General features: G+C 38.1%; 3 protein-coding genes across 4 annotated transcripts; 2 read left to right on the top strand and 1 right to left on the bottom strand.

Moving 5' to 3' along the window:
• Positions 1 to 4,229: 4,229 nt before the first annotated feature.
• On the bottom strand, positions 4,230 to 17,763 carry snx8b (sorting nexin 8b). Of its 2 annotated transcripts, none has more exons than XM_052137947.1 (12): positions 17,643 to 17,763; positions 17,183 to 17,253; positions 12,534 to 12,725; positions 11,873 to 11,993; positions 11,633 to 11,769; positions 10,822 to 10,902; positions 10,369 to 10,529; positions 8,743 to 8,872; positions 8,445 to 8,513; positions 7,804 to 7,935; positions 7,254 to 7,403; positions 4,230 to 5,300 (listed from the first exon to the last, which is right to left on the bottom strand). In XM_052137947.1, exons 3-12 carry the CDS (start codon positions 12,666 to 12,668, stop codon positions 5,163 to 5,165), a joined length of 1,254 nt encoding a protein of 417 aa, XP_051993907.1. In that variant the 5' UTR covers positions 12,669 to 12,725; positions 17,183 to 17,253; positions 17,643 to 17,763; the 3' UTR covers positions 4,230 to 5,162. The 2 variants fall into 2 exon arrangements, with proteins under 2 accessions (XP_051993907.1, XP_051993908.1); XM_052137948.1 differs by having other exon boundaries at positions 12,534 to 12,699.
• A 14,947-nt stretch (positions 17,764 to 32,710) lies between these two features.
• LOC127652183 (protein tweety homolog 3-like) lies at positions 32,711 to 89,718 on the top strand. Its single transcript, XM_052138256.1, has 15 exons — positions 32,711 to 32,999; positions 33,499 to 33,651; positions 51,230 to 51,399; positions 59,513 to 59,624; positions 60,845 to 61,065; positions 66,305 to 66,400; positions 67,625 to 67,697; positions 67,809 to 67,884; positions 74,844 to 74,899; positions 74,990 to 75,082; positions 75,184 to 75,276; positions 77,353 to 77,489; positions 79,886 to 80,065; positions 82,090 to 82,165; positions 84,456 to 89,718. The coding sequence occupies exons 2-15, from the start codon at positions 33,526 to 33,528 to the stop codon at positions 84,627 to 84,629; spliced, it is 1,683 nt and encodes a 560-aa protein (XP_051994216.1). The 5' UTR covers positions 32,711 to 32,999; positions 33,499 to 33,525; the 3' UTR covers positions 84,630 to 89,718.
• A 7,488-nt stretch (positions 89,719 to 97,206) lies between these two features.
• On the top strand, positions 97,207 to 99,108 carry LOC127652184 (QRFP-like peptide receptor). Its single transcript, XM_052138257.1, has one exon. The coding sequence runs from the start codon at positions 97,589 to 97,591 to the stop codon at positions 98,918 to 98,920; it is 1,332 nt and encodes a 443-aa protein (XP_051994217.1). The 5' UTR covers positions 97,207 to 97,588; the 3' UTR covers positions 98,921 to 99,108.
• The last annotated feature ends 2,345 nt before the right edge of the window (positions 99,109 to 101,453 follow it).

Here is a 101,453-nt window from a genome sequence, read left to right as displayed (position 1 = left end):
TTTTTTCTCGATTTTCCCATCTACTTATTAAGGAAATCAATACGACAAACGGCAGACAACTTAAAGCAAATTTTGCTTTTATTTAATCAAAAGCAAGACAAATGTAACCCCCATTTCTGGGATGAAGTTTCTTGGGAACAAACTTCCCACTCTCACCGGTAGCCATGTTGTCGCTTGCTGTATGCTGTTGCCGTTTAGGTGTGTGCTATGATGTTGTTGTTGTAGCTTGCCATACTGCTATGTGAAACTAACGCTCACGGATGCTCCGGGGAGCCAAAAATGCGCCATTACACAAAAACTTCGATTTACTTATTTTTTAAATCGCCCGCAACAAAAAATTCGAATTAATTCATTGAATCGATTTTTCGCCCAGGCCTACTATCTGTCTGTCTGTCTATCTATCTTTCTCTGTCTGTCTGTCTATCTATCTATCTATCTATCTATGTCTGTCTATCTATCTATCTATCTATCTATCTATCTATCTATCTGTCTGTCTGTCTGTCTGTCTGTCTGTCTATCTATCTTTCTCTGTCTGTCTATCTATCTATGTCTGTCTCTGTCTATCTATCTATCTATCTATCTATCTATCTATCTATCTATCTATCTGTCTATCTATCTATCTATCTGTCTGTCTGTCTATCTATCTATCTATCTTTCTTTCTCTGTCTGTCTGTCTATCTATGTCTATCTATGTCTGTCTCTCTGTCTGTCTGTCTCTGTCTGTTTATCTATCTATCTATCTATCTATCTATCTATCTATCTATCTATCCAACTATATATCTATCTATCTATCTATCTATCTATCTATCTATCTATCTATCTATCTATCTATGTCTGTCTCTCTATCTATCTACAGTGAGGAAAATAAGTATTTGAACACCCTGCTATTTTGCAAGTTCTCCCACTTAGAAATCATGGAGGGGTCTGAAATTGTCATCGTAGGTGCATGTCCACTGTGAGAGACATAATCTAAAAAAAATCCAGAAATCACAATGTATGATTTTTTAACTATTTATTTGTATGATACAGCTGCAAATAAGTATTTGAACACCTGAGAAAATCAATGTTAATATTTGGTACAGTAGCCTTTGTTTGCAATTACAGAGGTCAAACGTTTCCTGTAGTTTTTCACCAGGTTTGCACACACTGCAGGAGGGATTTTGGCCCACTCCTCCACACAGATCTTCTCTAGATCAGTCAGGTTTCTGGGCTGTCACTGAGAAACACGGAGTTTGAGCTCCCTCCAAAGATTCTCTATTGGGTTTAGGTCTGGAGACTGGCTAGGCCACGCCAGAACCTTGATATGCTTCTTACAGAGCCACTCCTTGGTTATCCTGGCTGTGTGCTTCGGGTCATTGTCATGTTGGAAGACCCAGCCTCGACCCATCTTCAATGCTCTAACTGAGGGAAGGAGGTTGTTCCCCAAAATCTCGCAATACATGGCCCAGGTCATCCTCTCCTTAATACAGTGCAGTTGCCCTGTCCCATGTGCAGAAAAACACCCCCAAAGCATGATGCTACCACCCCCATGCTTCACAGTAGGGATGGTGTTCTTGAGATGGTACTCATCATTCTTCTTCCTCCAAACACGGTTAGTGGAATTATGACCAAAAAGTTCTATTTTGGTCTCATCTGACCACATGACTTTCTCCCATGACTCCTCTGGATCATCCAAATGGTCATTGGCAAACTTAAGACGGGCCTTGACATGTGCTGGTTTAAGCAGGGGAACCTTCCGTGCCATGCATGATTTCAAACCGTGACGTCTTAGTGTATTACCAACAGTAACCTTGGAAATGGTGGTCCCAGCTCTTTTCAGGGCATTGACCAGCTCCTCCCGTGTAGTTCTGAGCTGATTTCTCACCTTTCTTAGGATCATTGAGACCCCACGAGGTGAGATCTTGCATGGAGCCCCAGTCCGAGGGAGATTGACAGTCATGTTTAGCTTCTTCCATTTTCTAATGATTGCTCCAACAGTGGACCTTTTTTCACCAAGCTGCTTGGCAATATCCCCGTAGCCCTTTCCAGCCTTGTGGAGGTGTACAATTTTGTCTCTAGTGTCTTTGGACAGCTCTTTGGTCTTGGCCATGTTAGTAGTTGGATTCTTACTGATTGTATGGGGTGGACAGGTGTCTTTATGCAGCTAACGACCTCAAACAGGTGCATCTAATTTAGGATAATAAATGGAGTGGAGGTGGACATTTTAAAGGCAGACTAACAGGTCTTTGAGGGTCAGAATTCTAGCTGATAGACAGGTGTTCAAATATTTATTTGCAGCTGTATCATACAAATAAATAGTTAAAAAATCATATATTGTGATTTCTGGATTTTTTTTTAGATTATGTCTCTCACAGTGGACATGCACCTACGATGACAATTTCAGACCCCTCCATGATTTCCAAGTGGGAGAACTTGCAAAATAGCAGGGTGTTCAAATACTTATTTTCCTCACTGTATCTATCTATCTATCTATCTATCTATCTATCTATCTATCTATCTATCTATCTATCTATCTATCTATCTATCTATCTATCTATCTATCTATCTATCTATCTGTCTCTGTCTGTTTATCTATCTATCTATCTATCTATCTATCTATCTATCTATCTATCTATCTATCTATCTATCTATCTATCTTTCTTTCTCTGTCTGTCTGTCTGTCTGTCTATCTATCTATCTTTCTTTCTTTCTCTGTCTATCTATCTATGTCTGTCTGTCTGTCTCTGTCTATCTATCTATCTATCTATCTATCTATCTATCTATCTATCTATCTATCTATCTATCTATCTATGTCTGTCTATCTATCTCTGTCTGTCTGTCAGTCTGTCTGTCTGTCTATCTATCTAGAACACTCAAATAACCACTTAACAACACCTGGCAATAAATAAAAACATTCATAGACTTTATAATATGCCCTAACAAAATGAAATCACATTTTGGTTGACCTGAAAAGTGTGAGATGTATGTTGTTACAGTTTTTCTCAATCTCTTTGGCTCATTTCTCGAATGAGAATTATTATTATAATTTTTTTTTCTTCAAAACAATAAGTTCAAATCTCTGAACAATTAGCTTCTCGTTCACACCAGAATTTAATATCTTATTAATTTAAGAAAAATGCACAAGTTTAGTACAATTGTCTAAAATCTGCACAATAACTAAATGCACATGGCTTGCAGATCAAAACTGATGGGTTGAGTCTCAGTGAAATGGTCATACTCTTCACACCTTCTAAACATTCTTTAATTGTGTGAGCCAAAATTATCCATTAATTTATCAATATCTGTCAGACATGCATGTATATCCCATAAATATCTATGACATGGAATATTTGTGATGTCAGCTAAATCTCTTGTCAGACCAACAAGAGGGACATAATGTCCACCAAGAAGATGGGAACTTGTAGTGTTACATACTGTGAGGAGGACATTTTTTTTTTTTTTTACAGAACTACTACAAGTTTTACCATTGCTGCTGTATTTTATTAAATTTTTTCTTGGATTTCATTTTGTGGCAATTTTCTGTTCACTATATAGGACTTTACTTGTAAGAAATGTGTATAAATGGACGTGCAAATGTGAAATTTTTGTTTACATGTAACACATTGCTACAAAACTAAATTTACTGTATACATACAAATGTGCATATCCATTTTCTATGTTCTACAGTATTGACTTTTCCCAGTAAACTTTTACCTGTTGAAATCGGTATCTAAATAGCCCAGTCTGATACACGATAGCATTCAGCTAGACAAAACTGACATTCTTGTATAGTACAGTAACAGTCAGTGTCAACAAAAAAGTAGAACAACAATGAAATGTGTGCATAAACTTTTCCAGGGTTGACTGCCATGCTGAAAAAACATCTAAACATTTTGACCAGTGTGGCTCACACAATGACAAAAAACAAAACCTAGTTATTGTGTCAGTAAATTGGCCAGTGCCACCAATATGAAAAAATTTCTATCTATCCATCTTTATGAAAAAATGTCATATTGGTGGCATTGGCCAATTTACTGACACATTAACTAGGGTTTGAAGCATGATTAAAATGTTTTGGTTGAGTTACTACATTTAGGAGACATGCAAAAGTGTTGTGATGTCCCATAAAACAGTTGTGACAATTGCACTTACCGTTTAGAGAATGTTAAGAATGTTTGAGAAAATTAGCCAAAGCGATTGAGAAAAACTGTAATATGTTGGACTCACCACAGGTTTTCAAAGATCTGGGGTTATTTATTTGAATTTGAGCACGCATATTGCATCAAAACAAATGAGTGTGGTTCACATTTTTAAAAGAAAGAAAACTAAATAAGAATTATTACAGTAAATGAAAAAGTTAAACAATAGCGCAGACATTGGAATGTTGCTATCAAAGGATGCTTTTCTACTGGACATTTTGAAAATAAATAAACTTTATAATCTCTTGATATACTGTATAAATGTCTCCAAAAGGTATTTAGACATTAAGCCATAATTCAATTGTATAAATGTCATTGCATTACATCAAATATAAAGCAGCAAAATGGGCAATTATACAGTAAAGAAAGAAAGTACAAGCAAAACATTTCATAAGAAGAAATACAGTATGTGGTTTTAAGTTAAAGACAATTAATATACTGTTCAAAATTAAGAAAAAAAAAAAGTATTTTGACACTGGTTTATATAAAGTCTGCCACTTTTTGGTTGGCAGACTTAGTGGAACATGTTCATAGTTAATGTAATTACTACATTGATTAGTGTGATTACTACACCTGAGGTTACTTTGCTACCTGTGTAAACATGAGGGCAACTGACATCTGACATCTACTAAAAATGGCTATGGGATCAGATCAAAAAATGTCTAAGGAAAATAAAGTTAGATAGGAAAAGTTTTAGAATAATTTGTTTGCATATGGTTTGATATTTTGTATCTCATATAGTGTAATGTTATACATTTGTAAAAGTGGCTTAAGTGTCCAAATAATTTTTGTAGCCACTATGTTCTGTTTGTATATGCTATGTATTTGGAAAAGCCATCAACAAATGTGTTAAAGTATATACAGTACAATTAATGAAGAAAAAGAAAAAATGAACCAAAACATTACACTGTAAAATAGTCAGGGATATTGGGGTAAAACCTGGGTATTTTCTGGGTTGGGTGTCACCTCATCCTCATTTTCTGGTTATGAAGGTGCAACAACAGTGCAGGCCTTTAGTCCTCTGGAGGTATGTGTTTGAGAAGAGGAACGAGACTGGACTTCATTAGCGTTTTCAAACAGAGACTTCAGTTTTGGATGCAGGTCACCCCACACATCACCCATCTATGTGGAGTTAAAACAGTAGTATTACTAAACATAATAGTATTAATAATCAGCTGAAGCCTTGAATGAATAGTACACTCAAATATATTTGTTAATTTAATAATTTACATCTCGTTCTCAACCCATTGCCGCAGGGCAGAGGGCGGGGCCAGGTCGTGATTCCACACACCCGGCCGCTAAATGGGGTGATTAGCCCGAGAGGGATAAGGGCTGACTGGAGACGGCAGTGCTCTCTGAGAGAGAGATTTACGGGCAGCTGTCTGACACCTGTGTGTGTTTGTGTCTTTTGGTTCAGTTCTTCGTTAAACTATTATTTATATTGTCAAGCCAGTTCTCACCTCCTCCTTTCCATTAACCCCTGGTGCCATCGTATGGATTACTTTTATGCTGCCTTTTCTGTACTATTTGGTGCTTCAAAGTTCTGGTCACCATTCACTTGCTTTGAATGGACCAACAGAGCGGAGATATTCAACTCAAAATCTGTGTTTGTGTTCAGCATTAAGTCATACACATCTGAGATGGCATGAGGGTGAGTAAATGATGAGAGAACTTTTATTTTTGGGTGAACTATCCCTTAAAGGCTAATGCTTTAAATCAATAAAACCTACCTCCCTACCTTAAACCTAAGGTTAAACCTACACCTTAAACCTTAACCTAACCAATAGTCAGTGTTGGGGAGTAAAAGAATGCATGTAATGGGAATGCTTATTTAAAATACAAAATATAAGTAACTGTATTCCACTACAGTTACAATTGAAATAATTGGTATTTAGAATGCAGATACATTCAAAAAGTATTTTGATTACGGCAAAGATTACTTTGCATTTTATTGTCATTTTTCATTTAATAGATGGAAAACAGATGGAAAACATTTATACATATAAATGATGTGATCCAAAGAGCATTTGAACAGCAGTAAAACACTTTCTTATGATGTGTTACATTCATACGAACAGACAGAGAAGTAAGTTTGAAGTAAGTTTGAGCAGAAGAAATAGAAATAAACCTTGCGTAAATTGTCAGCTTTATGCTAAGCTAAAATGCTATTTCTAACCATTTTACATGCACATGTTACTAGGCATGATCATATTTTGTTATCAAGAAATTCACGTTGGATAATACATATTTTTTTTTCTGGTAAGACCTTTGATATTAGGTAGATAAAATCGTATTCTTGATAATAATTTTTGCATTGTTTTCCTGTAAAAATATCTAAAAATCCTTAAAACAAGATCAATTTGATTAATCTTGTTTTAGAAACAACACTGCATAAGATATTTAGGAGAGAATGTATTTTGAACATGTGTATTTTATCTTACTGTACTGGCAGAGTTTTTATAGTCAAAACAAGTGAAAAAATCTACCAGTGCTGAAGAAGTAATCCAAAGTATTTAGAGTACATTACTAACCTTGAGTAATATAATGGAATACGTTAAAAATAACATTTTACAGCATGTAATCTGTAATCTGTAGCGGAATACATTTCAAAAGTAACCCTCCCAACCATGTCAATAGTGTCATAATGAGCAAATATATGTGCTGTCGCTTTAACAAAATTTTCAGCACTTTCAGCTCACATGTCAATTCGTGTGCTCTTCTTCAGGACTCATACCCCTGTCCTTTGTGTTGCAAGTGCAATACGCTATTACTTGAGCTACTCAGGGACAGATTACCGACTGGGCCAATGGTCCAGTGGTGCCCTTGGCTTTAAGGCTGCGCTATCTAGTGACCCCCCCCCGCTTTGGGCATGAACAATGAACAACAACATTTGGGTGGAGGGGGGCCCTTGGAGATAATTGTCCCCAGGGCCTTTGCAAGTCATAATCCGTCCCTGGAGCTACTGCGCAATTTTAATCACACTTGAAAAAGCTTATGAATGTAGTTGGTTATGTAATGCACTTGTCAAATGTATCGCTTTACAAGTCATACGATATTGTGTTAGTGTAAACGCACCTCTTTGTGTCCTTGTATCTGTGAGTGGACAAATGTCCCCAGAATGGAAGTTACAAGTGGCAGATGTGTGAAAACCAGTTGAGTTTCTTGATGAAGACACAAAAGGGAGAAATAGCTCCTCATCTCCATGGTGATTATTGTGTTTTCTTGCTGTAAAATAAAATGAAGATAAGAAATGTAATCCCTTTCATTTTTGTGCATACTTATAAGGTATGTTCATGTTTTATTTATTTTAATTTATTTGTTGTTATGTACCTTGGAGGACCATGTACATGCCATGATATGGGGTATATGGTAATGTGATAGATGGCATATGAATATTCGAATACTACAGTAAATTGGTTAGTGCCAATATAAATATAAAAACTGAAAAAAATAAAAAATGGTGTTACTTAAGCCACTTAGGCTATTTGATAATGTTAACTGCCACTTTTCAAGTTCCAATCAATTCCAGATACATTATTTTCTCATTTACTGTAATATTCAATTTCATTATCAATCATTATGGAAGCAATATAAAGCTTGAATTTGTGTGTGTTAAATGTATTACCTGTGTAAGTCTAGACTCTGGCTGCTCCGAGAAGCTCTGCCTCTTTAAATGTGTCGCCACAGGCCCGTTGCGCTTTTCAAATGCTCTCTGATGCTCTAACAGCACACCACTGTCATGGCGATCACACAGGTCCTATAAACAAAATACATTAAAATATGTTGTATAGTAGGATCTGAATGTTGCTAATGACAGTCTGTTCAATTGTTAAAAGTGTAAAACCTTTGCCCGTTCACAGATATCAGTTACAGCATACATGTAAAATTACTTCACTACACTTTCCATTACCAAATGCACATGGACCTTAAACACTTTTTAAATGCTGTTTTGTAATACTTCTTATGGTGTATGCGTATATACACTCTTTATATTCTCCTGCTATAAAAACCAAGTTGTGGTGGTCAAATGGGTTTTTGCTTGTTTTTCGATGGCAACTGCTTTCTTACCTATCCACAGTGGTCAATCAGCTCTACACTGATGATCTAGGTTTATCTTGAACATCCATCTAGAGCAGCCTGGACCCTCTAATGACCATAAATGACCACTTTGGACCAGCTTAGACTAACTAGATTTGGCTGGATTTTTGAGCAGAGTAATAATACCACAAATAGCCTACACACTCAGTTCTTACTGTTATTACTTACTTTATATGATTGCAGCTGTTCAAGGAAAAGATTCAGTTTCTCGACGACCTCGTCCTCCTCTCTGCTGCCCTGAAGAAAAATAATTTGTTGTTTTTTTCTGTTAAATATTCAGTTTAATTTGTATTCAACCAGACCAAAATTTGCTCCATAATATTGTGTCTTTGATGACATTGCGGTGTTAATTTGTGATTAGGGTCTTTTTTTGTCCAGTGAAAGAAAAAATGGGTCTAGTAGCTACAATTCATTGATGTGAATAATATTAGTCAATGCTCAATAATGATGGATTTTTGTTCAATACCTGGTGTGCTGCTTTGTCAGCAAGTAGACCAAATTCTCCTGACAGTTCCACAAGTGACTTCCTCTGAGTCTTCCATGCTTTGCCTAATGTGGCACTATCAGGCAAATCTGATGTGTCCGAACCCAGTTCACTACAGGGGAAATCATGCAATTGGGTTATTTTACAATAACCTAACCTAAATCTGAAATTAAATATATAATTATTTACTACAAACATTGATGGAGATGTAATTGATTACTCTTTTAAAGAGATAGTTCACCCAAAAACGAAAAGTCTTTCATCATTTACTCACCCTCATGCAGTCTCAGTTGTGTGACTTTCTTTCTTCTGCTGAACATAAAAAAGTTTTTTAGAAGAATATCTCAGCCCTGTTGGTCCATTCAATGCAAGTGAATGGTGGCTAGAACTTTGATGGTCCAAAAAACATAAAAATAATCCATACTAGAGTCCAGTTGTTAAATCCATGTATTCTGAAGTGATTTGATTGGTGTGGGTGAGAAACAGATCAGTATTTAAGTCCTTTTTTACTGTAAATCTCTGCCCAGAAGGTGGCGATAGGCATGAAGAATGTGAATCGCCAATACAAAAGAAGAAGATTGAGAACGTGAAGGTAAAAGTGGAGATTTATAGTTAAAAATGACTTAAATATTGATCTGTTTCTCACCCACACCTATCATATCACCTCAGAAGATATGAATTAAACCACTGGAGTCATATGGATTACTTTTATGCTGCCTTTATGTGCTTTTGGAGCTTCAAAGTTCTGGCTACCATTCACTTGCATTTTAGGGACCAAAAGAGATGAAATTTTCTACTAAAATCTTTGTTTGTGTTCTGCAGATGAAAGTCATACACATCTGGGATGGCACGAGGGTGAGCAAAGGATGAGAGAATTAAAATTTTTGGGATAACTATCCCCTTAAAATTAGGAAACAGAAAAAACTATCTAATCTAATTTGAACATAAAAAAGCTTTTAATATCAACAGATCATAAAAACCTGGAGCAGCTACACATCTGGAGTACACTGAAAATGTACTGAAACCAATTAATAATAATTCATATTAATTTAATTAATATAGACATTTAAAATGAACAAGGTCACATTTATATTTGACTTTTTGGTTAAAATAACAGAAAATATATGTATAGTATTCATTCATTAATAAATAATACTATAAAAATCTTTTAAACTTTGTCTGAAGATTTAATGTCAGTGGTGTTACTCTCTTATGAATGTATGTCTCTTTTGAATTAATCAGAAAGTGCTTTTGAGCTATTTCTTATCTGAAGGGGTTATACAAATTTGTGGGAACCTGACCACTTTTACTTTCTTTCTTTTTTCTTTTTTGTACTTTTTCTCAGCTGGTCTGTAACATTTTGCTATTGCTAAGAATTACTTCTACTGTATCTTGTGTGCTAATATTTTTGATGGTTTGCAGGTTTGCAAACAATTATATTTAAATTCACAATACTAAACAATTATAGAAAACTAAAAGCTTCATTGATGTTTGACAGTAAACAAACATACATTCCATATGTTTCATCATTGTTAATAATGGATAGATGTTACGATAAGTAAATGGCATGTAAATGTGCCATGGTGTCGTAATCTCCCTCCTGTATACCTCAGGTCTTTGCCAAACATAAACAGATCTGTGGAGTTCTCCCGTGAGCGATGTGCCATCCGCTCGGCTACATCTCTGAGTTTATAAAAACTGCTGTGGATATTTGCAATGACTTCTCGGTTAGCGGCAGCCTGGCTCTGTATGTCTGCTGGAAGGTACACCTTTAAAAAAAATTATAATAATAATTTCAATACAAATAGAATTAGAGTTATACAATAACACAGTAATGGGTCCATATTATAATATCATGGTATACTTTAATATATAGCCTACCAAATGACTACCATATACATATGCCATTGTATTTACATGGTACTCCAAGGTGTTTTGATAAATACCATGTAAAAAAAATCCCATGGTACTATTTACACTTTAAACAGTTTTTGTATTGCCCCACAGATGTGTATGAAAAATAAGCAAATTCAGGTAAACACATATGCAGATTTTACCTACCTTGCCATGCAAAGCCATTTGTGAGGTCAGGAACTCATCACCTGTTTTTTTTAATGATTCACGCAGCTTGTTTTGAATGTCCTGTAACAATAATTAAAATTAAATTTGATTAACTATTTAGCTTTCTACTGATTTGCTACACTATTCATGTGATTCATAAGACTGGTGACCCCTAGTAATGAGGTTCCCACACAAGATAACATAATGTAACAACATAATACTAACATCACATACTTGTATACTAGACAGGTATAGTTCCAAGACATTATTTATTTTCCATTGATTATTGATATTTTCCAGAATTATTTTAACCAAACATATATTTTTACAATTGTTCGTGACACAAAATACTTTCAGAATACTAATTAATTGGATAGTTTCAGTCCTGGATGCTGATTAGTCAATACAGCTTGCCATATGTAACATATGTTTAAATGTTACATGATTATCTTCTAGAGCTACTATATATCTTAGATCTAGTGGAAAGATAGCACTATGAAATTGCTTAATAAAATAATATTTTTTAAGAAAATTTGTGACCTTTTTTAAATGTAATAATCTTTTTAAAAAGTAGTACGACACTCAAGGCTGCCCTATATTGTGCCTTACAATGCCCTTTAATTGAGAGCAAACATCCTTTTTTTTTAATTGAAATTCATTTTTATTTGTTTAGGATAAAATCTCACAAAACCTCAGATGCCAGTAGATATACATCCTTTCAACAAATCACATCCCCCCACTAAAATGCACCTACTGTATATTGTCAACTGTCTATCAGTTTTACTGCCTTCAGCTGGTTTCCAAGACTTACTGCGCTGCTTGCTGAGAGGAAGATGTTGACCAGTTCATCTCCGGCTAGCACTGGATGTCTAATCACCAGGGTCATGAACCTTTGTAAGCCACGGCGACGACTGTCATTAAACTCTCGATCTGATATTGAGTTCAAAACTGAGAGTGAGTGGGAGGGGGAGAAGAAATGAGAGAGTTTTAGTTACATAACAATCTGGCATAAGATACAAGTCAATTTCACGACAATTTTCTTAAATCTCACCGCCTTTGAGGATGCGTTTGGGGGGCAGGGGCGGAACCATCCTGTAAATAAACTTTTGGAGTAGCAGACTGTGGAACACCTCAAAATCACTGTACCTGCGTTGCACTGGGACCTGGAAACACTATAAAAAGGATGGAACAATTAATACTTTTAGGAATTGTACAATTCTGTAGGAAGTAGAGGAATTAATATTGGAATGATGAAAGTTGAGAGATAGTGTTTTAAAGGGATAGTTCACCCAAAAATATTACATTTCTCTCTCATTTAATCACCCTCATGCCATCTCAGATGTGTATGACTTTCTTTCTTCTGCAGAAAACAAACAAAGATTTTTTGGAAAGGCATGAGGTTGAGCAAATAAAGAGATAGTTTTCTTTTTTGGGTGAGCTATCCCTATAAGTTAGTGTTTGTGGGTCACAGGTATGTTCTAATAGGGTTGCGGACAGCAGGGAAAAACAATACAAAATGCCAGTAACAAAATTAAACTAACCATATACATATGCATTATTATTATTAGCATTATTGTCACTTAGTTGAAACCAAATTGGACATATTTTAATAAGGACAGAGCGTGAGACATGCCCTCATCCTCAAAAACCAACAAACACATCTTGTAATAAAACTTTGTTTAGGTTTATGTATAGATAACAATTATATATACCTTGCTAATAATACGGTACTCCACATGTTTGAGAAAGGGCAGTCCTTTCCGCTGAGGTTCTATCTCCACTAACACACTATCTCCAAGCTCTTTTAGAGATAGCCCATCCAATGGGATTTGTTGACCCAGATGCATCTTATTTGCACCTGACAATAAGCATACAGCACTGCCAGATAACAAAAAGAGGAATATCTGTTGAAACAAGATTGGATCAATTAATGGTTCCTATGGTACAACAACCAAACAACACTATCTATTGTCGGTCTATTGTCAACAATAAGACATTGTTTCCGTTCAGCAATTACTCATAGTTGTGTAAAATGGAAGCCGATTTTGCATTTTAAATAATTTTGGTTGAATAACGTCTAGGTTACTGTTGTAACCTCCGTTCCCTGATGGAGGGAACAAGACGTTGTGTCGAAGAAGCGACACTAGGTGTCTCTCTTGAGAGCCTCGCGCATTTCTGAACTTGACAAAAGGCCAATGAGAAATTGGCAGACAGAATCTGCATAGGTATAAAGGGAGGGCAATGCATCTGTTCATTCAGGATTTTGCCTGAGGAGCCGAAAATGAGGTTCGGCCATAACAGTGGCTAAGATAAGCGATGTGGCCGGGAGGTCACAACATCTCGTTCCCTCCATCAGGGAACGGAGGTTACAACAGTAACCTAGATGTTCCCCATCTGTCGCTCACTTCAACGTTGTGTCGAAGAAGTGACACTAGGTGTCCATTTTTAATCACGCCATGCGCTGAACTGTGTATGTGCGCTGTTGATGCAGGTACGGGCAGGCGGTTGCGTGCCAAAGCGACAGGCCGTGTCAGACTGCACGTACCCTTCCCCAACGCCCCATAAAATCGTCATAACTTTTTGGTTCCCTACACCTTGACATGGGGGAACAAGGCGACGTGCCAAGCATGGGAGCAAGCTGCGCCATCTTAACGCTATCACACGCATCGGGGAAGATGATCTTTCCCAATTCCTATTCTTTCAGTGGGGAAAGACTCTGCGGAGACCACACCTGCCCAGGCTGGGAGAGGTAAAGAGTGGTGAAATTCATCACATGGGATTCCAGGTCGCATGTGGAGAATGGCGCGGTGGTAGATCCTACCTTACTGGGAGGGAGGAGTTGCTACAAACACGGTGACCGGGAGGGCAGCGGGGACTGCCTAAGGGAGATGCGGGAAAATACACACTGGGGCCCGACCTGTGGAGCACCTATTCCAGTACAGAGTAGGTTGAGTACTCGTAGTGGGTCTGGTTGGGGAATTCCCCAGAGGGCTAGGGAGGAGTCATCCAGGGAGCCGAGTTAGTGGGATCTCCTGGGATCAGAGCGCACGATATTACAGTTGAGGGAAAAGGTGCTAGGTGCAAGCAGTACACCCGGTCAGTTGTTACCGCGTTACGGAGTTCTACCGGCTTGGACCTGAGAGAACACGGGATGAAATCGACTCAACCCTGAGATTGTAAAATCTCGTAAAGGTATTGGGTGTTGCCCAACCCACTGCTCTGCATATGTCTGCTAGGGAGGTGCCTTTGGCCAGTGCCCACGAGGATGCCACACTTCTCGTCGAGTGTGCTCGAACCCGCAAGGAGTCGGGCACGGCCTGGGTGTGATAGGCCAGTGGGAAAGCCTCTGTTTGGAGACAGCATTCCCTTTCCGCTGTCCACCAAAGCAGACAAAGAGCCGCACAGAACATCTAATGCTCTGTGTGCATTCCACATAAGTGCGCAGGGTGCGTACTGGACACAGCAATGAAGGGGCTGGGTCTGCCTCCTCCCGGGGCAGCGCTTGCAGGTTCACTACCTGATCTCTGAAGGGAGTCGAGAGTCCACTCTCCGCTGGGCGTACCCTGTCATGACAGCACGTCCGCTGCCACGTTGAGGCTGCCCGGGATGTGAGTGGCACGCAGCAACTTGAGTCCAAAGGAGGAGACGGCTGGCGAGTTGTGACATGTGACGGGAGCATACGCCACCTTGGCGATTTATGTACGCTACCGTCGTGGTGATGTCTGATCGGATCAAGACGTGCTTGCCCCGAACTAGTGGGAGGAATCTCCAAGTGCGAGAAGTAAAGCCAGCAACTCTAGGCAGTTGATGTGCCAACGCAGCGTGGGCCCTTTCCAGAGGCCTGCGGCTGCGTGCCCATTGCACACGGTGCCCCAGAACGCGTCGGGACACCTACTGTAAAGGGACTCCTGTCTGTAAAAAACAGAGGTCTGTCCAGGGTTTGAAAGTCTTGCGGCAGGCGGGGGTGATAAACACACAGTGCATGCCACGGTGCCATGCCTGTCTCGGGACTCTAGACACCGCCGCGGAGGAAGCCATATACCCCAGGAGCCTCTCGTCGTCGAGGTAGTTGAGTATGCGAATGCCTGCTTCCCGTAGCGGGGCAAAGGTTGTCTCTGCGACCTTCGTAAAGATGCGAGGGGACAGGGACATGCCAAAGGGGAGGACTTTGTACTAACACGCCTGGCCGTGGAACGCGAACCGTATAAAGGGTCAATGTCGAGGCAAAATCGAGACGTGGAAGTATACGTCCTTCAGGTCTACCGCTGCGAACCAATCTTGAGCCGGACGCAAGTTAAGATGTGTCTTTGCGTGAGCATTTTGAACGGGAGTTTTTGCAAGGCCCGGATGAAAACTCGTAAGTCCAAGATCGGTCGTAAGCCGCCGCCTTTCTTGGGTACGATGAAGTAAGGGCTGTAGAAAACCCTTCTTCATCTCGGCTGGAGGGACAGGCTCTATTGCGTCTTTTTAGTAAGAGGGTCGCGATTACCAGCACGCAGGGAATTGGCATCTTCGCCGTGCACCGCGGTAAAGCGGACACCCAAAAGGTGTGATCGTGGCCCAGACACACGAGGTAGCACCTGTGACCATCAGGAGCAGAGAGAAATCTATGCATCCAGGAACTACACAGGGGCGGAAGGGCATCTTTAGAAAGACGCGTCCTGAAATGTTCAACGCCGCTGTGTATTGCTCTTTTAGAGAATCAAACTCTTTTACAAATATTCTCTTTTAGAAAGCGCTGTCGAAGCGCCCAGGGGCAAAGCTGGGCAGAGAAGGAGGAAGCCGCTGGTATGCGCCATAGATCCAACAGTATACACTCTTAGAGATGAGGTGAACAGTTTTGTGAATCGCAGCTCACTGATCACACAACCGGTCAGCTCCAAAGAAAATTTCTGAATGAACAGACGCATTTCCCTCCCTTTATACGCATATGTCCGGGGGCGGGACATGCAAATTCTGTCTGCCAATTTCTCATTGGCCTTTTCTCAAGTTCAGAGATGTGCGAGGCTCTTAACTCTTTCCCCGCCAAACACGGAATTTTCCGGGTTTTATGAAAAAACGCTTCCCCGCCAAACACGGAATTTTCCGGGTATCCGTGTTTTAGGTGGTATATGTTTTGAAAGAGTACGCAACTCTTTGATCAAAGAAACAGACTGCGATCGTCTCAAACGTGAAGTGGAACACTATACTAATACTAAAGCACTTGTTTGATAAAAATGCCTTTTTCTCAGCTTTTTGTCCGAAATGTTGTTTTTGACAAAACCTACCTCTGTTCAAGTGGCAATAAAAAAAGAACAAATGAAGATAAAATAAAATCGTATAAAATAAAATAAAAAAATTTTTTGCCTAAATGCAGAGGCTCAGATCTTTATTTTGATATATAGCATCTTCATATATTCATGGAAGAAAATATTCTGCGGGCCATTAAAGTTTAGCGAAAATCGTCAAAAACCCTGGCGGTGGCTGGCAACTTTTTTTAAAAACGCTGGCGAGGAAAGAGTTAAGAGAGACCCCTAGTGTCGCTTCTTCGACAACGTCGAAGTGAGTGACAGACGGGGAACAGAAAATTAAACATCCATTTGTATTATATAATGCTCTTGCAACTGGGAAAAACATACTGGGAGTATTGTGATGGATTTACAATCATCCCCAAAATAGATTAAGTGAAGCGTTTTAATCTTCTGTTGAACAAAGTGACCTATTTTAGATCAGATAACACAAGCGACAGAGTATCAAACCACCTTTTCAATTAAATAATACTATGATGATTTACAATGTTCATTATGTTTGCCAATTAGAAGTATATTTAAATGCATCTTTTAACAGGATTTTTGAGTAGTTTACATGTCTTGAGGTGTGACATGCTATAGTAAATCTAAAACAACTTTAAACAGCATTTTGCAGTAAATTCTTTTAATATTATAAATCATGCAGCTTTTATGACCTCAGTATTAATTCAGAGACTTCATGGAATATTTTCTTTTTAAAATGCATTTATCACATTTAAAATGCACTAGTGAAGGCAAAAAGGTGATGGTAAAAAAGCTAAATGTAATTATTTTTTTTAAACTAAGGACCAAAGATATACAGCACATTCATATATATATATATATATATATATATATATATATATATATATATAAAAGAAAGTCCATGGACACATATGTTTGTTATTTACACATATTTCTAAATGTAAACAAGATTTTGTATTTACATGTACGTTTTGTAATTTTGCAGACGGTTTTATTCAAAGCAAATTACAAATATGGAACACAAGCTGTTTGTCTTACACATTGTATGCCGTTGCATGTCTCTGTGTGTACTTAGGTTCTGTGAGCTTTGTAAAAATAGAATTTGTTACCTTGTCACTGGGGCAATGGGTGATCTCAGGTGATCCTCAAGTTTTGATTTAACTGTGCAACACTGATATGTCTGTGATTGAGAGAAAAGATTGAAAGAGAAATTACAGATTTCATTTGAATATAGCCATATCTAATAAATGACAAAGAAAAAAGTAGTAAGCAAGTTTATCATATTTCTTACTTGTCCTCCTATGCTTTCATCAAATATTCAAAAACATTACGCTTACTTGGCCGTTCAATGAAATTTAGCAACGAACACCTACATACCATTTTCTTTGCCCGAGATGCAAAATGCAATACAATACTTTCATATAATGTATCGCTAAATAAATTTTTTTACAAATCAATATAACTGAATATAAATATTGAACATTGTAAAAAGAACAATACATTTCCTCTCAGTGTGAAATGCACAAGCTTATTGAGGATGTTTGTTATTCTTGAGTGAAATTGTCTTACCTGAACTGCCTATGTGAACGATTTGTTGGCTTTGCTCTGGAGTCCCTATAAGACCTACAGCTGCACCTAAACTGCCCTCTTCATGCCTGATTGTGGCTAGACCAACAACACCAACAGATCAGATATCATCTCTTCTTTTTCTACCTCCCTTTCTCTATTGCTTTTCTCTGTCCCTCCCCTTCTCTCTGCATCCCATCAACACACACATATTACCATTAATCACCTTAAGAGGATAGGACCTCTTTAAAAAACATCACAGCCTCTTGGGAGGCGAGCTGGAATTACAGCTTATATAACTGGGTTGTAATAATGAGAGTGGCCCTGAAAAAGCTTTAGAGTATTTGTTTAGACTTCAAAAGCTTTGCAATAGAGCTGCTTGACAACCAGAAGGGGTTGAGTCAGGTCATTCCACACATTCATACACCACTATTACAATTAATTGAAAGAATAGACGATTATTAAATAATAAAATCTTGAAATAATGTAATATTTTTTGAGAAGCTATGGGACGGTATTAACCGGTGGCTTTTAATACGTAATCCCTAAAACAAATCCATCTATGAGATGTCCATTATCATGTGTAGGTAATGTGATGTGGTAATAAATAACCAAATGCAAGGTCATAGTCAATGTCTTTTCCCTACAATTACTGCTCAATTTCAAATTAAAGCAGCGGAGCAGGAATATCCCACCTAATCCCAACGCAGTAAATTATTTCACATTAAATTTGGAAAACATACACTTTCTATATTACATTTACTTTTTTGAATAGACAGCTACATTCTAAAAAAATAGAAGCTACTGTAATTAGGAAATAGTAATAGTAAATTCTGGTAGTATCCCATAATAAATTATACATTAAATGTATACAATATATCTTCTGTATATCTACTGCTTTATCTACCAACTCTTGCTTCTACTGGGGTGTCTACATGGCAGGGCCGTGAGGATGCACGCCTGGCGCTGACTTGCCCCAATCAGCGGGAGAGAGATAAAGAGGAGCTGGAGACGCCATTGAGGGGGAGAGAGATGCACGCAGCTGCTGTGTGTGTGTGTCTCAATGTTTCATGTGCTGCAGAAAGCAAAGTTTTATGTTGTGTTTGTTTATTAAGTCTTTTTAGTTGATAACCCGGTTCCTGCTTCCCCCTTTCCGATGAATAAGAGGCTTGTCTGCCACAGTGGTGCTGAAACCTGGGAATGGAGGAAGATGCATTGTCAGAGAGTCCTTGCCATTGACGGAGGATACATGATCCGGTGGTGCTAGAGCAGTTCACCAGGAGGCGGAGGAGACCGCTGCCGTTCTCTAGAAGGTGAAGTCCATTGCCATCACCCGGAGTCATGGAGGACCGCTACATAGCTGGCTGAGGACCGAATGGTGGAGTGCTTGGGAACCGCAGTTTTCTTTTTTCCTCTCTCTCCCCCCTCACTCTCTCTGGCTCTCCCGCTTTCTTTCTCTGGCTCTCCCGCTCTCTTTCTCCCCGAGCAGAGGGTGAAGGCCCGCCCCAGCAGGTAGTAACGGAGTGTGAGGACCGCCCACTTGATGGCCAGACACTCCTTCTCCACGGTGCTGTACTTGGTCTCCCTCAAGGAGAGCTTCCGGCTGATGTACAGCACCGGGCGCTCCTCCCCCTCCACCACCTGCGAGAGTACGGCCCCCAGCCCTCTGTCTGAAGCGTCCGTCTGCAATACAAAAGGGAGAGAGAAGTCAGGTGCATGCAAAAGCGGCCCCCCACAAAGTGCAGCTTTAATCTGTGTAAACGCCTGTTGGCACTGCTCTGACCATTGGACCGGATCTGGAGCCAGTCAGCGGGCTGGTGACATCCGAATAATTAGGCACAAATCTTCGTGATCTCGGTCTCGGTTTGTCGTGAGCCCCGCCCGCCGCAGCGATCTCAGGACGGCCCTCAGATGTTGCATGTGCCGCTGCCAATCATTGCTATAAATGATGATATCCTCTAGATAGGCAGCGTCGTAAGCAGCTTGCGGTCTGAGGATCCTATCCATGAGACGCTGAAACGTGGCTGGTGCCCCGAACAAACCGAAAGGAAGCGTCACGAATTGGTGTAATCCGAACGGCGTGGTGAAGGCCGTTTTTTCACGAGATATTGGTGTCAAGGGGATCGGCCAATAACCCTTCGTTAGATCCAAGGTAGAATAAAATCGAGCCGTACCTAACCGATCGAGCAGTTCATCAACACGGGGCATTGGGTACGCGTCAAATTTAGACACCGCGTTGACTTTCCTATAATCCACACAGAAACGTACAGACCCATCGCTCTTGGGAACAAGGACGACCGGGCTGGACCAATCGCTGTGGGACTCTTCTATTACTCCCATCTCAAGCATCGCGTCCAATTCTTCTCGAACTACTTTCTTTTTATGTTCGGGCAAGCGATAGGGGCGGCAACGTACCACCACGCCCGGCTCGGTCTCGATATGGTGATGTATGATGTTTGTGCGGCCTGGTAGAGGAGAAAACACGTCTGCAAACTCCTTTTGTAATTCGGAAACCTCTGCGAGTTGGCGCGGTGAGAGGTGGTCTCCACAAGGAACTGGGGTGTTGAGATTGCGGGCTTTGTTTACCTCCGGTCCGAGCTCCGCCCTCTCCGGAACTACCGTTGCCAACGTCACAGAGGCTGCCTCTTCTCTCCACAATTTCAGGAGGTTGAGGTGATATATTTGACGTGCGCCCCCTCTATCGGTACGTTTAACCTCATAATCGAGATCCCCTACTCGTCGTGTGACCTCAAAGGGTCCTTGCCACTTGGCGAGTAATTTAGAGCTCGATGTTGGGAGTAATACAAGCACTTTATCTCCCGGTCGCGAATTCCGTAGCTGAGCACCCCTGTCATACAGCCGGCGTTGGCGTTCTTGAGCCTGGAGCAAATTCTCCTGTGTTAATTTCCCCAGTGTGTGGAGTTTTGCTCTAAGATCAAGAACGTATTGAATTTCGTTTTTACTATTAGAAGGTCCCTCCTCCCAAGCTTCGCGGATGACGTCGAGGACCCAGCGTGGGCGTCGCCCGTACAGCAGCTCAAATGGGGAGAACCCCGTGGAGGCTTGCGGGACCTCTCGTACTCGCGAATAACAGAGGGTCCAGCCACTTATCCCAATTTCTAGCGTCTTAGGTACGCAATTTACTGAATCATATTTTTGAGCGTCTTATTAAATCGTTCCACCAGTCCATCTGTCTGAGGATGGTAGACGCTAGTGCGAATCGACTTAATGCCCAAGAGTTCGTAAAGTTCGCGAAGTGTTCGTGACATAAAAGTAGTGCCTTGGTCGGTGAGGATTTCTTTCGGAATCCCCACCCGGGAGATTATTTTGAAGAGTGCCCCTGCAACACTACGTGCTGAGATGTTGCTCAAAGGCACTGCTTCCGGATATCGCGTTGTGTAATCCATCAGGACTAACACAAAGCGATGTCCGCGTGCCGTCCGTTCTAATGGCCCGACGAGGTCCATTCCAATTCTTTCGAAGGGAACCTCGATCAATGGAAGGGGGCGCAAAGGCGCTTTTGGGGTGGCCGGTGGGTTTACGAGCTGACATTCGCGGCACGCCGCACACCACCTGCGGACGTCGCCGCCAATGCCCGTCCAATAGAAACGGGCTATTACACGGAGAAGTGTCTTTCTTTCCTCTAGGTGACCGGCCATAGGATTATAGTGAGCCGCCTGGAAAACCATTTCCCGGCCGCGCCGTGGAATCAATAATTGTGTCACTTCCTCCTTTGTTTGAGCGTCCTGCGTCACTCTTTACAACCGATCTTTAATAAGCGAAAAATATGGATATGAAACGGCGACACCCGGCCGGAGTTGTTGACCATCGATTACTCTCACTTGGTCAAAAGCGTGCTTAAGGGTTTCATCCCGCGACTGCTCCAAGGGGAAGTCCCCTCCGGAATTCCCTGAGAGGAGGGCGACAACCTCGCCCTTCCCTCGTCATTCGAGCAGCCGAGGACGGCCCCGCTCCGCCTCCCCTGCCAAAGCATCGCACATCACACATCTCTTCACTTTCATGCAGGACCCATCCGCACAAACTCCCTCCAATAAATTTCTAAAATTCGGCCAATCAGTTCCCAAAATTAGCGGATGGGTGAGGCGGAACTAACCGCTGCCTCCACACTATGTTTTTCTCCCTGGAATTTGATCGCCAAAGTCACCATGGGATACTTGTGAACATCCCCATGCACACACCTCACCCTCACCCGTTTAGCTGAGCCCAAAGCCCGGGTTGAACCAAGCGTTGGTGGATGGTGGTCTGGTTACAGCCGGTATCCAACAATGCTTGGTATGTACCCCCTGGATCCTTACCGAATACGGTACGCTCCAGCCCGATCGGAGGCAGCCTGCGGACATCGAGACCTGCACCACCGTCCCTATTTCCATCAGCGGACACTGATCCCGGAAGTGGTCCGGGTCTCCGCACCTCCAGCAGACCGGCCCAGGCGCCACGGCCGCACCCGTGCTGGCGGGCGCCCCACCTGAGGAGGAGAGCGGCTGAAGGACGGGGAAGGGGTAGGCGGGTTCTCCCACGGCCGGGAAGTTGGTCTCATGAATCCTCCGCGCCTGCGGGGGCAGGAACGGACCCTGGGGAGAGAGCAGAGCAAGAGGGAAGAGGGAGGGGAGAAAACAGGGGAAGACACAGGGGAAGGGTAGAGAGAGAGAGGGCTCATCCGCCCTTGGAATCGCCGCCATGTGGTCCTCCGCGAGTCATACGGCTTCCTCCAGCGATGCCGGTCGGTGGCACTGGACCCACTCCGCCGTTCTCCGGGCAAGCACTGGACAAACTGCTCCAGTACCACCTGATCGACGAGCTCCTCGACGTCACGGTCCCCCGCAAGCAGCCACCTCCGACAGGCATCACGGAGCCACTGGGCGAACGCAAACGGGCGGTCGAACTTATCCAGTTTCAAGGCCCGGAAGAGCTGGCAACTTTCTTCCAGGCTCCGACCAACCCTTTGCAGGATGGCTCTCCTCAAGTCGGTATAAGCCAGGAGGCTTGTTTCCGGAAGTTGTTGTGCCGCGAGCTGTGCTTCCCCGGACAAGAGAGGGATGAGGCGGGCTGCCCACTGGTCGCGTGCCAACCCCAAATTTCCGCCGTGCGCTCAAAGAGGTCCAGGAACGCCTCGGATCATCTGCCGGCCCCATCTTCTGTAGCGGGGTGGGGGCAGTGTGGCGCTGGTGTCCGGGGTCGCGGCTGCGTCTGGAGCGGCCTCCTGGCTGAGGAGGCTCCGGATAGCAAGCCGGTCCTCTGCTTGAGCCCGCATTATCTCAAAGAACCGACGATCCTGGTCCTGTCGGAGCTCAAGCAGAGACTGTTGGTGGCTCTGATGGAGAGTAGCGAGGGACTGGAGGACTTCCGCCAGCTGGGAGGACTCTATGGGGCTGACTCTGTTCCATAATTTGCAGAAAAATTTTTTCAGCTAACTCCGGGTTTCGGCACCAGTGTGAAGCTTTCCACTAAGGAAGACACAGGAACCAGCGTCGGCTTCAAGGTAAGATTCTTTAATTACACACTTTCTGTTCGATACACAATTGTACAACACACATTCTTTTAGTTGCTACTCTGGGTGTAGGCACTCTCTCCCCCGAGGCTCTGTGGCTGCTGCTCTTTTATGCCGCTCTCCTCATGCTTACTGCAATTAGACACAGGTGTTAGACATAATTTAGCTCAGGTGTAAGCGCCCTTACCACTTTTCTCTCCCGGACGGGCACTTGACCACGCCCCCGCTGCCACACATGCTAACACACTTTTTTCAGAGCCAATCAGGTTTGAACACTCAGGCTGTACAGGAAGAAGAAGTGACCCTGATGCAGTCTGTCTTTAGGGCTCATCTCAAACGCTGCTCTCTGAAGATGGAAAGGTGATACTCTTAATATACATAGACATACTTTATAGAGTCATAGGAGATATTCGCAAATACTACCAAGCACACTTAATACACTGCAAACTAATTAGATTAAAGATGAAAGATTATGAAAAACATTTTTTTCTTTAAAATATAATGATTATGATTAATCATGCACACTTTGTCCAGGGACATTTATTAAAGGAACAGTTCACCCAAAAATGAAATTCTCTCATCACCTACTCACCTTTATGCCATTCCAGATTTGTATGACATTATTTCTTCTGCAGAACACAAACACATATTTTTTAGAAAATATTTCAGCTCTGTGGTTCCTCACAATGCAATTCAACAGGGTCCAAAACTTTGAAGCTCAAAAAGCCCATAAAGGCAGCATAAAATTAATCCACAAGACTCTAGTGGTTAAATCCATATCTTCAGAAGTGCTATAATAATTGTTGACAAACAAATCAATATATAAGTAATTTTTTACCTTAAATTCTCCTCCCTGCCCAGGAGGTGTGAAATGCATGAAGAATGTGTATCACCAAAGACAAAAGAAGAATAGAAGAGCCCTTTTAATGAGTTCTCTTATAAAACAGCAATTCATAGTATACTTCACACATTTTTTTGTGTAAAACATGTTGAAGATTAGCTCTCAGGTGGTCAATTCATTAAGTGATGAGCTGTTTCCTCACAAAAGCAGTTTATTTGTCACAAATACTACCAAGTACACTTAATCCACTGACAAACTAATGAGATTAGTTTGCAACACTTAATCTACATTAGTTCCATCTGTACATCAACCTAAAAAAGAAATGTTGTGAATCTATTATGAAGGTGCAGTCAGTAAATACGTTTTTATAAGTTTAGATGGCTGTCTGATTTTAAACATATTTGTCAAACAATTTTGCACAACTTTTGTTAAGTGAGAAATAAATATAGCATAGTGCACCTTTTCAATTTCAATAAATCGTTATATAAGCTAAAATAAAGTCATGCATACTTTTTGAACATGCTGCATTTTGAAATTGCTTGTTCTGATTAGTGTTAAAGGGGTAGTTCACCCAAAAATAAAAATTCTCTCATCATTTAGAACCCACTACGGACAAGTTGGAGAAAGAATTGCCATTGGATAGTACATTTTAGTTTTTACTTGCCAGACATTTGATGGCATGCAAGCATAATGCAGTTGACAACTGAAAAAGATGTTAAACAAACCAAGAAGGGTGCAACTTCACACACACACACACACACACACACACACACACACACACACACACACACACACACACACACACACACACACACACACACACACACACACACATGTTGTGTTTCCATTTTTTATGGGGACTTTCCATAGACATAATGGTTTTTATACTGTACAAACTTTATATTCTATCCCCTAAACCTAACCCTACCCCTTAACCTAACCCTCACAGAAAACTTTCTGCATTTTTACATTTTCAAAAAACACAATTTAGTATGATTTATAAGCTGTTTTCCTCATGGGGACCGACAAAATGTCCCCACAAGGTCCAAAATTTCGGGTTTTACTATCCTTATGGGGACATTTGGTCCCCATAAAGTGATAAATACACGCACACACACACACACACACACACACACACACACACACACACACACACACACACACACACACACACACACACACACACACACACACACACACACACACATATATATTTAATTAAATAATGAGACAAGCTGTTGCACAGAATTACATGCGTAACAATTAGGCTACAAATGTATTACTAAAATTTATATTTACATTATAAGAATTATAATTTAATTGCTACTATATCAAAACTTTTTCTTTTTTTACCAAACCCTTGCATATATGCAGCATGAGCCTATTTGTTAAATTCTTTCATATTTGCAGTGTTTTCTGAAGTTAAAATATTTCATAATGTATGATTGTGCCCTTAAAAATTTATGCATTCACACATTTATTACTCTTACAACTCTTACTACATTTTGTTGAATGTTTTATATGCACTTGTGTGATTTACATTGAGTTTACAATATGAAGGTCATGTGCTAAATTATCTCTTTAAGACAGTGGTGGCTCCGCTAGCAAGTGTTTATGGTGGAATTAGCATAGCGTACATTAACGAAAGAGAAGTTGCAGTTGTTTTTTACCTCATCCATGCAATTTGTTACTAGAATTAGTGTTTATATCTTTTTGATCACCATTTGACTGTAAATAACCGAAGGGATATTAAAAGAGACATGAAATGAAAATGGGGTGCGTGGATCTCATCTTTGGTCACAATATATATGGAACGAGCCAAAAGAAAACTTTTACGTGATTAATAAGTATTGACTTGCTTGTACAAATATTTATTGTACAAGTTCTCAGATTTAAATCTATAAGCTCTTGAGTTTTGCCTCACTTTTACCTTCCAACAGACATTCAGCAGGGCAGATGCGTTACTGGTCTGTGTACAGACAGTTCATAAAAAGGTGCTGTCAAATTAGGTACATTTCCTTCAGACTTTTTTCTCCCTAATTTGGAATGCCCAATTCCCAATGCTCTCTAAGTCCTCGTGGTGGCGTAGTGACTCGCCTCAATCCGGGTAGCGGAGGAAGTCAGATGAAATCAGTCAAGACCTCATAAAAACGAATTGTGGACCTCCACAAGTCTGGTTGATCCTCAGGAGCAATTTCCAAATGCCAAAAGGTACCACGTTCATCTGTACAAACAATAGTAAGCAAGTATAAACACCATGGACCCATGCAGCCATCATACCGCTCAGGAAGGAGACGCATTCTGTCTCCTATTGATTAATGTAGTTTGGTGCGAAAAGTGCCAATGAATCCCAGAACAACAACAAAGGACCTTGTGAAGATGCTGGAGGAAACAGGTTGACAAGTATCTATATCCACAGTAAAACAAGCCCTTTATCAACTGCACCTGAAAGGTTGCCCAGCAATGAAGAAACCACTGCTCCAAATCCGCCATAAAAAAGCCAGACTACAGTTTGCAAGTGCACATGGGACAAAGATTTTACTTCTTCGAGAAATGTCCTCTGGTCTGATGAAACAAAAATGTTACTGTTTGGCCATAATTACCATTGTTATGTTTGCAGGAAAAAGGTTGATACTAGCAAGAAGTACACCATCCCAACCTTGAAGCATGGGGGTGGCAGCATCATGTTGTGGGGTTGCTTTGCTACAGGAATGACTAATACACTTCACAAAATAGATGGCATCGTGAGGAAGGAAAATTATGTGGATATATTGAAGCAACATCTCAAGACATCAGCCAGGAAGTTAAAGCTTGGTCGCAAATGGGTCTTCCAAACGGACAATGACACCAAGCATACCTCCAAAATGGCTAAATGGCTTAAGGACAACAAAGTCAAGGTTTTGGTGTGGCCATCACAAAGCCCTGACTGAATAAAAGCTGAAATAAAGCCTTCTCTCTACTATTATTCTGACATTTCACATTCTTACAATAAAGTAGAGATCCCAACTGACCTAAGACAGTATGTTTTGTACAATTAAATGTCAGGAATTGTTGAGTTTAAATGTATTTGGCTAAGGTGTATGTAAACTTCTGACTTCAACTGTATTACTTTTATGCTGCCTTTATGTGCTTTTTGTAGCTTCAAAATTCTGGCCACTAGTAATGTGCACAGATAGTCGACATTCGGTTAACCGTTCGATGCACCACTATTTGAATATCAAAATCACTATTCGGTGCAATAGTCTTCAACAAACTGTCAGGTTTCCGGACGGGTTTGGGTCCGTTTTTCAAGTGTAGGGCAAGTATACTGTATCTGGCTGTTTTTCTTTTGTAGATCAGTGATACTGACACCACCCACTCCTCTTTCTTATATTTCTATTAATCAAAAGTTTTCATTAGTTTTCTGTTGACAAGTTTTGTTTTTGAAGGAAATGTGCCCCAAAACATAATTTTATTTTTATGTTTGTGCAAACGTTTTACATCGGACTACTTTGTGAATGAGTGTCAGTATAAAACAGCTTTATAAAACCTTTAACCGAATGTTAAAAATGGTAACTGGGCACATCCCTAGTATGACCCTTCAGAGCTGAGATATTCTTCAAAAAACCTTTGTTTGTGTTCGGCAGAAAAAAGAAAGAGATACTCATCTGGGGGTACGTAAATGATTAGAGAATTTTCATTTTTTAGTAAATATTTCTTTAAGTCTCAACTGTCAGTTTATTATCTCCTTACCATTGGTCATACATTGACTTGACTTTGCAGGGCATCTACAGTGACAGAATCTGTATTTTCCACACATCAGAAAAAAAATGATCCCTCCACTCTTCCACTGCTGCCCAGGGGCTCTTCACAGGCCACGGCCAGGAACAAAACCCAAATCTCAGGTAAAGAGGCCAGTCACACAAACTCTCATATCTCTCTTTAAATACGCTGTTTTATCTGATGTTTTTCTTTATATTTCTTTAGGTGTGACTTAGAATAATATTAAGGAGATTACAAAAGAAGTCATTCCTGCTTCTAATGTTGCGCTATTCCACCTACAATCAATACCAGGTCTGAAAACAGCAGGGGTCTTCAACAGGGGTCCATGGCAGTACTGCAAGAGATCCGTGCCAATTATTGTTTGATCTCAAAGTAATTTTTTGGGGAATAAAATTTGATAAAATTTACAGTGTTAAGTAAATTTAAACCAAAGCTAAAGTTAAAAAGTTTAAGTTCAGCTTAATTTTGAAATGTCCTTTCCATATTAAAATGGATCAAATAAAATTAAATGGAATGTAAAAGTATATGATTCTGGACATTAATATGGTACTCTACCCACGTTATTATAAGACCAGTTTAAAAAGTTGAAGACCCCTAACTACCCACAAAAAAGGTTTAACACATCTAATTACACATTTTTTTAACTAACATTTTGACCAAAAATGGTTTTCTTAGACTGAAGGTTTTTGACTCAACCATGCTCAGATTAAAAGAAAACAATGTGAAAACAATTCACATTATATCTCTGAGAACACCAGGCTATATATATTGAAATAAATTATTTCAAGTATTTACTGTATTAACATTATTTATTTTTTGTTGTTGCTAGTCGACACGAAGATCGACCAACAGCTACCAACCAAAGAAATTCCAAAGAGAGTTGATTCAGGTGACTCTTATGACATAATTGCATCTCCTTCAAAGCCCATGAGAAAAAGAGAATCATGCCTAAGTCCATTCAACCCCAATGACTTGATTTAGTTCTGTTGTTTTTCCATTTGAATCTCAAAGGTTTTAGAAAAGAAGTTTTGTAATATTTCTTCTCTAGATCAGGCCTCAACATTTCACATGGTGTGTTCTTTTTTGTGACCTTTTTGTTGACATAGAAAGTCTGCAACTAAAGGCCATTCTTAAGCACAACTTATTACCTGCAATTATCTACCAAAGGGAATTATCACAACAGAAACAAGGTATGGTGTAAGACGTCATTTTGTATGGTCATTTGTATGGACAATATTAATTATGTGGATCATGGATGGTGGTAATCCTTCAAATAATGGATGAATTTGTTTTCACACTTCAAAGTGCCTTGTATTGAACAGAGATCTTTAATTAAATGAGGATCAGGGATTCAATATTTTTCATTTTCTTCTTACTGTAGATCTATTAAAATACACATTACATTAAGCTTGATGAACAGCATATCTTATTAAGAATATTTAAGCCATTGTGCGCATTTGAAGTACCTTTTGATTAAGACAAATTGCAGGTACTTTGAAGCTCCACAAATGTGGAGGATTTATTTAACATATTGCTGTATAAGACAGATTTGTTCATTTTTCACTTAACCTTCCAGTGCTACTGCAGGGCCTTGCATAACAATTTGGACAGTAAATGCTGTTTAATTAAATGTTAATGTCAATGTCAAGTTTATGTATAAAGCACATTTTAAAACAACTGAAGTTGACCGAAGTGCAGTACAATGTAATGCATTAGAAAAGCAGATACACCTAGGAAAAAGAAATTGGGAAACTAGGAAAAAGAAAAGTAAAAAAAAAAAAAAAAAAACCCACCAAAACAAAGCATTCTAGGTTGATTAAAAGCCAATGAAAATAGACAGGTTTTAAGTATAGATTTAAAAACAGACTGAGATGGAGCTGGTCTGATATGTACATGTACCAGCAGGCTGTTCCAGAGCTTAGGGCCAGCTATGGCAAAAGCACGATCACCTCTTTGCTTCACTCTGGATCTGGGAACAGAGACCAATTGGAGATCCCCAGATCTAAGAGGTCTAGACGGATTGTGTAGGCATAGCTGTCATTGCTGCATGTGGAGGATTTTTTGATGAGAACTCTTTGAAGTAGTTCTGATTTTTGTTTTTCAAATTGTAATAGTAATTTTTCACATTTTTAATGTTCTGATCATACATTGTGATCAGCTGAATGCCACTTTGGTGAATAAAAGTACCTTATTTCTTTCCATAAGAGCAAAATCTGTACATTATTCCAAACTTTTGGCCACCTGTGTGTGTGTGTGCGTGTGTGTGTGTATATATATATATATATAAAACATTTAGTTCCGGTCCTCGAATCTGATTGGATGAGAGACGTCCCATGAGCACTGATGGTCTGACACCATCAGCACTCCAATGCTTCACTTTGTGTGTGTATCACTCCACATTTGTTCCTGCCTTTCTAAACTAAAGTGTAAGAGCAGTGCAGAGCTGTCAAGAGCTTCTGCTTGTCTTTTTTTTACATTACATATGTTAGCCTGCAGGTGGTGGCCAAAGATCATTTTTGTGTGTAATATGAGCCAGTGAGGTGACCTGAAGTGAATGTGTCAGCTAGTGTTTACATAAAACAGCTCTTCGTGATCACTTGTATTACTACTAAAGCTATTGGAAATAGCTTTAAACTAGCATTGACTTCAGCATTATGACTTATCACAGCTGAGAGACACAACAGAATAATTAATTACACAATGGATGCTGTTTAAAATGGTGGAGGACATTGCGGTTTCTATAGTGATCGACCCTTGCAGGCCCGGACTGGCCATCGGGAGCACCGGGACAATTCCCGCTGGCCTGGCGACTAAGTTGGCCTGCTGCCAGCTAGCGTTTTTAAAAAAAATAAAAAATGCTTTTTATTTTTTATTATTATTATTTTATATTACTACCTTTACCAGTGATCATTTTTGAATTCGTCATTCAATAAAATTATTATTAATATTAATAACAATAAAAAATCATGAATCTGTTAGTCTTGACTGGCAAGGGTTCGACTTTACACCTCAGACAAACGGTTAAACAGAAAATGCAAGCAGCACCCGATGATGGAGAGAAAACAGCCAGGTGGAGCAGAGAGGGAAAGGACAAAAAAAAAAAAAAAAAGAAAGCACTCCAAGAAGAAGCAGCAAAATGTTGCAAAATTACTGACCTGTTCAGGGCTTCAAGTGCAGGTCAGATTCATCTGTAAATACTGTACTTTTTTCTTCGTTAACTTCATATTGAACTGCTAGCAAATGTAAGCAGTAGCGTCCGTCTAAGGTTACATTCGTGGAGAAATCAAAACAAATGAGTGCACACAGAAAACTCACAGAAGAAATGTACTGAGGTAAAAATTCTAATTGTTGTTTTTTTATTTATAACATATGATTTAGTTTAACATAACACAACTAAGGGAGCTGTTTTGCTGAATATTATCACGATTGAAAATGTTACATTGAATTTATTGTTCAATAAACAAGTAGCGTAGTTAATATTTATTATTAAGTTACTTACATTTTAGACACAAACCATATTAACTGTTTTTGTTCTATTTCCCCGACTAAAATAGTTCCAAAGGAAAGCTACAGTTACTGAATGATTCAGCGTTTTGAACTAATATTTTGTATGAATGACTCACTAATTAAGACGGTCACTTGCCGCCACCTATTGGCGGTTTAGTTTAATGTTTAAGTATTGCATTTTTTTATATTAAAACATTTATTTAAAACATCAATCTCATAACATTATTTATTGCAGTTGTAATTGCAGTGCACAGGACATTATGTGCAGACCCATTTGATATTAGGACTGCTTTAATTCTAGGTTGGTTGTTTATGTTTTTATGTTATGGTCATACTGTGAAATAAATGTAATTTGGGGGGACAAGGTTGTCCGTGTTTCAAAATTTTATTTGGGTGCATAGGATGGCCTGGATGGGTGTAGGATTTCCCGGCCTGAAATTGTGTCCCAGTCCGGCCCTGGACACTTGCACACTGGCTACTGCGAAATAGGGAGAAATACCCCTGCTTGGACACTATTTTTCCACTGAGAAAGCTGATCTTCAGAAATCTGACAGTATCTCGGCTTGGGAGTGGCAACAGGTGATTGGCTCCATCTCTCTCTCTCTCTCTCTCTCACTCTCTCACACACACACACACACATCCTTGTTTATCCAATAACTTGTTCAATACAGCACAAGCCATGATACTATTGAATTACTAATGAAGGGATGGACGCATCATTTGCGTAGAATAAAAAAGTAGAAATGTTAAATTTGGTTATATATATATATATATATATATATATATATATATATATATATATATATATATATATATATATATAAAACCAAATTTAACATTTCTACTTTTTTTATTCTACTTTCTACAGACTACAAATAAATGTTTTAATAAAAAATATGTTGTATGTTTATATTTAATACTACTCTAATAGTGGGCACTGGGCAGAAAAATATAAATTGTCAACTTAATACAAAGTAAATATTTTCCAGATATATTTCTTACATACAGTATATACAGTGGCAATATTAAAAACAATGATTTAATTTTAACGTTTTATAATACCACTCATACCATTTTCCTATCAAAGTATCAGCATTAAAACACAGTCTTTGGCATTAAAAAAAAATGGAAAACTTGTAAATTTGCATTAGGGGCTGATGTGATTTTTCTGTCAGTTGCGTCTCTTGGCCACTAGAGCTCAGTAAACACACTAATTTATTTGTGTATTAAAACGGACGTGGATGATTGACATTAACGACAGTTTCTTACTGTAGGCTGCTGCTCAGTGCCCACAAATAACTAGCTCAGCCCCATAATATTGGAAGTCCTTGCGTTCTTTTATCCATTTCCATGTAAAGCGATGGAAATGGGGAAGCGCTGATCATAGGCGTCCATTGGAGGACAGCGCAGGACCACAAAGCGCCTTTGGATGACATCAAAGCCAATTAATGCTCTTCCTTCACTTCAACTGACTTTGGATCGCTGGATAACATGCAGACACTTTTGAGCGCTCTGTGCACTTCTCACGTTAGATTCGGGGCTTCGGTGGACAAGATATAAACCCCCGAGACACATTCCATACATCAAAACACGAGTCTACATGCATGAAGGACTTCGCTACAATATTTTTCCATTCGGGGTCTTTGTGCCATTTGTTTTATGTATCAATAAGTAATAACAATTTCCTGAGCTCACTGGACGTTTTGTTTGTTGCTGGAAATATGGTTTAGCCTGTTAACGGGTAAGATTTTTAATAACAAAAGCCTGTCTAAGGGGCCGTTCACACTGGAGGCGTTTTTGCGTCCGTTTTAGCGTTTGAAATCGTTTTATTATGTAAACACGCGCTTGACGGAAGTCTTTGACCGTTGCGCCGCGTCTCGCGCAGAAGTTAAAACGCGTCTCGAGACACCTGCATCTAGCTATATTTAAGCGTAAGAACGCGTTCGGTCTGAACGGCCCTTAAGAAATCTGCATTTTCAACATTCCCAGGCTTAAATTAAATGATTATCATTGTCTTAAGATTCGACAAACTATCGAAATTATCTAATTACGAATCGCAGGGGAGTTAAACAATAGTGTTGCTCGCTTGCGGCTACAAAATAGTTGTGCATTTATTAGCTCTTTGGTGCAGATTTTAACCCCTGCTTAGCTGGAGACAGTGCGTAAAGACAGTTTAAATGCATTTGATGCAATGCGACATGATTGCATTGCTGCTGAATTAAATATTGTATATTTTGCAGAGATATATCGACATCTACACGGACACGATGGCTGCAGTGGTGAATTTTTCTCCGCCGTGGTGGGTTAACATTTTCCATCGCCTTCCCCACTTCAACCTACAGTTTCAGCTGACCAGTAGCGATTTCCTCCTGGAGGACTCCGAGTATCAAAAGGTAGGTCGAGTTCAAGAGCTGTGTGATTTTGGAAATATGAGCCAACATCAAGATTAAGCGCGCCGAGCGGCGTCATCAGAGGTTGTTATTTGGCATGACGTCACCCTCTGAAGCTTTTTACTGCAGCGCGGGCAACTAGTTGGATAAAATTAGTATTTTAAGGCCTTAGATTTTTGATTAATTCCATTCCCCAAGTGGCATGTATTCCAGCTAAAAAAATGGGGATTCATTTTGTGAACATGATGTTCTGTGTTATAACTCATAATTTCATTCAAGGTTGTGATAATGCATGATTTTATGGTTGACTTAGGTGTTCCAGAATATTAAATGGTAAGTGGAATCAGACATTTAGAGAGATAAAGGACTCGAGTGAAATAGGACGTTTTAAGAAAGCAAATAGATCAGATTTGATTAAAAGGAAGCACCACATTTACCCCTAAAGAGGTGGTATTTATGTTTGATCTGTTTTTAATGACTTCACCATCTACTGAACGCATGTTGCACATCAGAACATGTTGTCCAATTGCTGAACAGTTACTATCCAGAAAAGATGTGATTCTTAGGAGCTTTGGAGATAGAAAAAAAAAACTGTCTGAGTTTCAACCTTGCAAATCGTGGTGCATTTTTGTAGTTCAGCCCACACAAATGAATTAAAATTCACAAGGCACCATAAACATTTAAGCTACAGTACATGTACAGTACATTTCTAGACGTAAATGCAACATTTGGTCATATGTATTATATTCATTAGTTCGTCATATTTAATTTATTATGATTAGGGATCCAGTACTGCTTTTCAGCTCACATCACATCACTAGGGAATTACTGCCAGAAAATTTGGAAAACCATCTTATCTGTCAGTCTGACTCTGGGTATAAACACCTAATTAGTTTCTGTCACAGCCGAAGCACATTTCACCATGCTCTGCAAGGTATCTTGGAGTACCATTTAAATACCATAACACATGCATATGCATTCTGTTCTAAGGTTAGGTTATATAAACTCAGCAAAAAAAGAAACGTCCCTTAATTATTGAAAGATAATTAAAAAAAAATCCAAATAAGTTTACATATCTTTATTTTAAAGGGTTTAAACAATGTTTTCCATGCTTGCGCAATGAATCATAAACAATTAATGATCATTCACCTGTGGAACGGTCTTTAAGACACTAACAGCTTACAAGTAGTAGGCAATTAAGGTCACAGTTATAAAAACTTAGGTCACTAAAGAGACCTTTCTACTGACTCTGAAAAACACCAAAAGAAAGATGTCCATGGAGGCATGAGGATTGCAGATGTGGCCATGGCAATGTCCATACTGTGAGATGCCTTAGACAGCGCTACAGAAAGACAGGAAGGACAGCTGATCATCCTCGCAGTGGCAGACCACGTGTAACAACACCTGCACAGGAGCTGTACATCCAAAAATCACACCTACGGGACAGGTACAGGATGGCAATAACAACTGCTTGAGATACACCAGGAACGCACAATCCATCAGTGCTCAGACTGTATGCAATAGGCTGAGAGAGGCTGGACTGAGGGCTTGTAGGCCTGTTGTAAGGCAGGTCCTTACCAGACATCAACGTTTGAGCCCATACCAACCAGACAGGACTGGCAAAAAGTGCTATTCACAAATGAATCATGGTTTTGTCTCACATGGGGTGTTGGTTAGACTCGCGTTTGTCGTCGAAGGAATGAGCATTACACCGAGGCCTGTACTCTGGAGTGGGATCGATTTGGAGGTTGAGGGTCCATCATGGTGTGTCACTGCATCATCTGACTGAGCTTGTCATTTTGGGCAAACTCAATGCTGTGCATAACAGGGAAGACATCCTCCTCCCTCATGTGGTACCCTTCCTGCAGGCTCATCCTGACATGACCCTCCAGCATGACAATGCCACCAGCCATACTGCTCATTCTGTGTGTGATTTCCTGCAAGACATGAATGTCAGTGTTCTGCCATGGCCAGCAGAGAGCCCAGATCTCAATCCAATTGAGCATGTCTGGGACCTGTTGGATCCGAGGGTGAGGGCTAGGGCCATTCCCCCCAGAAATGTCCGGGAACTTTTAAGAGCCTAGGTGGAAGAGTGGGGTAACATCCCACAGCAAGAACTGGAAAAGCTGGTGCAGTCCATGAGGAGGAGATGCACTGCAGTACTTAATGCAGCTGGTGGCCACACCAGATACTGACTGTTACTTTTGATTTTGACCCCCCTTAGTTCAGGGACCACATTCCATTTCTGTTAGACACATGTCTGTGAAACTTTGTCTTAGTTGTTGAATCCTTTTATGTTCATACAAATATTTACACATGTTAAGTTTGCTGAAAATAAAAGCAGTTGAAAGTGAGAGGATGTTCTTTTTTTGCTGAGTTTATATATATATATATATATATATATATATATATATATATATATATGTATATATGGCCCTTTTAAGCTAATTTGCCACAACTTTGAAGGTATACTTGGGGTCATTGTCCGTTTGGAAGACCCATTTGTGACCAAGCTTTAACTTCCTGGCTGATGAGTTGAGATGCTGCTTCAATATAGCCAAATCATTTTCTTTCCTCATGATGCCATTTGTGAAGTGCACCAGTCTCTCCTGCAGCAAAGCACCCCCACAACATGATGCTGCCACCCCCATGGTTCATGGTTGGGATGGTGTTCTTCGGCTTGCAAGCCTCACCCTTTTTCCTCCAAACATGACAATGGTCATTATGACCAAACAGTAAAATTTTTGTTTCATCAGACCAGAGGGCATTTCTCCAAAAAGCAAGATCATTATCATTAAGAACATTTTCGCCTTGCATTGCGAGTAACGCAAACCTGCGTGTATTCCCCCTTCTCTTCCGGAAAAGGACAGGAGGAGGGACTTCTACGACTTGGTTCATTGTAAAGTACAACCAATAGCTAGAATCAAGTAGATTTTCAGAATTTATCAGGTAGTCCAACTTCCTCGCTCAATTTACTCCATGCGATGTCTTTTTTCGTCCGGTCTCTGTACATGTATGACGTTGTGTTATACAATTCCGGGTGCCCACACACCGCTACAACAATTTTTTCATAAAGTTTTCCAGATTTCTTCTGCTACTACGTCACTGACATCTGGATAATCTCAATGCTAATAGGCTTTCGCGACAACGCGTCATGCTAATTTTTCGCTCCAGTTGAAAAATTTCAACTCATGCGAATGAAGCGATTTCACGTGTTCGAGTCATGTAATTTGCGCCACCCGGCACAAATTCGCATCTATTTGCATCTTTTCATTGACTTTGTATGAAACACTCACTTCGCATTGTATGTGAAAGCACCATAAGGCTTGCAAGCTGAAGAACATCCCAACCGTGAAGCATGGGGTGGCAGCATCATGTTATGGGGGTGCTTTGCTGCAGGAGGGACTGGTGCACTTCGCAAAATAGATGGAATCATGAGGAAGGAAAATTATGTGGATATATTGAAGCAACTTCTCAAGACATCAGCCTGGAATTTAAAGCTTGGTCACAAATGGGTCTTCCAAATGGACAATGACCCCAAGCTAAGTTATGGCAAAATGGCTTAAGGACAACAAAATCAAGGTATTGGAGTGGCCATAACAAAGCGCTGACCTCAATCCTATAGAAATTGTTTGGGCAGAACAGAAAAAGTGTATGCGAACAAGGAGGACTACAAATCTGTCTTAGTTACACCAGTTCTATCTGGAATGGGCCAAAATTCCAGCAACTTATTTGAGAAGCTTGTGGAAGGCTACCCAAAATGTTTGACCCAAGTTAAAATATGTAAAGGCAATGCTACCAAATACTAAAAAAGTGGATGTAAACTCAAATAAAGCTGAAATAAATAATTCTCTCTACTATTATTCTATCATTTCACATTCTTCAAATAGGGATCCTAACTGACCTAAGACAGGGAATGTTTTCTACGATTAAATGTCAGGAATTGTGAAAAACTGAGTTTAAATGTATTTGGCTAAGGTATATGTAAACTTCTGACTTCATCTGTATATAAATATATATAATGCTTTTTATTTTAATTTCATGTCTTCATGGTAAGAAAGAACTCATAGGCGAACAAACTTACCATTAAAGGAATAACTTGCACTCCTATACATTTCGAGAAGAAATTTCTAAACATCTTAAAATAACACATTTTGACGATTAACTTATTTATTCTTTCAAATGACTACCAATATTAAAAAAACAGACATACAGCAAAAAAAGAAAACGTTACCGAATCCTTTGTGCTCTCTTGAGTGTTTTGATGTGCAAAGACTTTCACTGCAGCCTTAATGTAGATGTTGCGAGCACAGGCATTGTCAAACCTCAGAATAGCTAATCTGGACAGTCTTTCTTGTGTCATTGTGCTCCTGAAAAATTTATATTTCGAGAATGATCTTTCAGAAGTTGCAACCGTGCAGGTAATGTTAGAAACAACTTGAGAGCTGTTGCAACTTCAGGGACACTGGGCAGGATGGAGTGGTGTTTAATAAATAACAGCTGCGCAAGATCTGCAAAGGAGCCATGCTTAATCTCCTGTATAGTGGGCTTCAGCGCATTTCTGAAAGATAGCAAATGCATGGCAAAGTCTGGTGACAAGTCGTCAGTGTACTGAACCGCTAAAGCGTTGACCCTTGAAACAGATTGTTGTCAGAGAAGTGCTTTGGGGGCCCTTGTCCACTTCATTCAACATAACCTGTGTTTTAGTTGTCCTGTACATGTGTGAATTGTTGCACAAAAAACTGACACCCAAAAATGCTCCTCTGCATTTTGCAGATATTGATTTTTGCATAATTCATCAAAGGGCGTCTTAATGCGCCTTGTGGGCTTGTGAGTAAATGAAGACCAAACACCCCACGATTCTGCCAAAGCTTCTGATGTGGCTTTTAGGCTCTCAAACTCACCTTTTAGTTTGGTGAATGTGTCTGATGCATTCCCTAGGAGTTTGCTTGCCAGGATGATATCCACATTTTTATCTTGGAGGGCACGTTAGACATTGTTTACAGTCTCCAATATTTTGACCTGTATTGCTGTCACGAGGACAAATTAGAACTTCTCTATTACTTTTTTCATACCCATTGCTTTTGCACGCTCATCAGTTTTCTTAGAGAGAAGAGTGATTTTACTGCGTGCTTGCAAAACATCCACATAGCGAAGTTGCAAAGATTCAATTGCATCATTTATGGATGCCCAACACGTAGGACATAGTTGCTTCAAAGTACGCTGGCCAGATGAATTGGAGAGATGTCCCTCTAACAGTTCCCACCTCCTTTATGCTCCTACTAAAGGAGATGTAATATTTTTGTTTGGTGTAATAATATTCATGCATCTCTGTCACATGCTGACAGACGTCGTTGAGAACAAGATTCAAGCACACAATGGGGAGAGAGGGAGGGGTGTGCCCGCTCACTACAGCTCTGACGAATGCTGAATATGTTGGACCAATGGGCAAATATTTGATGGTAATATTAATTAATGGGGAATTGGCAACCCTGCAAAGATTCATGAATTGAGTTCTGTTCTAAAAATGCATACTCATATATTGGTGGATCTGTGATGGATCTATTTTAAACTAGTTTTATCACCAAGACATTTTAAGCTTTGTAATAGAGAATTCTGTGCCTTCTTTTGGTGTGTTTCTTTTTTTGCGCTCAAGCACATCTTTCTATTCTGTTGTGCTGAGAATTATTTAGAGTAACTACGCGATTGATAAAGATCTGCGTGGTTGAGATCGGTCCATGAGTAAACACACCTGCCCTGCGCTCGTGCCACTCTACCCACTGAGCCGTGCTAATAATTGGTGCAGATAATGTGGTTTCATTATGCTTATGGAGTGAGCAAAATGTGCTTCAAAAAATAAGGTTAGGATGACAGGGCAAGGCTGGATTCAGACCGCAGGCCTTGAGTTTGACACCTGTGTTCTAAAATAAAATGAGAAGTGATCAAAACAGACATCCTTACCATAAACCATCACCTTAACGAGAGTGTCCAAAAACAAAATGAGAAATGAAAAGCACATTTTCTGAAGCAACCACATTATTTTGTGTCACTTTTATTACACTTTTGTCTCATGTGTCAGTTTGCGTGCATGACTGGTCTCGAACTGTAGCCTTTCAAGTCCAAGTCCAACGCTCTATCAGGAAAACTATCGCTCAAGCTGATCACATTGGAATAAGTGTGTAAATGTAGGTTAGATTTGTAATACAAGCGTAAAAATTTATCAAATGATGCATTACATTTAAAAGATTTTGGAGATCATAACATAGCAGTGTGTGAGTAATAGTGAAAAATAAGTGTTTATAAAGATGTAATCATTGGTTGTACTCGTTATTTATGTGAAAGTTAATAAAATGCATTGTTGTTGCAGCACCTCTAGTGTTCATTTAACCAGGAATTTGAAGCAAAATGTAGAAGGTAGCACATAAAAGTCAGTTTGAAAAAAAAGGTATCTATAGTAACATTCATTCTATTAGTCTTGTTTGGCCAAACCAGTGGAGGACATCCATAAGATGCTTAGAAATGTGGTTGGCATAGTTGGTCTGCTCGTTGTGAGGTCACAGGAAAGCCAGGGGGTATCTGGGGTAAAATAGTATGAGATGAGGTCATGACAAGCCCTGGGGTCTGTCTGGTCTGGCAGAGCAGAAGGGAAGAGAACGAGGGAGGGTGTGGAGAAAAAGGGTGTTGGGTATTGGGTGTTGTTATTTTCTTTTTGACAAAAGATGAATGCACCTCTTTTTGTGGGGGTCTGTGAAAATTGGGTTTAATCCCCAATGCTACCCAGAGTGCTTTGCAGGCATCCTTTTGTCAAGTGGACACATAGTCTTGATGCCAGTACCCCCTCGCTCCCATTCTCATACTCTCACACACGCATACTGGAACACATGGGGTGGGGGGAATGCACTCGTTCACCTACAGATACATAGAGTAAGCAAATCTGCAATAGCATGCAATTAGAATAGTTTTTAATATACAGAATGTTTGGGCATTTGTCAACTTGAAAATTAACTTTCATTTTCATTGACCAACATTAACTCTAATTTTTCACAATCTAACTTTTAAATAATTTGACTATTAACAATGTCCAACAGTGTATGTACATGTATCACACGAGAGATTTATTTTTTCCTGAAAGTCTCAAATTCTGCATCTGCATGTTTAATAGAATTCTATGGTGGGAATGACTGATGGAAAAGTTTTTGAAATAAAGTAGTTGCCACATTTGTCATGCTAAGGCTAATTTAATAGTTATCATTTAATGCATCCTAAATGCACACAATTAAAAATATTTGTACACTTTCTGTATAATTTGACAAAATTACAGCTTCATTGGAAATGATGGCCTATAAAATAATTTGTTCACAAGTGATATTTCCCTAGATTTATTTTTTTATTCAAACATCACTTGCATGTTCTCCACTGACACTTTTGTCGACTTTATCAAGTGATGTGTTAAAAAAAAATAAAAAAAACTTTTATCAGTGGCACATTTTTTTACTGTGGTGGAAATGATGCTACAACTGTGGGACAGTTGTAAGTATCTCCCTTTTTTTGTTTCAGATTTTCAGAATGGATTTTTATAGTTTAATTTGGAATGTTTGGGTCTGGAACAAGGCTAAATAGTAAAACCTGTAAATCAAAAACCTTTTAAAAGAACAGTAAAGAAATTAGGAAGGCCTAGTAAAAAGTTAAAATCTGTTCGTTTTAATAAGAATCAACCCCTGGGACATGAAATTGCCTGAATTTCAAGTAACAACTTCATATGTATATGCTAAAACATATTTTTAGATGCTGTAAATGATCACAATTTCTTTTAAAGTCAACATGAAATCAAATGTACCTTATTTTCCACAGACCGGGTACTGTTGTGGATGATTCATCGGTGCACTTTATTCCGAAGAAAATAAATGCTTCATAATCTTTCAGCAAAATGTAACAACTTAATCTGCCTATGAAATTACTTTTCTTCACCTAGCCCTCTTGTTTTTCAGTACCACCCCCCCCCCCCATAACCACATGTCATAGAAACAACTTTTCATGATCCAATTTCATGACCTTCATTAATTCTACAAGTAAATATCCTGTTACCATTTCTATTTACCTTTTAGATGTTCACATGAAAGGACCAACACTGTGTGACAGTGTCTAATCTGTGTGATTAGAAATGTGTTATTCAAAATATTTCTATAGCTGGATAGTGCTATCACTGCTTGTTCTTTGCATGTTATGTCCAATTTCTAAGCAGACACCTTTCTAAACAGATTTTTCAACAGACAGCAATCCAGCTCAACTTCCTTTATAATGGGACAAAGTTAGAACACAAGCACTACATATGAACTCATACAGTACCAGTTTAGCATTATTCAGGCTCCAAGGCTCTCTTCAACAATCCTTAAAACTGTGCTTATATCCTGGCACCAAAAAGAAGACATACATGTGCACTTTTTGGATTGAAAACATATGTGTGACAAAGGGTTCGCTTGGACCCTAGTGCACTCAGCGCATTCGTTTGTCTGGATCTGGCCCATCAGAAGCTGCCAAAATGTGTCAGCACTTTGTCTTCCTCTTCTTAAATTTAATATCACATGGACTGTATTTACAACCATACTGGTTGTTCTAATGTCTTTCTATTGAGAAGATAAGATAAAGGGATTGTTCTTTTTAATCGGGTTCCTTTTATTCAGTTGAATTGATTTGCAAAGCTTGAGGGGGTGGTATTTTGGAAGTGGAACCATAACCAATGTAACATTTTACACAATGTGTGTAACTTCATCGAAAACATATATACAAACAGCAGTATTTAATTGAATTTTATTCATTTTTTTAACATTACAAAAAATGTTGACTCAAATAAATCAGATAATCAGCTTTTTGAACTGGTTCATTGAAATGAACTGTCTAAATAAATTGATTCACTAGAATGATTCAGACTTCTCAACGCTACAAGATAACACCGTCATTACATTGTGACCCCTTTGATAGTTCTAGATGTTATACTATAGAGAATTAATTCTCAAAGAGCTCAGACCTCTGGGTTATTTTTAGTAAATGCAGGGTTTCTGTGATATATTGTGATAGAAACACCAAAATGCCAAATATAAATAAATAAATCAGGGACTAAAACTAAATGTTTTTAATTTAGTTTAGTTCTGAGCAAAAACTGTATTTTTTTCATTCCGGTTCAGAAGTTTGTAGCCTCCTTTCCAAAAGGTTACTAGTTAGAACAAAGTAAAAGAATGGTTTATAACTTTCTTTTTAAAATGACAGTACTCTGTGCTAAGGGGTGGGTAAAATACCAATTGCAGTGTTGCCAGATCTCAAAATACAATTTTCAATCTGGAACAATTGAAAATCACTTTGTTTTGTTATTTTTTTTTTACATTTTGCTAAACATTTAGTTTTTTTTCGTTTTTTGTTTTTGCTCCTTGAACCATTTTTAGTCCCTGATAAAAATATAATATAAAGGTTCATAAAAATGTAACAAGAATAACAAGAAATATTTCGTGTGTATTTGCAAAGACAGACTGATCGCACTGTGAATTTGGCGTGATTAGATTAAAAAAGGGTGCTGAAATCGGTCTGTGCTTACTGAATTTTGAACCACTGCCCCCTGTGGCTAAAGCTGGAAATGTTGTTGAGGTGAAATGTTCACAGAGTGGCGCCAAGATTTAGTTGTAGGTTTAGTTGTAAATGATGTAATACAGTCAAAACAAATGCATTTTGTATTAACCATACACCCTAAACCAAACCTCAACTCTAAACCTAACATTAGAGGAGAAATATGTCATTTTAGATCAAAAAGGCAACCTCAGAACCACGTGCACTGATGTTAATGTGAACATGAATACTTCCTGGTATCCATGGAACAAGAACCTGTGTCTTTCAGTAACACCAGAGGGAAAAGGTATATATGGGTGAATGGATGCAAAAATGTCTGAATGGGGATGCCCCTTGCCAGTAATTTGGCAGAATGTGGTTGATTTCAGGACAGATTTCATCATGTGATTTTATTGGCAAAGATGTTGCACTATTCATTATATATTGAAAGGTTATCATTACTTTATGGTAAATAGTGGGATGGGAATACAAAAACAATGCAAACCCCTGCTCTGTTACCATTATGTGTGCCCCGAGAAAACCTGGAACTCCTTTGACTTGCAGTCTCCTTCCTGTACTAAATGGGATTATCAGATGCTGTAAATGTGTTTCGGTTATTATGTTAAAGAAATTAAGCTTCTGTTTTTTCAGTATTACTGTACTGATGTTTCAGTCAGTTTGATCTGTTCATTGTCCTAAATGAGAGGAATACATGACTCTGTCTGAATTTGAGGATATTTCTGTTTGCTGATGATGGCTTCAGCAGCCATCATGTTGCCACAGGTCTCGTTTGACATGTGAAAAGTGCGCTAGTGTTTTTTTCTCAGTATGGAATGCTGGAATAATTAAAAGCATATTGGGCAGGAAAGGGGCCCAGCTGGCAGGAAGTAACGAGTAGTCGTGATGAAACGATTTACATGAGAACACCGCATTGTATACACACATACTAATTACACATACGCACAGTGAGTTAAGAGGAAAATGCAATTGTGCTTAAATGGCCTTGATTACTGTTTTAACGTTCACCATTATTTTCTTAGCACAGATGGGGTAATATGGCTTAAAGAGATATTTTGTGGTTTTGTCAATAACAGTATATGCCACAAAAGTATTACTATGTAAAATTGTGTTGTAAAATGCCAGACTCACACATTTATAAACTATTATGCTAAGCATTTAGATAACTGGGTTTGAATTTAGGGCATAATCAGAAAGCGGCAACTTCTTGCCATCCTGCTAGTTATTACAGAGGCTGACCTATACAAACTTATGTTAAGTCTCTCCCTCTATCTTGTTCTCTCTCAGGATTGGTAAATGGGCTGCAACTAAAGATTATTTTAATAATTGATTAATCTAATGATTATTAGCTCTTAACCGACTATTCAGCTTGTTCCTGACTTAAAAGGTTGTATTAAACATGCTTACTAATAATAAAGAGGACAAAGTCATCTTTGAAAAATACCTCTAAATGACATTCACTGAATTCAATGGAAAAATAATTTTTATTAAGTTTAATTCAGTAAAAAAATCACTGCAAAAAATCCTATTCTTATCAAGTGTTTTTGTCTTGTTTTACATTTTAAAATTGTCTAAAAATCCTTAAAACAAGATTCATTTACTTGAGAAGCATCATATAAGATATTTAGACTTGCTTTAAGAGAATGTATCTTAGATATAAGTATACGTGTATTTTTTCATTTCTGCAAATGCAGAAAAGACAAAATATATTTATATTCAAGATCTATTCTGTAAAAGCAAGTCTAAATATCTTATATGCTGCTTCTCAGGTGACTGCATCTTTTTAAATGATTTTTAAATTTTAAGATATGTTTATTTTGTATATTATATTCAACATTCTCAGATAATAATTTTTTTTCTGCAGTATATTTCCTAAAGTAAATGTACATTGTTTTAGATATTTTTATTGGAAAACAAGCCAAAACAAATCAAAAACATATATTGTTGCAGTGTATAATGGGGCAAAGACTTCCTCTCTCACCTTTCTGTTCACATCAATCCATCTTTAACTCACAAAAAAACAAACTTTCTCTTATTAATAAAGCTACGTATTGCCAATATTCTTCATGATAAGAAATGCACTGTGACATATATCATGATTCAATAAGTTATGAGCCATCACATTATAATCTAGCTGCATTAAGCGTGTATGCTCGAGGGATGAGCGTCCTCGCGACAGAGTGTGCATCAGTCGGGTGCAGTATCAATCTCTCCACCTAAGCTCAGGACATTTGTGCAACTCATAATTCAAGTTTGTAGTTATTTACATGATCTGCATCCATATTATTTGAACTTTAATAAAGCTGTAACGCATTAAATATAACTGCATTAAAGAGTTAACGCCAGGGTGTTTCCTTTAACGATGCAAGTTTGGCTGCAGCTCCACTTATTCCAAAATAGTGCTTCTGTATTTACTTATTTAGTATTTTTGCATTTTAATTCCCTCATAATTTGCGATCTACATCACCTGAAGCTGTTTTGAAGTTTAGAGTGCATCTGGACTGTGAGGTTGTGTAATTCTTTCTCTCCTCAGTCAGGCGTGAACTGCAGTGCTGCTCTTTTAGTCATCATTAGAGTTTAATATGATCTCATGCTACATTAAACGAGATCAAACGACTATAGGAAAACGTACATTTTTGTAGACAATTTTTTATTGTCGATAAAGCCCACTAATCGTTTCAGTCCTAGTTGTAATAAGATCATTTTTTACGATTTACAGACTTCCTCCCCACTCTCATCTGGATTTATTCATCTAGTCTCTTCACTTTGGTCTTGATCGCTGTTTAGTCTGTTTTGTGTGATCACATTTAAATCTATTGCCTAGTCTATATATTATATTTTCCAGTCTGTTTTGTGTGTGATCTCATTTAAATCTATTGCCTAGAGACTATACATTACATTTTTGTCTGTTTTGTGTGATCTCATTTAAATCTATTGCCTAGTCTATACATTGCATTCCCTAGAAATCTCAGCTTTATATACTTACTTTCTTGACAAACTATCTGTTTCTAAATTCAGGAAGTTAAATAGTCTATATTAAGTCTGTAAGATATTAAAGCATGAAATCAAAATGGGAGTCTGTTAGCTTTGAGGTCATCAACATGCTAGTTGACTCCTAAAAGTTGACAAAAGTAACTGTAAAGGGAACAATAGAAAGGAGGAGGTGAGAACTGCCTTGACAATATAAATAATAGTTTTAATATAAAACTGAAACAAAAGACACAAACACACATGCCGGTCAGCTGACCGTAAACGATCTCTCTCTCCTCACACCACCTTCCGTAGTCGGCCTTTATCCCTCTAGAAGGCTTAATTAGCCTGATAAGGGTCTAGGTGTGTATAATCACGACTTTTAGCAACATATTATACATTTAAAATTAACAGTATTTCTCTTTGGGGAAAACAGACCAAAATATTTATAAATCATCATGTACTCATCGGCGTATCCAAAATGTTGTCCAATAAAGGCTCTCATGCAAGAGAATGCCACTCCCCCTAATACCACCTACTTCTGAATTGCTACAGCAAATCATGGTTCCTGACTGTGATGTAAACTAAAGGCTGTTGGCTGTTTAATAAATGGTCAAGTCCTTCAAAGTGTCCAACCCCAATTTCCTGTTTTAATAAGAAATACATCAACACATGAGGAAAAATGTGCTCATCAAGCAATTTCAAGAGGACTTTAAGGTAATGAGGATGTATTAGTACAAGCTGATACTTCATCCACACTAATATCTGTATGGATGCTGTCAGTGGTGACTGATTCAAATAAGGTTTTACACATCAGCAGATGGAAGCTGACATCTCCTCACTCACAGGTCCCTAAACTCTCGCAAAAGTTTAGAAATTTGTATTATTATTTACTTTGTTCCAAACCTGTATTACCTTTTGAACACAAATGGAGATTTTAACATGAATGTTTGGGTGAGTAAAAGATGACAGAACTTTAAAGGGATAGTTCACCCAAAAATGAAAATTCTCTCATAATTTACTAATCCTCATGCCATCCCAGAAGTATATGACTTTCTTTCTTCTGCAGAAAACAAATGAAGATTTTGAAAAGAATAACAATACATTGAAAGACAATCACTGACTAAGTTTACATGGATCCCAGAAAGCAGCTTATTGAAAAAAGCGGGTTATTGTGAGAAAACCGGATTCCTGTTTACATGCACCGTTTAAGTGGTGTACTCTTTAATCCCGTATACATGGGGCTCAGTCAGTAAGCAGCTTTCTCCACAGCGATGCTTGTGTAAATAACAAGCATGGCATCCAAAGAAGACTTTATTATTTTACTCTGTTAATTCGCTTTATTTCCATATATTCCAGAGTTGTGGATGTGTTTGTTTCCTTAACTTACTATCATGACCTGCAGCTGATTGGCAACGCAGTAGTGCTGTTCCCCTCTTACATAAAACTCAAGGATTAACATGGCTACATTAAGCAATGTTCTCCAAGGAAACCTAGGTGTGTTAAACAGCTTTCTCTTAATCCCTTAAACAGCGTAAGGAAATCAGCGTTCTTGTTTACATGACTTTTCATAATGCTGCTTTCTGTAAACAGAGAGATAAACTGTTTTCTGAAGTGCATGTAAACCATGGTCACTGTCGGACGTTAAATCCTCTGCTGTGAGTAATGTTCCTGCAGAGCGCTAGATAGTGCTAGGAACTGTAATCAAGCTTGAAATCTTGATCACCAAGGAGACTGCTAATATCATGATTTATAGCAGTGGATCTCAACCTTTTTTTGATGAACACCCCCCTATTTCATTCCCTTAGGAACTTGACAATAGATTTGATTATCATTACTAATAAACACCCCCAATTGTAACCCAATGCCCCCCCACCCCCCTCTACTAATTTGCTCTCGGTGCCCCCTGGCATCATTTGGATGCCCCCTAGGGGGTGGTACCACCCCCCCTTGAGAACCCCTGATTTATAGTGAAAGAGGAGTTGCATTTTGGTCTGTTCTCACCCCAAATCATTTGGTTTGCTTTAGAAGAATTTGGATTTAATCACAGGATTCTTATGGATTACTTTTATGCTCCCATTATGTGCTTTTTGGTGGTTAACATTTTTGGTACACTTTAACTTGTGTTGTATGGACATACAGAGCTGAGATATTGTTCTTAAAATCAAATTTTTTTTGTTCTGCTGAAGAAAGAATGTTGTACACATCTGGAATAGCATGAGGGTGAATAAATGATGAGGGAATTTCCATTTTTGGCCGAACTATTCCTTAATGTTGTGAAAATCTAATGACATCACCTTCAGGCTTTAACAATATCTCAACCCACTTGAGATCAAATAAGTACCCAGGTTTATCTTTAAGGGTGTAAATGACATCACTGTGTAGGCGCTGTTGCTGGCATGTATGACATGTGATCCTTCCATGAGAGTTGATCATCAGGGTCACTCTGGGTGTCTGAGGGAAATTAGTGGTCTAGCTTTTTTTCAGCAGCCCCTGACCTCATGGTGTGATTATTGGCTGTTTGCATATATTACATTCTATATTCTGAACTGAATTGGCTAAGGTTATTTATAGGTTAGAAGAGGTTACTGACCATGTTTTAATACACCTTTATGATATGGATAAAGGTTATTCTCAGGAAATTTCAATAATTTTTTATTTTATTTGAAAAGGTTACTGCTGAACTTTTAAGAAATGTTGGTTTTCAACTCAAAGTACCTGTACAATATACAGTGGGGGATCACTGTCTAATATTTAGCCAATTTTTCTGCCAAATATTCAGATTAGTTGTTATCAAATATGGAGTTTTCAGTACTTTTATCCCCAATTCTAAATATTTAGTTAGTTTGTAACCGTTGCAAAGTAGTAATATTAGTAATAGTAATAGTTATTTATAAGCCTAAACTGTAAAGGCCTACGTTATTTCAACCTCATCACCCTTAGATTTGAATTCCTACTTATAATTTAAATAGATAACTGAGGATACTGATCATGCTTAATGTGGTCTACCCAATCATGACACGGTCCTGGATCAACATCCTTGTTGATCCTTGAGCAACATTTGAGGGTAAGGTTTAGGACTGGGGTTATATTAACAACATTCTTATCAATGAACAATTTCCTTGTTGATTTTAGGGATATATTATGTTTAGGGATGAGGATTGGTCTATGATTTTTTGATAGGAGTTTTGTTCCAGGGCCAACAAAGGAAGTTGTTTTTGGATCACATCCTACTTGGCTAAATTACTTTGTGTGTGGTTAGGCAGACTTGTATACAGTAACACTACCGAGCTCTTATATCACCACTCTGAAACCAAGAGTAGTCACCCATGTTCAGGGTGACATAATTTTGCTGAATGTGGAGAATCTAGTGCTACAGAATAGCCATGGATTTAAAAAAAATCTAGATCATGACACTTCTGGTGCGGTGGAAGAGCTGCTGCATGTAGATCTGGATTAAACATTTAGGACCGCGTCTTGCAAGAATGTCTCTTTCATCTGAAAGAAAGGCTTTTTATTCAGAATAGCACTTCACTTACAATGTTTATTGCCAAGTTGGATATGGTACCATGGTAATATTCTTTGAAGTACCTTGGGGCATGTAAATACCAGGTATTAGTGATGTACAAAACTACATATTTTTAAAATTGACTAGTTGAATAATCAGTCTAAAGGAAGCCCAGGAATAATGTAGGCTGGCTTTCTGATTCATATGACCCTGATTTGATAGGGGCCATTTATGATTCGTTCTTGTTTTTTTACAAAATGGCTAGACAGAGCACAACGGAATGGAACAGAATGAAAGTGCCTTGAGCCTAGTTTTTAACTTGACACACCATCTTAAAAATACAACGCTCTAGTGCGACACAGTGCAATGGCCAAAGAAGCCTGTCTGAATGTGTATATGTAGCAGCAGTGCTTTAAAGGGATGAATTTAAGACACATTTTCAAGAGGGTTTTGCTGTGCAAACTATGTAACAACTAAAGCTCAGAAAACTGTCAGCATGCTAATTATAGCACTATTTAAAAAAATAAAAATATATTAAAATATTTTGATAAACTATTCGACCACACTAATTATATGCATGCTAATTATAGCACTGCCATGAAAAAAATAAAAATATATTAAAATATTTTGATAAACTAGTCGACCACACTAATTATATGCATGCTAATTATAGCACTGCCATGAAAAAAATAAAAATATATTAAAATATTTTGATAAACTAGTCGACCACACTAATTATATGCATGCTAATTATAGCACTGCCATGAAAAAAATAAAAATATAAGAAAATATTTTGATAAACTAGACGACCACACTAATTATATGCATGCTAATTATAGCACTGCCATGAAAATATAAAAATATAAGAAAATGTTTTGATAAACTAGTTGACCACACTAATTATTTGCACACTAAATATTGCACTGCTGCAAGCAAAAAAAAATACAAATAAATACAAATATATATATATATATATATATATATATATATATATATATATATATATATATATATATATATATATATATATATATATTATATATTTTAAGAATCTAGACAAACTAGTCAATCTCATTAAATATATGCACACTTATTATAGCACTGTCTTAAAAAAAATCTAAAATCTAAAAGTTATTTAAAAAAAAAACCCTAGATATACCAGTCGATCTCACTAGGTTGACATTGGATGACAATCGTAACCCATCCCCTCATAATATATATGGTAATCATCAGTACCGTGCATCGTTTATATCAAAGTACAATAGTATTACCAACTAATACATTTACTGCACAATGGTACCACCACAGTACTTTTTTGTAAGGGTGATTGGTCTAAAAATATATTCCAGTATATCATTGGTAGAAAATAAATTAAAACATGAGATACTATTCATGTACAGTACAATGACAAAAGATAGACAAAGATCTAATTTTGGATCATATTTCTCTCTGAATCTTTCTCTCTTTGTCTCTCTATTGCTCTCTGTACAGTCTGTGTTGTTGCTAGGTGCAGTGGCATTGGTGTGTTTGGCATTGGATCTCCTCTTCCTCCTCTTCTACTCCTTTTGGCTGTGCTGCCGCCGCAGGAAGAGCCAGGACTCGCCAAATGCAGACTGCTGCTGCACCGCTTGGTGTGTGATCATCTCCACGCTCGTGTGCAGGTCTGTTCGTTGTGCTCTTACAGTATACACACACAACACTTCACCTCATTTCCTCCATGCAGCACACACATAAAGTAGCAATACACTCATAAATTACAGTTCATGGGTTTACCTGAACTAATGCCCTTTTACAAAAATAAAACCACATTGTCACCACAGTTAATCTAACTAGCAATGGTTGTTCCAAAACATAGTGAACTACCTACATGGACAGCTACCTTCTAAGGGGCCCTGTCACACCCCCCTTTGTTCAGGGACACATTATTCCATTTCTGTTAGCCACATGTCTGTGAAACTTCTTCAGTTTATGTCTTAGTTGTTGAATCTTTTTACATTCATACAAATTTTTAAATAAAAGCATTTATATGAAAATTCAGTTGGCAAAGGATTCATGCGATGCCATCTAAGATTTTGTCCAAATGTAGATATCTTTTCAATTTTTCGAGCATAATTTTGCTGGCTACTGTTTGGAAAAGCCATTGTGTTGGGAGTATCTAAAAATGCTGTCTAGGAAAGCAGCTCACTTGGGTGTGGAACAGAGCCAATATGACATCCAAAGCTAATTATTGGTGTTAAATATCTGCATTAAGAGCACTTTCCTAGGGAGTAATAAATTCTATACATGAATCTTTAGACATAAACTGACAGTTATTCAGTCACCAAAATTCAAATAAGTTCAGGAACCAGAACTAAACTCTGAATTAATAGCTGAGTATGTAACACTGTACAGAGCCCAGCATATGGCAGCCTATCAAACACCTTTCCCACACTAATGAGTGCTGGCCTTGATTCATATGAAATAGTAGGTATGTGCTTCTCCTTGGACTAGCCGTTCTTAAATGTATTTTTAGTAATAATCCCTCTCTGTATCTCAGTGAATGGCTGAGAGCGTCCCGCAAACGCATTACTGCATTAAACATTTAATTGCTCACATTGTGTCTCATTAGGGCAATGCATTGTTCATTAGCATGTGAGAGAAAATAAATGGAGAGAGAGAAAGGGTTAAGGGCAGTTTACACTGAAAGTAGTTTGGCATCTGTGGTGTGGTGTCCATTGTCCAGTGTTCTGCATCTTGCAGGGCTTTCATTGTTTTGCTCATGAGTGGCGCATTTTTAGATGCCATATCGCACCCTGTCTACACCGAGTGAGAGAGGTGAAATGCATCGCATAAAAAGCAATTCGTAAACAATGATGCTCTCTACACTGGATGCGACTGTGATTTTAGGATGTTAGATGTGACCAGTTTATGGACTTACCGTTGTACTTCTGATGTGCTGCATGCCCTTGGCTCTACAGCTCACACCTCATTTTATCATATGTTATCTTTTCGCTCTTCGCTTCTATGGAGTATAAACTAGAGTTCTGTGCAGGACTGTTTTTAGCCTGCTCTAAATATTGGATCATTTGTTGCGCGTGCTGTGTGCAAATTTTTACGTAGCATTTTCTGTTTATTGTTATTAAAATACATTTTATTTAAAATAAAATAATAATGATTGTTTTTTTGCATTAATTAATTCTAAAAAGATATCCACATCAGATATTTCAAGCTATTCTCTGACCGCCCGCTCCCGTCCACTACTGCCTTCACATCGGAAAGAAATCGAATTGTGTCCTGCGGGTCCTGTGGGAGTTCTGCAGGAATGCAGACCTCTACTATGAAGAGGCTCATACTGTTGCGGCGCTACGCAACATCGATTAGTTAAGTCAAAAAGAACTTCAATTAAAGAAGATCTTAAATTAAATAGTTAAAAATGCATTGAGACTCAGGTGACTTGCTCAAAATATGTGTGCCCATGAGCTAAGATGGCAGCAAGCAGACTGTGTACTTCCAAGGGGTCATGCAAGATAAGCAATTGGAATTAAGATAAATAGTGCCAATAGATGAATAACGGACAGTTTTCTCTAGGTATTATAAACTTTGCTTATTTTGCCAGTAGCAGCATCAAACAGAATTGCAAAAATAATTAATATTTTCCAAGGTATGGATAAATTGGTGCACTATTGCAATGCTGGGCCATTTAAACAATCGGCGCAACGTTGAAAGTGCTGCAGAGCAACAAACAGTGAGTGTTCACACTTCTCAGGGAAATCGACTTGCTGTAAAAAACAAATTGCTTACTTATAGGTGTTTCTGCATATCAAGCTTGCAAAAAATCACAGAGCAGCTTTAAATATAGAGAGCAGTCAGAGCAGGCTGGCAGCCATTTTACAGTGACCACTGAACACACTGAACAGGCTAATGGCACTTTTCCACTGCACGTTACGGTTCGACTCGACTCTCCTCACTTTACTTTTCTGAGTTTGCTTTTCCACTGCAGTTTAGTGCAGCCTCAACGTGGGTGGGATTATAGGCTGATTGCCATAGTTGCATTGCCCCATCCAGCTCTCATTGGATCCTCTCCTCGTCTACTAACGAGAGCAGTTGCTAACTTTAAAACTAGCAGGTTGTCCAGTGTCACAAATCCTGTGATGCTAGTATTGACGATTCAACAGTATCGGCTCCTTGACCGAGGTGGTACTAAAAAAGTACCAGGTGCTTTTCACTGTGGAAAACCCGCAAAAAGCGAGTCGAGCCGTACAGTGCCGTGGAAAAGCCCCATAAGTGGTTTAATCAAGTGTCTGCATTAGTTAGAGGATGGAATGTGGTCACTGAATTGTGATGCAATGACCCTGTTTAGTGAAACCAACTGCTCGTTTCATTCTGTGATCTTGATATGGACATGGATAGATTTGTTTTATATTGTATTTGTTTGTTAAGCCTTGCAGAAACATTGTGTAAATACAGTTTTTAAGTACTGATGCCATTGTAGAAATACACTATTCACAGGTGTATCTGTAAACAACAAGTAGTGTCACTGAGCACTTTATTAGGAACACCTGTACACTTACTTTTTTGAATCAGACAATTGTGTGGCAGCAGTGCAATGCATAAAAGCATGTTAAAACCATGTTTACATCAACCATCAGAATGTTATTCTGACCGTGGCATGACACCAACCTTTTTTGTAACCAGTGAGTAGCAGTTCTGTGAATGGAAATGCCTTGTTGATAAGATAAATCAACAGAGAATGGCCAGACTGGTTTGAGCTGATAGAAAGGCTATGGTAACTCCGATTACCACTCTGTACAATTGTAGTCAGCAGAATAGCTTCTCAGAATGCACAACAGGTTGAACCTTGAGGCAGATGGGCTACAACAGCAGAAGACCACACAGGGTTCCACTTCTTTCTGCCAAGAACAGAAAGCGGACGATTCAGTTGGCACAGGCTCATGAAAAATGGACAGTTGAAGACTGAAAAACGTAGCCTGGTCTGATGAATCTCAACCTGCCTCGTGTCAACAGTCCAGGCAGGTGGTGATGGCGTAATGGTGTGGGGAATGTTTTCTTGGCACACTTTGAGGCAGATAATACCAATCAGTCATCACTTGAATGCCACAGCCTATTTACTGCTGCTGACCATTAGCATCCCTTCATAGCCACTATTTAGCCTTCTTCTAGTGACTGCTTCCAGCATGATAATGCACCATGTCACAAAGCGAAAGTCTTCTCGAACTGATATTGTGAACATGACAATGAGTTCACTTTTCTTGAGTGGCCTTTCTAGTCATCGGATCTGAATCCAATAGAACTCATTTGGGATGTGGTAGCACAGGAGATACGCAGCATGAATGTGCTGCTGACAAATCTGCAGAAATTGCATGATGCAATCATGTCAACATGGATCAGAATGTCTTTTTCATTCAATGTCATTCAAAGATTCAATATCTTTTCTAGGCCACTGATATGCCTAATCTTCTACTCATGTGAGTGCACATAGTTTTAAATATTTTTATCAAAATTAGTATTCTTTACTAATTTCTTGAGGGGTAAGACTTTTTACATGAAATAAATTTAATTTAATATGTTTAAATATTAAGCTATAATTTTGCCACGTAAATTTCACCATTATTTTCCACTACTAGTCATTATTTATTGTTCTAATTACCTTTGGGTTCCTTTCCGCTTGCTTTGTCTTATGCTCTGATTTTTTTCTGGGCTCTTCTCCCATTTTCCCACCCCCACATGGGCCATTCGATAATCTCCTCCCCTATGTTTTCTCCTGATCGCCCCGTTCACCTCTCCCTTCCTCATTAGCACACATCTGTCCTATATCTGCACTGCATGCTTAGCCATTCTAGCTGTGATTGACAAACAAAGAAGAGATTATTTCCTTTAGAAAGAAATGGATACTGAACAACCAGAAAAAAGTACAGTGAAAATTGATTGAGAGACATAAAGATAAAGCTTTGTGGGGATAAGAGAGAGATACAGTACAGATCAGACTGATGAGTCCACGGCAGAGATGTCATGCTGATATGATGGCTCAGATGAAACGCATGAAAAAAGACACAAAAAGTGAACACATGCACAAGTGCTCACACATGCATATGCTCATGGTGTGACCCAAAACACTGCAGTGCTCTTCTGGAACCATAATCTCCCCATAGTTTTGTGTCTTTGAGCTTTAGTAACTTTACCACAAGGGTTGGGACTGGTTCCATTTTTAAGAGTACATTGGAACTCTTGGAGTAATTTTCATGAAATTTAAGTCTGTTAACGGTTCTTTGATGACTATTCTGTCATCGATGTGGATGTAACACCATTTTAAAATACCCTGACAGTGTTTCCTGGAAATCTGTGTTTATCTATTGTTAATTTAATGTTTATCTTTTTTCTATTTATTTTGTGTTCCATGGAAGAAAGGTCCATATATGGGTTTGACATTTTTTGGGGGTGAAATATCCATTTAAGTGGAATCGTAATTGACATCAGACTAGTTCATTTCCTTACATTTCCCATCCCTATCTAACATACTCACTTTGAATCACAATTCAGATCAGCAAAGCACACTCGTGCCCCCTTGGTGCCTTGGAGATGTTGCCATAGAAACAGAATCAGATTTTGAACATTGAAGCTAAGAGATGAATAATGCACTGCAGCTCTCTGCCAGTGTGTATATGGGCTCTGCGTATGTGTGTGCCATAGCCGCATAGTCATCATTAAATCTCCCTAATCTAACCCTGTTAGGTTCTTACAAAGATTTATCTATTTGTATCTTTATGAATTTGTGTCCGCTGTGTACTTATTGCAAAATATTGCAACCTTTATGTGAGTAAATTTGTCTTTGTCTATTGCTATTGCTTTGGCTCAGCAATTGACCCATCAAGTCAGAATCGATTCTATTTAAAGAAACAAGGACTCATAAAAAGTAATGGCTTGTTTTCCACAATGCTGTTCACTTGAGTTAATCCTGTTATGATTTATTGTCTGAGGCTATTAGTCTTGACTGCTCAAATTTATGTCTGTAAGTGACCCATATATGCCATCGGTCAGAGTAGATTGAATATCTGAAAGAGCCCTCATTCACCTGCACATTTACAAAAACATCAATGTTATGTTACCTACATGTGCACAGGACCCACTTTACATTAGATGTCTTTATTTATTATGTACTTTAGTATTTGAAAAAAGTACTTATTATTTACATTTGCATTGTACTAATATTTGAAGAAATTTTTCAGAACATCAAATAGTTACACAATAAATACATTGTATTGTATGTATTTTAATGTTACTGCATAGTAGTTAAAGACACTTTATATTAAGTCGGACTCTCTATCTTATGGTTCACACTGGGGTACGCTTACAAGAAGTACCATGGGACTAACATGTCAGTACAAGTCTATGGTAGCTACATTCATGTGGTAATCATACAGTATTATGGTATACATCAGTGTTTCCTGCATTGCTTTTCAGCAGTGGCTCTCCCCCACTATTGAATCTCCAGCACCACAGCAAAAGAATGATGCCCAAGTTGTAAGCATGCAGTCTGAATTTAATGTGATGAGATAATCAAAAACAACCCTATGACACCATGTTTTTGTGGACCGGAGAGGAGAGCATTTCACCATATTTGGAATTAATAGGCGCTCATTAAAAGGCCATTGTTAACTTGACTTCAAACAGAAGTTTTCAACAGTTTTAACCAGATCCCATAGCAATGCCGCATACAAGTTAAGAAATTATTAGAGAAATATTACTTGTATAATAATAATAATAATAATAATAATAATGTAGTTATTATTATTTATTATAAAAGGCCTACAAATGTAATATATTTCTGTCATTTCTTAATGTAGAAACAATAACCATTATTGTGATAATTATTATTATTATTATTATTATTATGTTTCAGTATTGTTCAGTATTATATTACGATGATTTTAATAATATTTTCAGTGATATTCAAGTTGACTGGATGCCAAAAAATAGTAAAAGAAAAGTTGAATCCATTGCAAAATGCATAGTCTAATGAACCCAAATAGTAAGTACATATTTTCATTCTCATTTTACTTTAATAAACAGTTTGGTTAGATTTATTCTATTCCTATCTAAACAGAACTATAAGTGTGTGCCCATAATCTAACAGATAAACCCACAAGCAAGTGATCGTGGTCAGTGCTGTCAAAGGGAGAGTTTCTGGGACAGGGTGGGAAAGCCTCAGTATGCCACGTGACTCCTGATTTTAACAAAGAATGACAGCCTGACCTCTTTCTCTCTCTCGCTCTCTCTCTTGATATCTCTCTGTCTCACACACTGTTAAGCTTATAAGAGCTCTCCTGCCTAAATCTTTGTGTATTTGAGTGACAGAAGCAAAGGGTAACATATGCAGAAAAATATGCACACCACATCAGATAAAACACGTCTCTTACAATAAACCTGCTCTGAGATGTGCCTGAAGTGAATGTCTTATTGTGTCACATTAATACCTTTCTGTTAATTTGTCTGCACAAAGTATTACTGTTATTACTGTCCAAAGGACCAAATGACCACACAATGATAGTAATCCTTACATTTTACATTTATTCCAAGCGAATCATCTTAAGGAGACAGTGGTACGAAAAGTACTGCATTACAAAGTTTCACTAGCATCAGAATAGTCGTATTCAAGACAAATAAAAGTGCAACAAGATTTATTTTTACTTTTAATTAGTGACTGGGTAAGTGCTCATGGAAAAGATGTGTTTTTAGACGTTTTATTTAAGAAAGAAAGTGAGTCCGCTACACTGATGGAGTTGGGAAGGTCATTCCACCAACGTGGTACGATGAAACCGAAAGTCCGGGAAAGTGTTTTGGTGCCTCTTTGTGTTGGTACAACATGGTGCTGTTCCTTAGTTGACCACAGGCTTCAAGTGGTAACCTTAAACAGTTACAAATGCATTCTAAAAACTTGATCGGTCGACAGATTTTGTCGAACCTTAAAACGAAGGTGGTTATAAAGACACATTTGCTTTGAACATTTTTATTGTAATACTTAGAAAATAAAATATTTAATAAAATCAACAAAACCACATAACATTATTTCCTATGTAACAAGGTTATCAGCTTAAACTTGCTTACATTATAATGAACATTGGTCTCAGAGGAAACACTCAAAAATTAACAAAGTAACAGCTCTACTAAAGGCTAGGCACTTGCACTGTAATTTATGGATTGTTAATTATTTGCATTCTTCGAATTTTTGAAGTAACAAGATTGTTTATTATAAGGCATTAGGCATATTGTGGGGGAGGCTTTATGAATGCATTATAATGCATTAAGAACACCCTTATAATGCATTCAGGCTTCATAGAAAGTGTTACCTACTGTTCCATTTTTGTTTAGTTTATTTTCTTGTATTCCCTCTTTAAACAATACCATTAAAAATTCTGTACTCCATTTCTCACCCTCATGTCATTCCAAACATGTATTACTTTATTCTTCTGTGGAACACAAAAGGAGTGTGTGTACTATCCCTTTAAAATGACATTATGTGATTGCTGTAAGGCATCTATTACAAGAAAATGTTTCACTGATGCTAGGAAATTGTGTTCTGTGTTCCAATGCCCTTGTAAAACAAATACTAGTTGATTTAATCAAGTCAGCTTTGCTAACCTGATCATTTGCAGTGTCTTTTAGAGGTTTATATTCAAGACCTTTCTTATGTGAGAGAGTTCATTTATATCCTACAATATATAAAAGAGTCTGTCACTATCACAAGAATTAATTCCAATTTTGATCACTTTCCCACAGTGCTGGCATTGCAGTTGGTTTCTATGGAAATGGCGAAACCTGCGATGGCATGACACGACTGATATATTCCTTGCGGCATGCTAACCAAACAGTGGCAGGCATCGACAAACTGGTGAGTCATTCAGCTTTCTGTTTGTTCTGAGTTGAGAACATCTTGCTCCATCCAAGTGTTCAAAAAAACTAGTAAAACACTATACTGCCCTTCTGTTGCCAGTCCTAAACTTTATACCAAGTTTCTGCTTGAAATTTTACAGCACTAATTATACACTTAATTTGCTTGACATATCCTTCTACACCTCACTATGTTAAGGGGATAATTCACCTTAAATTTTAATTCTGTCATCATTTACTCACCCTTATTCATCGTTCCAAACCCATATGACTTTATTTCATGAAACACAAATGGAGCAATACTGAAGACTCTTTTACAAGCAGTCACAATAAATAGGGACTGAATGTAAGTCTTATTCACTGAAAATCTAGACATTCACCCTGGTTCTAAAATCTAGACATTCACAAAATGTTTTGTATTGGGAGTTTTTCTTATTAATCGGTTCATCCAGTTCACGAAACCGGTCTGAGTGATCCGTTCAACTCACTAACTAAATTATCCGGTCGCAGCTGTTTACAGGTAAATAGAGGGGAAGATTATCAGAAAATAATGACATTTAGATATTTTCTCACACAAAACTATCATATGGCTTCAGATGATTCAGAATGATTCAGACTCACTTTTATGGTTTTCATCCTTTTTTGAAAGCTTCAGTCAGACAGAAAGTCATGCATGTTCGGAATGATATGAGAGTAAATTATGACAGAATTATAATTTTGCTCGAATTGTTCCTTTAGTTAAACATTACACCTTCTATACTGAATGCCTCACTGCTGTTGCTAGAGAGTCCATTGCCCCTGTTGATCCCTCTACCCTGAATAAACTACTCCTCGGGCCAAATACTCCACTAAATTGACTGCCCCAGCTAAACACTCCTGTTAAATGTTAGTTTATCATAGGGTTAGGGTTTAATTGTTTTGTTCTTTGGCCAGAAATTCTTCTATGTGTATCGAAATATCCCTCAGCAGGTGTTCAAGACTGTACAAGAGCCAGAGAGGTCGCAGATACCTACATTAGTGTATGCACACTATTAAAGTAAAATTATCAGTTAATGCAGGTATTACAATACTGTGCCATAACCAGCACAATGCAGAACGTTTCCAAGAACAAGCAATTTGTCTGTCCACACCAGAAGTGAAGCTGTTGTGATTCAAGGGTCAGAAATAAAACTGTATTTGGTGTATGTAGTCCAAAACATTTGTGTGTATGTGTGTTTGTAGGTATCAGAGAGCACCAGCAGTCTGAATGAAACCCTGCAAGAAGGTTTGGTGCAGCTGGAGACTGTGTACTCCAAACAGACAGACTACCTGTCCATCGTCCAGAAACTGCAGGGCCAACTGGACGACCTGATTAATCTGATGGTGGAGGTGCCTTTCTGGAGCAATACAGATCTGTCACTGGATCATCTGGCATCTACCACTGAGCAGTTTGACTGGTACAGGTAACTATGAAGAGTGACTTAATTTAGTACCATGGATCTGATCATGAATTATCAAGATTAATTTTCAGGGATATTCACTTAATTTTTGGCCATCACTAACTAAAAAATGCTTGTCCTCTTGTTGCCCTGACCACACTGAAAAAAGGGGATTCTATTGAAAATACTAAACCAGTGCACTTAAAATCAACGTAATACATTTATGTTTGTGATGAGAACATGACCATTTTGCATAAAACACAGTCATTTTGAGATTAAAACACAGTCATCAAAAAAGTGATATGATCACATTGCTATGAAATTTTCAAATGGATTCAGACTAAAAACAGATGGTGCTGACGCAACATAATTTTTACTGCTTGGTCAATTAACTTAATTAAAATTGGCTAATGTAACACAACACATAATCATTTGGTCTCAATTTAAATCTAAATCTGTACCTAATTCAATTGTGTTGGGACTATTTGTATAAGTTTTGTTGCATCGGTGTATTACTAAAACCTAACAGGGAATTTAAAGTTCCCAGCATGCTTTCCATGGGACAGAATTGGAAGAGTACATTTTGAAATTAAGTAAAATTAAATCTATTTCAACATAAAATAAATCAAGTAGTAGACAAATATGCTGACGTGTTTGTTGATAACAAGCTGCAAGAGTCAATAGAGATATTTTAATAGATTTAAATTTAAGTTAGGTTAACTCACTTCATTTAGGTTTTTGATAAACAAAGTATTTGAGTAAAGCCTACATATTAAGGACTCAATAGTATGAAATAACATGATTTAGTGATAGATTCGTTTCTCTTGGTGTGAGACCGGTCCTATGGTACAGGGCCAGGATTCTCACTCAAACCATCAGATCCTGCAGGAAAGCGATGACGGCAAGGGAGAGGAACTTACACCTTACAGGACAGGACCTAAACTGGTGGTGTTGGAGTGGTGGTGGGTGAAAACAATGCGGCGTAATGAGCAATGAGAGACAGCTGTGAGACCTTAGAAGGCATAAGCTAGATCAGCGGACACCAGTTAGCAGACTGCGAGACATTTTGACTGTTGCTGCCCCATCTCACCGTTTCTATACTTCAAGTGATCCGTGCGACAAAACAACAGAGCTGTGTACAGCGCAAGCACTTGGGCGTAGATAGCACTGATCATTCAGCGCTGTATCCTCGAATACTTCTCTCTTTACAGAACATTTATACCCTGCAGGAAAAAAGCTTGCAGGAACCTCATTTTTTGTTAGATCATCTTCAAATTTGAATCATGACTTCTTTAGACTTGTGGCTTTGAGAACATTGTATTGCTGGGTTGTCTTGGCACTTTTATTATTGTTTTTTTAGATTATAAAAACATGTTCAGCACAAAATATTTCCATTTACTATAAACTTCAGCTTCTCTAACTTTAAAAAATAACAACATACACTCACCTAAAGGATTATTAGGAACACCATACTAATACTGTGTTTGACCCCCTTTCGCCTTCAGAACTGCCTTAATTCTACGTGGCATTGATTCAACAAGGTGCTGAAAGCATTCTTTAGAAATGTTGGCCCATATTGATAGGATAGCAACTTGCAGTTGATGGAGATTTGTGGGATGCACATCCAGGGCACGAAGCTCCCGTTCCACCACATCCCAAAGATGCTCTATTGGGTTGAGATCTGGTGACTGTGGGGGCCATTTTTGTACAGTGAACTCATTGTCATGTTCAAGAAACCAATTTGAAATGATTCGAGCTTTGTGACATGGTGCATTATCCTGCTGGAAGTAGCTATCAGAGGATGGGTACATGGTGGCCATAAAGGGATGGACATGGTCAGAAACAATGCTCAGGTAGGCCGTGGCATTTAAACGATGCCCAATTGACACTAAGGGGCCTAAAGTGTGCCATGAAAACATCCCCCACACAATTACACCACCACCACCAGCCTGCACAGTGGTAACAAGGCATGATGGATCCATGTTCTCATTCTGTTTACGCCAAATTCTGTCTCAACAGAAATCGAGACTCATCAGACCAGGCAACATTTTTCCAGTCTTCAACTGTCCAATTTTGGTGAGCTCTTGCAAATTGTAGCCTCTTTTTTCCTATTTGTAGTGGAGATGAGTGGTACCCGGTGGGGTCTTCTGCTTTTGTAGCCTCAAGGTTGTGCGTGTTGTGGCTTCACAAATGCTTTGCTGCATACCTCGGTTGTAACGAGTGGTTATTTCAGGCAAAGTTGCTCTTCTATCAGCTTGAATCAGTCGGCCCATTCTCCTCTGACCTCTAGCATCAACAAGGCATTTTCGCCCACAGGACTGCCGCATACTGGATGTTTTTCCCTTTTCACACCATTCTTTGTAAACCCTAGAAATGGTTGTGCGTGAAAATCCCAGTAACTGAGCAGATTGTGAAATACTCAGACCGGCCCGTCTGGCACCAACAACCATGCCACGCTCAAAATTGCTTAAATCACCTTTCTTTCCCATTCTGACATTCAGATTGGAGTTCAGGAGATTGTCTTGACCAGGACCACACCCCTAAATGCATTGAAGCAACTGCCATGTGATTGGTTGATTAGATAATTGCATTAATGAGAAATTGAACAGGTGTTCCTAATAATCCTTTAGGTGAGTGTATATTAACTCTAACTTGGTAAATAAAACCCAAAGTTTCTTCTTTCAAAAAGACTACAACTGTGTCCATACTCCAAAGGGTCCAGTAAATACAACCATTTAAGTTCAGGTATGTCATTTTCATGGTTTGTGCTCAAAAAAGGGGTGCGTATCAACAGGTTAAGCCATTTTGCTTAAATTAAATATTACTTTGATGGTTCGTCGGGTTCCCACCTCCTCCTTTCCCATTTTAACCCTGCTGATACAGGTCCATTGAGACTTTTACATTTTCAAACTTTTTTCTCAGGGGATACACCTGAACGCCCAAACAATGTATTTCCTTAATAGTCACAAGGCCTCCTATGCCCCTTGATTATCTAAAAATATATTAAATATATAAAAATATATTAAATATCTTTAAAAAATAAACACAAATACTGGACTGTTGTCATTCAGTTTCAAAATGAACAGTTGATTTTATCTTTTAATATTTATAACAAAGTGCTCTCGATTGATGAATTCATTGAAATGTTTGAATTGTTTTGACTTTGTTTTTTCTTTTACAAAGTACTATTACTGCCAACTTGGCAAAGTACAAGTAGGTCTTCACTTTCAAAAAATGAGCATTCCTTATGTCATTTCATAGCTATACTGACTACCTAGAGACCGCACTAATTGAATGCCCCTGGGCTAGATCATGATTGGATAATATGCCGGAATTGAATGAATGAATGATGTAATGCTACTACGAGTCCTCCTGAGAGAATTATCGCTTAGGCTTCAATTTTTAAAAGTAATGCTCCAGTACTAGTGATGGTTTATATATATATATATACACTGGAGGCCAAATGTTTGGAATAATGTACAGATTTTGATCTTATGGAAAGACATTTGGTACTTTTATTCACCAAAGTGGCATTTAACTGATCACAATGTAAAGTCAGGACATTAATAACGTGAAAAATTATTATTACAATTTGAAAAAACATTTTAGAACTTCTTAAACTACTTCAATGAGTTCTCATTAAAAATTCCTCCATGTGCAGCAATGACAGCTTTGCAGATCCTTGGCATTCTAGCTGTCAGTTTGTCCAGATACTCAGGTGATCAGCTGTGTCTGTCGGTCCCTTGATGTCACCTTAAAACTCAAGGTGATAGAGCTTTTGCGGTGGCAGCCCCTAGACTTTTGAACGAGCTTCCGTTGGTCATGAAATCATCTCCGTCTCTTGTGTCTTTCGAGGGCGCTTTAAAAACGTATTTATTTTCCCTTGCTTTTAATTGAATGCATTATACATTGTACTATGTCAATTTATCTTACCCTGTCTTTGTTGGTTTTAAATGCTTGTTGCATTCTTAAGCTGTATGTATGTGATTTTATTTTTTGTAACTCCATGTTCAGCACTTTGGTACCCAGTGTGATTTTTGAAAGCGCTCTATAAATAAAATTGAGTTTTATTGAGGTGACATTTCAACCCATGCTTCCTGTAGCACTTGCCATAGATGTGGCTGTCTTGTCGGGCACTTCTCACGCACCTTACATTCTAGCTGATCCCACAAAAGCTCAATGCGGTTAAGATCCATTACACTCTTTTACAATTATCTGTTGTCCAATATCTCTGTTTCTTTGCCCACTCTAACCTTTTCTTTTTGTTTTTTCCATGTCTTTTCTTTTTTCAAAAGTGTCTTTTTCTTTGCAATTCTTCCCATAAGTTGTACATGAAACTGGTGTTGAGCGGGTAGAATTCACTGAAACTGTCAGCTGAGGACATGCGAGTCATCTATTTCTCAAACTAGAGTCTCTGATGTACTTATCCTCTTGTTTAGGTGTACATCTGGCCTTCCACATCTCTTTCTGTCCTTGTTAGAGCCAGTTGTCCTTTGTCTTTGAAGACTGTAGTTACACCTTTGTATGAAATCTTCAGTTTTTTGGCTATTTCAAGTATTGCATAGCCTTAATTCATCAAAACAATGATTGACTAAGTTTCTAGAGAAAGCCAGAGAAACCCATTTTTGACATGCCAGACTATTGCATACTGTGTCAACTCAAAAACAAACACAAAGACAATATTAAGCTTCATTTAACAAACCAAATAGCTTTCAGCAGTGTTTGATATAATGGCAAGTGATTTTCTAGTACCAAATTAGCACTTTAGCATGATTACTCTAGGATAAGGTGGTGGAGTGGCTGCTGGAAATGGGGCCTGTCTAGATCTGATCAACAATGATCTGATCAATTTTTCAAATAGACTGTTTTTTACATCAGTAATGTCCTGACTATACTTTGTGATCAGTTCAATGCCACTTTGGTGAATTAAAGTTTTTTTCCTTCCGAAACAGCAAAATCTGTACATTATTCAAACATTTTGGCAGTGTGTATGTGTATATGTATGTGTGTGTGTGTATATATATATATATATATATATATATATATATATATATATTATTTTAAACATTTATTTTAGAAACCTATCATAATTTATTTACCCTCATTTTATTTCAAACGTGTATGACTTTCTTCCATTGATTACACAAGATGTTAGGCAGCATGACAATCCCAATTACCTTTTACTTTCATTGAATGGAAAAGCAATATAAAGTTTTAAGAAAGCAATGGACACCTCTAAGAGATGTGTATGTGTGTTTTGAAGGTGGCTGGGTTATCTGGGCCTGCTGCTCTTCGATGTGATAATCTGCCTGCTCGTTTTGGTTGGTCTCATACGCAACTCTAAAAGCATCTTAATCAGGTGAGCACAAGAAAAATTCAAAGGTTTTCTTGAACATTGTTTTTGTTTGCCTGCACACAAACACCACTGTTCGATGTGTTACGTCTCCAACACACCAGTAATTGTTTCTGACGATCACATTAACTAAATATCAAAGTATTATGAAAGACAATGAAAAAAAGTGCAAGATTATCTCATGCTTCTTGAAATGCAAGCTTGGTGAGAAAGGTTGAGAGAGATATCCTTGCTAATGAAAGGTTTCCAAATTTCTCAATCCTGGTGCATTGCAGAACTTGCTGCAGGTTAAAGTCCTCTACCTGAGTTTAAAATTTCAGGCTTAAACTGTTGTGTGAAAATGCCTATTTTTAGCCTGTATCTATGCAAAATTGAGATCAATTCTCTAGAAGGCTTTAGAAATGGAGAGCGAGCGTACAAATCAGCGAGAGGAGCTGGCAGAGAAGAGAAGGATTAAATTAAAATAAAATCTATTTAGTCTACAAGGAAGGGTGAAGATCCCCCTTTGATTCACTCTGATGCACATTCTCACTCCTGTTGCAATTAAACATGTCTTCTGCATAAGTGTTTGTTTGTGTTTATATTAGTGTTGCGGGCTTATATGTGTGCATGTGTATCTAGAAGCACATTTGGTCAGTGGGAGGTGGTTTGAAACTCCAGAGATGTTTACTAACTGGGTTACTCACCATGAGCTTAACCCTAAACACGTTTGAAAGAAACCATCCAGAAAATATCCATAAAGACACAGAAACATTTAGAACTCTAGAGTGATGCATGTCATTATGGTCAATCTCACGTTCAGCTGTTTGAAAAACTGGGTAAATTCAGCATAAAATTTCTAATTTCCTTAATAAAAAGTCCCTGTACATTGAATTAAAAGATCAATTTAAAACATAAGACATTCTTTTTTGACTTGACAACCTCTTAAAATGATGGTAGCCAATTTAGAATTCAGATCAATGCCTCTGACACAGAAATACGTTTTTATATTGTTCATATTAATTACTTTTTAGTCTCTAAAAATATTAGGCCTCCCAGAAGAAAATTGTATTGCTCAGAGATCACTATAATAATAATAACATTAATAATAATAAAAAATTATAATCATTATTATTATTATTATTAAATGTATAAATTTATGATTTAATATATAATCATTAAAATTATCATATATATTATTATTATTATTCAAGTTATAAATATATATTTTGTTGTATTTCTCTCCTGCAGTGTTTGTTTGCTGGGTGTGCTGACACTGGTGATTAGCTGGGGTTCACTTGGATTGGAGTTTTCTGTTGCTGTGGTGAGTCACTTCACTAAAGCACCTTTGATTTTTCTCCACCTTCAAGCCAATATATAAAGCTCAGCATGACATTGTAGCTCTGTCTCATGTATTGTTTTTTTCCCCCCATAGACTGCCAGTGATTTCTGTGTTGCCCCTGACTCCTACATCACCAAAGTAACACGTGAGAATGCTGTAATCAACCAAGGTGTGCTTTCTCAAACAGATACCACATATTGACTAAACTGCTACTGTTTAGATCTATAATTATCTTAATATTTGAATTTTAAACTTAAAGGAATGTTTCAGATATAATATGCATTAAGATTAATCAATAGCATTTGTGGCATAAGGTTGAATACCACAAAAATAATTCAGAATCTTCCTTTGTTTATTTAAAATTAAAGCAAAAACTGCTTACAGTAAGATACTTAAAATCAAAGTGAATGAGGCCTGTCCAGAAACATTAAATATACATAGTTTCTAGGACTAGGATTGCAACAAAACCAAATTTCGCTAGTATGTACCAATACCACTAAAATTTCACGATTCTCTATACCAGTTTCGAGACAACAAAAAAATAGGTAAAATACTATTGAACACAAGCCTATTTAACAAAGTTAAATCTAACAAAGCAAATAATAAATTAAAACAATTGCATTTTTCAATTACGTAAACATTGCTTCAAGTTTTTTTTAAGTAGGACCAATTCCATTTCATTATCAAAATTGTCTAATCATATTAATTCATGAAACTTTAATCAAATAAAAATAGAGGTTACTTTTTTTACATACCATTGCATTTTTAATCAAATGAAGTGCTTCCTTAACGTTTCTCACAGCATAATCTAAAACACAACATTGGTTGTATTTCTTCAAATAAAATGCTGTACAACAGAGCATCACCTTATAAATGAAAACATTGATGAATGAAGCTTCTATTCAGTACATACAGTACTCTTGCTTGTGAGATATTGCTTAAATACAATTATTATAATTATAATAATAAATATAGCTACAATGGGGGCCAAACAGACCAATGGAAGAAAATGTGACTGCCGATATATTCGTATATATGCTTTGCTATATTCAAAGCAGTTTAAAATCCATGAACCGAATTACTTATAATGTAACAGAATTTCATTTAACTTTTGACCAATATGTGGTATTGCGACCAAATTTATATGGTATTCTCAGGCGATGGTTATATTGGCACAATATAAAGTTTCATGTCGATTAACAAAAGTGTTGAAAAGATATAGCCTCAGATTTTTTTTGGCATCTTGGCATTATATTTGTTGTTGCATTATAGGAGAACTGTTTGGTCTATGAAAAAGGTTTTGATAACTTTTTTTATGCATGGTGTAATGATGACATAGGCCATATTTGGTAAAGGTCTGATGAATGGCCTAGGACTAGTTTGCTTCATGTAATCTCAAATATTTCACAAATTATTTGACTGACACCAATGGTTTTTGAGGCAAAGTTGCTCAAAATGAGGACAGCTATCATAAGATATGAATTACTTGTGATTTTGTGAAACACTGCACTATACAAAACCATTAACACACACGTAAAATGTAACGGCATCAACCGGTGGCCAATTTAATTGTCACATTTTGAAAAAACCTCTCTGGCAAAGAGTCAAATATGTCCACCGCATTTCATTCCGATCGGCTTTTGTTAACCTTGTCAAATAGCTGAACTGGCCATGTTGGCAGTCAATGGCAGCCATGCTCTGCAAGCAGCAATACCGGGGTCAAGCCCATCATTGACAGCTTGAGCAAACAAAGAAGCATGATTCAAGTCCAGATCAGATGATTGCTATAGAATGCATTAGGAAAAAGTACGATTTCAATGAAATTCAAAATGGTGGACAGGTAATGGGACCGACCATGGGAAATATGACATCATTGTCACAATCGTAACACAAGAAACTGGATGAGACCAGTTTCATGAACATAGGCCAAATTATTCGATTATAGGCCAGATTATTCATAATTTTAGGCAACACTATTAAGTAGTTATGAGCAATGAAATCTATTTTTAATACTTTTGACTAATAGGTGGCACTGTTCCGAAACTGCTCAGGTACCATCAGGGTATGATAGCTATCACATGCACCAAGTTTCATAATAGGCCAAAGCACAAGCAAGATATAGCCTTGTTTGGTGTGCTCACCATCAAATTCGTTGATGATTGGCCATTGGCGGCCATGTTCGTATATATATATATATATATGTGTGACTGTCCTCATGGTCAATGATGGCAAATCCCACAAAGACACTGCATGCAATAAAGTAATTTGGACCAATGATCCATAGTTACAGCCACTTTCACGTTGTTTCCTGTTATAGTGCCACCAAGAGGCCAAGCCCTGCAACATTTTCTATGTGTTCTCAGATTGAGCTCTTATACAAATGTGTCAAATTTGGTGAAAATATCTCATTCCGTTTAAGAGTTATTTCCATTTACGTAAAAGTGGAGACAACTTTTAAAATCATTGTGTTGTTTTTGGCCCTTAGAATAAAAATTTTGCCATGTTCCTCTCTATATCATAGAACTTGCTTACAGCTCTTCTACTGGTTATTTCGTTCTGATCGGACAAACGGCCTAGAAGCAATTCGCTTAAGTAGTATTGGAACTAATTTTAAAATGGCAACATGCCATAAGGCAAACTATTGCAAATGTGGTATTGTTGCACTCTGCAAGTCCTCAGGAACATAATGAGACCAGTCTTGTAAAAATAAACCAGTGCCATTAAAAGTTATAAGCTCACAAATGTATATTATTTCATTTTTTGGCCACTAGGTGGCGCCAAACCAAACTTTCTTTGACCGCTTCAAAGCATGGTGCTTATGACACAAGCAACATTTTGTAACAATAGGCCAAAGCGTTCATAAAGTACAGCATTTTATGAACAATTCAAAATGGCCGACGCCAGGGAGCCTGGGTAGCTCAGCGAGTATTGAGGCTGACTACCACCCCTGGAGTTGCGAGTTCGAATCCAGGGCATGCTGAGTGACTCTAGTCAGGTCTCCTAAGCAACCAAAATGGTCCGGTTGCTAGGGAGGGTAGAGTCTTATGGGGTAACCTCCTCTTGGTCGCTATAATTTGGTTCACTCTCGGTGGGGCGCATGGTGAGTTGTGTGTGGATGCCGCGGTGGATGGCATGAAGCCTCCACACGTGTTATGTCTCCACGGTAACACGCTCGACAAGCCACATCATAAGATGCGTGGGTTGATGGTCTCAGACTTGGAGGCAACTGAGATTTGTCCTCCGGCACCCAGATTGAGGCGAGTCACTATGCCACCACAAGGACTTATAGCACATTGGGAATTGGGCATCCCAAATTGGGGAGAAAATAGAAAATAATAAAAAAAATGGCTGACATGTAAAAATTGGGTATTGTTCGACTCGGTACTGAATGTAAAGAGACAAGTTTCGTGATTTTCGGACAAACAAAAATAAAAATAGCCATTTTATATCTCCTGACCCATAAGGGGCACTGCACCGAAACACTGTCAATTTTGGACTGTTGGTGGTTGCTAGAGGGTTTGAAATAAAGACTCCAAATTTGCTATGGTATCACTTCAGACTGTCCTCTACATGTGTGCAAAATGTAATAATTTTCCCATGAACGGTGCCAAAAGAACCATATACAGAAGAAGAATAAAAAGAACACTAACAAACAATACTACCCCCTCCCAAAAAAAAGATAATTGCATGCTCACACACAGTTACTCATTCACTTAAACTGTTCTTGAGCATTGCTATGCAAAGGAGGCTTTCCTAAAAGGGTGTTTGTGTACAAAGCAGGTTTTGCATCCTGCTCTCAGTTTTTGGCTTCTCTGGTCAGACCTGAATGTCATTGCTAATTAGTTTCCACAGGGAATACGATTCATGAGCCTTTTAGCCCCTACACAACACAAAAACTCATTCAAACTCACATGTGCATACATTTTACTGCTGTGTGCAAAGCTTTTCACTCTCTCAATCTCCATTTTATCTGTGTGTGTCCAGTAGACTGGAGAAAAGTGTCTTAAACACACGCTCTTAACTCATGAAGGGGATGTCTGCAGGTCATTGAGCCTGTACATTTATTTACCTTTGTGAATGTGTTGTCTCTGCCTGCATATTGGTACACTCAAAGAAAAAATATTAACCTAAAAATGTGCTTCATGTGATGAATTATATATATTAACTGATTTGATTCCAAAATCAAATGAAAAAAGGCAAAAATAGGATTCAACATTACTGAATCAGCTTAAATACATTAGGTTACACCAACAATTTATTTTTATTTTACTTTAATTTTGAGGGTTAGGTATAAATAGCTCCTTAAGGTAACAATTGTAAGTTATCACTTTTAATAGTGTATGCCTATAAACAATTAAATCATTTTATAGTGATCAACCTAGTTTTTCAATGGCCGATGCCGATATCTAGAGAGCAGGGTGACCAATTGCCTTAACAAGACAAAATGTGATAGTGAATGAAAGATATGCAAAATAACTGAAATTATAAATGTATACATTTGTTCAAATTCACTCAAAAATAGTTGAATACAAATACTGCGCATTATCCACAAGTAAGGAACCGTTCAAACAGAATGCATTTTCAGCATCTCACACAGGAGCTTACAAATAATGTTGTGACAAGTTACAAGATCTTCAACTTTTAAAAGCAATTCTAGACACACCTGCGTTCTGTTCCATTTGTTGCACTTCTTATAAGTTCAGTCCGCACTTTCTATTCGCACTAAAAAAAGCTCTATGCAACAACAACACAAAAGAGAATGCAGGAGACTCATTTTTATAAGTTTATGTTCTTTTTTACCTGACAAGGCATCTAAAAAATTTGGTGCTCCTGCGCAAGATGCTGAAGAACAGCTCAACCAGGCACATTGGTCAAAGACGTATGTCTAGCCCATGTCTGTGTAGAAAAACTATGGAAAAAGAGCACAGACAGACACAAAAATATGTTCAGTGTGAACGACTCTTATGGCTGTCAGCATTGAAAACTGTAACACTTCTGTTAATTAGCCAGTCAGTCACTGTTGTCAGCGGATCTCCATAAAATAGCAAAATATTGAATGTCTTGCCATATATCTGTCAATCACTAATATGTAATTTATGTCTTTTATTCCTACCCATAAACTAGTAGAATGAATAATTTTTAGAGTGACATTTCATGATTCATACCTTTTTAAGCACATCCTAATCCCCTTCTCTTTTAATAACTTCATTTTAAAACTGATGGACACTTGTCTAAAATCACTCACTCTATCCATCCTCTCCTGCTGTGAGTGTGATGGTTCAGAGCTTGAGGTTGATTAATCATTAAACCTGTGCCAAGGTCATTCCCACTGCTGCCTCTCATTCTTGCTCTCTTTTTTCTCTTTTTCTAGCACAGGAACACAGTAATAACCGATTTTATTCTCTTAGATTTCTGTAGTGCTGTCTCAATCTCACACACACATACTCACAAACACTCATACTCACACATACACTCATAAAGACACCTGATATCTTACAAATCATGATGCTGGTTGGCATTGTCTGTAGTTTCAGCTAGCTGGCTTAGTAAATAATGAACTAGTGGGTCTCAGTGATTTGTATCAGTTTGAGAGGAATGATGTATGCAGTGAGTGTTTACAACACAGTTTTAAATATAATGTGTTACGGAAATTACTTAAACTGAAGTTTGTATTTTTTTTTGTTTTATTTAAATATGTTCTTCTATTCCAGCTAACTGTAAAATGCAGAGACAATTACAGTATAAATGTGTTTACTTTTGCAAATCTGTGACTTAGAAACAACATTCACCTTTAGCCCTCCCTGGTGATTGCGGGTTATATTGACCCGTTTTGGACTTTTTCACAGATTTTCTGCAATTTAACATACATTTTTCAGCCTGAAACACTATGACATTCTCCTCAGGTTTGATCTAAACATGCCAATACTAAATAAACAATGACTTGTATTTATGAACAAAGTTATAAAAAGGAAGGTGTTATGGACCAGTTTAACCAAGTTCATACAAAGACTAAGGTGAAAGCTGTAATATGCCAGAAAACTATATAATTCATTACCTCATGTTAATTTATACAACTTTGAATGTAAAAATGAAAAGAAAAAACAAAAAAAACAAAGCTAATTATAAGTGCTGTAAATGATTTTGCCATTCTAACTGTCTGTCAACTGACAACAATTATGAGTCTGAATATGGCATTAAAGGGTTAGTTCACCCAAAAATGAAAATTCTCTTATCATTTACTCACCTTCATGCCATCCCAGATGTGTTTGTGTTTCTTTTATCTGCTGAACACAAACAAAGATTTTAAGAATAATTTCTCAGCCCTTTAGGTCCTTACAATGCAAGTGAATGGGTGCCAAAATGTTGAAGCGCCAAAATCCACATAAGGGCACATAAACGTTCTCCATATTTCTGTGGTGGTTAAATCCATATCTTCAGAAGTGATATGATAGGTGTGGCTGAAAAACAGATCAATATTAACATTCTCCTTCTGTTTTTGGTGATTCACATTCTTTGTGCATATCACCCCCTACTGGGCAGGGGGGAGAATCTATGATAAAAAAAATGACTTAAAAATGTATATGTTTCCCACCCTCACCTATCATATTGTGTCTGTAGACATACATTTAACCACTGGAGTCATATGGATTACTTTTATGCTCCCTTTATGTGGAATTTGGAGCTTCAAAATGTTGGCATCTATTCACTTGTATTGTGAGGACCTACAGAGCAGGTCTCTGTGTTCTGGTCTCTGTGTTCTGTAGAATAAAGAAAGTCATACACATCTGGGATGCCAGTAGGGTTAGTAAATCATGAGAGAATTTTCATTTTGTGTGAACTTTTCCTTTTAATCCCTTTTTGAAGGATATTGAAGGGTTAATGTCATTTAGAATATTTGACATTGTAACCATCCGCTTAGCTGGGATATGTGAAAAATAAATAATTTCACCATGTATATGCAGAAATGTATGTATAATGTGTGACAATTGATCAATTTATTTATTTGTTATAATGATTGACAGGCAGTTAACTAATGTTAATGAATACATCCTTATGGTAAAGTCTTACTGTTATTATTTATTTGATGTGCGTGATATATTGTGTGTGTATCTTATTTATGTGTGTTAGATATACTGCAGTATTATCTGAAGTGCAGCATGGGACAGACCAACCCATTTCAGCAGGTAGTTATTTAATTTCTGTCTCTGTCTCTCATGCGCTCTCTCTCTTTTTAATGTATACAATTAATTATACATTTTTATTTTAATTTGCAGAAACTCTCTGGCAGCCACAAAGCCCTTGTGGAGATGCAGGATGATGTTTCTGAGCTCCTTCGTTCAGCTATCAGAGAATTCCCCAAGACAAAGGTGTGAGTTTTTGAAGGTGTTTTTTAGATTATGATTAAGTGTGGTCACATGTGGAGGTTTATCTGTTTGCATTCTTTGTCTCTCTATGGACTTATTTTCAGAGTAACCTGGAGGAGATGCAAGCAGTGTTAAACTCCACTGAGGTCAGCCTTCATCATCTCACTGCCCTGGTCGATTGTCGGAGCCTACACATGGTATGATTGTGTTAAACTGTGTTAATGGAGTTTGCAGTAAGGTTGTATTTGTTAATATTTCACAGATAATGCAATATTTCACATGATCTAACAATGAAAAATTGTTTTACAGCACTTTTTAATCTTGGTTATCATTCATTTCAACATACACCAAAACATTTTATGTTAAAAGTATACTTCAACATTAACCAAGATGAATAAATGCTGAAAAAAGTAATTATTCCTTGTTACTTCATTAAACCTAATACTTAAACAAATTTTAACAAAAATAATCTTATTGTTAAGTGTTAATATTTAATAATGTTTTATTTATACAGTTATAAGTCAGAAGTTTACATACACTTAAGTTTAAGTCATAAATTTTTTTAACCACTCCACAGATTTCATATTAGCAAAAATTGTTTTGGCATGTTGTTTAGGACATCTATTTTGTGCATGACAAGTGATTTTTCCAACAAATGTTTACAGACAGATTGTTTCACTTTATCACAATTCCAGTGGGTCAGACGTTTACATACACTAAGTTCACTGTCCCTTTAAGCAGCTTGGAAAATTCCAGAAAATTATGTCAAGCCTTTTGGCAATTAGACAATTAGCTTCCGATAGGCTAATTGGAGTCAACTGGAGGCGGACCTGTGGATGTATTTTAAGTCTTACCTTAAAACTCAGTGCCTCTTCGTTTGACATCATGGGAAAATCAAAGAAATCAGCCAAGACCTCTGAAAAAACAATTGTGGACCTCCACAAGTCTGGTTCATCCTTGGGTAAAATTTCCAAATGCCTGAAGGTACCACGTTCATCTGTACAAACAGTAGTTCTCAAGAATAAACACCATGGGACCAACAGCCATTATACCACTCAGGAGGGAGACTCATTCTGTCTCCTAGAGATGAACGTAGTTTGGTGCAAAAAGTGCAAATCAATCCCAGAACAACAGCAAAGTACCTTGCGAAGATGCAGGAGGAAACAGGTAGACAACTATCTATATCCACAGTAAAAACGAGTCCTATATTGACATAAACTGAAAGGCTGCTCGGCAAGGAAGAAGCCACTGCTCCAAATCTTTTGGAGAAATGTCCTCAAGTCTGATGAAACAAAAATGTTACTGTTTGGCCATAATGACCATCATTATGTTTGGAGGAAAAAGGGTGAGGCTTGCAAGCCAAAGAAGGCCAACCTAACCGTGAAGCATGGGGCTGGCAGCATCATGTTGTGGGGGGTGCTTTGCTGCAGGAGGGACTGGTGCACTTCACAAAATAGATGGGGCATCATGAGGAAGGAAAATTATATGGATATATTGAAGCAACATCTCAAGACATCAGCCAGGAAGTTAAAGATCAGTCGCAAATGGGTCTTCCAAATGGACAATGACCCCAAGCATACCTCCAAAGTTGTAGCAAAATGGCTTAAGGACAACAAATTCAAGGTATTGGAGTGGCCATCACAAAGCCCTGACCTCAATTTGATTGTAGGCAGAACTGAAAAAGCATGTGCGAGTAAGGAGGCCTTCAAACCTGACTCAGTTACACCAGTTCTGTCTGGAAGAATGGGCCAAAATTCCAGCAACTTATTGTGAGAAAAGTTTGACCCAAGTTAAACAATTTAAAGGCAATGCTACCAAATGCTAAAAAAGTTTATGTAAACCTCTGACCCACTGGGAATGTGATGAAAGAAATAAAAGCTTAAATAAATCTTTCTCTCTACTGTTATTCTGACATTTCACATTCTTAAAATAAAGTACTGATCCTAACTGACCTAAGAGTTTAAATGTATTTGGCTAAGGTATGTACGCTTATGGATTCAACTGTATATAGTTCTCCCAAAGTTAAAGGTACGTATTAGTTTATTTAGTTTAATATAAGTATACATATATTAATATATATTTAATACATTTAGAAGCAAATTTCAAACATTTACTCATTTTATTGTATTGATAGTCCTTTATATACTTTCTTGTATGTTTGTTATGGCTTCCCAATTAAAATAGGGTTGCAGAGATATATTTTCTATTTACCTCATTTTAACAACTCAAGCAAGAATAAACTGTTTATGCGATATAATATTTCTGTCTCACAGGACTATGTGCAGGCTCTGACCGGATTGTGTTATGATGGAGTCGAGGGGCTCATTTATCTGGTCTTCTTCTCGTTCGTCACTGCACTAATGTTTAGCTCCATCGTTTGCAGCGTGCCTCACACCTGGCAGAGCAAAAGGTAAGAGAACGGGGGTGGGGGGGCACAGTACAATTTTTGCAATACACCCAAACTCATGAAGCCACCACCTATAAATAGTTCAGTAATTTCGACACAAGACCAGTAGTTTTCATTTAGATTAAGAAAGGTTAGCAAATGTCTTTTAATTCACAGACAGAGAATTGACTGGCAGTCTCTGTCATGTGTATTTATGCTTTTCATTTCACATCAGCACCTTATGTTCTCATATTAATCACCTCTCATAACCATTTGTTGCTTCTGTTGTCTTGTCATTCATTCCTCTTTGGATCATAGATTTGGAAAAACCACTGCCCTGTAGAGAAACTCCCCTTTATATGATGACACATTCACTCTTTTGTGCACTAAAGTGAACCTCAAAGACGAGCATAAAAGCAGAAATGGTTTACCATTCAAGGATGGCATCATAAAGTACTATAGTCAGTTTGAAAGGAGTTTCACGGGAGCTAATTGTTATTTGACTCACAGTATAGCATCCTCTCAGTGTGGTTGTGTGTGTGTTAGTGAATATGTTTCCATGCAAATGGAAAGAACAAAGAGGCACTATTCCAAATTCTGTGCAAATGTAGACTGGTTGCTGTGGAAGATGCTGCCTACCTTTTGGACTGTTTTGAAACTGCAAGTGAGGCCATCAGATGCATATGCGATGCTTTTGTCATCATAATTAAAAAATGTTGGTGATCTAAACCAAAAGTGGTAATTTGCTTGGATATAACACTGGGAAAAGTGGAATCTGGTTTGTAAAGTGTTTGTTCATTTCTTGATCAGAGTTCGATCCTCACATATAAACAAAATATTTTGATCAAGTGGAATCCAAATCTACACCTTCACAGATCCACTTTTTCTTTTTTATTCCTTTTCTTTGAGATATGTTATTTTCCCCTCTTTATGTTTAAAATCTGATTCATGGTGGTTGTTTATTAAGTTGTTGCATGGCTCCAATCACTAAGAGAACGTTCAGTGGTAACTTTGGACATTGGACTTGCAGTCCACAGCCGTTTTTGAGATTATTTTTAGTGCTTCTGAATAGCAATTTTACTTCTGAAGCATTAGAATTGATTTGACCTGTTTTTTTCATTGCCCTCTAGGTAATACATGGAATACATAGAAAATCGGAGACAAACTAAAATGGAGATGCCTCTTTCTGAAATGGCCAAAAGCTTTTTTTTCTTTGCCAACTTTACACCTATTCTAAAAAAAAATCATTTGGATTAGTTTGGAATCTACTCATATTTAAATAATGAGTCTTTTGGGGTTTTGCGGTCAGAGGGCAGATAAGCTATTTTCTACAGTTAGTTTAACCACAAGCATTCAATAGGGCTTACTACAATTACACATTTTCCATAATATTGAAATTGGCTAATGTACATTCGATTTCCCAGGGAACAATCAGTGGAGCCTAAAATGATTCTTGGAGAAAAACGTATACAACTATTTTAATTTAACTTTACAGTTATTATAATTATTACTGAAATTTTACCCAATATTTATGAATGCCCACAATTTTTGGTAACTAAGGTATAGAGAAAATTGTATTTGTTCAACTTAATTTTCAGTAAGTGTTATGAGCCTGAGTACTGCAAATATATTGAAAAAGAAATTGGATCTGATTGCATGTAAAACATGCAATACTCAGTGCCTAAAATCAACTTACATTATGTTTGAAGATTATTTTTAATCTAAAATGTTGAAAATTTCAAAAGGCGGGAACTCTATAAGGCTTGCTAGATGTTTTTAAGGAATAGTTCACCCCAAAATACCCAATCTTTTCTGTTGTAATTTACTCACACTCATATTGTTTCAAACCCCTATGACTGAACGTCAAAAGGGCAATGTTTTATTGAATATTGCGGCCCGTTTTTTCAATAAAATGTCGGTTGATAGCGACTCACTATAAAGCTCAAATAAGGACCCAAAAGTATCATGAAAGGTGTTCATGTAATAGGTTTTGGTGATAAACAACCAGAAATGTAGATAATTACTCAGTGAAAATCTTGACATCCGTGTGAATGCGGGCCACTTTGAACATGGTTTTGGAACAACAACAACAAGGTGAGTAAAATATGACCAAATTTGTTAGCTTTGGGCGAACTAAAAGAGCCTTTAAGATCTGAGAGAGGGCCTGAGGGATATGGATAAAGTTTGAGTGAACTCTCAAAATAAATGTATTATTACAGTATGTGAACCTAGAGAGATAAAGCTGGAAAAACAACTGCATGAAAGATGTAATTTTGCCTGTACAGTTTACAGTGAAATTAGTTTTGGCATTAAAACGTTTGAATGGTTTTAAAGAGGTCCTCAAAAAGTGCAAGGATAGACCTTTTGCCCTCCTCTCTGACCAAGGGGCACGTGTTTGACCTGTGCTAATATATTTGAAGGTCGGAGGAGGAGGATGGTGAAGAGACTTCGGCCACGCTCGGCCCACGAGCGCCGCACGATAACCTGTACCGCGTGCACATGCCTAGCCTGTACAGCTGTGGCAGCAGCACCTACGGCAGCGAGGCTAGCCTCCCCGCTGCGGCACACACTGTCAGCAACGCACCAGTCACTGAGTACATGTGAGTGTAGCCACGCTAAAATCATCCTAATGCATGGGCTGGATCTAACAGACCGTAACTGGTATTGCAAATCTGGATCACAGGTCCTGTAGATTAGGCTCCCTAGCATAGATTACTGCATGGGCTTTGCTGTATTTACAGGTTTCAGATCAGTGTGATATAACATGTTAAGACTGCATGGGTATTACTAATTACTGTTATTACATATAGAATCACTAAACGGCATATAGAAGCAAATATATTGATGTCATGGGAAGGATAAAGCAGATTATTAAGCTTGTGCAATGTGTTTCATAGGGCTGCACGATTATGAGAAAAATATTTGATTAGATTAGATTCCCTAGATGTTGTAATTGAGATTTATTTTTATTAATAGAATTTACATTAAAATACTCCTTTTTGCATAGGAGATCTATGAAAAAAATTTGATTTGTGTTTATGAATTAATGTATTGCTGTTTTCAACATCAATCAAGGCAATGCAAACATGGCCAACTACACATTGGCCCTATAGACCTCATTCACAGTAGGGCCATATTTAATTTTTGTTGGGATTGACAATGAGGCTGTGAGAGATCAAGGGGTTGTACTATTGTTTGAAACATTGAAAACACTGAAAAAACAAAACATCTTTCCCAGATGTATCTAGGAGCCTCATACAGAGGATAGTGTTGAAGAGTCTGCTCACAGCCACGTTTTTATTCATGTCAAAAATTAAATATGGCGCCACTGTGATTTAAGGTTTATTTGCAGTGCAAAATACTAGAACTACTAGAATGCTCCTTTTTGATAATAATTAACAAAGCTCCAAAGTTTACTTCGGTTATGTGCATAGTGCAAATTTCGTTATCAGTGTAATGCGTGCATATTGTCCATGTACAGCCCAGTTTTTATAGACAAGCGAACTGTCTGAGCAGTCAGTCGAAGGAGGAGGATGGCAAAGAGACTGTCCTTATGGACTCACGGTCAAATGAGTATACTTTGAAAGGCTAGAGCGCAAGACATAAAGGCATGCGGAAAAACAGAAGCAGAACAATTAGCAATTGTATCTAAAATGTTAGGACCAGTTGTCATTAATGTTGACCTATAGACTAATTTAAACTTCTCTGATTTGCCATTGCAGTGCTCAACAGATGTGTCTGTAATTGATTATGCTCAGCAGCTACAAGGAACATATTGTAAATAGAACATTTCCATGCAATGGAAGTAGACCAAAATAAAATTCTGTATTGACATTTTTCACGATTAGTTAATTGCGGCAGCCATAATTGTAATTGCAATTATGTTTTTGGTTGATTAATTGTGCTGTAATTGACACTTTTAATGATTGGTTAACTGCAGCAGCCGTAATTGCAATAACGTTTTTTTCGCATTTTACTCTGTAATAGGTATGTTGGTAATTCGTATGTAATATGTTGTAAATAGAAAATTTTCATGCTATGGGAGTAGACCTGAATGGAATACTGTAATTGACACTTTTAATGACTAATTGTAGCAGCCATAATATCCCCGATTAATTGTGCCCAAAATGACACCTTTTTACTATTAGTTAATTGCATCAGCAGTAATTGTAATCACGAGTATTATTATATTTGATTAAATGTCCTGTCATTAACAATTTGAACGATTAGGTAATTGTGGAAGCCATAATTGTAATGCTGATTATAATGATTATTTTTTTAATTGTGCTGTAATTGACACTTTTCACAATTAGTTAGTTAATTGCAGCAGCCCTAACTGTAATTGCCTTTTTAAATTAATTGTGCAGCCCTAGTGTTTTTCTCTGTAATTGGTGATAAGTTAGACAGACGATATCTATCATGTTCCTCTGATACTTATATAGTAGATGTGAATCTAGATCGTGCATAGTCGTATCACTCAATGGCTTTGCGCATACACTTAGCCTGCAGTTCAAAGCTTTCTATTAGCTTTGTAAAGTTTAGTGCATCATGGATTGCCATGCGGTGTGGAAATCCCTCCCAAAAAGAGGGAGTCGGAGTAACTGGTGTCTCGTTTGTGACGCAGGAGCCAGAATGCTAACTTTCAGACCCCTCGATGCGAGAACACGCCACTCATTGGCAGAGAATCCCCCCCACCGTCAGTAAGTGCACAAGCACATTTACACAAGCACACATACACAAACCTCATCGTCTCTAGATCGTTATTTAGTGCAGTGGTCTTTTTAAGTCACACACAATGTATTAATCTTGACTTGGCTGTTCCTGAAAACATGTGCCATACTTGGCATAACAGACTTAACCATATGTTTTCTCTAAGTTTTTCAGAATAGCCAGAATGTTTGATAAAACAAAAACAGAATGTCACATTCAACAACATTTTCTAATTTTCACTTGCATTTGGCACTTATCAGAGGTTCATTTTGAACTGGCAAACTTTGTTAGCTTTTAGCACAGTTTTAGCTATCTTGTGAACATTGTCAATCCAAATGCACACATAAACAGGTTCGAGGGTCATTTTGGCAGCCTGCATGTGACACTTATTTCAATTTGTCATTGTATAACCACCATAAAAAGTCATCACAGACTCTTTATTTGGATTCTACAAGGTGAGATGGCACTGGCCAATCACACTTTGCATAGGGCATTATTCTATTATGTGACTGCATTAATTTTTTCCCTCATTTTTAATTCAAAACCCCTTGTCGAGCTGAAATGCGGACAAGGGTTCTGCAGTGCTCTGCAGAATCCTAGAGTTTGCATGACAATTGCATGTACAGCCAATGGAGAAATTAGAGAATGCTTCACCTAGTTCTTGAGTGGAGAAGAGGGGAGCATGGTTCTCATGTGAAGGGGCAGGGCAGCTCTCAGACTTGGCATGTGGGGGCATCCTTCATCTTCTCATTAGTCTGAGTAAGAATGAGAAATTTCAGAACTCTTAAAGTGCCTTAAACTATCTCTCTTACTTTCTAGTTTTTGTTTTAGATTTTGTGTTTATGGGCCCTAGATGGTGACGTATGCGTATTTCAAACTCCAGACTGGAGAGATGGAAAGGATGTAGTCTGATTCTAAATACTGTCATGGTCCAGGATGATGCTCTTTGGTGCCTGTTCATGCTGGATTTGGAATAGCTTATAAATTATGGAATAGTCATCCCTTTCTGGATTTTATGATTCAAAATTTGCATGAATTCCTTTCTCATCAATCTGAAAAACATCCCTCATGCATGTCTGTTTTGTAAATTGTCTATTTCACATCATAACACAACCACCAAACACTCAGTAACACTCTCCCACATATATCTGCATTCTCTGTTCCTATCTGTGTGAATTGTCATTCTCATCCACTGCTGTTTTCTTTTTCTATTTGTCATACACTTGGATTTTCCTCTTCATTATCTCATTAATTGCTCTCTTTTCAATGAAAGTTACACTCAAATGCTGATCTTTACAAGGAGAAAATCATATTGCATAATGATACTGTGTATCACCACAGTAACTCAACTCTTGGCTTTAAAAACCATCAGGCTGTCCAAATGACTGTTAATTTGGCTTTTTTCTGTGTTATACATGTGAGTTTGCGAGAGCAACAGAGCTTCATGTTTGTAAATGCTACAGCTTTACTCTGTCCTAATGTCCTAGTATAAACACTGTGGGGAGAATTCACTAAAAAGTTGCGCCACTTTTTAGTGTGTTATTTCAGCACAAAAATGTGCATCTTACACACTAACCACCTGCAATCTAGTTTAAGCAGCTGATTACTTGTAAATACTATGTAAATTAGGTTTATTGTAGATTGAGCTTTTTTCAAAACTCAGTGCTGTTTGCTCGACACAATTAACATTGCGGAATTACCGCCCAAGGAAAGCAGGTAAACTGACTTTAAGATGTTGGTGTAAATTGTCTATCGATCATGGCAGCAGAAATGTATTAAATGTTGGAGAAGAGCATTATAAGCTGCCATATATCCAGATGTGCAGTGTAATTAAGTGCACATTTAGCATGTCAAAGAGATGATTCAGGTGTCTGGATTAATGTAGTGGACTGATGCTGTACAGTCCAGCCAGTGTGGGCCAGATTACAGTGTTCTGCTCTATCCTCCTACCCAGTGCGCTATACATCAACTGACTCATAAGAATGCTGTGCAAATTGTGTTCAGCAAAGATTTTGTGGATGCATTTGTGGTATTGCGTGATCTGCATAGTGAACCAGGCACTAAAACAGCACAGACAGAACACGCAAATAAACAGCACCTTTACCAGACGCATTAAATTTTTAATTGAATTCCCCCCTGCATCCTTAAAAGTGTAAACTTTTAGTATTTTTTTTTTACTCTGGCTAATTTTATGGCCAATATTAGTAGTTAGGAAATGTGCAATTAACTCTTTAGAATGATCTGATGGTGTCTTCTTGATTCTTTCACCCTTATTTGCAGTACACCTCCAGCATGAGGGCCAAATATCTGGCAACCAGTCACCCAGACCAGTCCAGGCCAACAGAATCACAGAATGGACTGGACCCAAACATGCGACCAGACCTAATCAGCCGTTCAGCTCCCAATAGCCGACCAAATTCCGCTATCCACCGACCCCACTCTGCTATCCATTAACCATCCTCAAATACAAAAAACAATAGTCATCTACCTGCTATAAACCAGTCAAGTCCACCAGTATGAAGTTTGTCTCCATTACCGCAACAGTCAGCACTTTTGAAATTAATTAATTGTGTCATTAAAGAAATTCCCCAATGTTGGTTCACCCTAAAGCAGAGCTACTCAACCACGGAAAGGTCAGGGGCCGCAAAGCAGGATCCCTGTACCCTCAAGGGCCTATATATATATATATATATATATATATATATATATATATATACAGTATCGCACAAAAGTGAGTACACCCCTCACATTGTTGTAAATATTTGATTATATCTTTTCATGTGACAACACTGAAGAAATTACACTTTGCTGCAATGTAAAGTAGTGAGTGCAACAGTGTTACAGTATAACATTGTAAATTTGCTGTCCCCTCAATATAACTCAATACACAGCCATTAATGTCTAAACCGCTGACAACAAAAGTGAGTACACCCCTAAGTGAAAATGTCACACTTGCATTGTGCGGACCAACAGAACTGAGATAATATTAAAAAAAAAAATCTTCATTTGCATTCAGCAGGAAAAAAGAAGAAGAAAGAATGTCATACCCATCTGCGATGGCATGAGGGGGAGGAACTTATGACAGAATATTCATTTTTGGGTGAACTATCCCTTTTAGTAATTATTTTAAACATAAGGGGTGTAACTGCCATTGTAATTGTCAGCTACACCATGAGTGTTCAACATCACATACAGCAGAGATGTGCTCAAAAACAAGAGAGATATATCCAAAATTAGCACCAAAAGTCCTTCAGTGACAAGTCATCAAGATTTGTTCACCCCCTAAATGTTATGCACAGTAGATCACTAAAAAGCATTTGCGTGAAGGCGTCTCAACGCTGTCATTGCAGGAAAAACTTTTTTCCTGTAAATACAGTTGTCATGAAGAGTACATCTCTCTCTGATGAGCTATTCAAGATATTGGACAGATTTGCAGTGTGTTGAGTAATTCTCTAGCGCACGTTTGATTGACAGACCACGCGTGAGCGCATTAATACTGTGTATGAACGCACGCGCGCGAAGACCGACCGCCGCTCTCATAACATCAGCCATGCTCAGATATTGTTTGTTGGTTTTATTTATTTAATTGTTGCAACCTCTTGCAGTCGAATTCCCTCTCTTGCGTGATTCAGCAATGTAGAGAACAATCGTAAATCCTCATGAAATGGCTGCTGATAAATATATTTCTAATGATGATTTCATAACGCGGACCGCAAAAGATTGCTCGAGGACCGCATGCGTGTTGAGTAGCGCTGCAATAAAGGGATAGTTCACCCAAAAATATTTAACATGTAACAAATTGGAATCAGCCGTCCAGTCCTCTGTGGTCTGGTTTAAGCATCTGTGCACACTTAGATATTTTTATTTCCCCAGTCTCACACAATGCATCACAGCAACTACACTGCCCTCTTCTGGAGGACTCCTCTCAGTTGTCTGTACAGTTCCTTAAAATCTAAAGCACTCCCATATTGTACTACCCTTACGGAGATTCTTTTCAGGGCAGCCATATTGCCAAGGACTGCAGGTCCACATTAACACAGCAGGATAATGGGTTATACCACTCTCATTTTAACCATGCAAGAAATGTGACTATGACATTTGATTTTTATATTTTTGGAATTATATTTGTAAGTGTTTTTCAAAATTACAGTGTTGATTTATGTAGTTTAAAAGGGCTTTAAAGATGCAGCTTTTGTGCTTTCTCTGCAGTTCCTGGCAATATGGCAGCATTATGGACAGACACAATTCCATTCATCACTGCTATTTAATGTTTAAGGAGATATTAACTAGTTTACACATTTTTATGGATTAAAGGTGCACTTAGGGATTTCTTTTTTCATATCAGTTATATCAGTCTTAGTAAAAAAGCTGATAGATTCTACATATGGTGCTGGGCGCACGTTCGTGAGTGCTGCCATGTTGAGATCACATGACCAACCGAATTTTACTCTCTTTTACACAATAATTCGCAGTAATTGGATGCTTTCACTAGTTGAATCTTGCCCGACTGCGAATAGCACACTTCTACAATGGCATCAGTTACGGAGGACTTCAGCCTGATCTCAAGATAACTTTGTGACTTTGGCAATATTTTTGCAAAATGGTATTACGTGGTTCATTAAATGTACTGTGGCATTTCCAAGCTGAAATGTCCATTGTGTGACGCTAAAAGTAAGGCTTTCCAAAAACAGATGAGGGTTTTAAGGTTAATGCTCTTTCGTGTTTTAAATCAACAAAATTGACCGCCTTAGTCCCTACCCTCAACCTTAAACCTAAACTGAACCAATACTATCATAAAAGGAAAGGCTAGTTGAAAAACACGATAACTGATGCAACCAAATCATTTTGTGGTGCTTATATGACACTTTCGGCTCAAGTCGACTCGCATGTTCATCAGGACTCATACCCTGGTCCTTGGCATCACAAATGTTACACTAAGTTAAATGCTAATGCAACAAGCGTTAATATGTATCGTTTTTCATGTTATGCGCTATAGTGTTAAGTGTTTTGATGTCATAAGACAGAATTTTGGGAGAAACAGGGCGAAAAGTAAATGCTTTCTTCACGATTTGTGTAAATGGAAAAAAAAGTAATTGTTGTAGTGCCTCTGGTGTTCATTTCACTAGAAAACTGCTGTGTTACATACAAAGAGCCACGTCAAAATCAGTTTGCATAAATCTATAGGTATAGTCAAATAATTCTGTAAGACCAGATTGGAATTTAACTCATGCATAATGCTGAATCTAAGTCACTCAATTTCAATTGACCTTAAACATAAGAGTGCATCTTTAACCAAATCGCACGCTTGTCACAAAAGGCCACTTTTTGTACTCTACAGTGTAACCTATACCACAGTGTGAATTTACAGCTATTAAGCCTTTGAGCCATTATGCACATTCTGTATCTTACTCTAGAAGGGAAACAATTGCACAACGCACTTATGGTGTGTGATAGTTTATGGTGCGTTTGTCTTGTGCTTTAGTGTGTTTTAAAATGGCACAACTCACATGCTCTGCTCTTTGTAAATAGTGTTTTTGTACTTAAAAAAAAAAAAAAAGATCAACACTACAAACACGGTGCACTAACCAATACGTCTGTGTAACAGTGCAGTGCGATGTTTGCCGTGGCTTAGAGCTGCTGTAAATATTACCTGTAAAAACTCTGTGATTTAAATAATAATACATGTTTTGTAGACATCACTTGAATTGTGAATACACTCGTGGGTGCTTGTGTATGTGCACACTTTAAATGTGAATATTTCTAACGGAGGAAAATTCACTCGGAGAGGATAAAGAAGAAAAAGGGATACTTGGACAAAAAGAAAAATGCCTCCCCATATGTAAATCTTTCTTATGTGCTGTTCAGACATGTTGTTCAGTCTTCAAATTTTTTAACGGGTGATTATTCCTTTTAAAGGCATGGACTTTTTGATGAATTGAGAGTCAGACTTGATTCTCACCACAGTCAGCCTTGTTCTCATTTCTGTTTTTACTTTTGGGGAAACACTTCTATATGGTGTTTATGAATCTCAAATATGGACTGATGTTATGCTATCAAGATCTGTACACTGGACGTGTCGCATTAACAGGACTTGTAAAGTTTGCCTCGAGATGCTCTTTCCAATGTGAGGAAGTGCAAAAAAGACAAACATGCAGGAAAAACTAAATTTGAAGGAAGTTCCTCCTCATCATGCAGTCACACAGTAAGACTTACGTGGATGTACTGTAAGATAACCTAGCTGTCTTTACCAAGTGCAGTATTGTTGGTTTTATTTACTTGCATCCAGTGTCATAAGGCTGACATAACAGTGTTTAGACGTTGTCGTAACACCTGTCAAGCGGCAAAAAAAAAACAGCTATTGTTAAAATTCATAAGATGTGGTATCTAATACCGTTATCAAAACATCACACCTTGATTCTTTAACGTAGGTGTTTATGGATTTTTTTTGTATTACAGTATTATGAACGTCATCATAAATTACATTAGCAGGTAGCAATGTCATTTTAAATGGGAAACTCCTTTAAGATCTTTGGGAAATCTTTTGTGACACCCTCAGTTGACTGAGGTTGTTTGAACTATCTTGTTGTGTAACAACAGTGAATGCTGTGTTTGAATGCCAACAGGATCCCTAACCCTTAAAATTTTAATACAAACATGCTTTGACCATGTAGTGTAAGACAACCTAAGTTACAATCCTAGAAAAACACTCATGCACAAAAGCTACAATACGTGTTTCACAGAAACACAAAATGCAACATACAAAGATCTGTTTCACACACTTAAATGCTAAATATTTAAAGGGATATTTCACCCAAAAGTTAGGGGTTTTGCTCTAAACTGGTCCAATACTCATGCTTTTGAAGAACACAAACATTTTTACCATTCACTTTTATTGCATCCTTTTTCCATACAATAAAAGTGAATAAATTATGACAAAATCTTTTTTTTGTGAACCCATCATTTAAGTGAGTAAAAACATGCACCTTCCCACTCTGCAGACACAATGTAAAACTACTCTAAAATACATGAGTCTTTTATAGTATTTACACATGTAAAACCACTAACCATCAAATAGAGACAATCCAAATGTTCGGTGTGTAATTCTGTACCGTATAATGCAGTTGCATGACTGAAGGGAATATAAGGATAAATTATTTTCTGCCTTTTTAAACATTTTCATACGGTAACCTTTCTTTCTGTAAATGTACACATTTTTATTTTGTAGCTTAATCTTGTTGAGCTTACTCCTTTTTAAATATGAATAAGAATGATTTGTCATAAATGATGTTTTGATAACAATTCTTATGAATTTCCCATGTTTTTTTGTTGTTGTTTGTTTTGTTTTTTACATTTGTGATCAAGATGTTGTACATGTCAGAAAACTGATTTTCTGAGCCTGGATTCAGTGATTTAATAATGTATTAAAATGAACTTATCCTGTGCAGGGTGTTGAGCATCAGTGCCTGAAAACAGATAAAGAAAAGCACTTTATCGAGGCATACACATTACTAATTGCATTATTGTTGCAAATTCCAGGTTAGCCCTGGAATTTGAATGTTTAAATGGCAAGAAATAAGCAATGAATATATGCCAAGTTCTTGAAGGACCCCCCTCGTTTAAAACCAAAAAAAAAGTAGTTTAAACTTGTATGTGGTTCCTATACTTAGCTTTTAAGCCATTGACTATATTATAACAAACTGTGCGAGGAGGATCTTCATGTTGCTAGTATAACAACATGATCACACGGTAACTCAACATGTTGCTAGTGAATGCAACCCAAATGTATGATGGAACGGAAAGCTGTTAGTGAAGTTCGGTCAAACAAGCAGTTTAGAAGAGTTACAGTACATCCGGAAAGTATTCACAGCGCTTCACTTTTTCCACATTTTGTTATGTTACAGCCTTATTCCAAAATGGATTATATTCATTATTTTCCTCAAAATTCTACAAACAATACCCCGTAATGACAACATGAAAGAAGTTTGTTTGAAATCTTTGCAAATGTATTTAAAAAAAATAAATAAATCACATGTACTTAATTATTCACAGCCTTTGCCATGACACTCAAAATTTAGCTCAGGAGCATCCTGTTTCCACTTATCATCCTTGAGATGTTTCTACAACTTGATTGGAGTCCACCTGTGGTAAATTCAGTTGATTGGACATGATTTGGAAAGGCACACACCTGTCTATATAAGGTCCCACAGTTAACAGTGCATGTCAGAGCACAAACCAAGCCATGAAGTCCAAGGAATTGTTTGTAGACCTCCGAGAAAGGGTTGTAATCGAGGCACAGATCTGGGGAAGGGTACAGAAAAATGTCTGCAGCATTGAAGGTCCCAATGAGCACAGTGGCCTCCATCATCCATAAATGGAAGAAGTTTGGAACCACCGGGACTCTTCCTATTGCTGGCCGCCCGGCCAAAGTGAGCGATCGGGAGAAGGGCCTTAGTCAGGGAGGTGACCAAGAACTCGATGGTTACTCTGACAGAGCTCCAGCATTTCTTTGTGGAGAGAAGAGAAACTTCCAGAAGAACAACCATCTCTGCAGCACTCCACCAATCAGGCTTCTACAGTAGAGTGGCCAGACGGAAGCCACTCCTCAGTAAAAGGCACATGCCAGCCGCCTGGAGTTTGCCAAAAGGCACCTGAAGGACTCTCAGACCATGAGAAACAAAATTCTCTGGTCTGATGAAACAAAGATTGATCTCTTTGGCCTGAATGGCAAGCGTCATGTCTGGAGGAAACCTCATCACCTGGCCAATACCATCCCTACAGTGAAGCATGGTGGTGGCAGCATCATGCTTTGGGGATGTTTTTCATCGGCAGGAACTGGGAGACTAGTCAGGATTGAGGGAAAGATGAATGCAGCAATGTACAGAGACATCCTTGATGAAAACCTGCTCCAGAGCGTTCTGGACCTCAGACTGGGGCGAAGGTTCATCTTACAACAGGACAAGGACCTTAAGCACACAGCCAAGATAACAAAGGAGTGGCTACAAGACAACTCTGTGAATGTCCTTGAGTGGCCCAGCCAGAGCCCAGACTTGAACCCGATTGAACCACTCTGGAGAGATCTGAAAATGGCTGTGCACCGACGCTCCCCATCCAGCCTGATGGAGCTTGAGACGTCCTGCAGAGAAGAATGGGAGAAACTGCCCAAAAATAGGTGTGCCAAGCTTGTAGCATCATACTCAAAAAGACTTGAGGCTGTAATTGGTGCCAAAGGTGCTTCAACAAAGTATTGAGCAAAGTCTGTGAATACTAATGTACATGTGATTGTTTTACGTTTTTTTTTATTTTTAATACATTTGCAAAGAATTTTGAGGAATATAATGAATTTAATCATTTTTGGAATAAGGCTGTAACATACCAAAATGTGGAAAAATTGAAGCACTGTGAATACTTTCCGGATGCACTGTATATTGAGATTTAACCACATTATTCTCATAGCTTTAAGCTTACCTTATGTGTTCATTGTAATGTTACCATTTTCTTTGTGTAAATTTAGGAGATTTTGTAGATTATTGCTGTAGAGTTGTTACACTGCAAAAATCAGCTAAAGCATTTATCATTTGTTATTACAGTCAAACAGCTGACAACCTTTTGAGGCAACCGGTTCAGTCAACAATAATTCTTTCTACCAATTAATTCTAAAAAAAAGTTATTCTTTTTTAAAAAGACAAGATTTATATATGCTTTTGGGGGGAAAAAAAAACACAGAATAGTTCCACAAAATGACATCCTTATTGCACGAGCGACGGTGGGCTTTATAGCAGGTACAGTGACCAAGGGCTTAGGCCCTCCATTTAAACCCATTGAATGGTTTTGCCAGTAGTTGGCACCTGCGCAATGCAAGCAATAACACATCCAAGTCCATGAGACGGAATGAAGTTAGCAAGGTAAGGGCAGCTGACTGCAATGCTCCTCACTGACTGTTACTTGTATCTTCTTGGACAAAGGATGGACTATACTCTCTTGAAATGGAATACATAGACAATAACAAATGACAATGCATCTATGTGCACTTCTGCTGTTAATTCAAGATGGACTTCAAAGACTTACACATTAATCTTACAGTTAATACAAAATAATTTGTATAAACATAGGCCCCTAGTGTACTTATTTAAACCATGATTGTACTACACATAAATAACAGATATTGGCATAATATTCATGCTCTTTAGCCAGAAGGGTACCGTCAAAGTAAGCCTTGTTTCTCCAAAGGTTTTTTTTTTCTTTCCTATTCTTCCATTATCCAAATCTAATGGAGTGTTTTTGTTCCTTGCCAAACTGGGTGTATACATACAAATATTATTTTCTTATTTAGGCACAATATACAATCCCATTTTTATCATAAAGCACAATGATGACTCTAAGACATTACATCTTTTTTCTGTTATAGCATAATTTAATGTAAATCTCCTTTGAAACTATGTCTGTTGTGAAAAGCGCTATTTGACATAAAAATTTGAACTGGAACGTTGTCCTGCTCCCATGAAACCAAAAAGTAATTGCATTCATTTAAACAATGGTGAGCACGATTCAGAGGTTGCATTTTTCCTTAGAGGAGATTTTTACGCCACAGATGGTTAGGCTTAAGGCATATGTTTTTTTTTTTTTTTAAATCTATGCATTTCAGTTTACTGTATGACAACATTTACACCTAAAAACAACTCACTTTTGGTGCCACCCTGTGGACATTTCTCCTGAACAACACTTCCTATTTTGGCCACTGGGGGTTGCTCGCCATTTCCTGCTAATTCAGTGTCTGATCTTTTGAGTGATATATGGTGCGTTCACATACAACGCAAAGAACATTTTTGCCTCGCATTGCTTGCACGAGTTTGACCGGTGGATTATAAATTTGTGTTTAAACTCGCATTTCTGCGAGTATCGCGAACCCATGAGTATTCCCCCTTCTCTTCCAGAAAAGGACAGGAGGAGGGGCTTCTACGACTTGGTTCATAGTAAAGTACAACCAGTAGCTAGAATCAAGTATATGCACATATTTTCAGAACTTACCAGGTAGTCCAACTTCGCTCACTTTCATCCAAGCAATGTCTTTTTTCGTCCGGTCTCTGTACATGTATGACGTTGTGTCATACAATTCCGGGTGCCCACACACCGCTACAACAATTTTTTCATACATTTTTCTAGATTTTTTCTGCCACTGCGTCAGTGACATCCAGACAATCTCAATGCTGATAGGCTTTCGCGACAATGCATCATGCAAATTTCTCGCTCGAATTGAAAAATGTTAACTGCCGCGAATACGCGAATTAAGCGATTTTGTGTGTTCGAATCGCATCATTCACATCTTTGCATTGACTTTGTATGTAATTGTGCTGCGCGAAACGCTTGCTTCGCGTTGTATTTGAACACAATATTACCTGGCAGTGGGACGTCCCAACCTTTCATACAAAACATAATAAGTATTGTGGTAGTGTTAATCATATTTGCTTTTTACAGTATATTATATTTGCTACAGCAAGATGTTTCAGTACTTCAGCACAGCTTGTATAGCTTTATTGTTTTGTGCTGGATGGTTTCTTTATCTCAAATCAAGTCAATTGACATTGTCATTGTCAAAACAGCACTAGGATTTATACTTCAAATATTCCTTATGTGTGACAGACTGTATGAATTTTACAATTAAAGTACAATTATTTAATGTTGTCTCTTAATATGAGCTCATAACAATGACATACATAATAATTATAAAATAAAATAGTTTAAACTGAGTAACATGACACACCGCATTACAAGTCAAATTCCCAATCAAAGAAAGTATTTCATGCCAACTACCCAAATCTAATTTGGCAATGGTGTAGAATTAAACACTGAAAATGTGTGTAAGACATAACATCCTAATCTTTTGTGGACTGGTCGTGGTCGCAATTTAAGTGGCTTTACTTTTCCAAGCCTAAATTATCTTTATTTGTATTTATTTGGCAGGGACAATGCACGATAAATATATTGTACCAGATATAGCTAAAAGCTCATTTTCACCTGCAGTCCCTGGGGAAAACAATGGAAAAACAATACTAGTTCCCAAGGAAGCATGTGTAAGCACTCCCAACACCATTTAAAAAACAAACTTCATCAATACAAGAAATTTCCAAACAGACACCAATGTTAGCCACATTCATAGGGGTCGGGGGGGTCAGGACCCCCCCCATCTGAGGGTTGTCCCCCCCCATAAAATATCATTAAAATATGTGTTTTGTAAATAATATAATGATATATATTCTTAAAATAATTGTTTAAGAAATAAAATAATACAAATGCAAACGGGGCAACAACAAAAAAAAGTTTTAAACATTTTGAGTCCCCCCTCCCTTGCCGCACAGTGCTTTGGTCAAGTACAATTTTGCCTGTATTATTGGTGTCCCCTTCAAAAATTGCTCTTGAGAATTGTTATGTTTATTGCCCCCCAACATTTTGATGAAATTTTAGCCCCTGGCCACATTTAGTGTCTCTTTGCTCAATAACCACAGAGCTGAGTATCCTTCAGCCATGTTTTCAAACTATATTTAAAATGTGTAAAACTACTGCACTCTCTGATACTCATTGGTAAAGGATACCCATCCCAGCTGCCTTACCTGAAAAACAGTTTTGCCCAAATGTTGTCAACCGAAATTTAACATAACAGTCCCCTCTAGTGGAAGCTCTTGTTAATCTTGAGCCGGCACAGTGTTGTTACAAACTGGGTTACAAAGAGGAGGTTGTGGTGCTAGATTGTGAACAATCTTATACAATAAGCCAATCTTTGCTTATAAACAGACATTTTCCAAATGTCAAAAGATTATAATTTTTTAACTATATTGCAATAATGATTAGTAGTTAACATTTAGATGTTTTATTCGTTATTGTCAGTGCTTGCTTATACAGACTATGTGATTGCATTATTATCTATGCTGTCAATACAATTCCAAGTCTCCAAGATGTTTCAGCTATTTTTAATAGGATTTCCCATCACAGGACCAGCTTTGTTTCAGTGTCTGACCTGTGTTGAGCATTAAGTGGCAGTGGTACAACCTGTAACATTTCTGAAGTTCAGCCTCTCTGACATAGCTGTGGCTCGTTTAGAAGGATGCCTCCTCCGCAGGTCTTGTATGTCGGCTGCATACGTCATCGAGGCTGTCTCGTTCAATTTTTATTTATTTATTTTTAGTTGTGAATGCAAAAAATGTTAACACTTGTATAAATGTAAGTGCATATACATAAAAGGATTGACAATAGATAAAAAAAATAATTAAACGAGACAGCCTCGATGACGTATGCAGCCGACAAATGCGACCTCGGGAGGACGAATCATTACCAACGAGACAAAGCTGCTTCACTGCTGCCTGAATAAATATTTTGCCGCCGCCTCGGCAACTGCCCCTGTCGCCCATGGCTAAATCCGCCACTGCTTTTAGAATATTGAATCAAATAAGTGGAACCACGTCAAGAGATTTTAACAATCTCTAGAAAATCTTATATTTGAGCAATTTGTTAACCATAGAAATGACTAGACTATGTGATTCAGTTGTCAACCTAGTAGTTTTTAAATTGTGCCCGTGGAATTTTTGGCCACATCAAAAGATCTGTCCTTTAAAGGGAGGAGGGCATTGGGATGATCACTTTCAATAACAGATGAACAGAGCTGGAGCACTTTCTTCTCGGTGATGCTTTTGTTTATTGGATTTATTCCAAACATCACCTTATGAATCACATAAGGGTGAATCTCACAGAACAGGGGTCATATTTCACCACAAAAAAATCAAAAGAAAAATATATTTTGAATAAAGAAAACGAAGCCCTTTTTAAGGCATTTGGCATTTAAATAATATCACTATTTTTGACATAACACAGTTAAACGGGGGATGGGCTTTGTGAAAAGGATCTTCACTGCTGTTTCTATATCATTCTTAAATTCAATTTATATTTCGACCATTTTCTTCTTTTTTTTTTATATTTAAGTGATTCAGGTAACTCAAGCATCTGGCCATTCTCCTTGTAGAGTGTGCCGCCACAGCGAGTTGCTAACATTGGGCAGCAGGCAGGTTACTCAAGAGAAAAGCACAGCTGAAGACCGGTGGCTGTATCAGTGTAACCATACATTCGCTAGAGGGCGCCTGTGCGCACCGATCGCACACACAGATGAAGCTGGAAGCTCAACTGATAATTCTTCTCCTGTACCAGGATACCGTTTGGTATCTTGAACAGATAACAGACGCATAGCCGAGCTGGATTTAATGGTCTTGGAACAAATAATATTTTGTGAGAAATATTTCATCAGGAAGACATATTTGAACTTTGGACCTATTGGAATTATATGACTATTTGAGTAAGGCAAGTAAAACCAATTCATATTCAGTTTAGTGTCAAATTAACTATGTTTTGTCGATTGCTAAGTATTGTACACGTATCTTTCATTAAACACCTTGTAATAACATTAACAGTAATTCACTTGTTTTCTGATTTAATTGGCTGCTAATGAATCACATTTCTGGTTTGAATTTGAAATAAATCAGAAATTAAAAAGAGATTTGCATATGCATACATCTTTTAAATAAAAGAAAAAATGAAAATAACTAATTTTCATGATTACAGATTAAATGAGCATTGTAACTATTAAACTGTATAAGAGTTTCTGATGGGTGTAATGAAACATTTTGAATGCAATTCAATCATGCAAACTTGACTATGATTTAGCAGGTGAACATAATCCAATCTGTTGATGTAGAAACAAAATAATAACCTCTTGTTTTATTTATAAACTACTGTTAGTGCTTTAATTTGAGCTCTATGTGAGAATCTCTGCTTTATACACAAATTAATGTGCATTGTAGTGTGACTCTAAATATAGGAATAAGTGAAAGGATGTGGAAAGCTTTTTCTATTCTTATTTCTGGGATCACAAGTCAGGATATGCATTTAGATGTGAACTGTATCTGCATATATATATATATATGTGTGTGTGTGTGTGTGTGTGTGTGCGTTTATATATGTCTCTTTTTTTCTGTCAGGTCACAAAAGGTACAGATGTGCTTAAGGTGAGAAATTAAAGACAAAGAAGATGGGCTCCTTTGCTTTTGTTGTCATCCATTTTTTCTGAGGAGGTAAATGTGAATTATGTGCTTCATATTATGTGCAGAACAGATGCATTGTCTTTGAACAAAAGGGAAAAAAACAAAGAAAAAAGGCACTATCGATGGATTTGAGATCTTCTGTATTATTTCATGGTCTTCAAGCTTTCACGTGCAAAATACAGATAATGGAAAAATAGAGAGAGTGTTAAAGAATTGTTTTTATGATCTGCTGGGACCTGTTCAGCAATTTAATGCTCTTGAACCTGACAGCCTATTCTGTCATGGTCTCATAGTTTATTCCTCAAATCCACCCACTGTCCCTGGAATACCACTATGAACCTGACCCCAGATCAGCTGCCAACCCAGCTCTTCAGTTCATTGGACGTTCAACGTGAGCCTCAAAACCGGACTAGGTATGGTCCAGCCAGCCTCTTCAACAGCACCTTCTTCTTTCAGGATAATGCAGTTTTAGAATGGCAGCTGTTCCTGACCATCCGAGAGCCTGGCACCATTATCTTGACTGTCCTTTACTCTGTTTCCTTCCTTGTGGGTTTCTTTGGAAATGTCATGTCCCTTAAAATCCTGTTGGGTCAAAATGGAAGTGTGCGTCTGTCAGGTGCAAGTGCAACTCGCTGTCTGCTGATAAACTTGGCGGTGTGTGACCTGGCGGTAGTTTGCGTGTGCATGCCCGTCACCCTGGGTCACCGCATCTATACGCCATGGATATACGGGGACTTTCTGTGCCGTGCTGTGCCCTTCACGCAAGCCGTGTCGGTTTCTGCCAGCGTCCTGAGCATCACAGTCATCAGCATTAGCCGGTACTATGCAGTTCACTCGCCACTACAATCCCGTGCCTACTTCACTCGTCGACGCATCCTTGTCTCCGTCACTGTTGTGTGGCTAATCTCCTCAGTGATCTGCATGCCAGTCGCCATAGTAACCCGCCGTGATGAAGTAGCTTTGATTGAAGGGCTTGCCATCGTACTGCCCGTATGTGGAGAAGTGTGGCCTCAACCATGCTTGCGTCAAGCATACAATGTCCTGCTCTTCAGTGCCCTCTACTGCCTCCCTGTTGCATTTAATTTAACCCTAGCCTTCTTCACATGTCGCCGGCTTCAGGGCACTGGCAACGAGGGTTGGTTCACAGAGCTGGATCCCCGCTCACAGGCACTTCATAAAACAAGACTGCAGGGACGTCGACAAATCGCTCGTATGGTCGCAGCTTTGGTGCTGCTTTTTGCTCTGTCCTGGTTGCCCATGTATGTGGCTGATATGTGGCTGGACCGTAAGCTACGCCATCCACCGGACTGGCTACTGCAGGCCAGGCCCTTTGCACAGTGGCTGGGCCTCACCAACTCTTCTCTAAACCCCTTCTGCTACTGTTTCATTGGAGACCTCCATCGCTCAGCCAAGGCTTTGCGTCTGCGCCTCATTGGCCCATCGTCTGCCTCAGCACTGGCACTAGCTTCGCTCCCCAAAGTCTTCCACCTGCAGAATCAAGAGAAAGATCCAGGGGATACCACAGACAACTCAATCAACTCCTGTCGGGAGGATGCTGGGAATCTGAGTCTGTCTTTGTGGTGGACCCAAGCTAGAACATGTGAGTCAATGAGTTTACCATACCACCTAGGAATGATGGAATCAACCATTGTACTTGATACATAGCAAAACTGATGCACTGCTTATACATTTTCATTCATAAATAGAGACGGAAGGTTATGCTTTGTATTATTTGATTCATGACCTGGATTTGAAAAACTGGATTTCAATTAATGTTTTCACTCTTCAAAGATATAAGAAAAAAAAATTGCAATCTAGAACTGTGGATTACTCTGATATCTTGTCAGTTCTTATTCTACAGCCATTCTTTCATTCACATTCTACATTTGGAATTGTGTTTGCTGAGGACTGAGTGTAACACCATATAATGATTAAACATTTCACTTTCCAGTTGAAGTAGATTAAGTATTTACTGTGTTGAAATATGATGTAATTTTTCCAATGAGATTTAATAAATGTCTTTATATGGACAATTATTAGGGTCTGCGGAAGAAGGAATCCATGTCATACAGGAATAAAAGGTTTTAATGCTGAATGTATGCATGTGTGCAGTTGTGCTGGAAAGTTTTGCCTAGAGCAATGTCTTAAGATATATCAAATTCAATGTTATTAAATGCTGTGCTCTGGAGGCACGATTTAATTAAAATTAAACCCAGATGCACATACACGCTCCCACCTACACCCACTCCATGTTGAAGAAACACATGTAAGAGTCTTTCTGTGAATGATCACAGCTTCTCACCTCCTTTACTAAATGTGGAAACCATCTGCATCTCAAGTCATCACCCTCTTCTTTGTGTCATCTTACCAAAGTGTGAGCAGTTTTTGAAACTCAGATCCTAATTCATGTAGAAACTGACATGGGTTCACTGGGACTTTATGGCAGAAAACTTTATATAGTGTATATATGTGTGTGTGTGTGTGTGTGTGTGTGTGTGTGTGTGTGTGTGTGTGTGTGTGAGCGTGTATTTATCACTTTGTGGGTACCAAATGTCCCCATAAGGATAGTAAAACCCGAAATTTTTGACCTTGTGGGGACATTTTGTCGGTCCCCATGAGGAAAACAGCTTATAAATCATACAAAATTATGTTTTTTGAAAATGTAAAAATGCAGAATGTTTTCTATGAGGGTTAGGTTTAGGGGTAGTGTTGGGTTTAGGGGATAGAATATAAAGTTTGTACAGTATAAAAACCATTATGTCTATGGAAAGTCCCCATAAAACATGGAAACACAACAAGTGTGTGTGTGTGTGTGTGTGTGTGTGTGTGTGTGTGTGTGTGTGTGTGTGTGTGTGTGTGTTTGTGTGTTTGTGAGGTAAAATGTGCAGTTTCACCCAATGTAAAAGTTTTTTTATGGACTTCACCGAAATATTCAACATGATCACATGGGAAGTCGGCATGTTATTTCTGAGTGTTCCGGTACCCTAATATCGGCATTATGAACATTATGCCGACTCACCAGCAAGCGCCGTCTCCTATCAGACAGTTTTGCATTGTATCCAGTTTGTTTAGCTTCCCCTGTGTCTCAAACACAAAAGTGCTCAGATCCCGTGTTGAAATAAGGAAGTAATCGTGTTTGCATAATTAGTGATGAGCTTAATTCAGAGGTTGCATTTCTCCCTCTAACATTACATTTGTACTCCTTTGATGATTATGGTTAATTATCTTCAAATATTGATTTTGGCACCCCTCTGTGGACATTTTACTCAGCTTGGGAATATGTGCCCATACACTGAACAACACTTACCACTTTGGCCACTGGGGGAAGTTATTCTAATTTCAGTAAGCAGAGACCGATTTCAGCTAAAGAAAAGTTAACCTACTGTTTCCGATTTCACTGTTAGATTAGTCTGGAAATAATATAGCTGCAGTTTCATAAGAAGCTGACTGAAAAGACTTGTAATTCAAATAAAAAAAAAAGTACAAATTTAATTTTTTAATGTAACCAAACAGTGGCAGTGGTAGTCAAACCATATTTGTTTTGCTATTTGCTGCCATTTTACTTTAAATAAATCTGTTGAGGGATCTCCAAACTTTTATTTTTATTATATTTTCTGATGACCCTCTTTTGTATTCAGACACAATGGAAATTTTCAAACACAATTATACTGATAAAGATTCTTCCATGAATGAGTTCCATGATTTCTATGAATGTTATTTTTTTTAATGGCTTGTATACAGAGCCATGTTTACAATATAGAGAAGTCCCACTAGATCAGCATTGCAAAGTATGTATTTGGTTGTGTTCGGTTTTAATTATAGATTATGAGAATAAATGTTGGATAAATTGAAAAAGCTTGACCTATCAGGATCGACCACCTGGGGCCCCGATGTGTCTGACAGGGCCCAGCAAACACATGCAAAGCATATCATAGAATTTAAAACATAGATGACTTTAATTTGAAATATTCCACAGTCCAATGCTAGCCAGAACTGTTGTATGTTGAATAACATGCAACGCGCGTGGACCTGATCAATTAACGTACAAATCTCAATGACGGTAAAAACTAAATAGACACAAAATAAACTCACATAGAATGAAAATGTGAGCAATTAATCTAGAAAATAATCAACCCTACCTATCTGCAAAGATGTCAGCTCTCTAAGAGGTATGTGTGTTTTCTTTACATTTGTTTAC

This window comes from Xyrauchen texanus, chromosome 11, assembly GCF_025860055.1.
Source record: "Xyrauchen texanus isolate HMW12.3.18 chromosome 11, RBS_HiC_50CHRs, whole genome shotgun sequence".
Classification (NCBI taxonomy): domain Eukaryota; kingdom Metazoa; phylum Chordata; class Actinopteri; order Cypriniformes; family Catostomidae; genus Xyrauchen; species Xyrauchen texanus.
The sequence above is the reverse complement of the archived record's forward strand: the minus strand, read 5'-3'. Positions and strand labels throughout refer to the sequence as shown.

Excerpts from the sequence above, each read along its gene's own strand:
- snx8b (XM_052137947.1), bottom strand. The coding sequence starts at position 12,668 with ATGCATCTGGGTCAACAAATCCCATTGGATGGGCTATCTCTAAAAGAG. Across the intron at positions 10,530-10,821 it reads AAATGGCTTTGCATGGCAAG|GTGTACCTTCCAGCAGACAT; the intron begins GTAGGTAAAATC and ends TTTTTTTTAAAG. Across the intron at positions 8,514-8,742 it reads CTGACAAAGCAGCACACCAG|GGCAGCAGAGAGGAGGACGA; the intron begins GTATTGAACAAA and ends ATTTTTCTTCAG.
- LOC127652183 (XM_052138256.1), top strand. The coding sequence starts at position 33,526 with ATGGCTGCAGTGGTGAATTTTTCTCCGCCGTGGTGGGTTAACATTTTC. Across the intron at positions 61,066-66,304 it reads GAGCAGTTTGACTGGTACAG|GTGGCTGGGTTATCTGGGCC; the intron begins GTAACTATGAAG and ends TGTGTTTTGAAG. Across the intron at positions 74,900-74,989 it reads AGACCAACCCATTTCAGCAG|AAACTCTCTGGCAGCCACAA; the intron begins GTAGTTATTTAA and ends TTTAATTTGCAG.
- LOC127652184 (XM_052138257.1), top strand. The coding sequence starts at position 97,589 with ATGAACCTGACCCCAGATCAGCTGCCAACCCAGCTCTTCAGTTCATTG.